The 144,179-nt window shown below is 46.5% G+C and overlaps 3 protein-coding genes and 3 pseudogenes across 3 annotated transcripts; 3 read left to right on the top strand and 3 right to left on the bottom strand.

The window, feature by feature from the left end:
- Nucleotides 1-18,168: 18,168 nt before the first annotated feature.
- On the bottom strand, nt 18,169-28,446 carry LOC125088880 (zinc finger protein 347-like). Its single transcript, XM_047710478.1, is given in 5 exon segments — nt 18,169-18,523; nt 18,525-20,034; nt 24,255-24,381; nt 26,229-26,321; nt 28,398-28,446. Coding segments are annotated over 4 exon segments (1,791 nt in total). The 5' UTR covers nt 26,244-26,321; nt 28,398-28,446; the 3' UTR covers nt 18,169-18,384.
- Nucleotides 28,447-34,354: 5,908 nt separating this feature from the next.
- LOC125088568 (zinc finger protein 665-like) lies at nt 34,355-45,249 on the top strand (annotated as a pseudogene).
- An 11,584-nt stretch (nt 45,250-56,833) lies between these two features.
- On the bottom strand, nt 56,834-72,267 carry LOC125088898 (vomeronasal type-1 receptor 4-like; annotated as a pseudogene).
- A 6,736-nt stretch (nt 72,268-79,003) lies between these two features.
- LOC125088901 (vomeronasal type-1 receptor 4-like) lies at nt 79,004-79,942 on the top strand. Its single transcript, XM_047710525.1, has one exon. It carries the CDS (start codon nt 79,004-79,006, stop codon nt 79,940-79,942), a length of 939 nt encoding a protein of 312 aa, XP_047566481.1.
- A 14,346-nt stretch (nt 79,943-94,288) lies between these two features.
- Nucleotides 94,289-95,023, top strand: LOC125088567 (vomeronasal type-1 receptor 4-like; annotated as a pseudogene).
- Nucleotides 95,024-101,329: 6,306 nt separating this feature from the next.
- On the bottom strand, nt 101,330-141,476 carry PPP2R1A (protein phosphatase 2 scaffold subunit Aalpha). Its single transcript, XM_047710479.1, has 15 exons — nt 141,304-141,476; nt 126,120-126,210; nt 120,940-121,040; nt 116,726-116,958; nt 115,632-115,779; nt 115,370-115,525; nt 113,135-113,249; nt 112,953-113,023; nt 112,366-112,500; nt 106,864-107,037; nt 106,581-106,641; nt 105,780-105,934; nt 104,662-104,804; nt 101,964-102,055; nt 101,330-101,809 (listed from the first exon to the last, which is right to left on the bottom strand). Exons 1-15 carry the CDS (start codon nt 141,379-141,381, stop codon nt 101,793-101,795), a joined length of 1,770 nt encoding a protein of 589 aa, XP_047566435.1. The 5' UTR covers nt 141,382-141,476; the 3' UTR covers nt 101,330-101,792.
- Nucleotides 141,477-144,179: the final 2,703 nt, after the last annotated feature.

Raw genomic sequence — 144,179 nt, 5'->3', positions numbered from 1 at the left:
TTTTCCAAAATGGCTACACCCATTTACATTCCTGCCAACGGTGCACTAAGGTTCCCTGCTCTCCACATGATCACCAACACTTGCTCTCTCTTGTCTTTTCCTGACAGCCATCCTAAGATATGCCACCTCCCACCTGCTCTCCGCTTGGAGCCCGCTATCACCAGCACCCAGATCTGGAAGGGGAAGGGGCAGAAGGAAACATGCAGAGCAGGCAGCAGAGGTGTGTGTGTGGGGTGGGGTGTTAAGAGGCTTCCCTCAGGAGGTGGTAGCAGATTGAGGACCTCGGGGAAGGAGGGTGTTTGCCGCCCGCATCTGAGGGGCCAGACAGTTCCACGCAGAGGGACAGGCCCTGGGAGGGCCCTGAGGCAGGAGCCAGCCTGGGCCCAGCAAAGGGGAAAAGGCCTGCATGGCTGCAGCAGGGCAAGGACGGGACCCGCAGGAGAGGAGCGCAGATGGGGAGGGTGTGGTCTTCTAAGGGAATTTAGAATCTTTGTTCTTCCTGTCATTTTAAGTAAACATTTGACTTATCTTATTAACACACTTGCAAATACTGTAATTTCTTACATATTTTAGGTTCATGTCCAGATGTGTATGTAAGTCCTAGGAAATACAGGATGGCCCTTAACCAAGATGTATGGGACCCTTAGAAAAGGTCAGGATCGTGTTTGGACAAATTAAGGTGGAGGCGCCTGTCAGACGCCTGGCAGAGATATACAGACACATCCTAGATCTACATCCTAGCAGAGATGTACAGACACATGGACATGGGACACAGAGCTCAGGGCACAAGCTGTGTAGAGGAGGGAAAGGAAATCAGTCTTTCAAGGAAGAGGGAGCAGTCAACTGTGCCACAGGCTGGTGACAAGAGCAGGAGGATGATGGCAGGAACCCGTCACTGGACTGACGAAAGGGCGGTCCCTGAGAGTCTCAGCAGCACAGGGACTGTCAAAGCCTGACCAGATGCGGTCAGAGCGGTGACTGAAAGCAAGGTTTGAAGACAGAGAGTGTCTGGTGTACTGTGCTCTGAAATGGAGCACAAAAAAGGATCCTTAATAAGGGGGGAACAGTTAATCGAGAATGCTTTGTTCTACAGATGGAAGAAGAGTGACCAGAAAGTGGCTGGGGTCTGTGTGTCTCTGTGTCTGCCTGAGATACGGCCACCTGCGCCCGCTGACCACGTAACTTCCAAAGAGCCAAAACATGACGAGGTACAGGAAGGATGCCAGAAAGACCCCCCAGAGGTCACCGGGGGGAGCGTTGCTGGGGGCACCTCCAGATCCACTTCCTCAGGACCAAGGCCCCTGGCTGCAGAGGCCAGCTCTCCCTGTGGACGCCGCTCGGGCCTCGGTTCTACCAACAGCACAAGGTCACGGGTCTCTGCCTAATCCCACTCCCTTCGTGCCTCCTCGGGCGTCAGCATGAGTTTCCCAATAAACCCGGCAGGCAAATCTCAGCCTTGGCGTCTGCGTCCCAGGGAACCCGAGCTATGACCGTGGCACCCCAAACGGACCCAGGCAGCCCCACAATGACCCATAAACCCACTTCCAGGTGCTCCTGCTAGAACCAGGACACCCCTTCACGGCGGAGCCACACACCCCTTGGCCCCACAACCATGCTCGGGACACACGCACACGCCCTTCACTGGGCCATCTGGAGGCCCCACACTTGCTTCTGCGTCGCTCCCACAGACCCCGAGTCTCACTTCCATCCCCCCACCTGCCTTGCCCCCGCCCCACAGGTGCCACAAGCAAACTGGCTACGGCACAGAGACCGCTGGGCACGGACAGCACAGCAGTGATGGGCACAAGGGCCAACTGAAGGGTGCTGGGCCCTCACTCTGGACACCAGGAAGCTGGCCCTGCTGGGAACACTTGTGAGCAACCGGGACAACACAGAGTCCAGCTTAAAAACAGTCCAAGAGGGGGGCACCTGGGTGGCTCAGTGGGTTAAGCCTCTGCCTTTGGCTCAGGTCATGATCTCAGGGTCCTGGGATCGAGCCCCACATCGGGCTCTCTGCTCAGCAGGGAGCCTGCTTCACCCTCTCTCTCTCTCTGCCTGCCTCTCTGCCTGCTTGTGATCTCTGTCAAATAAATAAATAAAATCTTTAAAAAAAAAAAAAAAAAAAAAAACAGTCCAAGAGGGCACCTGGGTGGCTCAGTGGGTTAAAGCCTCTGCCTTCGGCTCAGGTCATGATCCCAGGTCCTGGGATCGAGCCCCGCATCGGGCTCTCTGCTCAGCGGGGAGCCTGCTTCCCCCTCTCTCTCTGTCTGCCTCTCTGCCTACTTGTGATCTCTGTCAAATAAATAAATTAAAAAAAAAAAAAAAAAAACAGTCCAAGACTGGCTGGATGGAGTTCAGTGAGGATGTCAGAGGCAGAGAAGCCCCTAGATCTTTCCTCCCGGCCCCATTCACAGCAGATTACAAGACCTCTAGTTCTTCAGGGTGTCTGTTTTATGGCCCCTCGGGCTCCTGACCTTGTCCCCACCCTTCCTGAATGGAAATTAGGATCCATGAGCCTGAGCAGATCACCTGCTGGAAGGCAAAGCCCCTGCCCGAGACGCAGCTGCTCCCTGGTGATGCGCACAGTGCGGACCGCCCGGAGGCTGGCAGAGGGCAGTGACACCTCGGGGGACACGTGTGGGGACCCTGGGCTGCAGGGCTTTCTAGGCTTCAGCACATCCTCTTGCTCTTATTTTGAGTAAAAGAAGCAGCCACGGGAGGTTTAGATCAATTGGTGTTGAGATTTCCAGAATAATGGGCACCACCCTCATCACCTGCCCTCACTCCTTGGTCTTCCTGAGGACCACCCGGGAAGCATCTCAACCCAAGCCCAAAGGAAGGGGCAGCAGTCAGCCGGGGGGCCTCCACTGCAGGGAAAGCAAAGACTCTAGACAGTCAATGGAGAAGAGCTTTTCACATCCGGGTGATTGCCATGGACACAAGTCAACCTGCAGGGGACGGGCACTTCAGACGACGGGTGGGCAGGAGAGGCCGGACGTCTCTGAGCCGACACCTGAAGGAGGAGAAAGGGCCAGAGCCGAGACGATTTAGAGAGAGACGGTAAGAATAGGGACCAGGTCCTGTGACAGAGAAGGCTGGTGTCTGGGAACAGAGACAAGGTGAACGTGACTGGGGCAGAGCGAGCTGTGGAACTGTGTGAGCTCCCAGGAGGAGGCTGGAGACCTGACAGGGGCTCTGATGACATAGGGCCGCGGAGCTCGTCCTGTGACAACAGGAGGCCAGCGGAGGGCTCGGAGGGCTCGATGCGCTACCATCTGCCTACAGAGACCCCCCCTGCTGCAGAGAGAATCATGTGCCGATGGTCTAGGATGCGGAGCCTGTGTCTCTGCCTCCATCCTAGTGTTCCTTTGTTTCGGTTTTGGCGGCCTGGCACCCATTTTAAAATTCAAATGACAACTGGGCACTCCATCCACAAAGAACTACCATGCACAGACCCAATTTGACCAATGATTTCAGGAGTCAGTACTGCTGACTCAGTTTCTGGTCTAGTGTCCCATCTCCATGTTACAAGGAGGCTCACTGAGGCCAGAGTAGATCATTCTGACGAGGTCTGAGTTGAGTGATGAGAACCAGGTGCAGTGAATTCTGAAATGGAGTCTGATGGACCAGAAGCAGCTGGTCCTTACCATCCTCCCCCTTGAGGCACCAGGACCTTCTTTCAGATGCCCGAGCAAAAGAGAAGCTTCTTTGAAAGTCTGATCACACTGACATCAAGCATTTAATTCCCCCTTTCCAGAAAATCAGAGTAAAACATTTAAAAATCAGAATTGCAAAAACATAACCACTGCATAACTCGGTGCAGAACACACTGAGAGAGGGTCAGCTATAGAAATAAACCCTGAGCAAATTTTTTTTTTTTTTAATTTTGGTTTTGTTGGAGATTCTTTTGTTTGGAAGAAAGTTTCAAGTCAATCCAGTCATTCTTCTATTTGCAGAGAAGCAGACGAAAGGGAGGTGAGGGAAACATCAACTTAGCAGCTCAAAACCCACTGTTTTAAGAGATCACATAACGGAAGAAGATGGAGCGTTAGGCAGGTGGTTAAACTAGGTTTCAAATACTAAAAGGCCACTGACAACCTTACCAAGTACTCACAGAAACAACCTAGGAAAACGGAGTAATTACCAAAAAACTTTCCCAATATAAGATAGAGAAGAGGGGCGCCTGGGTGACTTAGCTGACTCTTGACTTTGGCTCACGTCATGATCTCATGGTCATGGGCTAGAGCCCTGGGTCAGGCTCTGTGCTCAGTGCTCCCCCTCCGCCCACCACCCTTGCTGTAAAATAAATAAATATTTTAAAGAGAGAGAGAGAGAGAGAGAGGAGAAAGCATGCATGCTCAATCTAAACCAGAAAAAAATTTAAAAGGCAAACACCTTGTAATCTTTTAAAAATCTAAATAATTCTGGTGACAAAGTAAAAAAAAAAAATTAAGAATCTATCACACTGACTGTATGATTAAAATAAAAACTTAAAAAATATATATCATTCTGAGAAAGAATAACATGACCTGAGTATAGGAGGCCACCATAGCTTATTTCAGAAGTTAATAATTATTTATAGAAAAGTGGCAAGTGAAAAATAAAACAAGACAAAATCAGAGAGGGAGACAAACCGTAAGACTCTTAATCATAGGAAACAAACTGAGGGTTGCTGGGGGGCGGTGGGAGGATGGCAAAGCCGGGTGATGGGCATTAAGGAGGGCATGAGGTAATGGGCACTGTGTGTTATATAAGACTGATGAATCACTGAACTCCACCTCTGAAACTATATGCTAATTAACTGAATTTAAAGTAAAATAATAAAAAATAAATTGACAGAAAAAAAATAGTGGCAACTGAGATTTATCTCAAGCTACAACAAGAATACTGAATCAAATATGAGAAGTAGGGGGAAAAAAGCAAACCCATTACCAAAAAAAAAAAATCCCACAAAGACACACAGTAAGTGTAAGAGTCCTTTACAAAGGCAGTGTGTAGGGACAGTCATTGCTTGTCCCACTTCTCCCCTCCCCCACCCAGTCCCAGCCCAAGCAAAGGCAAGAGAGTGACCCACAGCTGACTGAATCAAGTCCCTGTCCCCAGGCTGAACAGGGTTTGCAAATGGAAATTATCTTCTGATGCAAATAAATAAAAAGCCACAAGCCTTTTAGCCAGTTTTGAAATTTTCATCCTCATCCAGGTAACTTAGACAAAATAAATGTATTGGATGGCAAAGCCCCAAAGCAGCATTCCACAACTGAATTATCTACAACCAGTCAACTCAGAATCATCTGGATTGAGGTCCACCCTCTTTTTTTCACTACCATGTGTTTTCCTCTCTCATTCTATCTACCTCCGCATTTACCCTTTTTTTTTTCCTTTTCTGTATTCCCCCTTGGTATCTGCTCATTCTGTTCCCCTCTCCTGACCCACTGTCTGTCGTCTGGATTCCTTCTCTCACACATGTTCCTTTTTTGTTGTTGTTTTTAAAGATTTTATTTATTTGAGAGAGAGAGAGATGATGAGCCATGGTGGGGGCAGAGTCTAGAGGAAGAAGCAGGCTCCCCCTCTGAGCAGGGAGCCCCATGCAGGGCTGGATCCCAGGACCCTGAGATCATGACCTGAGCCAAAGGCAGAGGCTTAGAGGGCTGAGCCACCCAGGCGCTCCCCTTCTCTCACACCTGTTCCTCCGCACTCTGCAACTTGTGTCCCCTCTAGTTTCTACTTCTCCCCCCAATCTTTCTGATTACCCCAGTTTCCATGCATTTCTGCCTTTCTTTGCCCTTCTAGGCGCCTTTTATGCTCTCTGTTACATTCCTCTCTTCTTTCCGTTATAACCCCTCTCTCCAACACCCCCAGGCAGCTACACTTCCACTCTGGTCCGTTTCTTCCCCCCACTTTCCCAGTCACCTGTTTCCTCTGTCTCAGCTACACCCTGTTCACTCGGTCAAGGCTCTAACTCTTTTGTCCTCTCCCCCTAACCTCTATCTGAATTGCCTCACCAACGCTGCCTCGGCTCCTACCCCTGAACCCGGGCCCTTCTCCCGTGTCGTCCTCCTTCACCTCCCTGGAGATCCCGCTTTCCTCTAACTTCCCTATGCTTTGCACCTGCTTTCTCAGCTTATTCTCTGTCTCTTCGCAAGTCCCTCACCATCCTCCACGTTATCTTTCAGTCGCAGTCGCAGTCTCTTTCCCCCCACCTCCCTCGACCACACTCTCAGCAGGTGTGGGGTGGGATGGACAAGACGCCCGCCTCCTACAAGAGCGCACTATCGCGGTGGGGGACAACACCGAGTGTCACGAAGCAGGCCCAGGTCACCCACCGCACTGCGGGGTCAGGGATAGAGGGGACTAGGGAGGGGGCCTGAGAAGCTGCCCAGAGGGCCGCTGTTCCAGAAGCGGGGTGAGTTCTCGAGAATCCCAGGGCCCAGAGAAGGACGCGGCCTCTCTCTCTCCGGAAGGGCGTGGGGGGATAACAGGGACCGCCACCCGGGCCCAGAAAGGGAGGCTGTGGGGCGCCAAGGGCGTAACTCCACCCCGCGGAAGGGGTCTCTACCGGGCGCGGGGCGGGCGACGGGGTCCGAAGAAGCTCCAAGCGGGACACGGACGGGGAAGCCGGCGTCTGCGTAGACCCAACACCTAAGTGCCCAGAGCACCCGGTTGCGAGTTTAAACCGAAAGGGACCCGCGCCCGACCTATCACCGCGACGTCTGCATTCACTTGGGGTACAGGGGCCGGCGCGGGGAATTTAAGGCGCGTAGCGACCCCCACAGCCCGGCTATGGAGGAGAGGGGACTGCGAGGAGCGGGTTTAAACGAGAAACACGGAAACTCACGCTCCGCTGCGGAACCTTTGCTCCGAGATATCCGCTTCCGGGTCTACAGGAACCCGCACGTGCGCCGCGAAGAGGCGGGCGGCGAGGGACCGAGCTCACGCGGGAATAGTAAGGGGGCGTGGTGAAGTCGGGGGCGGAGCCTCTGGTAAGGGCGGGGCCGGTCCAGGGGCGGGGCCTGGCCTTGGAGTCCCGCCTCTCTGCTCGCAGGTCTCTTTCCCTGGTTTGGAAACTTGCGTCTTCTGTGGCGATGCCTTGCCTCCTGCCTATCTCGATTATGTTTCAAACAGTTTTAAGGTAAATGTTTAAAGCTCTGGGGGCCAATTATGTTGAAAACTAAGATTCGTTTCTTTTTGGGGGCATCTGGCTGGCCCAGTTGGTGGAGCATGCAACTCTTCGTCTCAGGGTTGTGAGTTCAAGCCCCAAGTTGGGCGTAGAGATTACTTAAAAACAAAACAAAACAAAAAAAGCTTTCCTTTTCACAGTTGGAAACATCTCAACAATTATAAATTATAACAAGACACTAGATAACAATTTTTTTAAAAATTATTAGAGTTTTTTGTTGTTTTGTTTTTGGTCTTGTTTTGTTTTTAAAGTTAGTGGACCTGGGGCGCCTGGGTGGCTCAGTGGGTTAAGCTTCTGCCTTCCGCTGGGGCCATGATCCCGAGATCCTGGGATGGAGGCCTGCATGGGAGACCACTTCCCCCCTCTCTCTCTCTGCCTCCTTGTGATCTCCATCTGTCAGATAAATAAATAAAGTCTTTAGGGCGCCTGGGTGGCTCAGTGGGTTAAGCCGCTGCCTTCGGCTCAGGTCATGATCTCGGGGTCCTGGGATCGAGTCCCGCATGGGGCTCTCTGCTCAGCAGGGAGCCTGCTTCCCTCTCTCTCTCTCTCTCTCTCTGCCTGCCTCTCTGTCTACTTGTGATCTCTATCTGTCAAATAAATAAATAAAATATTTAAATAAATAAATAAATAAAGTCTTTAAAAAAAAAAGTTAGTGGTCCTTTGAACAGTGGTAGGTGAATTCAAATTATCATATGCCTTCTCCCAGCACACCTCATATCCCAGGTCTTGTTCCTATGAAAGTCTTGGGGAACTGAGCCCAGTGTACAGTTTGGCCTCCCGGGTGAATGGGAAATAGAAAAGGAAATGCCATTTTGTTGGGTGTCAGTTTAGCACTGCTTATTCTCAAGTGAGAGAGAGTTTCTCCTTATCAGAGAAATAAGCTGATGAGAGTAAGTTTTAAAGTGAAGAAAGGCTTGGGGGCGCCTGGGTGGCTCAGTGGATTAAGCCTCTGCCTTCAGCCCAGGTCACGATCTCAGGGTCCTGAGATAGAGCCCCGCATCAAGCTCTCCGCTCACCCCCGCCCCTCTGCCTGCCTCTCTGCCTACTTGTGATCTCTGTCAAATAAATAAATTTAAAAAAAAAATTTTTTTTAAGTGAAGAATGGCTTGTTATCTTCTGTGACCTAAGAAGAAAAGCTTTATGTGAATTCTCTTTCAGACTGGTCCTGTAGAGAGTACATTTAAATGTGAATGAACTGGGTATTACCTTAAAACTCCGTGTGTGCAGAAACCTACAGGAAGGTCTTGTGTAACCCTACAGGGAGGGCTTACTGAGGATTTAGTGCCCCCAAACTAGTAAACACAACGGAACTGAATTGTCCCAGACATAGTCTTTATTCCACATCAGCAGATGAGACTATATAATTAAAAATAAAAACAAATTTTCTCCTGACCCAGAAATCCTCTCCACAAAGGTGGCTGGGAAAAAGGAAAAAAAAAATTATTACTGAATAAGCATTAAACCAGAATTGGATGTGTATTACCGGCACACAGTTAAGAGATTGCAAAGACAGAAAACTTACCCTTTCATAGAACCCATGACAAACATGTCTTCCTAAGGATGCTGAGGGCAAAGCACTAGCGGACACCCCACAAGCCCTGTCCTTCAGGTGGGCTATGTGTGTCACTCCTCAGGCACTCCTCTCTGCCCTAGAACCAAGGAAAGGGAAAAACAAATGGTTAACTGATAGAGATCACAGTCCTGCAGGGACAGGAGTCTCCGTCAGTTTGCAGCTGTCTTAACGATTTACAAGAAAAAAGCAATCTCCAGAAACCTATAGACTCAATTTCCTGGAACCCTAACGTCACCAGCCCCCCCCCACCACAGGATAGAAAACCTTACATCATCAGTCACTCCTCACAACCCCAGTGCAGCTCTTTCTGCCTGCAGGTCCTGTCCCCGTGCTTTAATAAATCCACCTTTTTGCACCAAAGACGTCTCAAGGATTTTTTCCTGGCTGTCCGCTCTGAACCCCACTACTTCAAATCATATCACTAATAATAATTAGTCCCCAAGTAAGAGGACTGGACAGCACCGTCTATTACACAAAGACCTTCCTAACTACGTGTAATTGGGGTGGCCAGTGCAAAACGGAAGAGGAAAGGAATCTACACATGGATGAAGACAATGGTAGGCAGTAGCTGAGAATAAGGCAAAGTTACATCAAATTGGGTACTTGCAACATCCAGCCTCGTCAGCCGGGGAAGCCCCGTGGAGACAGCCAGGCTGGAGTCCTGACCGAGAGGCCTGGGCGGAGAGTCCTCCCCTCAGCTCAGACTTCCAACCGACCATCCCCCTAAGGGCCATATTTATAGGGCAAAATAACAGGGTTTGAAACTAAACATTTGTTCACCTACATGCAGTTTGGAGAGAGCTGCTTTTCCATGTTATCATGTTTCTGTATTTTCAAGGAGCCTGGGCTGAGTGTGTCTGCCTCCCCTCCCAGATTCCCGGGGGTGGGGGGGTGTTTGCTGGAGCAGGAGAGGGGATGCATGAGCCTCACAAACAAACTTCCTTAGCCCGCATGTGTACCTACAGGTCCAAGGGGCCGCTTATGCAGAACAAATCACAAAAACATCTGTCCACACAGAACAGTCTTTTAAAAGATACATGTCGGGGCGCCTGGGTGGCTCAGTGGGTTAAGCCGCTGCCTTCAGCTCAGGTCATGATCTCGGAGTCCTGGGATCGAGTCCCGCATCGGGCTCTCTGCTCGGCAGGGAGCCTGCTTCCTCCTGTCTCTCTGCCTGCCTCTCTGCCTGCTTGTGATCTCTCTCTGTCAAATAAATAAATAAAATCTTAAATTAAAAAAAAATAAATAAATAAAAGATACATGTCAAAGAGACTGAGAAAGTACTTACACTTGCAAGTCTTCTAAGGTAAATGTTCTGACCAAAAAAAAAAGAGGAAGGAAGGGTCATCTTTAACCTTGTTTTCAACAGGAGGAACTACGTCTCTTACTTTTAATTTATATTTGTTCTTACAACACACACAAAGAACATCCATCAAAGATGACCTTAAATTTGGCCCAGAGAAAAATTGAACTAATATGAGCTGAATATTTACATTACACTATAATATTTATATATTAAGTATAGATCATATATATATTCAGCATATATATCAACCTTAACAGCCAGTTATTTTATCCTGAAATGGGTTTATTTAGGAATAGCAGAAGAATTGCCATTTGGGACATGCATGCAATGGCAAACCATAGGTGATGTGGGAAACAAAGGCAGAAGAAAAATTATTAAGTTTCCTTACTACTTACAGCCCGTTGACTAGTCCTTGAAACAGACAGATTGTCATTCCTCTAGGGACTCAACTGCCTCAGTGTTGACACTTTGCCTAGGACAAAAGGCAATCCTAGCCCAGCCTTGCCCCAGGATTCTGTAAGCCTACTTTGTTTAACATATAAAAATTGTTTTGGAAACTTCCTTTATCTCTAAACCTCCCCCTCCCCCCAAGATACATGTTGCCAATCATCCCCCAAGCATATGGCCCACTGATACATTCCTGGAGGGTCTCATGACTCAGGTTTTATGAGATGGTAATAAACGACGTTTTCCTAACAACAGCTAGCCCCCTCAAAGTCCTGGAAACCTTGTTTCCAAAATTCATTGGAGACTTACCCTATCCCTAACCCTCTCCCATTTTGAAAGTATATAATGGACCCCTATTCATGACCCCAGGGCAACTTCTTTCTGCCCAAGCGTCCTGTTCCCATGCTTTAATAAAATCATCTTTTGCACCAAGGACGTCTCAAGAATTCTTTCTTGGCCATCAGCTTCAAGACCTAATATTTTTCCTACATCAGTCGGCAAGTCCAGAGATAAAAGGAGAGAAATGTAATGCACAGAGGAGGAGGAAGTGGAGAGGGGTTCCTAACTAAATGCTGATCTATAATCTTTTGAGCTTTTACAAGATGGACAAAAATTACACAATCCTGTAAAACCTCTTCATTCTCTAGAGCACTTTCTTCCCTGTGGAGATTGTTGGTTTGGGGCAGCTGTCCTAAATTGTGCTCAAATAAAACCTTCTCTTAGAGATTCTAAAATGTTTATTCATTTTACATCAACACACAATGTAGGATATTTTGTAATAAGACAGATAATGTTTATCATCTGTCAAATTATAGTATATGGAAAACTGTGCTTTCAGAAATATTTAAATATTGAAAACCTAAAAGATAGTCACTATTTGTTTTGATAACTAGTTTTTGTACATGAAAAATTAAGAAAATTCTTGTTCAAGCTTCTGGTATTTATTTAATGAAGAAGCATCTAAAGGAAGTAAGTTAGCTGCAAACTTACATATTAAAACTTCACTGGACATTTTATGTCCTACAGGTCCAAATCAAGAATTTTTAAAAAGATACAGTGTAAATCCAGCAAAAGGCAGAAATAAGAATTATACGGAATATAATGAGGTATAGAAAAACACATAAAATACATAAAAGTAATCTTATCAAAATTGATATAATAGGTAGATCTTTTGAAATAGTCATTTTAAGCTGTGCAGACACATGAACAATACTAATTACAGTAAGTAAGATTATTAATAGATTTTTAAAAAACTATTTTATTTATTTATTTGACAGAGAGAGAGATCACAAGTAGGCAGAGAGGCAGGCAGAGAGAGAGGGGGAAGCAGGCTTCCCGCCGAACAGAGAGCCCGATGTGGGGATCGAGCCCTGAGATCATAACCCTGGCCGAAGGCAGAGGCTTAACCTACTGAGCCACCCAGGCGCCCCGATTATTAATAGATTTTAAAAACCTGTAGGAATTACTTCAAACTTTATCTTAACTTGAAAATTGAGAATTATTTCCATAAATATAGATTACTAAAACAGAGTTAAAAAGAATTAGAAATCAGAAAAACAAATGACTTGAAAACTTTGAAATATTCAACAAGCCTGTGATCGCCTTACAGGAGACTTTCCCACTTTTTTGAGGTATTCGCATTTCTCATTCACAGACTTTTTTCAGTACAGCAGAAAACACGAAAGTATGTAGTATTGCTAGTATACCCCTGATATTAAGATATTAAAAAGAGGGGCGCCTGGGTGGCTTAGTGGGTTAAAGCCTCTGCCTTCGGCTCAGGTCATGATCCCAGGGACCCTGGTCCCTGGATTGAGCCCCACATCGGGCTTTCTGCTCAGCAGGGAGCCTGCTTCCCTTCCTCTCTCTGCCTGCCTCTCTGCCTACTTGTGATCTGTCAAATAAATAAAAAATAAATAATCTTTAAAAGACATCAAAAAGAAAGCAGTTTGACTTCTGAAGTTTGATGCAAAAATGAATCATTAAAATATACAATATGACTGCACAGGCTTTACTCTAGGCATGCCTGTATTTTAGTATTTCGTGATGTTATACACCTTGCTGTGATATGATTACATTTCTCCCTTACGCTAACATCTTCAGGAAAGGACTTTAAGCATTTCAAGCTCTATTATATTTAAAATAGGAATGTATGCTCAGCACATAGGACAAGAAGGAAAGTTAATCTGACCCACAGTTCTCACCTACAATGAATACGGAACTTTATGTTAATGGCTGAATGTTAGAGGCATTTCCCTTAAGAAAGAAATAAAGAATTGAGAAACGATCCCTGTGTATCGCCACTTCTACCTCAAGAATATACTGGAATTTGTAGCCACATACAGCCACTGCGTTGGAAATGCAGGAGGCCCAGAACTTGGAATTGGCATCTGAAGTGGACGCAGCGTTGGGAGACTGAGTCGTTAATCCCTGGGTCTGTGCTAATGCCAAGCAGTTGGTTTCAGAATTGAATTATAGGACCCACAGTTGGTGTCCGGAGAGCTGGAGAATTGGTTGGTGCAGAGAAAACCCCACATATTTGGTCTCAGAAGTGTTGTGTGTGGAACAGCTCATCCTATCGTTGATGATTACAAGTGATGTTCTGTACATTGGCAGCTAAAATCTACTTGAAGAGAGGGACCTGGCTTGCTCAGTTGGTAGAACACGCAACTTGATCTTGGGGTCATGATTTCAAGCCCCATGTTAGGCTTAGGGATTACTTAAAAAACAAATGAACGGAACATCTGGGTGGCTCAGTGGGTTAAGCCTCTGCCTTCAGCTCAAGTCATGATCTCAGGGTCCTGGGATCAAGCCCCACATCGGGCTCTCTGCTCAGTGGGGAGCTTGCTTCCCTTTCTCTCTGCCTACTTGTGATCTCTGTCAAATGAATAAATAAAATCTTAAAAAAACAAACAAATATAAGAGGAAGTAGAAATGGTGCCAAGGGAATTTCCTGATGGCTTGTTCACTTGCATTCAAGACTTTGTCCTTGACATGAGGAGCAACCAGAAGATCCCCTAGGAATGGAAGACTTGGTGATCCAAGGACTCTTGAGGGCGCCTGGGTGGCTGGGCCGGTTAAGCATCTGTCTTCAGCTCAGGTCACGATCCTGGGGTCCTGGGATTGAGTCTCGCATCAAGCTCCCTGCTTAGCAGGGAGTCTGCTTTTCCCTCTGCTTCTGCCCTCCCCACTGCTCGTGCTCGCTCACTCTCTCTCAAATAAAAATCTTTTTTTAAAAAATATTTTATTTATTTATTTGACAGACAGAGATCACAAGTAGGCAGAGAGGCAGGCAGAGATAGAGGAGGAACCAGGCTCTCCACCGAGCAGAGAGCCCGATGCGGGGCTCGATCCCAGGACCCTGGGATCATGACCTGAGCCAAAGGCAGAGGCTTAACCCACTGAGCCACTCAGGCGCCCCTCAAATAAAAATCTTAAAAAAAAAAAAAGAACTCTTGAAACAGGGTTTATTTTTATTTTCATTTATTTATTTTTTTTATTTCACAGAGAGTGAGACAGCACTAGCCCGAGCCACCCAGGGACCCCCAAAACGCAGGTTTTTAACAACAAAAGCAACAAAAACTATAAATTCACTTACCGAATTTTAAGTCCTCTGCACCCCTTTATTTGCATCTGGGCATCTGGAAATTAACAGGTAGGAGCTCCCCCCTCTGCAGCCCCATTCTCCTCTAAGCAGTTCTGAGAAAGAACATGAGGATGAGGCAAAGAGGAGGGGTGAGAGAGCCCAATTCCCGAAGAGGCTATTTTAGAGGGAAGCTGGACTGATTCTCTATCAGACCCTGCAAGACCCCAGCTAGACAGAGGAGAAATAATCTCATATATTTACAGCCACCTGAGGTGCAAAACTGGTGCCAAAACACACACTGGGGAAAGGACAGTCCCTTCAGTACATGGTGCTGGGGAAAGCGATCTCCATCCACACACAGAAGTTGAAAGTGGACCTTTATCTCACATCATACATAAAACCAACTAAAAAAAAGTATCAAAAACATAAAGTCTAAGGCTTGAATTTGTAAAACTCCTAGAGAAAACTGGAAAAGTTTCTTGACATTGGCCTGTGGAATGGTTTTTGAATTTGACACCAAAAGCACAGGGGGGAAAAAAAGCTAAAACAAACAGGTGTGACCACATCAAACGACAACGCTTCGGGGCTCCTGGGTGGCTCAGTGGGTTAAGCCGCTGCCTTCGGATCGGGTCATGATCCCAGGTCCTGGGTTCGAGCCCCACATCGGGCTTTCTGTTCGGCGGGAGGCCTGCTTCCTCCTCTCTCTCTCTGCCTGCCTCTCTGCCTACTTGTGATTTCTCTCTGTCAAATAAATAAATAAAATCTTTAAAAAAAAACAAAAACAAAAAAACGACAATGCTTCTGCACAGGGGCGCCTGGCTCAGTCATTTAAGTGTCTGCCTTCAGCTAAGGCCATGATCCCAGGGTCCTCAGATCAAGCCCCACGTCGGGCTCCCTGCTCAGTGGGGAGTCTACTTCTCCGTCTCCCTATTTGTGCTTTCTCTTTCATGTTCTAATAAATAAAATTTTAAAAAATTCTTATTTTTTTAAGATTTTATTTATTTGACAGAGAGACAGAGAGCACAAGTAGGCAGAGCAGCAGGCAGAGGCAGAAGCAGGCTCTCCACCAAGCAGGGAGCCCGATGCAGGGCTGGATCCCAGGACCTTAGGATCATGACCTGAGCTGAAGGCAGCTGCTTAACCCACTGAGCCACCCAGGAGCCCCTAAAAATTCTTTTAAAAAAGCTTATGCACACCAGAAGAATCCACCAAGAGTGAAAATGCTATCTATAGAATGGGAGAAAATACCTGCAAACTATGTAACTGATAGGGTGTTAACATTCAAAGGATACAACCCACAGAGGGAAACTTCCTCGGCTCACTAAAGAACAGTTAAAAAACCTTCCTATACAGCAAACATGACTATTTCCCCCACAAAGTCTGGGGATAAGGCAATGATGTCCTCTGTTACCACTGCTGGTCAACATAGTGTAAGATGATAGCCCATGAAATTAAGGACAGAAAAGTGATGGAGGCCAGAAAGGCGCTGTTAACAGTTTACCCATCGACAGAAGGTACTGTATTTGCAGCAGCACCCCCCACCCCCAAACACACACACACAGGATAGGCACAGCCTCATCCCGATAACCAGCCAGGGTTACATTCTATGTCAAAAGGGAGTTCGCGGGTGCCTGGGTGGCTCAGTGGGTTAAGCTGCTGCCTTCGGCTGGGGTCGTGATCTCAGGGTCCTGGAATCGAGTCCCGCGTCGGGCTCTCTGCTCAGCAGGGAGCCTGCTTCCCTTCCTCTCTCTCTGCCTGCCTCTCTGCCTACTTGTGATCTCTCTCTGTCAAATAAATAAATAAAATCTTAAAAAAAAAAAAAAAGGGAGTTAGCAAATGTGTCCTAGTTAAGGATCTTGAGATGGGAGATGATCCTGGATTATGTGATAGACGTGATGTGATTAGGAGGGTGTGAGAAGGATGCCAGTGGAGTTGGAGACAGAGAAGTTGTTGCTCTGAATCAGGATGGACAGTACCAAGATGCCACCTTGGAGGCAGTGGGCCACGAGGCAAAGCATATGCGCAGTCTCCGGAACTTGGAAAGAGCAAGGAAACCTACTCCTTGTGGAATACCAAGGTTAATAGTGCTGTGAATCCACTTCAGATGTCTTACACTGAGTAGTGTAACAGAATAAACTTTATTGTTTTAGTGCATTTAGTTTTCGGTAATTTCCTACAGCTGCATTAGGAAACTAATGAAGTAGTAGACATAGAAAAGCCCGAGGAACCTACAAATCTCTGCAGCAAGTGAGATTAGTAAATTGTCTAAGTTTGTTTTTGGTTCTAGTAATCTCTACACCCAATATGGGGCTTGAACTCATGACCCAAAGATCGAGCATTGCACGCTCTTCCGACTGAGCCAGCCAGGAGCCCTGGGAGGTGAGTAAATTTCGAGGACACAAGATCAACATTTTACAAAATCCATCTTGGGGTGCCTGGGTAGCTCAGTCGGGTAAGTGTCTGACTTTTGATTTTGGCTCAGGTCACGATCTCAGGGTCGTGAGATCGAGCCCCGTGCTCAGCGCAGAGTGTTGTTGAGATTCTCTCTTCCCCACTTTTTTTTTTTTTTTGACAGAGAGAGAGATATCACAAGTAGGCGGAGAGGCAGGCAGAGAGAGAGAGAGGAAGAAGCAGGCTCCCCGCTGAGCAGAGAGCCCGACGTGGGGCTCGATCCCAGGACCCCGGGATCATGACCCGAGCTGAAGGCAGCGGCTTAACCCACTGAGCCACCCAGGCGCCCCCTCTTCCCCACTTTTTGCCCCTCCCTGCACTCATTCTCTCTCTAAATAAATAAATATATTTTTAAAAAATCCATCTTACTTCAAATGCAGTAGCAATTAACACATGGAGACTGAAATAAAAAATACAATATGTATGACTGCTCGAAAAGGAAAAAGTACAAACATGTTAATTTAACAAAACACTGATGGGATTTCGATCCCCAAAAACTATAAAAGCTCACACAAACAGACATACCACAGCCATTTATTGGAAGATACAATATAGAAACGATGTCAAATGACTGCAAATTGATACACAGGTTTAACAGAACTTCCATCAAGATATTTTGTAGATACAAACAAGATTATTCTAAAAGTTATAAGGAAAGGCAAAGGAACTAGAATAGCTAAAACATCTGAAAAGGAAGAATACAGTGGTCACAATCACTCATTCTAGATTTCTAATACAGTGAAACGTAATCAAGACCACATTATATTTGTGGAGTAAGAGACACACAGATCAATGGAAAAGAAGAGGGGACCCAGAAATGGTCCAACGCAAGTACTTCCAACTGAGCTTGGACAAAGGTACCAAGGAAAGTGAATGAAAAGAGAGTTTAAAAAAAAAAAAAAAAAAGGAGAAAAGATGCTGGACCAGTTGATTTCCATACCCCCCCGCCAAAAAAAATCTCTGCAAAAACTTCACACCTGTACAAATATTAGCTCAAAAATGATCACAGCTTTAAATGTGAAGTGTAAAACAATACTTTAAACTAGAAACGATTTAGAAAAGAAACCATAGTATAGTATATTCAGGCTCTAGATACCTTTGCTATATCTCTATGTATCTTTTTTTTCCACCTAGAGTTTTACCACATTTTGGCTTTAAATTATTGCATGGTATGCTTTAAGTATTTAAAAAAAAAATCATTCTGCAGTATGTACTATCTCAGGTTAAATTTAGAGAACTTGAGACTTAGTTATCTTATTCCTTGTAAGAATTCTCTAACGTGGATTCTGTTGTGAAAGTCATGGAAGAAATATAAAAATATTCATTACATTTGTAAGACTTCTTCCTATCATGAATTATTTTGTTCTATGACGAACTGGTGAACCCCGAGGACACACTGTTGCTTTAAAGGCCTTTAGATGGGCGCCTGGGTGGCTCAGTGGGTTAAGCCGCTGCCTTCGGCTCAGGTCATGATCTCAGGGTCCTGGGATCGAGTCCCGCATCGGGCTCTCTGCTCGGCAGGGAGCCTGCTTCCTCCTCTCTCTCTGCCTGCCTCTCTGCCTGCTTGTGATCTCTCTCTGTCAAATAAATAAATAAAATCTTTAAAAAAAAAATAAAAAAAAAAATAAAGGCCTTTAGATGTTCAGTAAATCTGCAGGTTTCTCTTTGCTATAAATACGGTCAGGACACCAAAGGCATGGATGTTGGACAGAAAGCCTTGAGATTCATTGCACTTGCAAGGGTGCTCTCCAGTATGAGGCCTGTGATGTTCTGTAGCTTCGATCCACAGGCAAAAGCCTTAGCGTGCACTTATCTTAATGTGGGTTCATCAGAGATGGGTATCCCGATGTCTAGGGAGCTGGGAAGCCTGTGTAAGTCTTCTGCCCCATACGCTGCATTTCTATGACTTCTCTTTCGTGTGGACTCTCTAAGGCCAATTCATGCTTGAACCTGACCATAAAGGCTTTGTCACACTCACTACCTTTGTAACTCCCCAGTATGAATTCTCTGATGACTCACAAGGCTCGAATTTTGACTGAAGACCTTCCCACACACATTACATTTATATGGTTTCTCTCCAGTATGAATCATCTGATGTCTAGTGAGGTTTGAGCGCTGAATAAAAGATCGGCCACACTGGGTACATGTGTATGGTTTTTCGCCAGTATGAATTCTCCGATGACTAGGAAGGCTCGAACTCTGACTGAAGACCTTGCCGCATTCATTACATTTGTAAGGTTTCTCTCTAGTATGGATTACCTGGTGGTAAGTAAGGCTTGAGTACATACTAAAGGCTCTGCCACACTCGCTACACTGGTAAGGCTTCTCTCCGGAATGAATCCTGCGATGACGTGCAAGGTGTGAGTCGTAACTGAAGACCTTCCCACATTCGTCACACTTATAATGTTTCTCCCCTGTGTGGATTATTTGATGTCTAGTGAGATGAGAGCTCTGATTAAAGGCTTTGCCACACTCGGTACATTTGTAAGGCTTCACACCAGTATGGATTACCTGGTGGTTAGTGAGTTGTGAGCTATACGTAAAGGCTTTGCCACACTCATTACATTTGTAAGGTTTCTCTCCAGTATGAATTCTGCGATGGCTTGCAAGGCCTGAACTCTGACTGAAGACCTTACAACATTCGTTGCACTTGTAAGGTTTCTCTCCAGTATGGATTACCTGATGGTTAGTAAGGCTTGAACACTCACTAAAGGCTTTGCCACACTCATTGCAGTGGTAAGGTTTCTCTCCAGTATGAATTCTGTGATGACGTACAAGGTGTGAATTGCGACTGAAGACCTTGCCACACTCAGTGCATTTGTAAGGTTTCTCTCCGGTGTGAATTCTTCGATGACATGCGAGGTGGGAGTTGTGACTGAAGACCTTCCCACATACGTCACATTTATATGGTTTCTCTCCTGGACGGATGATCTGATGTCTAGTGAGGTGTGAACTGGGATTAACTGCTTTGTCACATTCATCACGTTTGTAAGGTTCTTCCCTAATGTGTGCTTTCTGGTCTTGTGTGAGTAATGAAGAATGCAAGATATCATGCCCGTGTTCATTAGAAATGTTGGTGTGGACACTAGGAAGAATCCTGGGACGCAGTGAAACTGAAGAACCATTGTTGACAGAATTCTCAACTTGGTAACATTCAAAAATTTTCCCTTTGGTCTGAAGTATCTGCACTCCAGCCAGATGTGACTGAAAGCTTAGTCCAAACCTGGTTTCAGTTGGCTTATTTCCTGCATCTCTTCTACCATAGAGATCCTTTCCACCGATGAGATTTTTGTTAAGGGTCACAAGCATGGCTTTGTAATTTCTTTCACCGTCTCTCCACTGATGCTCAAAGTCATGAATATTTTTCTGGACTGCTCTAAAGGCATAATCCTCAGTGTCACAGCTTTTATGTCTTTCCAATTTAACTGTCTGCGATAGTTCCCCTGTATTACTGTTCTCTTTGGGTGGTAATTCCTGGATCATACATTTGGGAGAGATGGCTACAAGACATAAAGAACCATAGGTTTCCCATTAATTCCAGAAAAATTTCATACTGAAAAACAAATTATACCAAAAGTACTACATATTTTGATCGGTTATGAAGAGGAACCATGATCTTCAATTTTTTAGGAACACAAAAGGAACTGAATTCTTTAAGATAAAAAGGTACTTATATGTAATTCAATTTACTTTTAGAGAAGCCTACTTTAAATAATCAATGGCAGAAAGAAAAAGAAAAATCAGTGTGCAAACTTATGTTAGCCCTGACAGAAGGGATATCATGGCCCCCAATCACATACCACTTCACAGAAAATATATAGCTGTTTCCTATCTGAAGAGATAAAAATACCATACATACTTACTGCATATTTATTGGGTATTAATGCTAAAGTACAATATGATATACTCTAACGCTAAATGATCCAGAAGAAACTTATCTGATGAGTAATCTAGTCAATGGCAATTTTCAGTTAGAAAACCAGAGCAGCACTGGGGAAATGAGGAAGAATTTAATCAAAGTTATAAAAATATTTTTCTGAATAATACTGATTATAAAATTATATTCATTGGGAATGGCCATTTTGCAATACTGACCAATCAGTTATACTGCATTATATATTTGGAAAAATAAATCACGACAACTGACAATTCATAAAACATTCTAGTAACCTACAATGAAACCAGGACAGAAATAATAAATAACCACAATTACACAAAATTACAGTTTGTGGAGTTCTTAACAACTCTCTCTCAAAAAAAAACAAGGGCTTCTATTCTAGAACCAGCACATAATACGAGAACGGGAATTTGTGTTAAGACCACTCTCTTTTGAAGTCTCAAGTCAGAGAAATACTTAACATTATAAAGAATAATAATTGGGGCGCCTGGTTGGCTCAGTCGTTAAGTGTCTGCCTTCAGCTCAGGTCATGATCCCAAGGTCCTGGGAGCCCCGAGTGGGGCTGACTGCTCAGCAGGAGGCCTGCTTCTCTCTCTCTCCCACTCCCCCTCTGCTTGCGTTTCCTCTCTCGCCTGTATCTCACTCTGTCAAATAAATAAACAAAATCTTAGAAAAGAATAATAATTGGGGAAAGAAGCCAGAAATCAAAATTGTGACTTTTTAAAAGTAATCTCTTATACTCAACGTGGGGCTCAAACTCATGACCCGGAGATCAAGAGTCAGAGGCTCCACCAACTGAGCCAGCCAGGCACCCCATAAATCACAACTGTGATTCTAGAGAACAGCCAAGCAACAGAGCAATTCCCTATCTACACAATGTTCTTTAATTTTCTAGGTCATCGGCCACAAAGTATATGTAATAAAGAGCTTGTGCATGAAAACCTTCTTAACTAAGGCCAGATCAAACACTGTCTGAACAAAATTGCAGAATGAAACCCTACAAAATGTGAAGTAGGCTGCGTGGTCTGAAAGTCTGTGTCCACCCCAGTATGATGCTGTCCGAGGAGGAGGTCTCTGGCAGGTCACGAGGGTGGAGTACCAGGAACGGGATGAGAGGTGCCAGAAGACGTCTGAGTACTTGCTGCCTCTCACTCTTGCCCTCACGCAAAAACACAGCAAGAATACTGTGTTCTAGACCAGAGAGAGCGTGTGCCATCACGAACTGAACTAATCAGCACTAAGATTCTGGACTTGCCAGCCTCCAGCACTGCGAGAAGTAAATTTCTGTCACTTAAGCCACCTGGTTTACGGTACTTGGGATGGCAGGCTGAGCCAAGACATAAGCAAAAGGCCAACTGATTAAAATTGTGACGGAAGGTTGCTCTATCTTACTAACCAAAAGAATCTCTGAGACTTTACTATAAAACGTGTAATATTCTAAACCTTCTAATGGTGCTGACACGGTTAAAAGCCTTGAAATAAGTGGCGCCTGGGTGGCTCAATCAGTTAAGTGTCTGTCTTCGGCTCAGGTCATGATCCTGGGGTCCTAGGATCGAGCCCCACATCTTTGTGAGGCTCCCTGTGGGGGGTCTGCTTCTCCCTCTTCCTTTGCCCCTCCTGCCACTCGTGTGCATGCGCTCTCTCTCAAGTAAATAAATAAAATCTTAAAAAAAAAAAAAAAAGGGCGCCTGGTGGTTCAGTGGGTTAAAGCCTCTGCCTTGGCTCAGGTCATCATCTCAGGGTCCTGGGATCGAGCCCCGTATCGGGCTCTCTGCTCAGCAGGGAGTCTGCGTCCCCCTTTCTCTCTCTCTTTTTTTTTTTTTTTTATTTATTATCTTGACAGAGAGAGAGAGAGAGATCACAAGTAGGCAGAGAGGCAGGCAGAGAGAGAGAGAGGAGGAAGCAGGCTTCATGCTGAGCAGAGAGCCCGATGCGGGGCTCGATCCCAGGACCCTGGGATCATGACCTGAGCCGAAGGCAGAGGCTCAACCCACTGAGCCACCCAGGCGCCCCTCCCTTTCTCTCTTTCTGCCTGCCCCTCTGTCTACTTGTGATCCCTGTCTGTCAAATTAAAAAAAAAACTTTAAAAAAAAAAGCTTTTAAGTAAATTACCATTTTTTCTTTCTTTCTTTTTTTTTTTTTTAAAGATTTTATTTATTTGTCAGAGAGAGAGGAGAGCGAGCGAGCACAGGCAGACAGAATGGCAGGCAGAGGCAGAGGGAGAAGCAGGCTCCCCGCCAAGCAAGGAGCCCGATGTGGGACTCGATCCCAGGACGCTGGGATCATGACCTGAGCCGAAGGCAGCCGCTTAACCAACTGAGCCACCCAGGCGTCCCCCATTTTTTCTTTTTTAAAAGCAGGCTCCATGCCCAACGTGCAGCCCATTGCAGAGCTTGAACTCATCACCTTGAGATCAATGCCTGAGCCAAAATCAAGAGTTAGATGCTTAACTGACTGAGCCACCCAGGAGCCCCCAGATTTTCACTGTTATTTAAATAGCGCCAGTAGGCACATGGAGTTTGTGTTTCTAACCCCTACCTATTTATAGAGAAAGTAAGTTAGAGCAACACGATTGACCTGGGCCTGTGGGTTCAGACAATGGGTTCTTATGCACGACTGCCTACACGTCACAGCCAAGATCGGGAGCTCCAGAGCTGTGTTGTGTTGCCAACAGTATTACTCAGCCATGCTGAGTGCCTCATCACCCCCTGCACTTATGGATTGCCGTAGTGTCCGGGAACAGCGATACAGTGAATAAACCGGGACCGCTCCTTACACTGAGAGCAGTGTGGCTGGTGAGGGGCTCCTGTGGGAATGAGGCTGTTCAAGAGTACAAAATTAATATGCTAATAAGCGACAGTGCGGTCCATCCCAGTCGAGGTACCGTGTAAGGAAAGGCCAGAAGGAAGGTCAGCGGTGGATGGCACGAGGGAAAGAGCACATGGGACAAGGGGCTGAACTTGCCAATCTGCGGGAAGATAAGTGTACCAGGGCAGTTAGAATTCCCGCCTCGGAATAAAAGAAGAAAATGATGAGGCAAATAGCATCACACTGTCCCCTTCTTAACTCTTGGAATTATGGTATGGATGTCGGGCAAAAACGGAAGACATTTAACATGGGGGGATGTGACGACAGTGGAAGAAACCATGTTTAGACATAAGGGAGGGTGGGTGGCTGCTGAGGGCGAGGCCGAGGGGAAATGGAAAGGGACAGAGTTTCAGCTACATGGAATAAGGTCTGAGGAACTAATGCACAACATGGCGACTACAGTTGATAATATTGTGTAATTGGAAACTGCTCAGAGAATAGAGCTTAGGTGTACTTACCAAAAGAGTAAAGAAAGAAAGAAAACAAGTGAGGTAATAGGTCTTAATTAACTTGACTATGGAAATCCTTTCACGATGTATGTGTATTTCAAATCATCGTGGGGTACATGTTAAATATAATTTTGTCAGTAAAGCCGAAAAACGGGTTCAAAAATTCATCCGCCCACTGCCTGCTCTGAGTTGGAGCACAGTTTATATGAATATCTCGCTATCTTCTGAGAACTATGGAATCAAGAGCACAGAGGTAGAAAAATGGAACTGGATATTTTGTTTTTCCTAAGGCTTTATGCACACTTGAGCTCTGGAACCACGCCTGATGAAGTGCGCGGATCATCGGAAGAAAGTATAAATGAAAAGTCCAGAAGCCCCATTCATTTCTGAGTCAACAGGGCTTCGATCTCAGTCAAGCAGGGCAGGGGCTCCCAGGAGGCAAACAAGGGAAAATACAAAGATACCCAAGGGCAGACCCCGACTTCTGGAGGGACATTTTCCTCACCCAGGGAGACCAGGTTCCAGTAGTTCTCCACCATCACGTCCCTGTACAAGGCCCTCTGGGTAGGGTCCAGGCATTCCCACTCCTCCCGAGAGAATTCGATGGCCACATCCCTGAAGGTCAACCATCCCTGAAAAGAGAACACAAACATCTCACCAAGGAGCTGTGGGGAGAGTTCTTACCTTCATATAAAATGAGAAGAGGAGAGATGCGTAGAGAGAGATTCAGATGAAGTGGGTGTTCTTATAGGTCCATGGAAGGTACTTCTCAACAAGTTCTGTGTCCCTTATTTTGGCCTAATATATTTTCCATAAGAGGTTAGGATGGCCTCTCAGGATGGCTTTTTGGCTTTTTTTTTCATTTCTGTGGACAATAGAAGAAATATAAAAATAGGAAATCAGGGGTGCCTGGCTGGTTCTGCTGGAGGAGCATGTGAATCTTAATCTTGGGGTTGTGAGTTTGAGTCCCACTCTGGGTGTAGCGATTACTAGGAAAAAAATAAACAAACTTAAAAAAAATAGACAATCAGGGGCGCCTGATTGCCTCTGCCTTCAGCTCAGGTCATGATCTCAGGGTCCTGGGATCGAGCCCCACATCGGGCTCTCTGCTCAGCAGGGAGCCTGCTTCCTCCTCTCTCTCTCTCTGCCTGCCTCTCTGACTACTTGTAATCTCTATCAAATAAATAAAATCTTTAAAAAAAAATAGACAATCAATACAGGGCTACCTACAAGAAGTGTTATTTAGGCTATGGACGTTGGGGAGGGTGTGTGCTAGGGTGAGTGTTGTGAAGTATGTACGCCTGATGATTCACAGCCCTGTACCCCTGGGGCAGATAATACGTTATATGTTAATAAAAAAAAAAGAAATGTTATATATCGTGTTTTAGATATACTCAGTATCCAGATGAGCTAGAGCACAAGTGTTATCTTCAGAGAGGACAGTGTCCACAATGACTTTGGAGAAAGGCCAGAATCTAAAAACTGGGATCATGATAGCAACAGCAAAGAACAGAAGCTCTTGGGGCGCCTGGGTGGCTCAGTGGGTTAGGCCGCTGCCTTCGGCTCAGGTCATGATCCCAGGTCCTGGGTTCGAGCCCCACATCGGGCTTTCTGCTCAGCAGGGAGCCTGCTTCCTCCTCTCTCTCTGCCTGCCTCTCTGCCTACTTGTGATTTCTCTCTGTCAAATAAATAAATAAAATCTTTAAAAAAAAAAAAAAAAAAAAGAACAGAAGCTCTTGAATGCTTCCCGGGTGGCAGGCATTGTGCTAAATGCTTCACACGCACAAACTATAACAACATCACTCACTGAAGACAGATCTGTTCCCGCCTTCCTGAGGAGACACCCGCGTCACGCACATTCCCCGAAACCTGCCCAAGGTCAAATGCTAAGAAATGGCAGAATAAGCTCCTGAGTCCAGATGTTAGGCTTTGGAACTGAACCTGACCAAGTGAACCTATCACCAGACAGCGTCAAGAGTAGACTGAGAGAGGGCTCCCTGACATGACCTGAAACAAGTTCAAGGCCAACAACGTGGAGATGCATAAAAGGTCATCATACGTGCACACGTCACTCTTCTCATACTGTTTAACTCGTGTTAGTGTAGGAAAAATGTACAGCTGTGGAAAATGCTTAAGATTTCACTTCAACAATTAATGACTTATCTATGAAATAATGATAATGTCTTTTCAAAAACTAGGGACTTGCGCGTCTACACATGCACACACACATATACACACGCTCAAACATACTGAAATAAGGAGTCAGCTCTCCAGGACACAAAGGGGCCCCCTCACAGGCTCCACGTCTCTGGGGGACAAGGAGATGGAATCTGAGTGGAGGGAGACGGACTGAGGGAAGGCCTGGGGGAGTGTGCACAGACACGACTCAGCGGGACACTTCAGGGTCAGAGAAGGTGAGCGAGTCCTTCAAGGGCGCAGCAGGAATGAGAGACAGAAAGTCAGCCCAGAATATGACTACCTGACAGCCAGCCATTCCAGACTCCTTCCTTTCCTCTTCCTCCTCGTCCACGCTGCTGCTCTCTCAGACAAGATCAGCCTTGAGAATTCAATCCTAGGGGTCAAGAAGCTGCAGTTGAATGCTTAGAATCAACCGACGTCCTTCCTGTACCCCAACAGCACACAGGAAGCCCTCTCCGTGTGGAAACGACAGTCCTCTGCTGCCCACTGCCACAGGAGGGGGCTCAGGGACAGTGACTTCCTCCAGACACCAACCAGCGAGTGTCCCCACCCCTTTCTTCAGAACTGGCTCCTGCCCGGGTGAAGCCCCCCCACAACACACGGCAACAGTGGGGGCCTGGGCTGGACCCGACACTCCCCTCCAGGTCACAGACCCGCCCTGATCACACCCGGCGCAGAGCAGGGCCCCCTCCCCTCTCTCTGGGTCAGGGGCTGCTGTCAGCCTCCAAGACGGAGGACCCAGAGCCTTGGTGATGCTGGATCCGCAGCGGAAGCACGTGGGGCACTTTAAGTGGTACTGAGGCTGAGTCCTGTCCTCCCCTCCGACCACTGCAGGGAGCATCTCTGGGAGGGACACCGGAGCTGTATCTGCAAAATGCCTCAGTATTTTGTCCCGCGTGACCTGGGTGGGGCACACTCACAGCCCAGCACACCTCCCACCTTCTGGCTCTGCTCGCCCCTGGGCCCTGCTGTCGCCAGCGCCCAGATCTGGAAGGGGCAGGGGCTAGAAGGAACATGCAGGCCATGACTTCAACTCTTTTTTGAAAAGATTTATTTATTTATTTTAGACAGCAAGCGAGCTCATAGGATGGGGGATGCAGAGGGAGAGAGAGAATCCTGAGCCGACTCCCCACTAAACCCAGAGCCTGACTTGGGGCCCCACCCCACGACACGGAGATCATGACTTGAGATACCAAGAGAGTTTGATGTTTAACCCACTGGGCACCCAGTCGCCCCTGCCACAATTCCAATTCTTTTAATCTTTCCCTTTACTGCCTGTGAAGTGGCTTCCCCTTTGTTACCGGAGCTCCCCTCCCATCAAGAGCTCCTCTCAAAAAAAGGGGGGCCCCTCTCCACATTTTGTTTTCCATGATCTCCCTGGAGATTTCCTTCTTACTCTAAATTTCTCAATCTTCTTTTCTCCCACTGCTGCTACTTTGCCATCTGTTTGTGGTCCTCCCTCATTTTCCTTTGTTCATTTTTCTATAATTCTCTAGGTGGGTCTTGTGAAAATAAATAAGGAAACCTCATTTAAAACGGAGTAGGCAGGAGCTCTCAGGCAAGTACCACTCCCTGCAGCCTACTTTACCAGCAGGAAAAGGGGAGATAAGAGTTATTTTTAACACGGGAGGGTATTTTTTATGAGAATTTCATCTCCTGCTTGTAAGGAAAAAAAAAAAAGGAAGCTCCCTCCTGCCCCAGCAACAAATGCACTAAGCACCACGTGCTGCCACTGGAAAACCGCCACCACCTCCAACTCTTGTTCTTCTCCAATGAACTTTTGTTTAAAGCAACCCTCCCCAATCTCCTCCTAAAAATGAAAGCTGACCTTCCTTTCCTTTCCCGACTAGCCTATGCACGCCATGCACGTCCCAAACCGCAATTCCTCTGCTTCTTCCCGAATCTCGTTCTGCTAGTAAAGTGATGGGACATGTGCTTCTAAGGTGGACAGCCCCTCCGCTCCTCCGCATTCCTCTCACTCAGGACGGGGTTGGGATAAGAGGCCCACCTCCCACAAGAGCATATTATCCGGGGCGGGGTGCACTGTCTCAAGACAGTACCTTTTTAGTCACCTCCCAACACAGAGTGAGGAGAGGCGGGGACTGACGGGGGGAGGCCCGGGGAGCGGAGGAGCCGGCGGAGAGGGACGCTAGGTGAGGGGCAGCGCGAGCGTCTCCGGGGAGGGCCGAGTTCTCCGAACCTCCCCGCCCAGGTGAGGACCGGCCTCTCCCGAGGGGCGGCCGGCGCTGCCCCCTAGGGGCCGAGATCCGCGCGCACCCACCTCGCGGATTTCAAACCCAAAAGGAAGCCCCCGGCCTCCCACGGAAGCGTCTGAATTTGGTGGGGGGCTGAAAGGGGTGGTGCAGGGATTTTAGCGGCCCCCACACCCCGGGGGTAGACGAGGGGGGCACTGCGAGGCGCAGGTTTAAACAATAAAGACGAAACTCACACTCCACAGACTGGCCTCGGCTCCACGAAACCCGCTTCCGGGTCTGCAGACAACTGCGCGCGCGCAGAGGGAAGAGGCGGGGCCCGGGTGGGGCGCAGAGCAAAGCCAGGCCTGCGTAGGGACGGCGCGGGGCGGAAGGAGGGGCCTCAAGGGCCCCCGGTAACCATAGAGACGAGGCGTTGGTCCGGGAGAGGCCAGGATGCGCGGGGCCGACACGGGGGCGGGACCTGGGAGTAGCTCCCAGGTTTTTAGGGTTTAGTGATACTTGAGTCCTGTTTCTTCTCCAGGGCAGCAGCATTGCTTTCTGTTTCAAGTTAATGTTTCAGTTTTAAAGTAAAAGCTGAGAGTTTTGTGGACGCCACTTCTGTTGGAGAGTAAGATGTTACCCTCTTCACAGCTGAAAACGGTTCAAGTCAAAATGCGCAAGTCCCGCCGGAGAAGCTGAAACAGCTCCGAGATCTGGGAGCTGGGACCTCGGAGCGAGGTGGATGTGGGCGGTGGGCGAATTCTGGAACACTGTTGCAACTTAACCAAAAACTGGAATAGGCCTAGGCGGTGCGTACTAGAACGTGAAACTCAAATTCGTCCTGGGCGGAATGTGCAATCTCATTAGGGCGCCCAGAACATCATTTCCGTTTCTACTTTCCATTCACCTCTAAGTCGGTGACTCAACCCTGTGGTGTTCCGGAGACTTTCCCAGGGACAAGACCTGAGGTGTGGGACTTGGAGGACTAAGGCGTGTGATAATTTATTGCTTTTTAAAAAGCAGTAACTTTGGGGCGCCTGGGTGGTTCAGTGGGTTAAAGCCTCTGCCTTCGGCTCAGGTCATTCTCTGCTCAGCAGGGAGCCTGCTTCCTCCTCTCTCTGCCTGCCTCTCTGCCTACTTGTGATCTCTGTCTGTCCAATAAATAAATAAAAAATCTTTAAAAATAAAAATAAAAAGCTTAAAAAAAGATTAAATTGCATCGCTGTTTTTATACTTGTATCATTCCACACTTGAGATGAATTATACTCAAACGCATTTGAGATAAACGCTGTTGGCATCACAATATGGTTAAGTCGTAATTTCTAAATATAATTTTAAATTCACTTTACAGTCACACTGAAGATAATTAGAAACCATGTCTTTTATTTAAAAATTTTACTGGGGAGCCTGGCTGTACTAGACAGCCATTGATCTCCCTGCTCAGTGGGGAGCCTACTTCTAGAGAGAAGCTCCCCCATGCTTGTGTTCCCTCTCTTGCTATCTCTCCAAAAGAAAAATAAAATAAAATCTGATAAGTGAAAATTTTCTCTTTTGGTTATAACCAAAAGAGAAAGGGAATTCTGCCAAGCACAATGTCTCCAACTCCGGGGACCTGCTCCTCACTCCGCATGTTAAAAAAAAAAAAAAAAAAAAAAAAGGACTGAGCACAAATGAGCAAGCCATCAGAAAATCCCTCCCACTAACCCCACCACTCCTTTGCTTTTTTTCTTCTGTGTATATTGAGCTACTGTCACATGAAGAGCATTTTAACGATCAGAGTCATAAGGAAACAAGAGACACAGGGAACCTGGCCCCAGAAAGGGAAAGCCCTGCACCTAAATCCTCCTGAGGAAAATGGTTATCTAAAACCCAACTCCCAGGGTATTACAAGAATTAACTCACAAACGATATGTGAAGTTTCCAGCACAGTTCCTGAGATGTGAGCACATCGCGGTGTCAAACAATATTGCTTTAATGAAACGAATGCATGTTGCTTCTGTAAGGAAAAATGTAAACTAAAAATGTGAGAACATTTTTCTTTTCACATTTAAAAATGTGAGAATATTTTTCTTTTCTTCCCTCTTGGGGGAAGAAAAAGCGAAGAGACTTCTCTTTCTCCCTTTTCTTAGATCATTTCCCTTAGAAAACTTGTAAGTTCTTTGTCTTCCTGTTTGAAATGTTTGTACGTTTTTGAAAAGCTAGGGCGCCTGGGTGGCTCAGTGGGTTAAGCCACTGCCTTCGGCTCAGGTCATGATCTCAGGGTCCTGGGATCGAGTCCCGCATCGGGCTCTCTGCTCAGCAAGAAGCCTGCTTCTCTCTCTCTCTGCCTGCCTCTCCGTCTACTTGTGGTCTCTCTCTGTCAAATAAATAAATAAAGTCTTTTAAAAAAAAAAAAAAAAAAAAAAAAAAAAAAAAAAAAAAAAAGAAAAGCTAAATCAGGCTCTTGCCAACACTGTAACTCAGGAATGTTTGCTCAAGGATCTGGGAGCTATCTCTTTGAAATGTAAACATAAAAGGGGATATCTCTTTATCTCCCAATTCTTGCCTAACTCAGCAGTTGCCTTGTTCCTAGTGGCAAAACTCCCTCCTGTCATAATGTAAGTTTGTTTTCCCTTTGGTTAAAGCCAACTAACACAACTAACACAACTAACACAGCTAACACAAACGGCCACCAGCTTATCTGGTGATGTCAGGAAGAACCATGTATGACAAATGGTGCTGTCGTGTCTTCGCGAGGAGTAGTTATGATCTTTCTTGAGAACACGTATGTAATCCGTCGTATCGCCTTGTCTTCTCTCACAGGGTGAGATTCATTTTTGCAGTCTCTCAAGACTGCCTCTGATGCACATCACATTCTGGTTTAATGCTTATTCACTAATGAAACTGTTTTTCTTCCTGTACTACTTTTGTGGAGAAGACTGCTGGCTTGTGAGACGATTTTTTTTTTTTTTTAATTGTATTCCCCAACACCACCCCCTGAGCTTTTACTTAAACCGGTTCCAATGCAGGGGCGCCTGGGTGGCTCAGTGGGTTAAAGCCTCTGCTTTCAGCTCAGGTCATGATCTCAGGGTCCTGGGATGGAGCCCCACATCCCGCTCTCTGCGCAGCGGGGAGCCTGCTCCCCCGCCCCACCCCCCGCCTCTCTACCCACTTGTGATCTCTTTCTGTCAAATAAATAAATAAAATCTCTTTTAAAAAATGTAAAACCGGTTCCAATTTAACAGGAAAACATCTCAGCTTCTAATAGAAGACGCAATTCTAATCTCACGTTGTGTGAAACATTAATTTAAATTAGCCAGGAGACTGTTCAGCCCGAGACCCCGAACTACTTTGGGCTTGAAAAGGCAGGAAACGTCGGAAGGCTGGGCGGAAGTGCAGATTCCGCCCTTACGTCGGTCCCGCCCCTTCTGTCCAGTCCAGGCCACCATCCCTGGCTCGGCCCATCACGCGACGCGCACGCGCAGCGTCCTGCAGAGGCGAAAGCGGAGCGAAGGGCATAGTCAGGTGAGTCAGTGTCAGATTTTCTTGTTCAACCCTGGTCTTTGCGGGACCCTTCCCCCGCCCCCGGGCTCCGGTCCTCAGCACCCGGGGTTCGGGATCGCCACGTACGATAAAACCTCTTCGCCCACGTGTCCCGCGCCCGATGATTCCCGGCAGCACCATCAGACATTCCAGGCCTGGGGGCTCCACTGCGGGTCCAGGGGTTCACGTCTGTTTGGAGTTAAAATCGCCGAGGCGGATGCCCGCCTTCCGTCCAGGCAGACAGCGCCTGCCTCATCTTCTTCTTGCCGGAAAAAATCCTCCGGGACTCCCGCCACGCTCCGGCCTCTGCTCCTCTCAGCCGCGCTGAGCGTGGAGCCTTCCCTCCCTGTCCCCCAGGGCGGAGGCGCTCGTTCAGAACCGGCCGTCACATCTCCATGGCCTTGGGGTCCCCTCTCCCCTGACGCCCCCTCCACCTACGCGACCTCTGGAGCCGGCAGTCCTCTCCTTTGTACTCGCCGCCTTAGGGTTTCTTCCGCACAAACCGCATGCCACTGGCTGTGCTTGTCATGGTGTTTGCGGTCCCGAAGCCCTACTAGAAAAGTAAGGCTTCTTCCCAGGAAAAGAACATCTTTATTCCATACTTGTGTGAGGGTGTGGGGCGAGCGGACAGCCAGAGAGAGTGAGAAAGACTACGTGTGTGAGAAAGGAATAAAGTGTAGAGCTGGCGGACGTGGAGAGAGAGTACGAGTGTAGTGAACCAGAGAAAGTGGAGGGAGAATAGAGAAATCCAGATTAAAACGTATCTCCAGAGAGGTGAAGGGTAGCACATTAGACGAGAGTCACCTTAACAGGTGGTAGGAGTGGGGCAGCAAGGAGCAGATACGTCCGACCGAGACCCTGGGAGAAGAATAGAAGAATTGGAGCCGTGGCAGACAGGGGTAGTGCTGAGACAGAAAAACCGGCAGTGGGTGACGGCACAGGGACAAACAGAGCCTGGAAGGAATCCGCTGGTTTTAATCCCTTCGTTGGCTTCCTGTTGCCCTCAGAACAAAAATCTACAGCAGAGAGCTCTGGATGTGGGGCCCGTCCAGTTTGAGGAAAGGAACAAGTTTCTCTTTCCTGCATTGACCAGACGTTGGACACTGGCTGCCAAAGGCAGACGCTTAACCAACCGAGCCACCCAGGCACCCCAGTCCTCACTTTCATATCCACCATGCTGCTGAGACACTCCATGTCTGAGTCACTGGGGACCTGAAGCACTTTCTCTTGGGTTTCCACATCACAGTATTTTTTTTTTTTAAACAAATCTATCTTCCAGTCACCCCTTGGCTTATTCTCTGAACCCCTTCTCTTCTGTCTCCACCTCCTACCTTTCCATGTCACTCCATCTTGTAACTCTGAACACCGTCACTTTGCACCACTCCACCCAGACCACAAGACCTCTCTCCCGAAACCAGGGCCCTGTGACATCTCTGCTGGGATGACAGCCTGGCATCTTCCCCTTAATATATCCAGCAATGACCCCACAAACTCCTCCAAGTGTCTCCTGCAGTCTGCCTCTGCTTATAGGGCGACCCTGTGTTTCCTACAGCCTAGGGGGGCATCCTGGCATATTTGCAAAGTATACAAGCTGTTATTTATTAGTGTTTTAACTTAGGACAAAAGAAATAAAAAGTAGATGTTTACTCAAAATACATAAGGGTTTCCAAAAGTCTTCTGAGGTATGGGAGAAAAAGTGTGAAGAATTCTGATCTGCTCTGGAACTTTCTGATCTGCTCGCTTTAATACTCTGATCTTACCCGCTCTTTGTCTCCTCCACTCACCTTGCTCCAGCCATACAGGCCTCCCTGTCCTTTCTGGAGCCCCGAATGCCACCATCCCGGGGTCTTCACATGGGTGTCCTTCTGCCTAGAAGTCTCTGGCCCCACACATGCAAGGGGCAAAACCTCTTCTTTCCTTGGGTCTTTGGTTCTGAGATCACCTCTCAGTGACACCTTCTCTGGCTTCTGTCCCTTCATCTTCCACTCCCTTTAACAGTCCACATACTCCCTCACCCTCAATTCTGGTTCCTTTTACCTGCTCTGCCTGTTTCTCTCTGCTCCCTCCCCTTCCACTGGCTGGACACTCATGACAGCAGGGCCCAGGGGCGAGCAGAGCCAGAAGGTGGGAGGTGTGCTGGGCTGTGAGTGTGCCGCACCCAGGTCACGCGGGACTGCTGAGGCATTTTGCAGATACAGCTCCGGTGCCCCTCCCAGAGCTGCCCCCTGCAGTGGTCGGAGGGGAGGACAGGACTCAGCCTCAGTACCACTTAAAGTGCCCCACGTGCTTCCGCTGCGGATCCAGCATCACCAAGGCTCTGGGTCCTCCGTCTTGGAGGCTGACAGCAGCCCCTGACCCAGAGAGAGGGGAGGGGGCCCTGCTCTGCGCCGGGTGTGATCAGGGCGGGTCTGTGACCTGGAGGGGAGTGTCGGGTCCAGCCCAGGCCCCCACTGTTGCCGTGTGTTGTGGGGGGCTTCACCCGGGCAGGAGCCTGTTCTGAAGAAAGGGGTGGGGACACTCGCTGGTTGGTGTCTGGAGGAAGTCACTGTCCCTGAGCCCCCTCCTGTGGCAGTGGGCAGCAGAGGACTGTCGTTTCCACACGGAGAGGGCTTCCTGTGTGCTGTTGGGGTACAGGAAGGACGTCGGTTGATTCTAAGCATTCAACTGCAGCTTCTTGACCCCTAGGATTGAATTCTCAAGGCTGATCTTGTCTGAGAGAGCAGCAGCGTGGACGAGGAGGAAAGGAAGGAGTCCGGAATGGCTGGCTGTCAGGTACAGTCATATTCTGGGCTGACTTTCTGTCTCTCATTCCTGCTGCGCCCTTGAAGGATTCGCTCACCTTCTCTGACCCTGAAGTGTCCCGCTGAGTCGTGTCTGTGCACACTCCCCCAGGCCTTCCCTCAGTCCGTCTCCCTCCACTCAGATTCCATCTCCTTGTCCCCCAGAGACGTGGAGCCTGTGAGGGGGCACCCCGGGCGCATCCTGCATCGTGGTGGGCTTCACATCAGGTGTGTGCTGTCAGCTGTCAGAGCAGGAGCCAAGAAGCTACATGGGGAAGTCACATATTAATGTGTATGGATAGTTGGAAAATTCTGGAAAACAAGCACGAGAAGAGGATATCAGCCCTGCCTGACTTTATAATGCATTCAAAGCTAAACAAGTGAACCACACATAGTGTTTCTGGTTCTAAAATACGATTTAGAATAACGATTTAGAATAAAGTTCAGGAATAGATTATCAGTAGGATGTTTTCATCCATAATTGGCTTTAAAAATGGAATCAACCTAAATAACAAACAGTAAGAGGTTTTTAAAAATCATTCTCAGCGCATTTATCCCACAGAGACCATGGTGTTCCTGTAGCAACTCTTGTGCAGCAGATGTTTTAGGTAAAAATGGCAGTTATGTAGCCAAGATGCGGAGCATAGAACTTTCTCTTTGCCATCAGAGGGCAAATTCTGGTTCCACCATTATTTTTAAGTATTGTATCTCTCTTATTTTCAGTATCACATGGATGAGTGACTCATGTATGTATGGATGTACTGACTGATTAAACTCCTCACAAAGCAGCAGCTTAGGCAGTAAGATGTAATGGGAAGGGGACACCCCTCCCTGTCCTGCCCTCCACTGTTCATGTCTCAGTGGGGAACCACTGTTGTCAGTTCCGTGGCAAGAAGCAGTTAAAACCTTATAAAAATGCATTTACACGCTGTTATAAAATTTTAGAAAAAAACCGCTCAATGAAGTTTGTTGTAACATTTTATTTTGCAAATTTAAAAAAAAAATGTACCCAGCACGTCTAGTCGTTGTTTTCAGGTTAATAAACAGAGACACAGCTCGCTCTTTGATCCTCACGGGGGCAGTCTCTTAATGAAGACATGTGGGACCTTCACCATCTTTCATTGGTATAAAGAATGCCATAGTGGCTGCATATGAGCAGCCCGATCTCTCTCTGCAGACGTCAGGGGACTTCTCTGGGTTGGGCAACTTGACCTGTGATTACCAGGTGGAGGACGGTGAGTTACACGAGGACAGATTCTGTCCAATGCGGTCCCCTGAAGCTGCAAAGTACCCCGTCCCACAACATGTGTGACTCCCTCCCCCGCCAATGTAAGCAAAACTTGGTGCTGTAATCTCTTTGTGTTTTGAAAATTGGGGGGAAAAGGACAATCCCTTGTATTTCCATTTTCTACCAACTTGTAATTTGCATTATTTTTGTGGACTCAAACATGGTTTTTCATACTTTGCTGTTTTCCTTTCATGTATTTTTAGGAGCTATCTTACATTTTGTGGTTTAATTCTTTATATACATGCTTGTGTCTTTCTTAGTTTAGCAGTGTTTTGCAGTGAAACGTCAATCTTTCTTGCGCTCTGCTTTCTGATCTTGCCTCGGAAAACCTCAGATAGCGTAATCTCAAAGTACTGTGTTCCACTTAGTACTCTTTGTTTAAAATTGTCTCTTTAATTTGGCTTTTTAATGTATATCTTGTAGCTATTTATTTCATTGAAAAGTTTCAGGTAACACACACACATTAACAGGTTCACGTGTTGTTTGGCAAGGCTTTCCATTTTTTCTTTTCAAAGTGATTCTCCTCAGCCTCATGGAGACTTTTTTTTTCTTTTAAGCCCCACATTTCTTCTGTATTTGAATTGCTCTGAATTTCTGAATCATGAGGTCTTTATGTCACCACATTTTCCAGTAAGAATTAACGCTTGTCAGTCTTTGGTCATGTCTTTGTTCCGTCTTTCAGTAAAGTTTCCTCTTCACATAGGTTGGGAAAATGTCTTGCAAATAGAGGTCCTGACACAAGTGCTAATGGGAATGGGTGTCTCCCCCCACCCCGTCAGGCCTCAGGCATCATCATCAGTCATCAGTGGTGACTGACAGGAGCCTGGCTGGTCCACGGGCTTCAGCCTCACCTGTGGCAGAAATCCTTCTAGCACCTACTAGAATTTGTGATGCCTGGTGGACTGGTCTTGCTCAATAACAGGTTTTTAAATGTCCTGTTCGGCATGAATTTTAATCATCCAGTATTTCTTCCAAGATCTGCTGTGATCAACCTGTGTTTTACTTAATCTGTGAAATTAACGTACATTAGTAAAGTTCCTCCTCATGAATTGCTGTTGTTAGAATAAACTCCATTTGGCTAATAAACTCCATAATGATTAAATGTCTGACTTTAAATGAAAACATGTCATTTATATATATATTTTTAAAGATTTTATTTATTTATTTGACACACAGAGAGAGATCATAAGCAGGCAGAGCGGCAGGCAGAGAGAGAGAGAGAAGGAGAAGCGGGCTCCCCGCTGAGCAGAGAGCCCGATGTGGGGCTCAATCTCAGGACTCTGAGACCATGACCGGGCCGAAGGCAGAGGCTTAACCCACTGAGCCACCCAGGCGCCCCCGTAATTTATATTTTTACAGATAATTTGTCCCACCTGAAGATACCTCTTGTGCTCTAGATCCTCTAGGTGTGTAGACCTATCACTAGTGTGGAGAACACAATATATACCATGTCCACATAACCAACCCTGTGCTAGACAGTTTTCATGTATATAGTTCTTTTATTTTCCACGAAAATGGGCAGTCTTCACTGTTTTAGTGGATCTGATATCCACTGATAGAATAAAATTAGGGATGTATAATTTGCTCACAATTATCTATTCTTGCTCAAAATGATGTCTGAACATTCATTTCAGTTGAATGGATCCTGACATCCCTTTCCTGCTCACATTTTGTGTGAACATGAGAAGGCTCCCCAAGGTTCCTTGGTGAAATGTGTTTTTCATTTCAGGAATGCTTGACCTTCAGGGATGTGGCCATCAAATTCTCTCGTGAGGAGTGGGAGTGCCTGGACCCTGCCCAGAGGGCCTTGTACAGGGACGTGATGGTGGAGAACGACCGGAACCTGGAACCTGGTCTCCCTGGGTAAGGATAACATTCCTCCAGAAGTCGGGGGCTGCCCCAGTGAGTCTCTTAGGAGCCCTTGCTCTGCCTGAGATTGAGGCCGTGTACCTTCTGACATGAAAAAGTTTATGAGGCAGCATGTAGACTTTCACCTCCCTCTGTCCTCAGATGATCTCCCCACTCCACCCTAGCTTAGGGGCACTTCCAAAAGCTGAGTAAGAACAAAACCTTACGACAAACTTTAAAAAACATCTGATTCTGGATCCACTTTTATCCCAGTACTTTTGACTCAGTAGTTCTTGGAAGAGAGCTGGATATCAGTGTTTTAAAAATATTCCCTTAAGGGGCGCCTGGGTGGCTCAGTGGGTTAAGCCGCTGCCTTCGGCTCGGGTCATGATCTCGGAGTCCTGGGATCGAGCCCCGCATCGGGCTCTCTGCTCAGCGGGAGGCCTGCTTCCCTCTCTCTCTCTCTCTCTCTGCCTTCCTCTCCGTCCGTCTTCCTCTCTCTGTCAAATAAATAAATAAAAATCTTTAAAAAAATTAAAAAAAAAATAAATAAATAAAAATATTCCCTTAAGCATTCAGAAGGACAGACTGAACAACTTTATGAAAAATTTTTTCTAGACACATCTGTAACGTCCTGTCGCGGCCGGCGCAACAAATAGACCAGGGTCGAGAGGGTAAGAGGATGGTGAAAAGAAATTAAGAGACAAAAAGATGGGGGCAGGAGGAGCACCAAGGAGGATGTCCAATAGTGCCAATTTTATTCAAGGCAGCAAGGCATTATATAGCTAACAGAAACAATCATAAGAAAGTATCTATTTTTAGCTGATCACTAAAGAGTTTGTAACATGCACAGAAAATCCTTCAAGCTTTCCCATTATCTATTTCCCAAGCACCAGTAGCAGACCCTCTAGCGCCAGATGTACTGACTTCAAGGCCACTCAAGACATAGTTTAAGCAAGCACAGCACAGTCTTACAGTGGTGTAGTCTACAGCCCGTGCAAGGACAGCAAGGACCAGCCAAGAATTTCTGACCCCGGCCAAATCGTCTCTGACTAGCGAACGTGTGGGATGTCACGTAGGCGAGCGCGCAACACATAGCACAGACCCTTTCTCGGTGCTACTCGACTTTATCGACCTAGGCCTTTTGTTCGGCTATTCAGCCTTTAAAGGAGGCACAAGTCAGGGCCTGGTTTGGTTCTCGTCTCAAGTCTTACCGTGGCCTCCCACAACGTCCTCTCGTGTCAGCTGAACAAAGGGCTGGAATGTGTATTCTGGAAAAGACACAGCACATCATATTCCTTTCTTCTTCTAAGCAGGAATCCCTCTTCCTGACCTGAATAACACCTTTATTTTGGAGCAAGGGAAAGAGCCCCAGACTGTGGAGAGCAAAGTGAAAACAGTGAAAAAGCCAAATGGGTGGGAACACAGGCAAGAGCTCAGAAGGGCAGAGAGGGGGCCGCACCATCAATAGTGTTTGGGGACCTTTCTCCCAGTGGGAGAGTTTTTTCCTTCTTGTGAGCTCTTGGAGGAAAGTTCACTTCCCTTCCCCTTGTCACTCCTTTCTTCAGACATGTGGAAGTGTAGCCTTGCAACCTCTAGCTCATGCAAAGACCAAAGCAAAATCTTTATCATGACCTGTGGCTCTCTACTATATGCTCCTATGACTTTTTTTTTTTTTTTAAAGTGGAGTTCATTTTTTTTTTTTTTTTTAGATTTTTTTATTTATTGATTTGACAGAGAGAGATCACAAGCAGACAGAGAGGCAGGCAGAGAGAGAGAGAGGGAAGCAGGCTCCCTGCCGAGCAGAGAGCCCGACGCGGGACTCAATCCCAGGACCCTGAGATCATGACCTGAGCCGAAGGCAGCGGCTCAACCCACTGAGCCACCCAGGCGCCCCTATGACCTCTTTTTTTTAAAAGATTTTATTTTTAAGTAATCTCTTCACCCAATGTGGGGCTCAAACCTACAACCCAGAGACGAGGAGTCGTATGCTGTACGGACTGAGTGAGCCCGGAACCCCCTGCCCCTATGACTTCTTTGGTCCCTTGACCTTAAGGAGCAGTGGGAGGCTGGTTTTAATTAAAGTCCTTGGCCTCAGTCCCATTCTTGTTCCCACTCCACACGGGTCAGAGCTGAAGACTCCCCAGTCATGGCACCAGGCCTTTTCCAGGATCTACCCCATTTTGCATACTTGGGAGACCATCTCCTGGGGTTGGGAAACATCAGCATCTGGGGCCCCAGAGTTCTCTGCCTCTTCAAGCCCCCCAGCCGTTTCTTCAGTTCTGCTTTCGCTGCACTTCAGAAAGTGTGTCTGGCCGGGGAGTAGGGTAGGGCTCTCGATCCAGCAATAAAACTGCTTTCAGGCCGCAGGACTATAAGCATGTCCGCACCAAAACTATGCTGTAACCTTTGCTCTGTTGTGGTTTTGTTTCTTTTCTCTCAACGTATTTTCTAAGTTCCTTTGTTATACCCTCTTTGACCCATGGGATTTTAAGACTGTTTAAAATTTTTCATGTATTTTTGAGCTTTCCAGTTTTCCTTCAGTTCTTCCTAGTTCCGTTCTTTTGTGGTTGGAGAAAATAGTTTGTATGATTTTGCTTTTTCAGTTTGTTGAGACTTGCTTCATGGATTGATACAGGGTCTGTCCTGGAGAATGTTCCACATGCAGGTAGAGAAGAATGTATTTTGCTCTTACTGGGTGCAGTGTTCTGTGTTCGCTGGTACTCAGTTTATAGTCGGGCTAAAATCGTCTGTATCCTTACTGAACTTGGGTCTAGTTGTGCTCTCCGTTTTTGAAAGTGAGGCCTGCAAGTCTCCAAATACTATTCTAGAACAACTTTTATTTCTCCCTTCAAGTCTGTAAATGTTTCATATATTTTGGGGTTCGCTTTTGTATATGTTCATATTTGTAATTCCTTAATGAGTTATCCTTTAAAATACATATATATACATATATATATAGTCCTCTGTCTAATAAAAATTTTTACTTTAAGTACATTTTGTTTTATTAGTACTGCTACTAGGAAATGAAAAAATTCATTAGATTAGCTATATTACATTCCCACAATTTCCCAAGGTACTATATGAAAACTTGGCTCCTCTATATCCTGTCCTCCTCTCTTGTTACTGTCATAAAATTTTATCTCTATATATTGGGACCATCCATGTAGATTTAAAATAAGTTTTGTTTTTTAAATCAATAGGGAAAAAGAGGAGCAACAAACCAAAAATACAGTAATACAGTAACCCTATACACACGTACTATCTATTACTGTTCCTTATTTTTGATGTGGATTCAAGTTAGTCTCTTCCTTCATTTTAGCCTGAGGCATTCATTCCCTTTGCCATTTTTTAAAAAATTATTTTTATTAATATATAATGTATTATTTGCCCCAGGGTACAGGTCTGTGAATCATCAGGCTTACACACTTCACAGCACTCACCATAGCACATACCCTACCCTCCCTTTACCATTTTTTGTTGGGCAGGTCGACTAGCAAGGGAGTCTCAGTTTTTGGGTTTTTTTTTCTGGCAATGTCTTAAGTTATCCTCTATTTTGAAGGATAGTTTTGAAGTATCCTGACAGTTTTTGCCAACTTACTTGCTGTTTTTGTGGAGACATGCACTTACGATACTCAGTGATTTTCATACTGTTACTTTTACCCAGTTCTTTCTACTATTTGAAAACTGGTATTTCAGAAGCCAGTGGACAAGGGTATAACTTAGACTGCTGGGAATAGGTGGGAACTTTTCTTAACATGTTTTCCAGTTCTTATCTTGTGTGCATTTTCTGGAACATAAATCTTTTCTCTTGTTCTTATTAAGAGAGAAAAGATTAGAATTCCACGGTCTATAATTTTGTGTAATTGTGGTTATTTATTATTTACCTGTTGGTCTTATCTTGGTGTAATTGAAAAATTTCATTTAATAACTTGTCATTTACAGATTATGGATGTTAGCATCTAGTTTGGAATATGATGCAATTCACCAGTTGTTAATGTTCCAAAATGCCTATCCTGCAGCGTATAAAGGGCTTTAGAGTAGATATTAAGAATATTTTGTTATTCCAAAGATGTATTAAATTCTTCTTGATTTTCCTATTATGCTTTTAGTTTTACAATTCATAATTTCCATGTATTTATCTTATTCATTAATTTTAAGATTTTATTTTTAAGTAATCTCTATACCCAACATGGAGCTCAAACTTACAACCCTGATAGTCACATGCTCTACTGACTGAGCCGGCCAGGCGCCCTCATTAATTTTGTAAATGGATTATTTGCCCCCCCCAAATCTATTACTTCATATATAGCTGTGCTTCAGCATTTATTTGCATATAATAATTATACTGTAAATATGCATTTGTATGTTTCTTTTTTTTTTTTTAATTTTAAAGAGAAAGAAAGGGGAGTAGGGGGAGAGGGAGAGAGAAATCCAAGCAGTCTCTGTGCTGAGCCCAGTGTGGGGCTTTATCTCACAACCCTGAGATCACAACCCGAGCCCAAATCAAGAGTCAGACATTTAACCGACTGTACCACCCAGTCCCTCCAGTATCTGTTTCTTTACAGTATGAGACACCCACATTTGTCTACTGCTAATTGGTGTGTGTTTTGGTGTGATGGTCAAAAAAACTTTCAGAACTTATGTAAATTTACATAGTGTGAACGATTTGGTCATACGGTGTTTGAAAGTAAGATTCCAGGGCACCTAGATGGTTCAGCTAAGCGTCTGACTCTTGAGATGATCGATCCTGGGTATGGAGCCTGCTTGAGTCTATCTTTCCCTCTGCCTCCCCTCCCCTTCTCTTAAAAACAAACAAACAAACAAAAAACCACACACAGTGGGGCACCTGGGTGGCTCAGTGGGTTAAGCTGCTGCCTTCGGCTCAGGTCATGATCTCAGGGTCCTGGGATCGAGTCCCGCATCGGGCTCTCTGCTCAGCAGGGAGCCTGCTTCCCTCTCTCTCTCTCTGCCTGCCTCTCCATCTACTTGTGATCTCTCTCTGTCAAATAAATAAATAAAAATCTTTAAAAAACAAAAACAAAAACAAAACAAAACAAAAAAAACCCCACACACAGAGAAAGAAAGTAGGCTTCCCTTAAAATAATTTGAAATACACGTCATCTTTTATTAAAAGGATTCTATTCTGTTCACTTTGCATTCTTAAACATTTGCAGATGTTGGCTGGGAAGTTTTTATCTCTTCAATATATTTACTTTTAGTGTAATATCCATTTTGCAACTCTAGTTAATGTGAAGACTATGGTTTATTATTATCTTTCAGATAGCTCTGCTAGATTCATGATCAAGGAATTATTACCAAAGAAAGAAATTGATAACAGAGAATTATGCCAGCCAGTGGTCTTGGGAAGACATGAAAGCCATGGCCTTGAGGATTTTGACTTCAGCAAAGTTTGGGGAGATATGTCTGATTTTGAGAGTAACTGTGGCTATGAAGAAAGAAATTCCAAAGGAGTACTTGTGACAGATATTGTAAATCTTACTGGTAGAAAAGATAAACAAGACAGCAAATCCTGGATTAATTTACTTTTAAAGCAGCATGCTTCTTTTTTTTTTTTTTTTTTTTTTTTTTTTTTTTAGCAGCATGCTTCTTTAAGAAAAAGTACATATCAGTATTTTAAGCAAGGGAAGTCATTAGTAAAAAATTTGTTAAAAATAAAAAATAATATAGTCTATACAAGAAACAAGTATACGAAATGTTTTGAAGATAGAATTGGGTTAAGCTTTCTTTTTTTTTTTTTTTAACATTTTATTTATTTATTTGAGAGAAGAGAGAGACAGTGAGAGAGAGCATGAGCAAGGAGAAGGTCAGAGGGAGAAGCAGACTCCCCGTGGAGCTGGGAGCCTGATGTGGGACTCGATCCCGGGACTCCAGGATCATGACCTGAGCTGAAGGCAGTCGCTTAACCAACTGAGCCACCCAGGCGCCCTTGGGTTAAGCTTTCAGTCACATCTGGTTGAACTGCAGAGATTTCAAACTGAGGACAAAATTAATGAATGTAATCAAGTTGAGAAGTCTGTCAAAACTTGTTCTTCGATTTTGCCACTTCCAAGATTTCTTCCTGGTGTCAAAACCAACCTCTGTAATAAATATGGATGGGTTTTTATGTATCCTTCATTGTTCACACAGCACCAGAAAACAAAAATTAAAGAAAAACCATACAAATGTAATGAGTGTGAAAAGACTTTTAGCCATCATTCAGTCCTTACTAGTCATCAGAGAATTCATTCTGAGCAGAGACCTTACAAATGTAATGAGTGTGGTAAAGCCTTTAAGCAGTTCTTAAACCTCACAAGACATCAGCGAATCCATACAGGAGAGAAACCATATAAATGTAGTATCTGTGACAAAGTCTTTAATCAAAATTCCCACCTTACAAATTACTGGAGAATTCATACTGAGGAAAAACCACACAAATGTCATAAATGTGGTAATAAGGGTTTTATCAAATGTTCAGCTCTCTGGCGTCATGAGAGAATTCATACTGGAGAGAAACCTTAAAAATGTAAGGAATGTGGTAAGGTTTTTACCAAACGTTCCTATCTTTGGGATCACGAGAGAATTCATACTGGAGAGAAACTATACAAATGTACTGAATGTGGCAAGGTTTTTAGGCAGTGGTCTACCCTCAGGATTCACCAAAGAATTCATACTGGTGAGAAACCTTATAAATGTGATGAGTGTGGCAAGGCTTTTAAGCAATGCTCACACCTCACCAAGCATCAGAATGTACATCCTGGAGAGAAGCCACACAAATGTACTGTATGCACCAAGACTTTTATCCACATTTCAAGCCTTATGAAACATCAGAAAATCCATTTTGGAGAAAAACCGTACAAATGTAATAAATGTGGTAAGGCTTTTTTCCAAAGTTCAAGTCTTGTGGAACATTAGAGAATTCATACCGGTGAGAAACCTCACCAACGTAATGAGTGTGGCAAAGCCTTTACTGTCCAGTCAAGCCTAACTAAACATAAAAAAAACCATACTGGTGAGAAACCTTGTAAGTGTAATGAATGTGATAAAACATATATACAGCTTATACACCTTACTAGACATCGGAAAATCCATACCGAAAAGAAACATGAATCTAGTATATGTGATAATGCTTTTATTCAAAGCTCAAGCTTGGGGGCTCATCAGAGAATTCATGGAAGAGAGAAACCTTACAAATGTAGTGAGTGTGGCAAATTCTTTAACTGGTGTTCTCGCCTCACTCGACATCAGAGCATCCATACTGGAGAGAAGCCATATAAATGTATTGTGTGTGGCAAGGCCTTTAGTCAAAATTCAAACCTTACAATTCATCAGAGAATTCATACTGGAGAGAAACCTTACAAATGTAATGAATGTGGCAAAGCCTTTAAGCAATATTCAAGCCTCATAAGACATCAGAATATACATCCTGGAGAGAAACCACACAAATGTATTGTGTGTGGTAAGGCTTTTATCAAACGTTCACACCTTTGGGGTCCTGAGAGAACACATACTAGAGAGAAGCCATACAAATGTACTGAATGTGGCAAGGCCTTTAGACAATGGTCTGACCTCAGGATTCACCAAAGAATTCATGCTGGAGAGGAACCTTAGAAATGTAATAAATGGCATAAATCATTTAACCATTTCTCACAATACACTATGCATTAGAGAATTTATAGTAGGGAGAACTATGTATAAGTCCAAGATTAACCTCAGATGTTAAATTCTTCACAGTAAGTAAAAGTCAAATTCATTTGAAGACTCATGAGTGTCAGTGGAGCAAGGAGAGCTTTGGGAATGTAGCATTCCTTTTAAAAATACTTATATTACTTGCATTTCCTTGAAAGCCCTGCATCACTCACTATTGATGTCTTTTGATCTGAAGTTTGGAATTTGTTGATGTTATACCTTCATTACATTTTTCATGTGTTACCATGATGGTCTCTGGAGACAGATCAGTAAGATAAAAGGGCCTATTTTATTAAACAGGAATCATCACATCCATGTATCTTGAAGGAACACTGAACTTTAACATACAGTGTTTTGTGGAATTGAAGGAGTACATGGGTTGAGCAGAGAATATATGTAAAACAGTGATGTAAATAATAACATGTTCCGATCCCTTCTACAGATTAGTCTGTATAACAGAGGGCCACGGGATCATCAAAAACCATTGCTCTGCCAGAGGAGCAGGAAACAGCAGACCCTGAGACTGAAAGATGGATTTTCATGATAGGTTGGGAGGGATTGCCTATTGGATAGAAATAATGGTGAAATGAAGGTCATCCTCTTCCTTTTATGAAAATAGTGCTTGTCTACCAAAGAGGAGTGAAAAGTTAGTCTTATTTTGGGAAACTAAAGAGAGCAGTTATCAGGAGAACTGAATCAAAACAACCAAAATGCATTGTACAGGTATAGGATTCCCCTTTAACCACTACACTGATGCTGTTTTACTCAGAATGTATCATCCTAATATTTTAAGTAATAAAATTAAATTATTTTTTCAAAACTAAATGAATCGTGTTTTTTCCCCCCTCAGATCAAGTCTATGCTGTTTCCTTACAGTGCTTTGTAACAAATGCGAACACTACATCTTCAGGCTTGTTGAGGCTGACAGGCATCTGCAGCAATGTTTCTTCCATGATGGAATCAAACGACACACAATTTTATGAATATATACTCATCATTTGCTTGAGTTATTCTCTCCACAGTGTGCTGCTTGGATATTTATTTATGTGGCGGTGATTACCATACCACAGCGGTGCGACTTCAGACCCTCCCTCTAAACATCTGAAGCGCAGCTGGTGAACACGCACTCGATGGCATTTCCACGCGCCTTCGGTAATGCCTACGCGAGACCCATGACTTGCAGTGGCCTTGATGTACATGAGGATGTGTATGTGTGTATAATTTTTAAAAATACATTTTACTAAGTAATCTCTACACCCAAGATGGGCTTTGAACTTAAAATCCCAAGATCAAGAGTCACATGTTTTACTGACTGAGCCAGTCAGGAGCCCAGAGGCAAATATATTAAGCATATGAGAAGTGTTAGGAAATATAATTTCAGGAATAGAGACTGATACGCATAATCTCTCCCCAACTTGGAGCTTTCACTGGAGTACTTTGGAAAGATCACTGATCGAGTCTCTCCTTAACAATGAACACATACACCTGAGAATACAGTGGGTTGGTTGGTTTGTAGGCCAAATAGGAACTTCACATATCAATCCCCTCAGGAGTAGTTCATCACAAGATGAACCCCTCCAAAATCTAGTCTTGGGTGTCAAGACATAATGCTAGACACCAAGAGGGGGTAAAAATGTTTAATGCATAATGAGACTTTCCAGGGAGAGAAGGGCCAGTTTCCAAAGTTGCCAGAAAAATAGCTTGAGAGCAAGAAAAGGAGACTCATTTTATGAGGTGGTCCTGCAAGGGGTCTGCTCTTCCTGAGGGCACCAAACAAAAGGGCACGTGGGCTTCTACATTTGACCACTTGTGGAATAGAAGGGATAAAGGAGGATACACTGAATATGTGGTCTGGGGTGGGTTTATTTATGTATGTATGTATTGATCAATTATATGGTAAACTGCACCAGAGACAGGGAAAGCAGCTGAGAGAGGGTTGAGGCTTAAAAGCTGTCCATGGTCAAATACCAAAACAAACAAAAAAGAAAGTAGAGTGAGATTCTAATACAACACAGAATATTTTCTGTCAAACCTCCTGATTGCTTGGTTACGAAAGACTAGTTTTCTTCATGCTAATAACTTCTTGTACATCCTTTCCTGCTACAGAAGTACGACCCTTTACCCAGTATAATCTGAAAGTGAAATATGGAAATGCTATGTAGATAAACTGCCTACCATGCTTTTATGCTAGTTTCACAATCATTCATGTATGGAAGTGTTCATCAGGCAATACATAGGATTTAATAATCTTACTAGAAGAGTTTTTCAAAGGCTGTAAAAATCTCAATTTGATTTTACTATTAAGTATTACATGATTCTTTCAACTCTAGAAAAATTCCTTTTTATTTAGAAAATTTTTCATAACCTACTTTATATTGAGTTTACACATTTTCCCTGTATTATGACACTGAAAATTTTGGGGAAAAAAATACATGAGTTAAAGAATCTTTTAAGAGTTGTATAACGTGAAAGTGAACTCAGGACAATAAGAAGTACAGAGTAAGTGTTCTATAGATATGAAGAACAAGAGTCCTTTTATATCTTTAATTCAATAAAAGAAGTGGGACAGTATGAAACTGTGAACTAGAAACTAGTAAGATGGAGCCAGGAAACCTTTTGATACCCCACAAATCTAACACTGGTGTTTGGGGAACACAGTATGTTCATTTTACCTTAAAATCACTTCCAGTTCTAAAAAAAAAACAAAAGCCTTCTCCAATTCTTCTGTTATTATTGCCATAAGACTAATCATCTCTGTCCTACATTATTGCAATGGACACTGGACCTTCTATCTCCAAGTCCTCATAGTACAGGGTCAAGATGTCAAATTTTTTTCTAAGTTGAATGTGAAGCTATTAGATGTTTTTACTTGATTTAATAGGACGTCATACCATAAAATCCACTCTTAAAATGTACAATTCAGGGACAAGGATGTCCCCTCTCACCATTCTTTTTTTTTTTTTTTTTTTTTAAAGATTTATTTATTTATTTATTTGACGGGGGGTGGGGGAGAGAGAGAAAGATCACAAGTAGGCAGAGAGGCAGGCAGAGAGAGAGAGGGGGATGCAGGCTCCCCGCTGAGCAGAGAGCCCGATATGGGGCTTGATCCCAGGATCCTGAGATCATGACCTGAGCCGAAGGCAGTGGCTTAACCCACTGAGCCACCCAGGTGCCCCCCCCTCACCATTCTTAACATTGTGCTGGAAGTCCTAGCTAATGCAATGAGAAAAAGAAGTGCACAGGACAGTCATTAGGAAGCAAGAAATAAAACCGTCTTGTCCACAGATCATACGGTCTATGTAGAAACTGCACGGAATCAATAATAGCAAGACTGAAGGCCACCAAGTATCATACAATGTGCTGTTTGTGTTACCCTATATAGTGTTATCCTATGGAGCAATTCTCCCCCACAATGTGATGTGTGGAAGGGTGCCTTTGGGAGGTAATGACTTCGTACGAGTGGAACCCTCATGAATGAGATTAGTGACGTAGTACAGGAGACCTCAGAGAGCTCTTCTACTCTCCACCATACAAGAATCCAACAAGATAGGCTTGTGCAGCCAAGAATAGGTCTCTCACCCACACCTAATTAGCCAACACATTGATCTTGGTCTTCCCAGCTCCAGAACTGTGAGAAACAGCTGTTGTTTATAAGCCACCTAGTCTAGGTTACTTTTTTATAACAGCTCAAACTGACTACAATGGTATACAAGTGGAATTCGAAATTAGAAACACAATAACTTTACACTAACACCAGAAAAGACCCTACACTTAGGTATAAATCTAACAGAGTATGCACAGGATCTACATGAGGAAATCTCCAGAGCTGATTAACAGAATCAAAGAACTAAATGAAGAGATTATTCAGATACAGGGACAGTAAGACTCCATATTTATGAGATGTCAGTTCTTCACTAATCAACTTACAGATTCAATGCAATCCCAAACTAGAAAGCAACTGATTCTTTGAATATCAACAAATTGATCCTAAAGTTTGTATGGATAGTCAAAAGATGCACAGTAGCAAACAAAATACTGAAGGAATGAACAAAGTCAGAGGACTGATACGACTTGATTTCAAGGCTTCATATAAATGTACCATAATAAAAACAGTGTGGTTTTGGCAAACAGATACACAAACTGACCAAAGGAACATAATGGAGAGCTCAGAAATGGACCCATACAAATAGAGACAACTGATCTTTGACAAAGAAGCAAAGGCAGTATGATAGAGAAAAGGCAGTCTTTTCAACAGATGTGCTGAAGCAAATGGACATCGATCTTCCCAAAAAAACTGCATCTAGACATAGGTTCCCTATTCCTTTCACAAAATTCAACTCACAGTGAATCACAGGTATAAATGTGAAATGCATAACTATAAAATTCTTAGAAAGATGACACAAGAGAAAATCTAGATGACCTTGGCTTCATGATGACTTTTTCTGACTTAACACTAAAGGAGTGGAGGCAATAATAATTCGGGTTTCATCAAAATTAAAAACTTCTGTTATGCCAAACACACTGTCAAGAAAAAGAAAACAAGCCACAGGTTGGGATAAAATATTTGTAAAGCACATTTCTAAATGCCCTGTTACCCGAAATGTACAAAGAACATTCTCAGAGCACAGCAATAAGAAAACAAAAAAACATCATCTAAATATGGGAAGACAGGAATAAACACCTCACCAAAGAAGATACACAGATGGCAAATTAAGCATATGAAAATATGTTCTACATCTTGTATCATTAGACAATTGAAAGTAAGACAATGAGTTACCACTACGAACCTACTACAATGCCTCAAATCCCAAACCCTGACACCGCCCAATGCTAGTCCAGATGCTGAGCAACAGACACTATCATTTGCTGCTTCTGGGAATGCTAGAGCCACTTTGGCAATTTAACTCTTTCTTACAAAACTAAACATACACTTACCATACAATCTAGCACTCACATTCCTTGGTATTTAAACAAATGAGCTGAAAACTTATGTCCATGTAAAAGCCGGCACAGGAGCATTTATAGGAACTTATGCATAACTGCCCAAACTTGGAAGCAACCAAGGTGTGTTTCAGTAGGTGAATAGTTAAACAAGCTGTAATATATCCAGAAAATGGAGTATTATTCATTGCTAAAAAATGAACTATCAAGCCAGAAAAAGACATGGAGGAATCTTAAAAGCATATTACAAGGTAAGAGACTCCAATCTGCAAAGGCTACATATTGTATGGTTCTAAGGATATGACATTCTGGAAAAGGCGAAAGTATGGGCATGTACATTTGGACAGGCAGAACTACAGATAGGCAAAACACTTTCCCACGTAAACCAGAGGGCCAACCACTCTACTAATCTTGACACGTGAGCTAGGACCCATCAACAGTGAGTTACTCCAGAGCTGATACCATTTTGATCTTCACATGTAATGTTTTCTTCAGTAGGTTTCTCCTCCTCTAGGCATGGTTTGTGTCTGATAGTGCACCATAATTGCACAAATAGCACACACACCCTGCATTAAGATTTTCTGCTCTAGAGTCCACGGGTTTACACAGGTGGTGTTGGCGTGAACTTCCATCCAATCCAGCTGGTCTCCTGAATCAGTCATCAATGAAGGACATATTGTCACACTAATAAAAAGAGATCTATCACATGCATTAAACTGCCACACATTTTCCAGGGAGATGATTCACTAAGCATCTCTATTGAAACATTCCCTGTTTAGACATCTGTAGAGCTGATGCGCGGCATCGAAGACGGCAAGGAGTGTGGATCAGCGGTCATGCTCATCTGTGTACACGTGGATTGTCTTGGTGGTTCTGAGTCAAGGGGTTGCCGCATCACCGTGGTGGCACTTGGGCTGTTGATGCCTATCTATGGCAATCAGCACAATAGTTGGGTTCCTCCAGATTCGTAATGTGAAGACGACTCCTCATCGGGATGTCATTCTGGGGCGGCTTCTGTGAGGGTGATCAGATTTGGCTGCAGTCTTGAGGGTGGTGCTCTCACGTTTAACAAGAAGAGACCAGAGCTCCCTCTCCCTACCCCATGAGGATACAGCAGGGAAGATGACGGCCTCCCAACCAGAGGACCCTCGGGACATAGAAAACCTACCAGGAATTCGACCTTGGATCCTCTAATGTGGAGGTGACTCTCCTAACACAACAGAGCTCTCCCACGTAAACTAACACTAGACAGCCAGTGGAGTAGACAGTGCACACAGATTCTCCCCACTAACACAACGATGTCTTCTCTGCTTTTGTGACTCTACAATCCAGTTATGGTGGACATTGTGTTTAACTGTCTTGACTCACATTTTCTTACACCAGATCTGTTGCCACTCCCCTGTCCTCAGGAGAATGACTGTTTTGAAGAATGTACTCATTGTCTGCAAAATGTCCCTCAGTATGGATTTGTCTGATTTTATCTGTCACCCTTACACTCAGGTTCCACATCCCAGCAGAACTTCCCAACACAGATACTGGCGGCACCCTCGTAGTGCATCACTTCGATGGTCTAATACGAGAATTTTCTATTATTGTTGGAGGCTAAGACATGCACCAGGCCCTCCTGGCCCTGGGGGCAAGGATGGCAATTCTGGCATCTAGGCACAGGCTGTCAGGACACAGCTTATCTTGTTAGTGGCTGGACCTGAGGCAGGGGCTGCTATGTGGAAGTTGAGTCCTGAAAGCCATTTGCCGTTTCTGGCCACACGCCAATCTCCCAGCAACACTCAGGTCCTGCCCAGACACTGGCCCAGGTCTGCCATTCACATAACCCAACTCTGTAACATTGCCTGTTCTAGGAGAGGTGCTCTCTGCCCAAACCGGCACCAGTCCAAGCCCAAAGGTCTGGAAAATACCACCTCTCTCAACACAGAATCTGCAGCTGCAACCTGGCCCCTCCAGCCTGGGCCCCTGAACCCCCTGCCCTGATCCATTTGCTACCCAAGCCCAGATTTCAGCTCCAGGTAGAACTAGAACCCAAAGCACAAACCTGCCATGCTAACATGGGCTCTCCTCTCATGGGTCCCTGAGTGACCCCAACTCCAACTTTTCCTTCCAGCAATCCCTCGTGCATGTGCGCACATGGTGTTCAGCATCCCCAGTCCACTCCAGTCCTTGAATGCTGTACCTCCTAAAATTTAGATGCCTATGAGGGCAGCCCTGGTCCTGGCACTAGACTCCCCCCAAAAATAAGGTATCCAGCAGTGCTTACTCCAAAATGGCCCTAACAGAGGACCCCAAGTCTTTGGCCCCACACATGCACCCTGACACATAGCTGTGGGCTTGGCCCTCAGCTGCACCCAGAGTCTGGCCCAGGCACGTGCTACTCGACTACTTTGGAGTCTGGAGGCACTAACAGAGCACAGTCCTCTTGATTTCCTCAAAAATAACCGCCCAGGTGGAGAACATGCAGATCTAACTGAGCCTCATCTACAGGCGGGCCTCCTTAGACTCCTAATTTCTGCTGGGAAAGCCAGGGGTCACCCCACCTAACACCAAAGCCTGCACATGCACAGGAGCCAGTAGCCGTACCCACATGCAGGGATCACATGCTCAGGCTTGCTCAGAGGCTAAGGATGCCACAGCCCTCCAGACACCTGCATCTGCACTGACTACGAACCAGGCATCTTCTGATGGGGTCCTCAGACTTGCCCCGTAGCAGCCCCTCCCTCCATAAAGGGGTCACTTGTCCTGGTTCAGTTCCTTGCCCATCATTTGCTGAATGCGGGAAAACCACAGCAGCGGTGTTGAGAAGTGACACTAATCTGTTAAGAAGATCAAGAGTGCTCTCCTCGCTTTCTCCAGCATAGTGCTGCTGAAAGGGACTGGAGGGACTGGTGGAAAGGGCTCTGCGAGAGAAGCATCAGCACCCCTAAGGACCCCGTTAAAAATAAAAAAATTCACAGGCCCACCTCAGAAGAAAGGCTGTTGGATTTCTGGGATTCTGCGCAACAGACCACAGACATGTGTTATCCTGCAAATATGGGGAGATTAAACCAACAGAATACTCATTCTTCTCGAGGGCACATGGAACTTTCTCCAGAATACAGAACACTCCAAGTACGGGGAGGATGACCTTGAAAGGGGTCCAGAGATCCTGAGGGCTGCCATGGTCACCATGTGCCAGGCTGCCATTGCCCTGGGCTTTGGGGACAGGGCTGCTGCCCAGGGCAGTGGGAGGAGACATGCAACCCAGACTGGCAGGGGACCACTGATGCTCCCATGGGTCCAGGCAGACACAGCTGCCATCACTGTGGGCCCAGAAGACAGAACATCCAGCAAAGAGGGTAACAGTTGACCCTATAATGTAACAGAATTTGCCAGGCTTTTAGGGTCACACAACTTGCTTCTTTTTCTCAATTTCTCCTTTTAGAATGGGAGTGTCTATCGATGCCTGTCCCACCATGGTTTTTTGGAAGCAGAGAATGTGTCTGTTTCAAAGGATCGCAGCTGGATGGGAATTTTGCCTCGAGCTGAGTCAGATCTGGAGTCCTATCCACGCTTGAAGTAGATAATATTTGGAGGAGATTAGAGAGCAGGGCTCTGGGCCTTTCACTTGATGCTGGGAAGGGTTGAGACTGCAGGGCTATTGGGATTGGAGCGAAGGTATTGTGCAAGTGAGAACAACGTAAATTTTGGAAGCCCAAAGGGCTGTTGTGGGTTGAATTGTGTCCGCTCACCAAATTCATACGTGATGAAAGATGAGCCCCAAGAACTACACAATGAAAATGTATTGGGAGATAGGGCCTTTTAAGGAGTGATTACATTTAAATTAGGCCAACTGGGCAATCCTTAAATCAGTATGACTGGTATCCTCATGATGAAAGGGAATTTGGACATACCTAGAAATGCCTGAATCTGCATGGACCCAGAGGAAAAACTTTGGAGGAAAAAGTGAAAAGGTGGCCACCTCCGACCCAAAGAGGGAGTCCCCAGAAGAAAGCACACCTGTCCCCGCTCTGACCTAGAATTCTAGCCTTCAGCACCCCCTAGCAGGACACTGAGAAAGCATCACATTTTGGCCAGGAAGCAGAAGCAGGAGAGAGGGAAAGCCCAGAGCCTTCACTGCAGTATTCTGAGGAAAGACAAGGCAGGGCAGGATGAACAACTTAGAATCGGCGAGTGGGCCCTGACTGTCCCTAATTGTCTGGTACCTTGTCCTGGGTTGATTTCAGACAGTGGAAATAGTGGCTTAGTGTGTCAGACCTTGAAAAAGAGATGTTGGGGGGTCTGGACTCTCAATTTGTAAGTCTGCATAAAAATGGGGGCCCCTGTAAAGGCCTTTCCCATTTCTATGAAATGGTTAGTCATGGGAGAGGTAGCCTCTCGCTCACCAGCAAGGTCATGAATGTCAGAGCACCAAGAATACAGAAAATAAAGTAAATGTAAAGGCCCTGTGATGAATGGATTCCAAATACACAAATACAAGGTCTAATAAAAAAAAAAAAAAGACACACACAGTTAGAGCGGAGCATTTGTCAGAAAAGAAAACAGGTTCTGTGGGACCTTCTTTCCTGTTCTGAACTTCAGCCTCCTCTGTCTCCTGCATCTCTCCCCAGACTGGATGTGCAGCTCTAGGTCCCCAGTGAAGCCCTGGGCTGACATGAGAGAGAGACAGATCCTATGGAGAGGGGAACTCTTGGCTCTCAGGGATGGCCTTGTGGATGCTGCAGATAAGCACTCATCACTGTCCCTGGCTTGAGGTAAGGGGGAGGCTTCTGGTCACTAACGAGTCTGTCCATGGTCTCTCTCCTGCCCTGGAGCCACTGCTGAGCCGACCTCCTCTGATGTTTACAGTTCATGTTTCCTGTGTGTACTTGCTTCTTCCCTAAGATTGGGCCAAGATCTGTCTGGTTCTCCTAGCTTTCAGTGTCCCTACTGTTTACAACAAGAGCTCTGGCTGTAAGTGGATTTGGACTTTTTCAGAGGCTGATTCACGGAGACTTTTTGAAAAGGAATTTCCAGTCTTTGCTATTCTGGAGTGAAGTCACTGACGTATATGCCTAAGCGTGCCCGTTCCATGGCAGGAATGGATTATTTTGTGCTCAAATATTTCTGCTTTATGTTTGAAAGAATCACGGGGACTCTTCCCTCTGGAATGGGAGATCCTAGTTCTGCATTTTGTCCTTAATACACTGATTTCAACCTTGTACAATCATCTATCCCTCCAGCTGGGGCTGAATTCTCATCCTGGATCTTTGGAGCCTGCGGCTTTGGGGTGCTGGGATCCAACTACATAGGGTGTTCCCACAGCCTTCCACAGGGCTCTAACAGCACCTGGGATGTTAGCAGATTTCTACCAAACATGGCCTGGAGATGAGCCAGTGAGACAGTAAAAGCTGAGCTGCTGAGGAGGGCTCTATAGTGGATCCACTCTGAAACTGGTGCTGGGGCTCTACCTCCAAATTTAACTTCAACTCACCATCAGAACAGCTTGTGGGGCACCTGGGTGGCTCATGGTCATGACTCAGGTCACGATCTTGGAATCCTGGGATTAAGCCTCTCAGTGGGGAGTCTGCTACTCCCTCTCCCTCTGCCACTCCCCTGCTTGTGCTCTAATAAATAAGTAAAATATATTTCTTAAAGAAACAGCTTGTTAACAATGACTTTCCTACTCCGTTGGCAATCAGCATTCACGGTGGAGGAGAGCATGGTGTGGTTACTGGAGCGCTGAGTGGCCCCTGATCCCCATTTAACTTCGGAAGGGTTGCCACCATGTCTCAGGTCTTCCTTAATGTCAGCTAAGGATCGGGGGGACTCTCAGCCTTAACTTCTTCCCTGAACTTTTAACATTCTTGTTGCCCTAGGTGTTGCCATTCCTTACGTACAGTCTGTTGTTCCTTGTACAGCAAACAAATCTGTCCTCTGCCCCAAACGGGACAGTCTCCCTATGATCTAAGGCTTTTTTTCCCCTATAGAATATTATGAACTAGAGTCCACGATAAAAGCTGCCTGTGCCATCGCCCGAAAGACCTGCACATGCATAGGAATCCATGCAGAACTGCCTCCCAACGATATCCACCCCTCACTGCCTGACTGTAGTCACGCTTATGTGATGTGCCCATGAGTATACTCTTGGGAAACCACTGATTCACCTGTGGAGCCAGCACCAAATCCACTCAATTTCACTCAAAAATCATTTTATGAAACTACTGTTTTCAGGATGCTAGGCATCACAATGAGACCAGCTGCTGTATTCCCTTCTATTATGCCCATGTGTGTCCCATACTGAAGCGGCTGATGAAACACCAACATGCATCAGTGTCCTCCTTTGAATGGCATGTGGTGTCTCCTTACATTCATTACTGACTTTTCCAGAATGAGGAATGAATTCACAACAGGATGGGGCACCTGGGTGGCTCAGTCCTTAAGCGTCTGCCTTTGGCTCAGGTCATGATCTCGGGCTCCTGGGATCGAGCCCCACATCGGTCTCCCTGCTTGGCAGGAAGCCTGCTTCTCCCTCTCCCACTCCCCCTGCTTGTTCCCCTCTCTCGCTGTGTCTCTGTCAAATAAATAAATAAAATCTTAAAAAAAAAAAAAACAACAGAAAAAAACAACAGAATACTGTCCAGAAACATATAATTTATTTTTTTCTGGTACAGTTAAAGGATTTTCTGTTCCTTATCCAGGAAAAGTTGAGCCTGGGTATAGCAGAGTCTTGACTCATGAGCAGAAAGGGACTGACAGTTGGAAAACACACAGAAATCACCACAGCGGTATTCACCAGCCGCCATCTGGGATTATAAATAAAAGCAATACAAGCATGAAAGATGGAGGAGAGGAAGTAAAAACACATAAAGGTGGTCACCAGGAAAAGGATATTCTGGGTGGCTCTGGACTCAGCAGAGGATCTGGGGGAGACATTATTAGGCCTGTGAATGTGTTGAACCCGCTGTCTGTACCTGTGCAGAATGAAAACCATGGAGCCACAGGCCCAGATCATGAGCCCGGAAAATGAAACTTCAGAGAGTATTATCAACAGTGCATAGGTTGGGGCTGTGATTGTCTCATGATCTATATAAAACAGTACCGTAAATAGCCTTTGTTTGTGATGTTTTTCATGCTCCATTTATCAGACACATACAACACATACACATGAAAAATTAAATTTGCAAATATGTACATGATCAGCAGAGGGAGATGGAGAGGCCAACATACTTTGGGGCTTTGACTTTAAGATCCTTCCAACAGGAGTTCATGGGGCTGATCATGATGGTCTGGAACACACTCAAGAGGCAGATGCTACTAATGGACACGCCCCTGCTCACTCTCTGAACATAAAAGAAGTTTGCACCCAAATTTGCTGGAAAAATGTTTCAACCCAAAAGTCATCATTGTCTGGGGGGACTCCCTTAGAGAGAATGACCAAGGAGTTGGATATGATCAGGTGCTTGAGAATCAAACGGGTACACCTCACCCTGCATTTGGTGTGGAAAAGGAACAGGTAATGGTAAAGAAGAAAGAAATTACCCACAATTCCAACTATCATCAGTGACAAGAAGATTATTCCCATTATCAAATCCCTGGAAGATATTCCGTCATTCAACATGTTTTCCTAAAAATTATGGCAACAAGCATTCCTCTGAGCAACAAGGCCAACTAAAATTTTGACATCCAGATTCACTTTCACTGTGCACTCCTGCTCGATTGCCAAAACTGTCAGAGAAGGGAAGAGCTGGAGATCTAGTACATTTCATGCAAAAATCAGCAATAAGGATGAGGGGGTGTTAACCTGGGAGAGGCAATGACAAATGAGACCAAATGGAAAAGAAAGAATACAAGATTTTCGGAAGAAGTTGAAATTCACTAGCCCTATTGGAAAAAAGAGAAAACTTGATCACTACTCGTACCATAAACCAAGTCAACTGTGAATAGATTGCTGATCTAAGGCATAATAGGTTTTTTGAGAATAATTAAAAAAAAAAACCTTTACTTGGTCTTCGAACAAAATATTTCTTAAACAGCATTGAACATATTAATCACATGGGAAAATGATTTTATAGTAAATTTAGAGGCGTTTTTTCATCAAAACACCTCCACTACACACACAATCTATAATTAGCACAGAGAATTCTTAAAGATTACATAACAGAATAAACAACACACAAACCGTTCCAACAAACACTTAGTGGAGGGTATTATGCTAAATGAAATATGTGGAATGTGAGGAATAGTGCAGAGGCTCAGAGGGGGAGGGAGGGAAAACTGAATGGGAAGAAATCAGAGAGGGAGACAAACCATGAGACACTCTGGACTCCAGGAAACAAACTGAGAGTTGTGGAAAGGGAGGTGGGTGGGGGAATAGGGTAACGGGGTGACAGGCATTAAGGAGGGCACATGATGTGATGAGCACTGGGTGTTATACGCAACTAATGAATCACTGAATATTATACCAAAACTGAAGATGTACTATATGTCAGCTAAGTGAATTTAAATTAAAACTTCAAAAAAGAGGCTATTCAACAGATACCACGTGAAAATGTTCAATGTCTGTAATCAGAAAAGTTTCAAATATAACACTACTGCCTGGTGCCATCAAACACTACCCAGAAATCTAAACTCCGAATGAGAGAAATTTCGGCAAAGATACGGATCAACCAAGAATCTCACACACTGCTGATGGGTGTTAAAATTAGTACAAACATTTGGAAACTGTAGTACTATCTACTTTCACTGTCCCACAAATACACTCACCAAAAATTTGTACAGGTATCCCCAAAAGACTGGTTACAGAACTTACATACCAACATTACTCACTACTCACAACAGCCCAAACTCGGAAACCCATTTCTCATGAACAGGAGAAGCAATCCATGAATGGTTTCATATTCACATGGAGTCTTCTACAGCAAAGCCAAAATGCCAACGATAATATGAAAAACAGATAAACTTTGAAAAGTCATATGGCATGCGAAAGAAGTCATTATAACACATTTCAGGCAGGACAAGTCCACTTATGTTAAGTATGGAACAAGCAAAAGTGATCTAATCTTTCAAATGTTGGACACTTATGAACTTATTCCCAAACATCCCAATCCTACAGATATAGCCAAGAAAATGATGCCTATGGGAATAGTGACTTAGTGGGGGCACAACAGGATATCTGGGGGTTTGAAAACATTGTTTCTCATCTAAGAACTGTGTACATAGGTGTGGTCACTTGCGAACTCCCAGTGAGTTGCACAGTTGACATGTACATACCTTTAATTTTTAAAATACAAATCACCAAGGTAAAATTGCACAGAGATGAGAAGGTTCTTCCTGTGAATGTGTTTGGCCTGCTCACAGAGTCTGTACAGAAAGAGACTTATAGACCTAAACGCTTAGATTGGAGCCCAACAGTGAACGTCACAGAACTGTAACATTGCTACTTAGAGTTAAGTCTGAGATTTTGTGCACCGCAGCATCCTAAATCTTTGTTCTTTCTGATGAGTTTGTTGCTCTGTCATAGGAGAAAGGCTATTTACCAACACATACAGGGTCCAGTAGAGAAAATGGAAATCCCAATATCCTGGGGAGGCTTCACGTTTTCACCCACCTGGAGGTCCCAGGGCTGCTCCTGATGATTGGAGACGCAGAAGAGGCAGCTGGTACCAATGGACACACCCTGCCAACTCTTGAGGACAGCAAACTGACATGCACTCAAAACTCATGGGAGGATGTTTCAATTAAATGCTGCGAATATCCTGAGTCACCTGTAAAAGAAAATGACCAATAAGCAACTATACTCAGATAAGGATCACATCTGGGGACCTCATCTTGGATTCCCTGTAGAAAAGGAGGAGATGATGAGAAAGAAGTGAGAAAATCCCCAGAATTCTAATCATGGTCTCTGATGAGGAAACCATTCTCATGGCTAAACCCTGGAGTCCATTCTGACAGATCCCAGTGGCTGTAAAGTTCCTCAAAATCAGAAGATCCTGCCCTGGAACAGGTCCTGGGGGCTACATATATCATATCAACTGAAATCCATGAACTCTGGGAAACATGTTTACTTCAGCATGGCTCTGCTAAGATGCTTCCCACTGTGGAAAAAAGAACCTTCCAACAGCCCATAAAATGCATGAATCAGAGCTATCATGCCATAAATTTGGAATCTCTTCTATTTTCCTATATGCATGATAGAGGCGCTGATATTATTTTCATTGTAGAGATAAGGACAACTTAGGTACAGAGGGTAAAGCAATCTAAGTTCACATGGTGGTTAATTAAGGGCCGAGTAGTGACTAGAGCCTAGCTGGCTGGTGCCAAGACAGTGTCCGAACCTCTGTGCCCTATGAACAAAGCATGTCGCCTGTGCTTTCAAATAATCCAGACCTGTATTTCATTTCATACTCTTCCATTTTCCTATCAGTTGTATTTTATTTTATAATCTCAGCTGTAACAAGAATCCATCTTTCACTAAGGATATTTTCTCTGTGAATAAGATACATAATAAAGTTTTCTATTTTTTTTTTAAAGATTTTATTTGAAAGAGAAATAGAGAGAGGGACAGAGAGAGGGGCAGCACCCATGAGCAGAGGGAGAGACAAAAGGAGAGAGACAAACAGGCCCCCACTGAGCATGGAGCCCGACGCGGGGTTAGGTCCCAGAGCACTGAGATATGACCTGAGCCAAAGTCAGACACTTAACTGATTGAACCACCCCGGAGCCCCATAAATAAAGTTTTAGTATCATAATGAAGTGTAGATCCACCAATTATAGGCTAATCCTACGTCAAACATCCCTGTGCCGACATATTGGGTAATCACAGTGTCTGCTAAACAATACTTCTTTGACAGTATAGTCATTTCCTGTCGCACAAGGAACAAAATTCATGGCTTCCATCACACAAACTAAAGCATCATATTACTTTGTTCTCTAATCAGTGTTCTAGGAAATACTACTATTTGACGAAAGAGAAGTAGAAAAGTTATTGATAATTCTGTTTCAAATGTTGAGGTATTTATCAAAACATACACTGAGTCAAACTATTAGCACGAAGGCAAGTGTAACAGATATTAAAATACAGGACACATATAAAATGGAATCTAAGAATATGGAATTGTGTGCATCATGTAAGTTAAAATCATAATCAGTTCTGAGACTGGGACTAATGTTAGAATATTACTAAGCCAGAAGGAACGAACCAAGATTCATGTGGTCTAATGCCTCTTGTCTGATCCTGTAGCGATCTTTTCCTTAAATGCTGTCTCTACCTTCAGGAGAAAAAGCAGTCTCTTCCTAGACATGACACCTCAGATGGTTTCAGTAGCGGCACAATTACTATCTCCAGTATGTCACATATTCAGTGTTAGATTAAAAATAACTTTAAAATATTCTGGAAACAAATTCATCTACATGATCTCTATAGATCAGAAAACTGTTACATCTCTAATCTACTCAGTATTAGAAGCGTGAAGGCATTATAAGTACACCTTTAAGAAGACTGAAAATTTAACCTGATTCCTGTAATGTGAACAGAAGATGGATTTCGTAACTATAGTCCTTACACACCTTCCAAACAACTCTTTGCTGTCACTGGGATTTTCATGAATTAAGTGTCCTCAGAGAGGATTTTAGTAAATCACATCAGGAGCTATCAGGTGTGGGTCCAGGGTCCAGGATCCTCATCTCTCTTTATAAGCTTGGCTCATACCCAAGGAATTATTCCACCTCCCTGTTCAGCTTTGCCCGAAACTGTCCCGACCCACGGAATCCCTTTCACAGATGTAAACACTTAGGCGTGCTCCCTTACAGGCTCTCTCAGACTGAAAGCGAAAATACTCACCAGACTCCTTCCTGACGGATGGGGCTCAGTGTGAAGGCCATGGCAACCAGGATGTGAGGGAGGGAGGCAGCCAGACCCCGAGATAAGACTTCCCCTCCACTCCCCTCAGAATTGCAATTATCATTTCACACAGGATGGCAGTGAAAGTGCAGGCTTCAGTAGCTGAAAATATCTCCGAAAAACTTTCTCCCACTGCTAATTACCAAACCCAATTACAAGTTTGTGAGTTTCTCCAAGGAACCGCTGTCTGGCTTAAGAGAGGTGCCTACTTTTTCATGATCCCTGATGGTAGAAAGGGTCTCACATGGAAGGGGCAGTAAATACTCAAGGGACTGGTGGTGAGATGTACGTGTCTCACAAGTGTCCCTGATTCCCTGAGAAGTTGTGCCACTAAAGATCAAGTTCATGCTTAGTTCTGTCTGCTAAGCTGCATCGTTACTTAAGAATTTAGAAAAGACATGGGATCAGACAGGGTCCAACAAGTATTTCCTTTTTTTAAAAAATTTTTTAATTTTTTAAAATTTCTTTTCAGTGTACCAGAATTCATTGTTTATGCACTACACCCAGTGCTCCATGCAATAAGTGCCCTCCTTAATACCCACTACCAGGCTCTCTCAACTTCCCACCCCCTGCCGCTTCAAAACCCTCAGATTGTTTTTCAGAGTCCATAGTCTCTCATGGTTCATCTCCCCCTCCAATTTCCCCCAACTCCCTTCTCCTCTCCATCTCGCCATGTCCTCCGTGTTATTCCTTATGCTCCACAAATAAGTGAAACCATGTGATAACTGACTCTCTCTGCTTGACTTATTTCACTCAGCATAATCTCTTCCAGTTCCATCCATGTTGATGCAAAACTTGGATATTCATCCTTTCTCATGTATACTCCATACTTCTCATAATACTCCATAGTGTATATGGACCACATCTTCCTTATCCATTCTTCCATTGAAGGGCATCTTGGTTCTTTCCACAGTTTGGCGACTGTGGCCATTGCCGCTATGAACATTGGAGGACAGATGGCCCTTCTTTTCACTACATCTGTATCTTTGGGGTAAATACCCAGTAGTGCAATTTCAGGGTCATAGGGAAGCTCTACTTTTAATTTCTTAAGGAATATCCACACTGTTTTCCAATGTGGCTGCACCAACTTGCATTCCCACCAACAGTGTAAGAGGGTTCTCCTTTCTCCACATCCTCTCCAACACACATTGTTTCCTGTCTTGTTAATTTTGGCCATTCTAACTGGTATAAGGTGGTATCTCAATGTGGTTTTGATTTGAATCTCCCTGATGGCTAGTGATGATGAACATTTTTTCATGTGTCTGATACCCATTTGTATGTCTTCATTGGAGAAATGTCTGTTCATGTCTTCTGCCCATTTTTTGACATGATTATCTATTTTGTGTGTGTTGAGTTTGAGAAGTTCTTTATAGATCCTGGATATCAGCCTTTTGTCTGTACTGTCATTTGCAAATATCTTCTCCCATTCTGTGGGTTGCCTCTTTGTTTTGTTGACTGTTTCCTTTGCTGTGCAGAAGCTTTTGATCTTGATGAAACTAGAAGCTGGTTTTTTGAAAGAATCAATAAGATCGATAAACCACTGGCCAAACTAACCCAAAAGAAAAGAGAGAGGACCCAAATTAATAAAATTATGAATGAAGGGGCGCCTGGGTGGCTCAGTGGGTTAAACCGCTGCCTTCGGCTCAGGTCATGATCTCAGGGTCCTGGGATCGAGCCCCGCATCGGGCTCTCTGCTCAGCGGGGAGCCTGCTTCCTCCTCTCTCTCTGCCTGCCTCTCTGCCTGCTTGTGATCTCTCTCTGTCAAATAAATAAATAAAATCTTTAAAAAAAAATTATGAATGAAAAGGGAGAAATCACAACTAACACCAAGGAAACAGAAACAATCATCAGAAGTTATTATCAACAGTTATATGCCAGTAAGTTAAGCAACCTAGATGAAATGGATGCATTCCTGGAGAACTATAAACTTCCAAAATTGAACCAGAAAGAAATTGACAACCTGAATAGACAGATATCTAGTAACGAGATTGAAGCAGTGATCAAAAACCTCCCAAAAAACAAGAGCCCAAGACCTGATGGATTCCCTGGGGAATTCTACCAAACTTTCAAAGAAGAAATAACACCTATTCTCCTGAAGCTGTTTCAAAAAATTGAAGCAGAAGGAAAACTTCCAGACTCTTTCTATGAAGCCAGCATTACCCTGATCCCCAAACCAGGCAAAAACCCTACCAGAAAGGAGAATTTCAGACCAATATCACTGATGAATACAGATGCTAAGATTCTCAAGAAGATCCTAGCAAACAGGATCCAACAGCACATTAAAAAGATTATCCACCATGACCAGGTGGGATTCATCCCTGGGTTGCAAGGATGGTTCAACATTCACAAATCAATCAATGTGATAGAACAAATCAATAAGAGAAGAGAGAAGAACCACATGGTCCTCTCAATTGATGCAGAAAAAGCATTTGACAAAATCCAGCAACCGTTCCTGATTAAAATGCTTCAAAGTATAGGGATAGAGGGAACATTCCTGAACTTCATAAAATCTATCTATGAAAGACCCACAGCAAATATCATCCTCAATGGGAAAAGCTTGCAGCCTTCCCGTTTAGATCAGGAACACGACAAGGATGCCCACTCTCACCACTCTTGTTCAACATAGTATTAGAAGTCCTAGCAACAGCAATCAGACAACATAAAGAAAAGGTATCCAAATTGGCAATGAAGAAGTCAAACTCTCTCTCTTCACAGATGACATGATACTTTATATGGAAAACCCAAAAGACCCCACCTCCAAACTACTAGAACTCATATAGCAACTCAGTAATGTGGCAGGATACAAAGTCAATATACAGAAATCAGTGGCTTTCTTATACACTAACAATGAAAACACAGAAAGGGAAATTAGAGAATCAATTCCATTTACTATAGTACCAAGAACCATAAGATACCTGGGAATAAACCTAACCAAAGAGATAAAGGATTTGTACTCGAGGAACTACAGAACACTCATAAGAGAAATCGAAGAAGACACAAAAAGATGGAAGATCATTCCATGCTCATGGATCGGAAGAATAAACATTGTTAGAATGTCTATACCGCCTAGAGCGATCTATACTTTTAATGCCATTCTGATCAAAATTCCACTGGTATTTTTCAAAGAGCTGGAGCAAACAATCCTAAAATGTGTATGGAATCAGAAGAGACCCCGAATTGCTAAGGAAATGTTGAAAAAGAAAAAACTGGCAGCATCTCGTTACCTGATTTCAAGCTTTACTACAAAGCTGTGATCACCAATACACCATGGTACTGGCATAAAAACAGACACATAGACCAGTGGAACAGAGTACAGAGCCCAGATATGGACCCTCAACTCTATGGTCAAATAATCTTTGACAAAGCAGAAAAAATATACAGTGGAAAAAAGACAGTCTCTTCAATAAATGGTGCTGGGAAATTTGGGCAGCTCTATGTAGAAGAATGAAACTTGGGCAGCTCTATGTAGAAGAATGAAACTTGGACCATTCTCTTATGCCATACACAAAGATAAACTCGAAATGGATAAAAGACCTCAATGTGAGACAGGAATCCATCAGAATCATAGAGAACATAAGCAGTAACCTCTTCGATATCAGCCACAGCAACTTCTTTCAAGATGTCTCCAAAGGCAAAGGAAACAAAAGCAAAAATGAATTTTGGGGACTATTTTTAACTTTTTGAGGAACCTCCATACTGTTTTCCAGAGGGGCTGTAGTGGTTTGTATTCCCACCAACAGTGTAAAAGGGTTCCCCTTTCTCCGAATCTTCGCCAACACCTATTGTTTCCTGAATTGTTAATTTTAGCCATTCTAACCAGACCACATCTACTTTTTTTTTTTTTTAAACGTTCAATGGGAACACACCTACTTCTGATACCAACTCAAGTTCAGGGTTCCTAAAACCATGTGCCATTTTCAGAATTCTCCAGAAGGACTCCTATAAGTCACCGAGAGCTATTGTACTCACCACTATGGTTTATTAATCTGTATCTGAAAAGATAGGATACAGATTAATACTAGACATGGAAGAAGTATATGGGTTAGAGTCCAGAAAAAGTATGAAAGAGTTCCAGTGTCCCCTCTGTGAAGTGATGGATGTGTTATTCTCAGACATCGATATTTGACAACACTCATAAGCATACTGCCACCAGGGATGCTCACCCAAACCTAGGTGTTGACACTTTTTACTGGAGCTCAATCACATAGTGACTGGATAGCTTGTTTATTCTCCCGTTCTAGGGAAGTCTGGCTGATTTATTTTGTGTTCAGCTACTTCAGAAGCGGACCTGATACTGCATGGCCCAAGGTCCCATCATAAACCACTATCAGACTGTCTGGTGGCCATTCCCTGAGATAAACAAAGGCAATACTATGAACATGACATTACAAGGGGTGGAGATTATCTTCCATGGTGAGATGGTAAAGGACAGACCTCTGTTAAGTTTTGCCAAATTTTCCCTATATTCTTCCTACTCATCCAATATCCCAGTACAGGAATAGAACCATATGGTTGTCAATCCATTCTGTGAACACAAAAGAACATGCACATACATGTTCACCCACTCAGAAACACACATAACATGCACACTCAAGATAAATACACACGCACATAGTCTTTCCCATCCTGGCATATACAGGCTCACACCCACAGTCATGTGCACACTGACCACATACAGACTCACACTCACATTCATACATACTCATAATGCACACCCAAACACCACTGTCCTACTCAATTTCACAAAAACCCTCACAAAGTCACCAGGTGTATGCTCCTCAGAAAAATGTCTGTGTAAAGTAATTCTTTTCCTATGTCCGAGCCTGTGAATGCAAGAAAGAGGAGCCATGTCTACAACTACACTCCTTCCGAATGCCAGGAGCACATTTTACATGTGTAGCATTTCAAAACTTCTCTGAGCTCTGCTCTGGTGGTGAAAGGCAGTACATGAGCTGTAACATAGCAGGAGAACAGCAGCTGAGGGGAAGAGGGCAAAGCAATGAAACATGGTGACATGGGACAGTATTAGTCCAGTAGGGCTGTCATGACAAAGTATCAAAGACTGGCTGGCATAAGCAACAGAAACTTATTTCTTCAGAGTTTTTAGGTGACAAATCCAAGATCTAGGAGTCAGCAGGGTTGGTTTCTTCTGAGGCTTCTATGTCTGCTTGAATATGGCCAGCTTCCCCGTGTGTTGTTCACACAGCCTCTCTCTGGTCTTGCACATCTGCATTGCTGCTATTTCCTAACTTCCTCTCCTTGTAAGGACGCCAGTCATATTTTATCAGGGTGCACTGCGACAGCCTCATTTTTAGCCTAATCATCTCTTTGAAGGCCCCATCTCCACATTCTGATGTATTAGTTATTAGGGCTATGAAATATGAATTCTGGGATAAACAATTCAATTCCTAACAGGAGTGTACGGAGTGTGGGAGGTGTGAGAGTATGCAGGATAAAAAGGCACACAGGGCTTAAAGGGTGCACAATGTTTCAAGTGCATTGCAGGTCTTAAGGGAACAACAGGACAATGTGCATGGAAGTTAAACGTGTAGCACAGCAGACATTAGTTTGGGGGCCTAGCGGTACACTAGTCATAAGAACAAGGGGGAAAATGGGGAAGGGAGATAATCAGCAACAGTAAGGGGAAGGGTGGGAAAGCCCAGGACAATTCATGTCCATGTGGGCTTAGAGAACAGAAGGCAGGAAACATACATTTTGTAGGATTTCAATGTTATTTGATGGTGGATAACACTATGACACGCGACTGGAAAAAAGGTAGAACTCTTTACTAACAGCTCCAAAAGGAGAAGGATGCCAGGCAGGACCACGCTGGAGGGAGGGCGCTATATATGGGGACAGGGTAACAGAAGCTAGAGCCACAGGAACAGCTCATGCGTGGAAGCAGAGTGAGAGGAGCTAGTTTTCTAGAGTTCCCACTGAACTGGCTGACTTGAAGCATTTCACAGGTTCAAAACATAAAGCTGTCCCTGGTTGTCTGGTACCTGACCCTGGGTGGTCACAACTTCTGCAAAGTGGCTCAGCTTGTCTGAGTCCAATAAGGGAATTGGTTAAAGCATGGATTGGTCAGCTGCTTAACAAGGGGAACTGACTGCTTGGTAGCTGGAACCTTCAAATAGCATTGATACGAAAGACAACAAATATGATATGACACCATGTTCTTGGAATATGGATGGGCTGGACATGGTTAGTGGTCCAGGACAAAGACAGAGGGTTAAAAATGGGTGTGGGTGATGAAGTCGGCTGGGAAGAGTGTGGGAATGAAAAGACGAAGGGCATCACCTCAGAGGCAAAGGTTATAAGTATCTTCTACACTTGCTGATTAAGTTTTCTTATTTGGTTATAATACCATTTACTAGACCTGTTAATTTTCAAGGTGCTTTTCCCCTGCTTCATTAATAAGTAATTGCTGGAGTAATATATCTTTTTTTAAAAAGATTTTATTTTTTGAGAGAGAGAGAGAGTGTGTGTGTGTGTGCGCGCACACACGCAAGTGTGCAAGTAAGGGGAGTGGCAGAGGGAAGAGAGAGAATCCCTAAAGACTCTGAACTGAGTGCACAGCCTGACTGGGAGCTTGATCTCATGACTCTGAGATCATGACCTGAGCTGACCCAAGAGTTGGACTTAATGGACTGAGGCACCCAGGTGCCCCTGGAGTGATATTTTGACATTGTTGGAACAACTTATCTCTCTTCAAAGTATTTTGGCATCTACTGATGATTTTTATCTGAGTCAATTATCAGATGATGGTTGCAAAATAGTTGTTCTAACATTCTACTACCTTTTTTCCAAGTTTTTATTTAAATTCTAGTTAGTTAACATACACTGCAATACTGGTTTCAGGAACAGAATTTAGTGATCCATCACTGACCTACAACACTCAGTGCTCATCAAAACAAGTGCCCTCGGGGTGCATGGGTGGCTCAGTTGGTTAATTGTCTGCCTTCAGTTCAGGGCATGATACGGGGGTCCCAGCATCAAGCCCTTTGTTGGGCTCTCTGCTCAGCAGGGAGCTTGCTTCTCCCTCTCCCTCTGCCTGCCACTCTGCCTACTCGAGTTCTCTATCAAACAAAAAACAAAAACAAGTGCCCTCTAATACTCATCACCCATCTGGTCCATCATCTACCTCCCTCCATCAACCCTGTCTGTTCTCTACATGTAAGAGGCTCTTGTGGCAGTTTCATGCTCTCCCTTTTTTCTTTTCCCCCTTGCCATATGCTCATCTATTTTCTTTCTTAAATTCCACATATGAGTGAAATCATACAGTATTTGTCTTTCTCTGACTTATTTCGTTTAGCATAATACACTCTACCTCTATCCATGTCACCACAAATGGCAAGATTTCATTCTTTTTTATGACTGAGTGATAGTCCATTGTATATATGTATAACACATCTTCTTTATCCATCCATCAACTGATGGACATTTGTCCCTTTCTGTAATCTGGCTATTGTTGATAATGCTGCTATAAACACAGGGGCACATATATCCTTTCCAATAGCTATTTTTGTATCTTTTGGGTAAGTACCTAGTAGTGCAATTGCTGGAGTATAGGATAGTTCTATTTTCAGCTTTTGGAGGAACCAACATACTGTTCTAAAGAGTGGCTGCACCAGTTTGCATTCCCAACAGAGTAAGAGGCCTCCCCCTTTCTATGCCTCCTAACTAACACCTGTTGTTTCCCATGTTTTTAATTTTAGCCATTCTTAAGAGCTGTGAGGTGATAGCTCATCATAATTTTCACTGGTATTCCCTGATGATGAGTGATGTTGAACGTCTCCTCATGTCTCTTAGCCATCTGTATGTCTTCTTTGGAAAAATGTCAACTCATGTCTTCTGCCCATTTTTAAACTGGATTATTTGTGTTTTGGTCGGTTTACGTATATATCAACCAAATATATATATATATATATATATATATATATATATATATATATATATATATCTGTATATGTATATCTTACATATGTGCATATACAGACATTTATATATTTTTGTATATATACAATATATTTGATACTAACTCTTACCAGGTAAGTCATTTGAAAACTCCTCTCCCATTCTGAAGGTCGCCTTTTAGTGTTGTTAATTATTTCCTTTGCTGTGCAGAAGTTTTTTATCTTGTTGAAGTCCCAGTAGTTTATTTTTGCTTTCATTTCCCTTGCCTCCAGCAAGGTAGCTAGTAAGAAGTTGCTATGGGCAAGGTCAAAGAGGTCACTGCCTGTGTGCTCCTGTAGGATTTTGATGGTTTCCTGTCTCACATTTAGCCCTTTCATCCATTTTGAAATTATTTTTGTGTATGCTGTAAGAAAATGGTACAGTTTCATTCTTTCCCATGTTGCTTTCCAGTTTTCTCAAAAACCTCTTTTTCCCATTGAATGCTCTTTCCTGCTTTGGTGAAAATTAGCTGACCATGCAGCTGTGGGTTAATTTCTGGGTTTTCTTTTCTGCCCCATTGATCTATGCGTGTCTGTTTGCGCCAGCACCATACTGTCTTGATCACTATAGTTTTGTAATATCACTTGAAGTTCAGAATAGTGATGCCTCCAGCTTTGGTTTGGTTTTTCAAGATTGCTTTGGCTATTCAGGGTGTTTGTGGATCCATACAAATTTGAGGATTGATTGTTCTAGCTGTGTGAAAAACGCTGATGGTATTTTGAGAAGGACTGCATTAAATGTGTAGATTGCTTTCAGTAATACAGAAATTTTAACAATATTTGTTCTTCTAATCCATGGGCATGGAATGCTTTTCCATTTCTTTGTGTTATCCTCAACTTCTTAAACATACAGCATCATACTGGTTACTGGAGTAGAATTTAGTAATTCATCATTACATATGACACCTAGTGCTGATCACAAGTGCCCTCTTTAATACCCATCACCCATCTAGCCCTTCCCCCACCCATGTCCCTCCATCCACCCTCAGTTTGTTCTCTATCATTAAGAATCTCTTATGGATTGGACTGTAATTATGGTTATTTTGTGATAAAAAGACAAATGGACTGAAAAAAAAATCTCTTATGGCTTGTTTCTCTCTCAACTTTCCTTCTTCTCTCCTTCCCACATATTCATCTGTTTTCCCTCTTAGATTCCGCATATGACTGAGACTATATGGTATTTGTCCTTCTCTGACTGGAGGTCTGGCATCCGTGCACAGGCTGTTAGCTCCGTCTACTCCAGCCAGCGTCTGGACTTGAGCACTGGGACTTGTTACATGAGGAGTCGTGTGCTTTGGGTGCAGCCAACACTTGCGCCCCCGCGTGGACAGCGGGGCAGTCTGTGTGCAGCCAACACTGGTGCCGTACCTGGACAGCGGGGAGACTCAGCCCCACCACCAAGCTGCAGCTGCGAAGGCCTCCCAACAATGCTGGTTCTGCGCAGGTGCGACCTCTCCAGCCGCACACCTGTGCCCAGGTCTCCCGGTCCATCTTGCCCTCGTCAGAACTAGGATCTGCAGTCCACACCTGATCCCCCCACATCTGGACCCCTCCACCACCCACAAGACCCAGCTCCTCCCCAAACCCACAGACCAGGACTCAGATTGCCCTCTTCGCGCAGAGTCTGAAGCACAAACCCTTCTCCCTCTGGCCCTTCCCCTGCTCGTGCTCTTTCTCAAATAAATAAATTAAATCTAAAAAATAATAAATGAGGCACAAACCCATCTTCTCATTCTCACATGTTCTGGGTCCCAGACTTCCCTCTTTCCCACTTCCTCCCAGCCCAGGACCTTGCCCATGCGCTCCATGGGGCGCACAGCGTGTGGTCCCTTGCCCCACCCCCGGGACCTGAAACCAGTGTCCCCTAAACTCTACATGCCCTCGAGGGCGGCACCACGGGCCTGGGACTCGTCACTGAATACACACGGTTAACGGTGCCACCAGACTCTAGTCCAAAACAGTCCCTCTCACAGGACCCCGACCCCAGCCTGTCGCGCGGTGCAGGCTCTGGAGCCGCTGCGAGCTCTGAGCTCAGCGGCCGGCAGCACGCAGTCCCCTCCCTCCTCGGGACCCTCAAGCACTGCCACACCTGCGTCAGCCCACACTCCCTGACAACAAACCTCGCAGAAGGAGAATCCGCGGCTATAACGCGGTCCCTCGGGCGGACGGCGAAAGGAGCTGCAGCGCCGAAGCCAACTGGGAAAACGCGAGGGTCACTTGACCCTGATTCCAAGTGCGCACGCGCAGGGAGCCAGTAACCACACCCACATTCGCGCTTGCGCAGAGGCCACCCACGAAGGCCCGCCCCGCCTAGGACCTAGACCTTGCAAGTTCTCTGAACCCTACCTTGGCAGGTGGGGTCTTCAGACTTTTCGCTATAGCAGCCCCTCCTCCCTACCGGAATCACCAGTCCTGGTTCCGTTCCTTCCCCTTCATTTGCTAAATGCAGGGAACCCACAGTATTTATGTTGAGATGTTGACGGTAGTATGTAGGGGGTCGGGTGTGTCCTGCTTTCTTTCTCTAGTGCTACCGGAGGAGGGACTGGTGTGGGGGGATGCTGTGGAAACAGGGTTCTGGGGGGAGAAGCATCAGCCCCTCAGGGACCGTGCTGAAAAGGCTTATTCGTGGGCCCTACCGCGGCTGTCTCTCAGTCTCTTAGAGTGGGGTTCTCCTATAGATCCGGTTTCAACAGGAATTCAGGAGATTCACGTACCCTTTGAGAGGCAATGTCTGGCTAAGCGGTCTTCAAGGCTGGATTCCCATTAGGATCACCTGGGAGGTTTTCAGAACGACCATCTCCTGTGCCCAGCTCTGCTCATAGATACCATCCTACCGCTATGTACTCTCACCGCGAAGGGGCTCTCTGGGGTCGTTTTTTACAACGTGAGTGTTCTCACTCACGAGAGCTCATCCTCATCACTTGTGCATCGCCCCAAACCCCCTCTCCAAATGCAATCATACTGGGGATTAGGTTTCACCGTGTGATTTGGGGGTGGGGAGGAATAAATATTTAGTCTGTCGCATTGATATTACTCCTATAATAGATGTTTAACAAGATACACATTTAATTTCAAACAGTACTTACATCAAAAACATGTGGGACCTTGGCTGGGTACTCTGATTAGGGTCACCATCTGACATCAGGGTGTCAATCAGCCTGGGTTTCAATCTCCAGAGCCTGGGGAAGAATCCACTTCCATAATCTTTTAGGTTGTTGGTACAATTTATCTCCTTCTTACGGCTTCTACGTGTGCTCACCTACACTTCAGCTTCAAAGACAGCAAGTCTGTTCAATCCCTTGTATGCTTCAAATCTCTCTGATTTCTTCTTCTGTCAAATCTGTGTGTGTTCTCTCACTCGAGGACTCATGGAATTACTTGGGATGCACCAGAAAATCTGGGATAACATCTCTTTGTTAAGATCATCTCATAAGTAACTCTAAACTTCCCATATTCCTTTTACTTGGTGTCATAACTAAACCAAGGAAGCAACCCCCAAATTGGAGATCTGTATTAAGAAATCAGTAGAATTTCTGAAATGAAAAATAATTTAGACATTATCAATCTACAACTCTATTACCTGTGATTCCTTCTTCTTATGGTTTCTTTTTAAATTTTTATTTTGTTATGTTAGTCACCATGCAGTAGGTCATTAATTTTTGATGTAGTTCTTATGGTTTCTTATGATGAAACACCCCGGGGGGAAATATCCTTAAAATTTTCAGGTAGCCCATGGTTTATTTTCTTACAATAAAACCCATGAATAAGAGTTACTAAAGCTCAGATAATTAAAGTGCTGGATTTTACAAATGTCACAACACATAAAAGAATCTTCATCAGAATAAGGGTTTTGGAGGGGAAGGGGTGGGGGGGATGGGTGAACCTGGTGGTGGATATTAAGGAGGGCACATATTGCATGGAGCACTGAGTGTAGTGCATAAACAATGAATCTTGGAACAATGAAAAAATAAAATAAAATTTAAAAAATGATATGCTGGGGCATAAAATTTCTTTGACCCATAACAGTTTTTCAATAATGTAGAGTTTGGGATGGGACAGGTCTTCCCAACACTTGCAATGTGGAATACCAGTAAACATACTCTCCAGCCTGACCCATCCAGGTCTCATCCTTTACCTGATTTTCCAAGGAAGGGCTGAGTTTTGTTATCCAAAATGGCACCTTCACTCCTATACTATATTTTCTATTTGATGATGTGGTGGAGCATTTTATATGAGCAAGAGTTTTGCCACTTAAATGAAATTAGAAGCTTGCTTGACACTTGTGATTTAACCATGAAGCTGGAATTAATGAATGGGGGTCAAAGAGTGGATTTCAATGTGTCCTGTGCCACCACCATCCCTCCTAGCTCCGTCATTCCTTTGCCCCACCCCACATACCCATCTCCCACCTAGATACTCGATGACCCCACCCGTGGAGCTGGAGTCACCTGCTAAACCTGCATGCACCCCTCACCTGTGCTCAGCCCCATCAGACTTCTGCATTGCACACCATCTCCTTCTTGTCATCTTCTTGATACCGTTCCTACATGATCACTATTCCAGGGACTCCAAGGTGACCCTCCTCCCTTTCCATCACTCCCACAAACCACACCATCCAGACTCTTCTTTGTCTTGCCAAACATCCACTCCCAATTCCAGTATCTCCCCTGGGTCCTCTATGCCCAACACCATCCAGTGTCCCAGTCTCAACTCCTATATGAACCCAATCCACACCCATACTCATTACTCCATCTCTATCACCTTGACCCTTTCTCCTGGCTCCCTGACTCCCTCACTGTCCTGTGCCTCTATTGCCTCACTCCTCATGTTCCTCTTCTCCTAACCTCTCCTAATCCTCTCCTCTTCTAACATTCTCTATCTGCCTTAGACCACACTCTCTTCCTTCAAGGTCCACCTAACCCCCACGTATTCTCTCCCTCCACTCCAAACAAGTTTTAAATCCTTTAAGACCTTGTCTCCTGTGAATTTCACTAACCACAGACCATAAATGTCTCCCTACAAAGTGCCCATCCCCGTTTTCTCCTTCATTCCCGTGAAACCTCGCTCCTCTCTTTTCCCAGATCCCAATATACCCCATACCTTCACTTCCTGGCACACTTTGTGTCCTTGTACCCTCAAATGTGGCAGTGTTCTCTGTGACATCAAACACACTTGTCTTTTATCCCTCTGCATTCTTTCTTCTCCTACACTCTCCTCCCCTTCAACCCAAGACCTTGGCATAACTGTCTTGTCCCTATGCCCTTCTTTCCCTGTGCCTTCTCTCTCACCTGCTCTATCAGACTCCCATGAACTGCCCCACCCCGCATGCTCCAACATTCCCACCACATGACATGACCTAGGGTTGTAATGCTCAAAGAAATTTTTAAGGCTGTGCAATTGAAAATATTCTCCTTGTGGATTGTTGCAGGCTTGGAAGACTACTAATGATAAAAAGGGTCCCCATTTCTGGCATCCAGAGGTCTGGAGATATAACTCTTCTTCTGTATATGAACATGTCACGATGACTGTGTTAGCCAATTGTGTGATAATGAATGTGAACTGTTTGTGTGAAGGTGTGGTGAACATTAAGGTCGATGAGAGTTAGCTTGTATGTGTTCAGTATGTGCCTGAATGTTTGGGAGTTTCAACTGCAGTTGTGTAAGTACATGAGTGACTATGTATATGTCTCCTGGTATGTGAGTATATGCATATGGGTGTGCATACACACGTGTGTTTCCATCTGCATGTAAGTGGATAAATGAGTTCATGTTTGTGTGCAGTCTTAGTTGCCCACCATGATGGCTCTGACTTGAAAATGACTGCTCATTGCACAGTGAACTTGCATCACATGTGGATTTGTTTGTAGGGAAAACCGAAGGATCAGTTTCAACTCCTAATTTGTATATCTTCTTACCAAAGCAGCAAGAGCTCATTACTGAAAATTCAAACACAACAACAACAACAACAACAACAACACAGTAAAGAACTGTTGTAACCACGTGATCTTCTTGAATTAAGTACATGAGGGTTGGCTCATTCAAAATCTTGTAAATCTTGTAAAATCTTCCAGTTGAGCCATCTGGTCTTCTGTTTTAAATCTGTGAAACACTCTTTTAGAAACTTCGTTCTTTCTTCTGTGGATATTGTTCTGTCTGTATTTCTTATGAAGAGAGGTCAGTTATGGTAAAGCACATGTTCCTAAACAATGATCCTATTAACTGGCACTGAATTGTTCAAACAAGGCCAAATTCATTAACTTTGATTTGTGAAACAATTTCTAACTGTGTTGTATACATCATGTTGCTCCTTTTACTTGTGTCTCTGAATATTCTTCCCAGGTATTTTGTCTCATTCTGTAATTGATGGTTCAGTTCAGTGGTCAGAAGATTAATAAAGTTTCGGGGTAGAGAAACTTCTCTGGGAAGTGAAGGATCCAGTGAGACACACAGACCTGGCCACCAGTCCCTCATGTGTCAGAACTCAGTATTTCCTGCTGTCCTTCAGAGAAGACCCCGTCTACACAGAGAGACCAAGGGGGAGAAAAGAGCTTCTCACAAATACTCAAATAGTCTCCTATGGGGTTCTGTCTAGAAACTTATAATTGTTTTTTGTAATTAACAACTGGGGAAATATTTCAGAAACATCTTCAGTTCCCAAACCCATATTCCCAGTGCAGCTGCAAATGAAATAATTGCAGTCTTGAGGGCGGGGACCTCACAGAATCATGAGCTTATATCTCAGGGTCTGGCTGCCCCCCTCCCACACACATACTGGCTGCCATGCTCTTCGCAGTGAGCAGCTCCTGGCAGCAGGAAGGTGCTGGAGAGGATTTCTACTTCAAACTGAGAGGCGGTGTCCGTTTAAGAAAAGGTGTCTCAAGAATCTGGGTGAGTGACCATATCAGAAAAGGGCAATGTTCTGTGTATCACCTGATTCATTCTGAAAGCCATGCAGGAAGGTGGAATAATTCTGAGGCTTGAACTCAGCTAGTAAAGAGATGGGGTCCTAGACCTTCACCAATCCTTGATGGCTCCTAATGCAATAAAGTCATCTTCACTCATAGTGACAGTTAGTGTTTCCTGCAAGTATGAATACTCACTGATTCTTAGGTCCTTAAGGACTGAGCTGTAAAATCAACCTTCTGTACAGCCCACATCCTAGGAATGGTAGACTAAATGCTCAGGGTTGCTAGCGGCGCACCTGTGACACCTCCATGCTTGTAGTGAAGAATATGATGCACGTACAGGAAGCATGTGACCCTGTGAGGAAAGTGTATCATCCAAATGGTAATGGCTTGAATGGACAGGAGTCCTCTAACTCTGGATCTACCACTAAATTTTGGGGACACTAACCGAGTCTGCACTGGAAATCTCCATAATCTGTCAGTGACAGCGAAACATTCATTTTGAAGGTTAGGAAATGAACAAGTAAGGAACAGTTGACCTAACAATGATGCATTACAGATGGTAGCTGTCAGGTGTATATCATGTTCTCTCCACCCATTTAAAAATTATTCGGGACACCTGAATGGCTCAATGGGTTGAGCATCGTTTTTGGCTCAGGTCATGATCTCAGAGTCCTGGGATTGAGTCCCACATCGGGCTCCCTGCTCAGCAGGAAGCCTGCTTCTGCCTGTCACTCTGTCTACCTTGTTCTCTCTCTCCCCCTCTCTCTGTCAAACAAATAAATAAAATCTTTAAAAAGTTATTCTACTGTCAATATAAAAACCCAGTGCTTAGACATAGAGAGTGCATAAAAATATACGCCTTACAGATGCCAATTTGCAGTGAAGTGTCTTATGGTAATATTCACAAATCTGAGTGCATTAATAGCTTTACTTAACTGAGGTATTAATAAATGGATAAGTATATCATTTGAAATCAATACTAACTTAATTTCTGCCTTACACTATTATTATTTTTATCATGTGTTAGTGCTTTATGTCCCAAAGTTTAAAGAATTACTTGTGATTATTCAACAATTCCTGTGATTGGTACCATTATACTTCATTCCTGACATAAAAGCAAATGAGTCTTTCTGTGGCCATCTTGATGTCAAGCCGGTCTCGCATGCACTACATACAACTTGTAACAGGACAGGTTCCTGCAATATTCTGTTGCCAACAGTGCATGTACATTTACTAAGATATTGAACACTTTACCCATAATTGATATTGTCCTGTCCAATAAATCATCACAAGTTAATGGAAACTTCTAATGAAAATTATAGACTATCACCACTCTACAATTAATCATAAGGTGGCAAATCAAAACTTACTGTAGATCTGGATTGTTTGATGAACACAACTACTGAGCTTTCTTTCTTTAAGATTTTATTTACTTGAGAGAGAGTGAACATGAGAGAAAGGGAGAGAGAGAGAGAGAGAGAGGGAGAAGGCACACAAATCAGGAGAGGGGCAGAGAAGAAGACTCCCCGCTGAGCAGGGAGCCAGATGTGGGGTTAAATTCCGGGACTCTGCAATCATGACCTGAGCCAAAGGCAGACATTTAACCGACTGAGACACCCAGGTGCTCCAGCGACTTGTTTTCTTGCAGACCATGGTCGCTCGGTGAACTATCCTCATTTCCAGCCCAACCGGTTCCCAGTCCCCACACAGTCTGAAGGAACAGATGTGGAAAAATAATTGGCCTCTCTGTATGTCTGTTCTCTTCCTCTTTTAGTTACATCCACAGTAGTCCTGGCCTCATAGGGTCGTGAAGCATGAAGAAGTTCTCACATGAGTGCCCTCACAGGAGAGATTTTACATTATAAGCGCTCTCAAAAGTTCTATGTTCAGTCCTTGGAAGGCTGTGTTTCCAAGGGGGAATGAAGGGAAGGGGGAACATACTGGAATTCTGCTGACGTGATACATTTGGCCCATGCCTCGCGCTCCCATGAAGGACATTTTAGCTCAGAAGGCAACTAACAGTGACTGGGAACAGAGAAAATGGCCAACAGCGAACTGGTGGTAGGACTGATCTTCTTAACACAGACGACGGTTGGCATCCTGGGCAATTTCTCACTTCTTTGTCGTTATATCCTCCTTTCCTTCACTGACTACAGGTCGAGGTCCACAGATTTCATTCACAAGCACCTGACCGTGGCCAACTTCTTAGTCTTGATCTGTAAAGGAGTCCCCCAGACCATGGCAGCATTTGGGTGGAAACATATCCTTAGCCACTTTGGATGCAAACTTCTTTTCTTTCTTCACAGGATGGGGAGGGGAGTATCCATCAGTAGCATCTGCATCTTGAGTGTCTACCAGGCCATCACGATCAGCCCCACAAACTCCTGGTGGGCAGAGCTTAAAGTAAAAGCTCCCAAGTACATTGCTCCCTCTATTTTCCTGTGTTGGATGCTGCAAATGCTGGTAAATGTCATTTTCCCTGTGTATATAATTAGTGCATCGAGCGACAAAAACATCACAAATGAAAAGAATTTCGGATACTGTTCTTCAGTTCATCACGGAAAAACCACAGACTCGTTGTATGCAGTATTGCTCTCATCCCCCGACATGCTATGTTTGGGGCTCATGCTCTGGGCCAGCAGCACCATGGTTTTCATCCTGTTCAGGCACAAGAAGCGGGTCCAACATATACGAAGAACTGTCTCCGCCAGGTCCTCCCCGGAGTCCAGAGCCACCAAAACCATCCTTCTCCTGGTGAGCACCTTTGTCTACTTTTACACCCTCTCCTCTGTCTTTCAAGTTATTTTGGCTCTTTCTGATAATCCTGGCTGGATCCTCGTGAATGTCACTGTGATGACAGCTGTGTGTTTCCCAACTATTAGCCCCTTTCTGCTCATGAGCCACAACTCCAAGGTACCCAGGCTCCTCTTTGCCTGGAGAGGGAATATAAAATCCCCTCATCTTATGAGAAATATGTAAACTGTATGTATATCTACAATGTACAGTTGCCAATTCATTCATCCCCCTCAGGGTCCTAAATAAAATGAGTCCAAGACAACAGTAAACAGGACATGCTGAGCATCTTCTAAAAAATAAACAATAAATCATGACAATATTGTAATGAAACACCATTATCTTCTAAATACGTAAATAATTGAAGTTTTCCTAATACTGCCAGTAAAGGAGTAGGGAATTGATGCAATAACAAACACCAGGACTTGACACAACCTGGATATTACAGAGCAGTCTTTAAGTGTGTGGCTTTCAATCTAATGCAATAAATTTCCAAGAAAGGAACCTGGCCCACAGTTTCAGGAAAAGGTATATGAACAGGGGGTAGAGCATGGTCCTGTCATTCCTCCAACTGAAGAAAACAATGTCCCCACTACATAAAGAATAGCCTGAGTGGGGCTGGAGGAAACGTCCATTCTCAGGCAGTGGTGTTTCTGGGAGCCAGTTATTAAGTTTTGTAGGTAAGTCACATCCTTAGTGAGAGGGCACTGATCTGTTTGAAATATGAGGTGGTGAAGGGAGATGAGCACGTTGACCATATTTTCATGTAGAAATGGCCAGATTAAAGAGGAGCAGGGCAAAGGAAAGCACAAAAACATAGATATATTTCTGCTGGTCTTTAAAGATAATCAAGTGAGTGCTGACGACATAAACAGACATGTGATGAGATTTGGAGAAAGCAGAGTTTTCTCTGTAATGTTAAGGTGATTTGGGTGTATTGGCAGGAAGGTGGTCTGGAGACCCAGACTCGGGTCTCTCTCAGGGCACACGCAGTCCTTTGGGCCATTTACACAGAGCCTGAGCTGGGAATTTGAATCCCGAGCTCATCCTCTTCTTTCATGTTTGTCCAGCCACATGGAGAGGAACTAGCCAATGTTATCATGCTTATTAGTTATCTAAAATGGTGTGCAAGTATCAAATACATGTCCACCCAGACACTTCAGATACTTACTTCTTTTATTTTTTAAAAAGATTTTATTTATTTATTTGTTTATTGGGGTGGGGGTGTGAATGAGTGAGCAGGGGATGGGGAGGAGTAGAGGGGAAAGAATCTGAAGCCGATTCCGTGCAGAGCATTACCGGAGTCAAAACCAAGAGTCAGATGCTCGACCAACCGACCGACCAAGCCATTCAGGCACCCCGATACTTACTTCTTTGAAATGGCTGATAAGGAGTGTCAAAGGCAGATATTCTGCAATGTGTTCTCACTGCTTTCTTTTACAATTTCTTTAAAAGATTTTACTCCTTTATTTAAGAGAGAGAGAGTGTACGAGAGAGAGCACAAGCAGAGGGAGCAGCAGAGGGAGAGGAAGAAGCAGGTTCTCCACTGAGCAGGGAGCCCACATAAGGCTTGATCCTAGGACTCTGGGATCATGACCTGAGTCAAAGGCAAATGCAGACCTGACTGAGACACCCAGGAGCCCCTTTTGTACAATTAAAAAAATTTTTTTTTTAGATCTTATTTGAGAGAGAGGGAGAGAGAGCATGAGAAAGAGCGAGAGCGAGCGTACATGGGCTGGGGGAGGGGGGGAGAAACGACTCCTCGCTGAACAGGGAGCCTGACGTGGGGCTCCATTCCAGGACCCTGGGATCACGACCTGAGCCAAAGGCAGATGCTTAACCGGCTGAGCCACCCAGCACCCTTCTTTTGGATTTTAAAATCTAATCAGATTATAAAGCCACATCTAGAAACCCAAGAACCAATTCAGAGAACTCATCCTTAAATCCTGTTTCTCTTGACCCACTCTTGGTCATAATGGAATGATAGTTTGATATTTGTAAAATAGAATTCTATACAGCAATGCCAGTGGATGAGCCTCGACAACATGTAATCATAAATTCTCAACTTAAATGAAAAAAGTCAAATACAAATTTGACTTTAAATGCTCTATTACTATCTTTACATTAAATACCAAACAGACAATAATAACGTGTGCTGGCAGAGGTCATAGCTGTGTTTACCCTGTGAGTAGTGACAGACAGGGAGAGCAGATGGGAGCTTCCAGGGGTCTGATGATCCTCTTTGAGTTGATATGAGTGCTGTGTACAGAGATGTGCTCAGTGATCAGATGTGATCAGTTTCATTATCTGTGCACTGTATCTGTATTTTTAAGTTAAAAAAAAACACATATCACCAATAAAAACCATGGGATACAGTGAGTACATTTATGCATAATGTCCTTGCATTGTGAAGGAGGAGTTTAAACCTATTCAAGAAAAAAAAAAACTCTGATTAGTTTTTCAAATCATGCAGAAATTTCTAGGTTGAAAACCTCACCAATTGTAAGTATACAACTTCTAAAGAAAAGAGGTCAAATATACACTTGTTTTTATTTTTATTTTATTTTTTTTAAAGATTTTATTTATTTATTTGACAGAGAGAAATCACAAGCAGGCAGAGAGGCAGGCAGAGAGAGAGGAGGAAGCAGGCTCCCTGCTGAGCAGAAAGCCCGATGTGGGGCTCGAACCCAGGACCTGGGATCATGACCTGAGCCGAAGGCAGCGGCTTAACCCACTGAGCCACCCAGGCGCCCCTATACACTTGTTTTTAAAAGTTTCTTCTGGACATACAGGAAATGAAGTAGAAAATAAGAATAAAGTCAACAATAAGCACTACCAGATATTTACGCAAAAGATACAAGCATAGTGATTTGAAGGGACACACGTACCCAACATTCATAGCAGCAAAGTCTGCAATTGCCGAAATATGGAAAGAGCCCAGATGTCCATCAACAGATGAATGGATAAAGAAGACACGGTCTATATATACAATGGACTATTGCTCAACCATCAAAAACAATGAAATCGTGGCATTTGCAATGACGTGGATGGAACTAGAGGGTATTATGCTAAGTGAAATAAGTCAATCAGAAAAAGACAAATATATGATTCCATTCATATGTGGAATTTAAGAAACAAAACAGATGAACATAGAGGAAGGGAAGGAAAATAAAGGAAGATGAAAACAGAGAAGGAGGCAAACCGTAAGAGACTCTTAACTCTAGGAAACAAACTGAGGGTTGCTGGAGGGGATGTGAGCTGGGGGATGGGGTAACTGGGTGATGGGCATTAAGAAGGCACTTGATGTAATGAGCACTGGATGGCATATGCAACTGAGAAATCACTAAATTCTACCTTTAAATTAATAAAAAAATTGTTAAGAAGGTAGATATCCTGTGTTCTTACCACTATAAAATTAAATTAAATTAAATTAAAACATGTGGTCCTGGCACCTCTTGTCTGGAGCTCCTAATTATAAAGTTATCTTTTCCTTAAAGGCTGCTTCTCTAACTTCAAGAGAGAAAGTAGCCTGTTCGTAATCACCAAGTCACAGATGTTTTCATTAGAGACACAATTACTGTTTTCATGAAGTGCATCCTATGCCCAGACTTAGAAGAAAAACAGCTGTTGTAGTCCAGAAACAACTGCAGATAGGTGGCTCCTGCGTAGGATGAAGTAATTCTTATAGTTTCATCATACTCTTTATTATAAGCATGGTAGCACTGTAAGTACACCTCTAATAGCACTGAAAATTTAATATATGATTCCTGGAAGGAAATGCAAGCAGTCTGTTTACTTCATAACTATAACATTTAAGCACCTTAAAAGTCAGATTTAATTTATCACTGAGTTTATCAACAGTTTATCAACAACTGTCTTCAGTGACAATCCCACTACGTTGCACTAGGAGCCATCAGGGATTGGCACAGGGTTTAGGACCCCCATCCTCATTACTCACTCAACGCTTCACTGAGGATTTATTCCACCTCTCTGTCTGGCCTTGCCACTATGTCTCTTTCTCCTCCAAGCATGAGCACTTACTCAGACTTCCTTCCTTGCAGATTCTGTCTCTGGCTGAAATTTAAAATACTCACTGGAGGGGCGCCTGGGTGGCTCAGGCGGCTAAATGTCTGCCTTCAGTGCAGGTCATGGTCCCACGGTCTTGGGATCAAGGCCCATGTCGGGTTCTCTGCTCAGTGGAAAGCCTGCTTCTCCCTCTCCCTCTGCTTGCCGCTCCCCCTGCTTGTGCTCGCTCACTCTCTCTCTCTCTCTCTTTGTCAAATCAATAAATAAAATTTTTAAAAAATTTTCAAAATAAAATAAATAAAATTACTCACTGGAACCCTTCCTGCTGTCATTGGCTCGATGTGAAGGTCGGGACAGCCAGTACATTGTTGGGGTGGGTAGGCAGGTAAACTCAGAGAAAGGTTTGTGAATTTGTAATCTCACCTCCTCTCAGAACCACAATTACCGTTTCTCCTGTAGGTGTAATGACAGCGCAGGCTTGGGGACCTGGGAACGTTTCTGTAAAACTTTTTCCCGGTTGCGAATTACTTAAAACAATTACAAGTTTCTTCTGAGTATCTCCAAGAGACCATTATAGTGTTTGGGAGAGGCTCTTACTTTTTCATGAACCGTAAAGGCAGAAAAAGAAGGAAGGACTGAGTCCCCAGGAAAAAGCATGAAGTTGGATGCTTACTAACACCATATACAAAAATTAACTCAAAATGGATCAAAGGCCTAAATGTAAGACCTAAAACAATAAAATTCTTACAAGATGACATTGGTCAAAATCTTCATGATACTAGATTTCACAATGATTTCTTGGGTGTGACACCAAAGGTACATGTGACAAAAGAAAATATAGAAAAAGTGGACTACATGAAAATTTAAAACTTTTGTGCACCAAAAGTCACCATCAATGGAGTGAAAAGGCCCAACAAAATGGGAGATAATATTTGTAGCTCATTTATCTGTTAAGAGGTTGTATACAGAATATATAGAGAACTCTTAAGACTCATCAGTAACAAAGAAAGAAAGAAAAAAAAAGTTCGGTAATTGGTAACAGGACTTGAACAGACATTTCTCCAAAAAAGATATACAGATAGCCAATAAGTACATGAAACCTCACAATTCATTAGGGAAAACACAAGTCAAAACCACAATGCGATACCACCTCACATCCATTAGCATGACTACTATAAAACACCAAACCAAAAAAAAAAAAAAAAAAAAAAATTAGCAAGGACAGCAAGGATGTGGAGAAATTGGAACCCTTGAACTCAGGCAGTGGGAATCAAAATCACAGCCACTAGTGCCGTTTGGGTGGTGCAGTCTGTTAAGTGTCTTACTCTTGGTTTTGGTTCAGGTCAGGATCTCAGGACCCTGCGGAGATCAAGCCCTGCCGGGGCCTCTGCACTGGGTGGGGAGTCTGCTTGGGATTCTCTCCCTCTCCCTCCGCCCCTCCCCCCACTCACACTCTCAAAAAAATAGTGATTAAAAAGATAAGTCCCTGTAGAAAACAGTTTGACAATTCCATAAAAAATTAAAAATAGAATTACCACAGGTTCCCGCAATCCCACTTCCAGGTGTATATTGGAAAGGACTGGAAGCAGGGGCTTGAAGAGGTCATGTGTGGACTCGTGTTCGCAGCAGCATTGTTCACAATAGCTAAAACATGCAAACCACCCAACTGTCCAACTGAAGAGTGGAGAAGCAGACAGTGGAATATTGTTCAGCCTTAAAAAGGAAGGACATCCTGTCACAGGTGAAGACATGGATGAACCCTGAGGACATTACGATAAGTGAAATGAGCCGGTCAAAAAAAGACACACCCAGGGGCGCCTGGGTGGTTCAGCGGGTTAAGCCTCTGCCTTTGGCTCAGGTCATGATCCCAGGGTTCTGGGATCAAGCCCTGCATCAGGCTCTCTGCTCCGTGGGGAGCCTGCTTTCCCCTCTCTCTCTGCCTGCCTCTCTGCCTACTTGTGATCTCTGTCTGTCAAATACATAAATAAAATCTTAAAAAGAAAAAAAAAAATCCTGTCTGATCCCACTTATAGGAGGGGCTTATAGTAGAAAATCACAGAGAAATTAGGATGGTGGGTGCGAGGGTCTTGGGGGAAGAGAGATGGGGAGTTGGTGTTTAATGGGTAGAGTGTTTCAGAAGTGCAAGATGAAAAGAGGTCTGGGGTTGGACAGGGGTGATAAGGTTGCATAAAAATATGAATATAATTAACCACTGAACTGTACACTTAAAGCAGCTAAGGTGGTAAATATATTACATTTAGATTTACCATAATTTTAAAAATTAGGGGAAAAAAGGTTCTATGAGCTCTGCCACATGAGGTGAAGGTGGAGAGTGTGGGTATGACTGAGTATGGTGATGACAGAGAGAAAAGAAGGTCAGGGGACATAGGGTCAGATGGCGGTGGTTCATGAGCACAGGGTTTGGGGGATACGGAGTGCGGAAGGAGAGAGTACAGAGGGAAAATGCATACAGGGGTTCAGAGGTGCTGTGCGTGTAGAGTGCAGAGGCGTCTGAGGACACACAGAGGGTAAGTACGCAAAGCAGGGAAAGGTGGAGCTCATTTTGGGCCCCGTGTGACAGGGGCTACAGCAGTCATGGGCACAAAGGGAATATTTGGGAAGGGACAGTGGCAGAAGAAAGGAAGGGCAGGGATGGGCAAAAGGCACAGGCGAGTTCAGGTCCACAGCGGTAAAGAACACTGGAGGGGGCGGGGCTTCTGTTTTAAGATTTAAATACTCTTTTGAATGTGGGATACAATAACCACACACACACACACACACACAAGGAAGGCAGAACTCTATTACTTATGGCTCTGCATGAGGGAAGGACAGACAGGCGACACAGGGGATTCCCCCCAGGAACAGGGTAACTGCAAGCTGAGGCTGTAGGGACAGCTTCTGCATGGCTAGTGGGATGGGGTTAGCTAGGGTTAGAGGGAACCCTTTGAACTGGCTAATTTAAATAATCTCCAATGTTCCAGAGCATAAGGGTCGTCCTTAGTTGTCTGGTACCTGACCCTGGGCAGTCACAGCTGCTGCAAAGTGGTGCAGTGTGAGAGAGCCCAGTTCGGACAGGAGTTGGTTAGGCTTGGTCAGCTGCTCAGGAGGGGAGACTGACCATCCACTAGCCAGGCCCCCAGTTTATCTTCAGGGTATGGATGTGCTGGATGTGGTTGTGACCCAAGACACAAATAGAGGCTGGAAGGAAAGCTGGAACCTTGCATAGGGGGTAATGGGCTTGGACAGAATGTGCGGGTAAGGAAGTCAGCTGGGGAGGGAGTGGGCATGAGGAGGCTAAAGGACACAGAGGGCCTGAAGGGTGCAGGTCTAGGGGGCTGCCGAGGTGGGAAGAGGGGAGGAAATGGAAATACATCTGTAATGACCTTATTTCCGAATACACTGAGGTTACTAGGGGTTAGAACTTCAATATATTAATTTGGGGAAACACAATTCAAACAGATTTGAATGATTTGAACGGTACGTTAATTCCATATACAAGGCATAGTCTCAACGTGCAGCTGTGTAGGGGCGCCCGGGTGGTTCAGTGGGTTAAAGTCTCTGCCTTTGGCTCAGGTCATGATCCCAGGGTCCTGGGATCGAGCCCCGCATCGGGCTCTCTGCTCAGCAGGGAGCCTGCTTCCCCCACCTCTCTCCCTGCCTCTCTGCCTACTTGTGATCTGTCCGTCAAATAAATAAAATGTTTTTTAAAATGCAGCCGTGATTCTTCAAGACAATGAAAAAAGTGGCAAGAGAAGAGAAGGGAGTGTCTTTCTCAGGTAAATGCTGAGTCCCAGGGTGGATGCTGTGTTCTTTCTTACTCCTAAAATGTCATACATTTTCTGTTTATTTTTTAAACACTACACTCAATGTAGTGCTAGAACTCATGAGCCTGATACTGAAACTCATGTACTCTTGCCACTGAGCCAGCCAGGTGCCCCCTGCCATGCTTTTTAAAAAAATTTTATTTATTTGTCAGAGAGAGAGCACAAGCAGGGGGAGCGGCAGGCAGAGGGAGAGAGAGGAGGAAGCAGGCTCCTTACCAAGGAGGGAGCCCGATGTGGGGCTTGATCCCAAGACTCTGGGATCGTGACTTGAGCTGAAGGCAGACACTTAATTGCTGAGCCAGCCAGGTGTCCCTGCCATACCTCTTTTTATATAATTTAAAAAGCACTACTTCTCTGGAATGGAGGTATTGAGCCAAACAGAATGGTGTGTGTGTGTGTGTGTGTTGATTTTAAAAAAGATTTTATTTGAGAGAGAGAGAGAGCATGAACTGGAGGAGAGGCAGATGGAGAGGGAGAGACAGACTCCCCGCTGAGCAGGGAACCCGAGGCGGGTCTCGATCTCAGGACCCTGGGCTCACGACCTGAGCCAAAGGCGGATGCTTAAGGACTGCACCACCCACATGTTCCTGTAGTGAGATTTTGATACAAGTTCAGATACGTTCTGGAACTGCGTAAGGATACACGTCAGTGATAAAAATTGTAGTATCTGGAGATCATGGGTAATCCACGAATGCTTTTATTCTATTCCTTAAATATTTTAACATTAAAATTGTTCACCTTCTTCCACCACCTTTTTGACATCTGTCCCTACGTGACCGCTATTCCTGGGACTCCAGTGCAACCCTACTCACCTTCCATCACCCCCTCAAACTACACCACCTGCACCCTTTGTCTCACTGAAAATCCACTCCTAATTCCAGTATCGCCCCCCGTTCCCTGGGTCCTCTACACGCCACACCTTCTGCAGCCCCAGCCTGAACTGCTGCACAAACCCAATCCACGCCCGCATGCACTACCTTACTCGGGTCACCCCTGACCCTCTCTCCTGGAGCCTTAGCTCACTCCCCTGTGCCTCTTCTGCCTCTCTTAATGCTCAGTCTCCTCCAGGGTCCCTCTTCTCTACTGATGTTGTCTTGGACCATGGTGTCTTCCTCCAAGGTCTGCCTGCTGCACACATCCTCCCCTCCCCCTTTCCCACCATGATTTTAACCCCTCCAAGACCTTGTCTCCTGTAAATTTCACCAACCAAAGACCATGAATATCTTCCCTGCGAAGTGCCCACCCCCATTTCCCCCTTCACTTCCCTACATACGTTGTCTCCTTGTACCCCCAAATGTGGAAATGCTCATGACATTGAGAACACTTTTGTCTTTTATCTCTCTGCTTTCTTTCTTCTCCTGTACTCTCTTCTCCCCTCATCCCAGGACCTGTGTACCACCGTCTATCTTGTCTCTATATCCTGCCTTCCCCACGCCCTCCTGCTCACCTGCTCCGCCATTCACCTACGCACTGCCACTCCCCCATGTACCGTCATATTCTTACCACACATCCCAACCTAAGGTGGTAACGCTTACAGCACTTCCTAAATGCTTCATATTATAAATACTGCCTTTGTAGGCTGTTGCAGGATTAGGATTATAAAGGATGGAAAGAGAAGGCCCCTTCCTAGGTATCCAGAAGTATGAAGATGGTGCTATTGAGATCCAGACATGCCTGGTGACTGTGTGGTTTTAAGAAAATGAGTAACTGTGAAGTTGTGTAAATGTCATTATTGGTTCACCTCCCCTTCCAATTGAGAGACTATGGACTCTGAAAAACAATCTGAGGGTTTTGAAGGGGCGGGGGATGGGAGGTTGGGGGAACCAGGTGGTGGGTATTAGAGAGGACACGGATTGCATGGAGCACTGGGTGTGGTGCACAAACAATGAATACTGTTACGCTGAAAATAAATTTTAAAAATGTCATTATTGGTGTTTATGAGAGTAAACTCGTGTATGGTGTTCCAGAATGAGTGTGGAACTAGGCTGGTGTCACATTAAGTATGCGTGTATGTGAGTGCGTGAGTATTTCACTGTGTGCACGCACGTGTGTCTTTGCCTAAGTGTGTCAATAAGTTTGTGTGTGAGTCATCTGGATTGCCCACATTGTGGGTTGCCCACACTGTAGCTCTAAAGCCTGACCTGAACATTGGGGGCGACTGGATAGTAAATCTGGATCAAACTGTGGATTTGTTTGTACAAAAAATCAAAGAACCAACTTGAATTCTGTACTTATGTTTCTTAATTACCAAAGCATCAAGTGCTCAGGCAGCAAATTTAGCCAAAATAGGTGTGGAGAATTGGTAAGCATCTGCTGTTTTGGAATTAGGTTAGTAGCAGTGGCTTATCTGATAGTTTTGGGAATGGCAGCATCTACCTGTTAAACCCTCTGATCCCAACGCTTATACCTGTTAAGGGCTCTTTTAGAATCTTCTTTCTTCTGTAGATGCTGCTCTGTGTCTCCTTCCTACCATTAGAAGAGGGAGGCAAACAATGGTAAAGTATATTTCCTATAAAATTTCCATTAATAATAGGCATTGGATTATGCAAATGAGCCCAACAGCTGACTGACGTGGGCGAGTTCAATGATTTCTAATTGTAAGTTGTTGGCGTCCTGTTCTTCCATCTATTTGCATCTCTTTGCAAGCCCTTCGTAAGTATTTTACTTACTCCATTTCTCTGCCAATAAGTTAAATGAGGGCTCAGCTCAGTGGGATGAAGACTGGGAAAGAACTAGGCCCTGGGGAGACTTCTGGGGGAAGCAGAGCCCAGTGAGACACACATAATCACTGCCAGTCTGTCACACGGCAGACCTGTGTTTCCTGCTGCTCCCCATGTGAGACCTTGTTTGCCTCGAGCGATAATGGAAAAGAAAGAGCCTCTCAAAATTACTCTAATAGTCTCTTAGGAGGTGCTAACTAGGAACTTGTAATTGTTTTTTGGTAATTAGCAACAGGAAAAAGTTTTCAGAAATATTGTCAACTCCCCAGTCTACACTCCCAGACACAGATGAAATGGTAATTGGGGTTCTGAGGGAGATGACCTCACAGAATCACAAACCCCTGTGTCAGGGTCGGTCTACCTGGGCTCTGCCCATAGTGACCACCACACTGAGCCCACCATCCTGGCAGCAGGAAAGAGTTGAGTACATATTTTCTACTTCAGTGGGAGAGGCACAGTCTGTAATGGAAGGAGGCATATTAGGATTCTGCATAAGTGATCATGTCAGAAAAAGGGCGTTCTCTCATTCTGAATCTGGTCCCGTGAAAAAGCACACAGGAAGAACTAATTCCTGAGGAACAGGGTGAGCTGGTAAAGAGAGGTGGGAGTCCTAGACCCTACTGATGGCACCTAAAGCAATGGGATGCAATCCTGTTGGACAGGGATTTTTCTCCATTATGTTCCATTAGCCAACATCTAGTACACCATTAGTTTCTGATGTAGTGTTCAACGATTTATTAGTTGCATGTAACACCCAGTGCTCATCACAACACGTGCCCTCAATACTCATCACCCGGTGAGTATTGAAGTTGATGTTTAATGCAAGGAATAATAAAACCTGATTTTTAAGGTGCTCATGGATGTAGCAGTGAAATCAATTTGCTGTTCAGCCCCGTTTATAAGAATCAAAGACCAAACTTCAGGATTACTAGAGGTACATCTACTAGAGCTCACAATAATGAGTGAGATTAATTTATCGGAATCATCTGATCCTGTCCAGAAAGTGTATGCAAACAGTAACGGCTTGAATGAAAAAATTTTCTCTAATCTGGAGACGTTAATAGAGACCCTAATTGTCTCTTGAAAACACTACAGTGTCGGGGCGCCTGGGTAGCTCAGCGGGTTAAGCTTCTACCTTTGGCTCGGGTCATGATCTCGGGGTCCTGGAATCAAACCAGACATCGGCCTCTCTGCTCTGTGGGAAGTCTGCTTCCTCCCCCCCACCCCTGCCTGCTTGTGATCTCTCTGTCAAATAAATAAATAAAAGAAAAGAAAACACTACAGTCTATTGATTACAGTAAGGCTATTTTCCCTCTTAAATTTAGGGGAGGAACATTAAAGGAAGGACTAACATAATAATTATGTGTTTCACACAACTGTCTGGCTCATATCATCTTGTTTTCACCTGTAATAATATTTTCATCGACTGTAACAAAGGTACCATTCTGGTACATTTTGACAGTCAGGGAGAATATGGGAAATTGCTGTACCCTTCACTCAATTTTGCTGTGAACCTAAAACTGATGTAAAAAATAAAGTATTATTTATATTCTCATAGCAATCCAAAAATCTACTATATCAACTTATAAAATCACAAAATTTTGAGCCTTACATGTGCCACTTTGCAGGTCATATCATTTATGAATATTGCATTGTTCCAAGTAATTTTACATAATTCAGGTTATTAGTAGGTAAATATGTGATCTAAAATTAACAATAATTTAGTTTCTAGCCTACAGTATTTTATCATATATTAGTGTTTTATGTCTCATATAAGTGTCATATAAGGTATGATGTGATTATTCAACACTTGCTGCGATAGTTCCCTTTATACTTATGTTCTTGATATAAAAGCAAATGAGTCTTTTTGTTGCATCCTGACAGGAAGCCGGTCTTACACCCATTACACACACCTTGTGATGGAGCAGGTTCCCGCCGTATTCTACTGCCAGCAGTGCATCTACATTTATTAAGGTAACTAAAGCTTTATTCATAACTGATATTGGCCTATAATTCTTTACAAATAAGTGGAAACTTGTTACATCCAACACTACAATAACAAAAATCCAAAGTCAAATGACAAAGTGTAAAATCAAAACGAAATATAGACCTGGATTATGTGATGAACACAAGGATTCATTAGTTGCATCTAACAGCCGGTGCTCATCACCCCAGATCCCCCCCGTGACACCCATCACCCGGCTACCCCATCGCCCACCCCCTTTCCTTCTGTAACCCTCAGTTTGTTTCCCAGAGTCCAGACTCTCTCTTGGTTTGTCTCCCACTCTGATTTCTTCCCCTTCAGTTTTTCCTCCCCTCTCCTGTGGTCCTCCGCATTGTTTCTTAAGTTCTACATATGAATGAAATCACATGATAAATTATCTTTCTCTACTTCTTTCACTCAGCATAAACCCCTCCAGTTCCATCTGTGTGGATGCAAATGGTGGGTATTCATCATTTTTAATGGCTGAGTAATATTCCATTGTATATACGGACATCTTCTTTATCCATTCATCCGTTGAAGGGCAGCTCGGCTCCTTCCAGGTTAGCTATTGGGGACACTGCTACTATGAACACTGGGGTGTATGTGCTCCTTCGTTTTACTACATCTGTATCTTTGGGGTAAATACCTAATAGTACAAATTAGCTTTTAGTAGAGAATGGTAATTTAATGCACGATCTTTGTTACCAGCAATGAAATTATATATAAAATGGACACTGGACTTAAAAATTCCAAGGAGGGGGCACCTGGGTGGCTCAGTGGGTTAAAGCCTCTGCCTTCGGCTCAGGTCATGGTCCCAGTGTCCTGGGATCGAGCCCCACATCGGGCTCTGTGCTCTGCAGGGAGCCTGCTTCCCCCTCTCTCTCTATCTGTCTGCCTCTCTGCCTACTTGCGATCTCTGTCTGTCAAATAAATAAATAAAAAAAAAGGCTTTAAAAAAAAAAAAATTCCAAGGAGACAAAACCCTTTAAGCCACATTAAAAAAAAACAAACAAACTAAAATCTAGCTTATTTCATGAACATAATAAGCAAAACGTAGGTTATTTCTTGTGAATGCCTCTGATAATCATTAAAACCTTATCTTCCAAAAAAAAGGTATAAGATAGTAATTTTAACCAATCCCTTGTCATCTGGAAAGCCCCATTGTAATAACCAATCACTGTAATCACTTTGTAAGTGATCCTGGAACATTATGCCCCTGACCTTCACAGGTTTTAAATCTGAAAGCTCCCTGGTCATCAACAGTTCTCATATGCACAATAAAGTCTTACTATTTGTTGACGAGGGTGTTTTAATTTTGCTATTTCTGGAATTTTGACACAGCACAACCCATTTCAAGTCCCTGCTCTGCCCTAAGCAGTAGATTTTGACAAATACAAATACTTAACCTCTCTCTGTATCTGTTCTCTTCATCTTTTAGTTACAGCGACAATGGTGCCAGCCTCATGGCTTCGTGAAGCATGAAGTTCTCTCACAAGTGCCTTCACAGAAGTGATTTTACATTACAAAGACTCTTTTAAAAAGTTACACATTCAACCTGTGGAAAACTCTTAGTAAAAGAAAAACATTAAGTCAACATTTCTTAGTGGAACTAATAGTTTTTTTTTTTTGTTTGTTTGTTTAAGATTTTATTTATTTATTTGACAGAGATTACAGGTAGGCAGAGAGGCAGTCAGAGAGAGGAGGAAGCAGGCTCCCCGCTGAGCAGAGAGCCCGATGCGGGGCTCGATCCCAGGACCCTGGGATCATGACCTGAGCCGAAGGCAGAGGCTTTAACCCACTGAGCCACCCAGGCGCCCCTGGAACTAATAGTTTTAAGTGAAGAATAATGGATTCCAGTTGACATGATACATCTCACCAGGGCCCATTCAGGATCCTTTAGCTCAGAAATACGCTCAGAAATACACTCAGTCACTGGGAACTGACAAGATGACTGTCGGGGATCTGGTCATCACATACTATGGTTGGAATCCTGGGCAATTTTTCTCTTCTTTACCGTTACTGGGTGTGGGCCAAGGTCTTTATTTTTTATTTTACTGGGTGTGGGCCAAGGTCCATCGATTTAATTCTCAAGCCACTGATTATAGCCAACTCTTTGGGCATTCTGCCTAAAGGAGTCCACAATGATACCTTTTGGGTGGAGACATTTCCTCAATGACAAACTTTTTTTGCATGTTCACAGAGTGGGCAGGGTTGTGTCCAAGGGTAGCAGCAGCCTCTGGATTGTCTTCCAGGCCATCATGCTCAGTCCTAGAATTTCAGGTAGACGGGGCTTAAAGTGAACTCCGAAGTACATAAGCACGTCCACAGCCTGCTGTGCTGGATCCTGCCCAGGCTGGTAAACACAATTTTTCTTATGTATATCACCAGGAAATGGAGCAACAAAAAATCACAAACAGAAATAATTTTGGATACTGTTCTTCAGTTCATCATGACAAAGCCAGAGACTAAATCTATGCAGAATTGTTACCATCCCCCCAACGTGCTATGTTTGGGGCTCATGCTCTGGGCCAGCAGCTGCGTGGTTTTCATCCTGTTCAGGCACAAGCAGAAGGTCCCAAGTATTCACAGGACCAATGTCTCCTCCACATCATCTGAGTCCACAGCCACCAAAACCATCCTTTGTCTGGTGAGCTCCTCTCCACCTTTCAAGTCATTTTGTCTGTTTTTGATAATCCCAACTGGATCTTCCTGAGCACCAATTCCATAATCACTGCTTCCCAACTGCCTGCTCATAAGCCATAAGTCCACAGCCACCAAAACCATCCTTTGTCTGGTGAGCTCCTCTCCTCCACCTTTCAAGTCATTTTGTCTGTTTTTGATAATCCCAACTGGATCTTCCTGAGCACCAATTCAGTAATCACTGCTTCCCAACTGCCTGCTCATAAGCCATGAGCACGCACAGTCTATCTATGCTCGGTCTTGCCTACATAATACAAAGTCCTCAGCTAAGAGGAAAATGTAAACCGAGTGTTTTCACCCAATGTTCAGTCAGTTATCCACTCATCCCCCTCAGAATCGTATGAAACAGTGACATTACAAGAGTGGTGGTAAACACACACACACACACGCATTTGTGTATTATAGAATGTGTGTGTGTTGGGGCACCTGGGTGGCTCAGTGCTTAAGCCTCTGCCTTCAGATCAGGTCATGATCTCAGGGTCCTGGGATCGAGTGATTCCACAACAGGAACAGATGCCTTCCTTTTGTTTGAAATCCACAAACTAGTTGAGAGATTCCTGCACCGTGGGTGAGCATCAAACCAGTCCCTGAGACCGGTAGGAAAATCTGAGACACTCTTGTCATAATCCCTACCCTTGGCAGAGCTCCCAGATTCCTGGAGGGAGGAAAGAGCTATATCACACATCCAAAGTTCCAGCCTTTCCAAGGGCTGCCCAGGGGGACTGGTTTGTTTTCTGTCTCAGAGGGCTGATGGAACCTGGCATACTCTAGATGCCTGGAGGCCAAGGGAGTAAAGAGAGGTTTAAACAAGCATATAAGCAGTTAACGAAACTCCTCTTCCAGCTCAATGCAGTGTGAGCAGAAGAAAAAGTTTAGATTCCACATTCTCCCTGGGCAGAGAAGGCCTGACTTTATGTCCAAAGTCCCAACTTCTCTGGTGATGCCTGAAAGACTGGTTTCTGTCTTACCTGTCTCAGACTGACAAGACCCAACATATTTTAGATGCCTGGGGCCACTACAACAAAGATGGTAGTTTGGACTAGTGTGAAGATTTGAGAGGCTCCCCAAATCTACATGCCCAGTCCCTGAAGACTGGTACAGGTGGCAATTTTTTTTTTTAACTGATGCACAACACATTAATAATTAACAGTTAATAATTAATAATCAACACAGAGTCAAGGAAAATGATGAAACATGGAAACATGTCTCAAACAAAGGAATGAGATAAATCTCTAGAAAACAACCCTAATGAAATGTGAATATCTGATTTACCTGACAGAATTCAAAATAACCATCATAAGGTTACTTAATGCAGGAGAACAATGCATGAACAAAGTGAGATTTTCAACAAAGAGAGAGATAAGTATCAAACAGAAATCTTGGAGCTGAAGAATTAAAACAAAGGAACTGAAAAATTTCTTACTACAGGGGTTGAACAAGAGTCTAGAGCAAAAGAAAGGATACACATGGCTGAAAGTGAAGCAATGGAAAAAGACATTCCATAAAAAGGGAAACCAAAGAGAGTAAGAGCAGTCGTACTTACATCAGATAAGACAGACTTTCAATTAGCATCAGTCATAAGAGACAAAAGAACATCAATATATAGTGATAAAGGGGTCAACTCATTAAGAGGATACAGCAAATATACATACACATAATCCAGTACTAGAGTACCTCAGTATTTAAAGCAAATATTGACAGACCTGAAGGGAAAAATGGACAGTAACACAATGATAGTTGGGGACTTCAATACCCCATTTTCAACACTGATGCATCATCCAGACAGAAAATCAGCAAGGAAGCTGCCAACCTGAAGAACACTATAGACCAAATGGACCTAACAGACATATATAGAACATTCCATCCAATAGCACTAGAACAGTATCTTTTCAAGCATACATGGAGCATTTTATAAGGTATATTGCACGCTGTGATATAAAGCAAGTCTTAACAAATTAAAGAAGACTGAAATCATATCATGTATTTTTTTCTGAAACACATGGCAGGAAACTAGAAATCAATAAAAGGAGGAAAACCGGAAAATTCACAAATATGTGAAAATAACACACTCCTGAACCAACAAGTAAAAAAAAAAAAAAAAAAAAGTCAAAAGGGGAAATCAGAAAGTATACAGAAACAAATGAAAATGGAAATACAATGTAGCAAAAAAAGCTCTAAGAGAAAGTTTATAGTAATAAATATCTATATTAATAAAAAAAAGTCTCATATAAGCAATTAACATTATGCCTCAAGAAACTAAAATGAAAGAAATAAACCTTAGTAGAAGGGAGGAAAAAATAAAGAGAAATAAATGTAATAGAGACAAGAAATACAACAGGAAAAAAAACCCTGAAACTAAGGTGTTTTTTTTTTTTTAAAGAAAATAACAAATTGTTAGCTAGACAAAACAAAAAACAGAGATAGAGAGAAGGGAGGGGGATGCAAAAAATTTATAAATGAAAGAGAAAACATTATAACTGATTCCACAGAAATACAAAGGATCGTTAAAAAAACTATGAAAAATAATATGCTAACAAACCAGGCAATCTAGAAGAAATAAATTCTTAGATACATACAGTCTACCAAAATTGGATAACGAAAAAACAGAAAACCTGAACAGACCAATAATGACTAAGGAGACTGAATAAGGAATCAAAAACCCAACAAAGAAAATCCCAAGTCCAGATAGTTTCACCCATGGATTCTACCACTTAAAGAACTGACACCAGTTCTTCTAAAACTCCTCCAAAAAATGAAGAAGAGGAACACTCCCAAACTCATTTCACAAGGTCAGCATGACCCTGATACCAAAGCTAGATAAGGACACTATAAGAAAACAAAACTACATGTCAATTTATGTGATGAATATTGATGCAATGTGGGTTTTGGTAAATGCGACTTTTTAGCATCAATGGAGATGATCATGTTGTCTTCTACTGATTAGGTGTATTACACTAATGCTAGCCTTAGAACGAGTTGGAAGTGTTCTCTTCTACTTTTGGGAAGAGTTTATGAAAGATTGATATTCTTTTGATGTTTTGGTAGAAAATTCACTGAAGCCATCTGGGCCCAGACTCTTGTGGGCAGTGTTTTGATTACTAATTGAATACATTCCATATATTCCTAAGACACACATATTTCTGACGGTTATGTGTATTCCATGCAAGAAGATTAAAAACTCTGAAGTCTTAAGTTGGGTTTTGCTACTATAATAGTTCCGGTCAGATCAGGTTTTGCCCCCAGTGACTCATTACAAAGCCTACCATGGATTTCTACATTTTGCATCATAGTTAAGAGATTAGGACTCCTATTTTCTGTAGGGCCAGCCATTCCCTGCTTCTTCTCTTCCAGCTTGTAGGGCCAGCCTCCTTGTCCTTGGTTGGGCCCTAAAAGGATCTTAAGCAGAATTTCCTTAACAGGAAACTAAGGCATTTTTTTTTTTCTTCTGGAAGGGATTGTTGAGTTCTGATCTGGTAAGCCCATAAGAGCCCGCATCAGACACCCAAACACTGTGGGTCTGTGTTCTCATCTGAAAAAGTTTGAACAGGGAAGAACTAAAGGGAGTGGCTACAGTGGGGATTTCCTCGAGATAGGAGGGCGGATAACAAGGCACGTGTTAAGACTTCATGTGTTGATTAATCTGAGAATAGGAGAGCACCAGGGCCTTCCTTCCAGCGGCTTCTTTTGTAACTTCCCATGGGTTTGAAAAACAGAAGTGGCCTCAAGTCCACCTCCTCAATCTCTCTGCCTATTCTCCTCAGCCCCAGACCCAGCTGAGGCCCTGCCCTTGCCCCCTAAGACCATCATCCCAGCCTCCTCCCCAGCACCCTGACCTTGTCTGACCCTGGAAGAATCTCCATCCCTATCCCCCACCACCAAATCTTACTCGATCTTGTCTCTCAGGGTCACATTCAATCCTTTCGAGGTATTTGGAGGCTCTTCAAGATCTGGCCCCTACATACTTCTCCATGCTTACCTATGTCACTCCGCCTCTTTCCTCACTCTCCGTACTGAATTACTTCGGTTTCCCAAGAAGTGAGGAGAGAAAGCTTTCCAGGTAGATGTTCATGTTACATGTGAAAGGCTGGAGATGTTGAAGCACATGCGGGTTTACAGGAACCCTCCTTTCCCAGGGAGAAGCAGGTGGTGAGTCTCGGAAGACTTGAATCCTGGTTGCCAAGATGATTGCATCCTTCCCTTTCTCCCCTATCCAGGTGTCACCCAGTCCCAATCTGTCTTCTTGGGAAGCTTTGTTTCCCCTTTTTACCTATAACCTCCCCAACTCCACGGTACCTGCCTCCAGCTCAAAATTCCTCTTTTGCTTAGACCGTATCCTCCCAGGTCTCCTGGCCTCAGGTCTCTCCCTTCAATTCTGATACTGCCAGTTCTTTACCAAAAACTCCTGTGGCTGCTCTGGCTTCCGGATAAAGTTTACATCTTCAGCTTGCTCCAAATGCTCTCTACACTCTGTAATCAGCCTCAACTCCGTAAGCTGTTGATCCTCCACCTGTCTGTAGCAGAGCTAAGAAGGAACCCAAAGTTTCTCTCTGGACCATGTATGGCTGACCGTCACACTGGCATTCCCCAGTGAGCCACATGACTTGTTTCAGCTTGTGATGCAAGCTCTCATAAACTGGGCCTTGTGCTGCTCGAAACTGCTTTGGAACCATAAGCTATCAGATAAAGAGATCCAGCCACACTGGAGAGGCCACAGCGAGAGATGCTGTACCAGGCCTCAGCTGAGGTGGTACCCCCCGACATGGGGGTAAAGAAGTCATCTTGAACGTTCCAGCCGTATGGAGCAGAGGAATCTTCCAACTGAGCTGAGCCCAGACTGCAGAGTTACGAGGAATAATACATCTGCATTGTTATAATCACTAATTTTGGGGGGTGGGTTGTCATCCAGTAAAATGTAAGTGAAACACAATGGGTCATTAACTCAATGCTCTTTCAGCCGATTAGTGGCAGACTGCCAACTGAACTTCAACACTCATCAAGCTGAAAGGGACCGTACTGCCCCACCTCCCAACCTCATCAATCCTTCACTCAGTGAGTCCTTCAAATATCTGGATCCTAGGAAAGTACGGTCCATTTGTGTTGGGTGCGGGGTGGGGGACCGAACTTAAACCACAGGTCCTTCTCTTATGAAATGAACATGAGCCAATAATGGGAGGAATAGGATCTCCTTCACCCTCAGCTCCCAGGACTCAGTTGGGTGTAACAATCTACAGGAACTCAGTAACGTGAGGGCTGAGCTGGTCCAATCACCTTGCCACCCAGTACCAATCCCCTCCACCCTGCTGAGTAAAACTGTACTCAGTATCACGTCCTTTGTGAAACCTTACACGTACCACCATCCACTAAGTCTCCTGCTCCTCTCTCCGGGGCTCTTTGGCCCCTGCATCAGTTAGAATTCAGGTGACCTGCAAGTGATGAAACCCCAAATGAACAGTCACTCAAACAGTTTAACTCTCCCAGGTAACCAACACTGGTGTGGGTTTTCACAGCATCAGGGACCCAGGCTCCTCTTATCTTGTTCTGTCGCCTTGCTGGGCCTATGCTCCTAAGACTACTTCCTGCCCCAAGATGCGGTGCGGAGTGCAGGAAGGAGGAAAAACAGGGGGGCGTAGATCTCCTCCCTTAGGAACACTTCCTAGAAGCAGCGCACACTACTTCTGTTCATAAATTATTGGCCAGAATTTAGTCACAGCACCACACCAAATGTCAAGAGACCTGGGAAAATGCCTTGAAGCCAGGCCGACATGTGCCTAGCTACACACTGCAGTGTCTCTATTAATTCGTGAAGAAATGGGAGAACACACGTTGAGAGACAATGGGTTCCATCTTGCCAGGCCTCCTCCCATTCCCTGTTACAGCCCTGATTTTCCTGGGACTTCCTCAGGGACATAGACTGACTTACAGGAAGCTCTCCAGCAAGTTACAGCTGACCCCGACTGCTTCTCGCATGCCATGCAGCACAGTTACGCACTTTGCACGTTTTAACATTTAGTCTTCACGTTGCGATTTAGATTCTACCATTATCTCCATTTGACGAAGTACAAAACGGAGTCAGAGAAACCGGGTAACCTACTCAAGGTCACACAGCCATTAACTAACAGAACGAGGATCTGGATCCCAGCAGTCTGGCTCCAAGGCACCTGCCCTGAACCACCACATACTTGACTGATGTCTGTGAAACTAAGCTGCACCACAGGACTCTCCTGGCCAGAAACTGCATGGACTCGCTATCCTGGAGGCCAGCTACATTCCTGGTATGGCACCCCTCCTCCACGCTATTGACTAAAACCAGAGGACCAGCTATTTCTAGACCTTTATTTCTCTGTGAAAAGGGAAAACAGGAATAAAATAAAAATGGCACAGTTGACACACACAAAAAAAACCATGAGGGAGAGGGGGAGAGGAGGGAGGAAGGGAGAAAGGAGGTGGAGAAGTAGATGGGGTAGGGGGTCCCCATTACAGCAGCAGGAGCCAGGGACCTGGGATGCTCACATCTCTCCCCTGCGGACAAAAGTGGCCCCTTCCTCCCAGGGTCACTGCCCTGTCCCACTTGGTGCTCCCCCAAGCCTCTTGGGAGGTGGACAGTGAGAGTCGGATTCCCAGGCTGGGGAGAGGAGGAACCGTGCTGAGGGAAGGGGCCTGGGGTCAGACCATGCACAGGGAGTGACAGCCAAAGTCCCCCCACTGTCTCCCTGAGGAAGGGATCTGGGTGGGAGAGGAGGGTGGGTGGACACCAGAGGCCGGCGTTGGCTCCTCTTCCAGCATCACGCGAGAGACAGAACTGGGGGAACAGGAACAGGCGGGAGTCAGAACCACAGCTAGCCCTCTGCCCACAACTGCTCCTGCACATCCCCCTCCCAGGAGCTGCTGTTCTCAGGCCTAGGCCGATCCTTGCAGCCCACCCTCCCAGTGGGGTCTCCAAGTTCATGCCTTACCAGTCAGAGCTTCCTGGGCAAAGTATTTGACATCCACGTCCTGGTCCTGGGTCAGCTTCTCTAGGATGGGCTTGACTTCGCTCTGCAGTGTGCTGGAAGGAGAAAGGGAAGGCAAAGAAAGGGATGAGCCAAGCTGGGAGGTGCACGCGAGGCAGGCAGGGGGCTCCTGGGCAAGGAGGGGTCCACATACACAGATGGCGTGTGAGCCCAGAGATGAAGTTACTTTGCAGGCTGGAAACAGAATAGAACAGGCAAAGGGAGGTCAGCCAGTCTGGGAGAATGGGGTACAGAAAAACAGAACTCAAAAGTCTCTGGGGCTCAGCAAACAGATGTCTTTACTTATCGTATTTACTGAGGCCTACTCTGCATTGGGTAGGAGTAGAGTGGCAAACCCAACACCTGATTCTTGCTCACGGAGAGCTTGGGCTAGGAGGAAGACACAGACCAAACTGACCCTAAGAGACAGAGAAGTCTCAAGGGCCAAAGGAGAAGTGCCAGGCCTGAAGGGAGCCAAGGGTGTTATCTGCTCTCAAGTAAGGGGCCCTAGGAAATGTACCCACACTGAAAGTCGGCTGTTGGGGGAAAGGAAGGCATGTCCCCTTCCAGTTAACAATCTGTTCCTCTGCCCCACACAACTACCATTCTTAACTTTTACCACTTAGATCTGTTATGCCTGTTTCTGAGCTTGATATAAATGGACCCTGCTTTCCTGGGTCTGGCTTCGCACCGAACACGAGATTGGTAAGAAGCAGAGCAAGTCTTCATCACTGAACGGTCTCCCACTGCAGGAACAAACCTGTGTGTCCACTGCACCGTGGACAGGCACTTGGGCTGTCTCTAGTTCACGGCTAATATGAAGAAAGCTACCACAACCGTCTTGGAAATAATTTTGCTAGAAATAAACACTCACTTCCCCTGGATATACACCCGGGAATGGACATGCTGTGCCGGCTCACAGCACCCATACCCTTAGCTTCTCTAGATTCTACCAGTTTTCAGAGTGACGGCGCCCATTTCCCACCTGGAGCCCCACCTGTGTATGAGAACTCCAGCCATTCTACCAGCACCAAATGACCCTGAGTTTTTTAAGGTTAGCCATTCTGGGGTATCCTTCTCTCTTTTAAAGATTTATTTGAGACAGAGAGAGCAGGGAGAGTGCAAGTGGTGGGGGAGCTCCCTGCCGAGGCTCTAAATCCCAAGACCCCAGGATCACGACCTGAGCACAAGGCAGATGCTTAACCGACTGAGCCACCCGGGTGCCCAGTGGGGTATCTTTCCATTTACAACGTCCCAATGGCTGATGACGCCGAGCATCGTGCCACATGCATACTGGCTACAGATCTTCTTTTGCAAGTGCCTGTTGCAGCTGGGTTCTGCCCACCTCTCTTTTTGGGCATTTGTCTTACCGATCAGTGGGAAAGTACTGTGGATGAGTCAGTCCTTGGTCAGAAATACAGATTACAAATACGTCCTCCCCACGAGCGTCTCAGCATTTTACTCTCCTAGTGTTCTCTATCCATGAAGTTCTTTCACTGAAGGTGAACTCGTCAGCCTTTCCCCTGGGGAGCTACTGAACAGATCTGAGCAATTAAACAAATCTTTGCAAGTCTTAAGAGGTTGTCCCGTTTTCTTCCAGAATCTTTCTTTATTTTTCTGATTCTGGCTGTTATCTCTAATTCACTTGGACACGGAAGTGAGAGGTTCCCAATCACACCCCACCGGCACACCTAACTGACCCAGCTGTCTATGAAAGTACCTGCATTTCCTTCCAGAGCCGCAGCAGCTCCTACTGCCCCTACTGTTATGTACACACGGGTCTGTTTCTGTGTCCTTGACTCTGTTTTAGTGGGCTATATTACTGTGCCAACACCTTACTTTTTAATTACTGTGGTGTCATTAAGTCTTGGTATCTGGTAGAAGTCTTCCAACTTTTTTCTTTCTTAGGACCATGCTTCCTACTCCAGATCTTTTCATTTCCGTGTTCATTTTGGAGTCAAGCTGTCAATTTTTCAATAAAGAATCTGCTAAGACTGAGATTAGACTGAATCCATACTTAAATTTGGGGAACATCCCATCCATAAATGTTAAGTAGATCTTTAATTTCTCAAAGCAATGTTTCAAAGTTTTCACTAAAGATGTTATACATCTTTCATTAAATTTATTCCTCAGTATTTGACGATTTTGGTGCAGTAATAAATTATGTACACACATATACAAAAATAATTTCTATTTCTTAATTTTATTTTCTTTCTTTTTTTGAAAGATTTTATTTATTTGACATGGAGAGAGACAGTGAGAGGGAACACAAGCAGGGCAAGTGTCAGAGGGAGAAGCAGGCTCCCCACTGAGCAGGGAGTCCAATGTGGGGCTTGTTCCCAGGACCCTGGGATCATGACCTGAGCTGAAGGCAGACAACTGAGCCGTCCAGGCGCTCCTGTTAATTTCATTTTCTAACGTGTTGCTACCAGTACACAGAACTGCCCCTCACTCTCCCCTCCTACTATGAGATAGGCCTTGAGAGTTCTCATTCCACATTTGAGGAAACTAAGACTTTGGGAAGGTGAAGAGATAGGCCAAGCTCACACAGCAAGCGAAGAGCCACACTGGGTCTCAAACCCTAGACTCCAACTTCAAAGGTCAAAGATTAAGATGACTAGAATCAGCCCCACCAGTGTGTGAGGAAGGATCCAAGCCTCACCTGTTGTCCAAGATAGGCCCTATCTTCTGTAGGGACTTGGCCACATTGAAGCGGACATTGGCGACAGGGTCCCCAGCCATACGCAGGACTGTAGGCAGCATGTGCTTGGTGGTGATGTCCTGCCCACAGACCTCAGACAGCACCTGGGGGCGGTGTGTGATAGGGGTGATTATACAAAGTTCATGGCTAAGTCTCACTTCCCCCTTCCCCTGACCAGGTCACCTCAGAGATGACTAGGCCTGAAGCTGACACTGAGCAATATGTAGGAGTCTAAGCCCAGGGTGACGTGACCACCCTGGGGTCAGCTGATTCTCCTGAACGACCATCTCCAACGCCCTCCTAACGCCCTAATACCACTATGTCCCTGTCCTAGAAATCCCCAGCCCAGACTGTCCTGGTCCCATTTCCCCATCCTCAGAATTCTCTTTATCTTCTGGGGGTGCACTTGAATCCCAACCCTCAGGATGCCTTTCTTAGTGTGATGGTCTCCAAGGGGCAGTGTGGGAAGACATCATCAGAACACTCAGTTCTATTTATATGTTTTTAAATTCTATCTTTTACTTTCTAGTTCTGTGTATGGTTTACTTAAATGAACAGAAAGGAGCCCTTGCTCCGTATAAGATAACTACTCTAAGCCCTTTGCATGGATGGCCAGATTACTCTTCGCCACCTCCTAAGTAAGGTACTGAGGTTACCAGCATGAGTGCTCTACTGGTTAAGACAACTAAAGCACTGAGCAGTTAGGAAATGTCCTAAGGTCCCTGACTAATACACGTTAGAGCTAGAATTATAGACAAAGTCTGACTCTAGAGCCTGCACACAAAACCAACTACCACAAACAAATACACACATACACTTTGTGGAGGAAAGGGATGCTTGGAAAGGTCTGGCAGTCACTGCCCAGCAGGTCAAGCCTCCCTAGTCCTGGGGTTCCCACCCACCATGCAGGCCCCTACCCTGTGGCCTGGAGTTCCCCAGGGACTCCTCTCTTCCCCTCTCAAACCTCACCATGTCCCCACTCCCAAGCCAGACGTCTTCCTCAGGACCCCCTCCCATCCCTCCTCTCCCAGGTACCCCCAGTTCCCTGCTCAGGCCAGCGGGCAGGCGGGGGTGCTCACATTGATGCAGAAGAGTGTTGTCATGCGGTGCAGGTAGTTGGGGTCCCCAGACATGGCCAAGACCTTGGGGATGATAGTGGCATGGGCCCACTCCTTCCCAAATTTCTCAACCAGCTTCTTCAGGTTGCTGGTGGCCGCCTCACGGATCGCATAGACTGCAAAAGGGCAGGGATTCAGGAGGTGGAGGGCTGAGCAGGCAGGGACTAGCAGTCACCCGCGGACCCAGGCACTAGGCTGCAGGTGAACCAAAGGGTTCACTAAGTGCTACAGGTAGGCTACCTTCCCAACGGCTCCAAGACACAGGTTTCATGATTGGTCTCCTTTTATAGATGGGCACACTGCAGCTCCCAGAAGCGATTTGCCCAAGCAAATCATTCAGTAATTAATACTTGGAATGGTACGATACTTAAATGTTAAATTAAATGTTAACTTTAATTTTTACCTGTCAGTGAAAGCAGTGAGTAGTTCTCACAATGGCCCTAAAACACTGAGAAGCCCCCTATCTCAGAAAGGAGAAAGGAATGTGCCTGAGCTTCCACAGCCAGGGGGCAGGATTCCAGCCCAGGTCATCTGCCCAGTGGCCCTCACACTCTCTCCACTGTACCAGGCTACCCCTATGTGATCTGCTCTGGCCCCCTCCCATCCTGTAACTCTCCAGGATTCTAAGAAGCAGAGGAGTTGGTCCACATAAGCAGCAGCTGGCCTGGGAGAGTGACTCCACACCCTTCCCGGCCCCAGCCAACGTCCACCGATCCTTCCTAGAGCACCAACATCCTCCCCCATCCCGTTGGAGAGACTCACCATGATCCACAAGCCAGGCCATGCACAAGGAGTTGAGCTTCTCATCAAAGAACTCCACCCCCTGCAGGAGAAAAGAAGGTTAACCAGCGACACTCCAGGGAAACACACCCACCCAAACACACTGGATACTTCTCAGCTTCACCTGGGGGACTCCTCTCCCTTCTCTTTTCTAACTAAAGTCTACTCACTTTTATAGGCCCATGCCCCTTCCTCCTATTCCCCAGACAGCCTGACAGGCCCCGGTGACACTGTCAGAGCCCTGACCCCCGGCCACCGCACTCACCAGCTGTCCGGCCAGCAGGGGCATGTACTCAATGATGGCCAGCCGCACTCGCCACTTGGCATCTTCAGCCAGCTCCACAATGGCCGGCAGCAGGGACTGGGACAGCTGCCGGATGCCGATCACCTCATTCACGCAGTCCAGGTTGGAGATGATGTTCAGCCGCACCTCTGGGCACTGAGGAGAAGACAGGGGTCTGAGAAGATGCACCTGGCCCAAAAGAGGGCTGAGAGAGTGGCGCCGCAGCAACTCTGCAGGAGCTGCACTTCCGGAGGGCCTGCTACTGCCCTGGCCAGCTCCGCCGGAGCAAGCAACGTGGGTTATTACGGGAGGCAGCTCTTCGCATCTCCCCAGAGAGCACAGACATGTTCAGTCGTTCCGAAGAACCTGTGGGAATCATTGCAGAAACACAGCGCTCTGGAAAAAAGAGACGTGGTAACATTGCCGCTCTGCTGCGTGCCAGCTGGGAGCCCGTCTGCAAGGGACAGCACACCCCTGGCCATTCACCTGTGACAGGGAAGCACCAATCCAGCCTCGAGGGTGGCTGAGGTCATTAAAGTGCCTGCTGGTGTCTGATCCCCAAGAGGCCTGATGTGTGGGAGCCCGTTAGCATCACGTCTGTGACTTCTCTTCTCCCTGCTAGTCTCTGAGCTCTTTAAGGAGCACATGTCACTCATCCTCAGGTCCCCCGTACCTGGGACAGTATCTGGCCCACAGCAGGTGCTCAACACATTTCTTCTTCTTCTTCTTCTTAAAAATATTTTATTTATTTGGCAGAGAGAGACACAGCCAGGGAGGGAACACAAGCAGAGGGAGTGGGAGAGGGAGAAGCAGGCCTCCCGCTGAGCAGGGAGCCCGATGTGGGGCTCGATCCCAGGACCCTGGGATCATGATCTGAGCCAAAGGCTGATGCTTAACGCCTGCCTGAGCCACCCAGGTGCCCCGTCAACACATTTCTGCTGAAAGAATGCACAAAGGAATAAGGGAGTACTTCTCAGTTGCCAGCTGACTACCAGTATCATGAGCACTGACTTACTGTCATGTATACACATACATGTATGTTACTATACATGTACACACATGTACACACATACGTACCCCACCTACTTCCATAAAGCATGTGAACAACTTGTAAGAAAAGGCACATAAACATAATGAGTTTTTGTTAATCATAACAGAAGCCCTACTAGATCCTTGTCTTAAATGACATACTCGTAGATGGCAGACATCACAAGTAGTTCTAGCTTTAACCAAGTGAGAAACCAATCGCTGAACCAAGTAAACAAGTGTACTTTGCAATAAAGGGTTAACTCAGCAGATCCAGGTTGCTCAAACTAGGCACATTCGGAACAAGGGTTGGGCTTCTCCAGCTTTCAGGAGATCTCTAAGCCCCTGGGATATCCTGTCTGATGACAGTATCTTTGTGGTTACCTGGGAGACTTGGGCTGTGCCAGACACTTCGCTAACAACCTGCAGTGACTTACATAACAACCGTAAGAACCGAGCGATCAACCTGACCTCTGGGGGGGCGGGCAGGCAGTCTACCTGGCTAACTAACACGGCTCCAATCCATGGGTGTGTAACCACCCCCCAGTAAAATCCCTGGAAACCAAGGCACAGCTGGCAATACTCTGTGGGTGCTGTCACACGTCATCCATGGGACTGCCCGGAAGAGGACACCTGAAAGTTCACCCCGAGTCTCCCCTGTGTACCTTTCCCTCACTGACTTTAACCTGTCCTTTCACTGTGACCAACAGCAACCCCGCGTGTAACAGCTTTCCGGAGAGGGCTGTTCTAGCACGTCACTGAACCTGAGCACCGAGGTGGGACTGCAGACGCAGAAAGCAGCGAAGAGAAAGGCGACTGCTGAGAGGACAAGAGGGGCTCGGCTGGCATCTCTCCAGCAAAATCCCCAGAGTCCCGATGACGAGAACCTCTTTCCTTCAGCAAACACAGTAAGGCTTTCATTTAGGAACAGAAGACATACAGCTGCCTGCTGTAGTCCAATGGCTGAAGAAGAACTCTGAGAACCAACACCATTTCCCTCCCTACATGGTATCAATTTCTTTCCAGAGCCAAGGATACTGAGGGAGGGAGGAACTCTCCCAGTACTGACCACCCTGCTGGTTTCCTTTTCCTGTGACAGTTGCTTTAAATCTTAAAGTGCGTTTAAGCATTTGTGAAACATTGATTACATAAATTAAATCAACTCATGTAAATGACTGAACCTTAAGTCAACTTTTCTTTCTCTAAGAGACAGAGTTGGGGGGGCTCGGTGGAGGAGGCAGAAGGAGGGAGAGAACCTTAAGCAGGCTCCACACTCTGCATGGAGCCTGATGTGGGGCTCAGGGCTTGATCTCACAACCCTGAGATCATGACCTAAGCCATTTTGACCTAAGTCAAAATCAAAAGTCAGATGCTTAACCAATCGAGCCACTCAGGTGCCCCTCAACATTGCTTTTCTTAAAGGGACATTGTGTCCAATGTTTATAAAAGCCCGAAGTGTCATAATGTTAAGAGTCTGTACCTATTCCTTCTTTTCCTAAGAAAGATTTCTGGAGTGGGAACAGCCCCGCCTGCCACCCTAACATGTGTCAGAATCGACTCCACGAGAATGTAAGGAAGACAATCCAAGTCAACTCGGCGGGCCAAGGTGCGTCAGAGCCCGGGCTGGCAAGGGTGAGGAGGGAGCCTTGCCTTGTCGCTCACTTGGTATGAAGGCATCTGCAACACCCGATATAAACAGGGAAATTTCTTTATTGAATAAAATGAAAATTAACCGGACTGAGGTCTCATTTGAATAAAAAACATCTGAAATGCACGTAAAACCACTGCGATGGGTTTTCTGGACTGTGTGGAGACCCACGTGCTGTGTCTGGCCTGTTTTCAAATACGATGAAGAATTAAGGGAGTCAGCACCTGTCCAGGGCTGTGAGTGGAAATGTCCTGACGGTGAAGGAGCTTCTTTCCCTTCCCTGAAGGTTAGCCAGACAGAATCCTCAAGGTGGAAACTACTACACGTACTCACATGGGAGTCTCCCCTCTGGACGCAGGAAGAAACGGACATCCAACAAAGCGCCACCTGACTGAGTATGGGCTCTGCAGCCGCCCAGGAGCCAAACCAAGCCTCCTGTGTCAACCGGCTTACCTCCCCCAGCTGCCAGGTCACTCCCTGGTGCGGAGCGTCAGAAAGCCCGTCTCAGAAGGCCCAGAGGAGGAACTCTGGACCACAGCCGAAAAGCAACCCTTGCTGGGGCACCTGAAAGGTCAGCCAGAGACCCGAGGAGGAGAAGCCTTTCTCAAGTCAGGGTTTTCCCACAAACCACCACTAATCCTCGGAAAGGGCAGAAAACTATTTCCTTGTTGAAACTATTCTGGTCCTAAAACAACAAAAAAACATTGAAATGAGCCAATAATCAAGTGAGCAAGGGTGTGTAGTGAAGGGTTAACTCAGCAGGCCTAGACTGTCTGAAACCTACGCTTTTCAAAGACAGGGCTAGAGCTCCTGGGAGGTCACCTTGGAGGCCCTGGTGCAAAGGGCACAGTGTCTTGAACACATGAAAAGAGAAAGCAAAGGTCAGCACCTTACACCATGTAACTTCAGGCATACCCAGAAAAAGGCCTTTTTATTTGGGTAAGTGTTAAACCTTAATAAATAGAAAAAAATGAAGTTTACAGATTTAAACCTGAAATCTCAAATACAAGCCAGATGACTAACTCACACCAAGAAAACTGTGATTTTTTTCTTTCTTTTCTTCTTTGCAAGAGAAGCTGCGCTGGGATAGACCATAGCTGTGGGAGTATGACTGCCACACAGCACTTGCTAACAGTGAAACCGGCACCAAAACCGGCTCTGGCTCCCGCGCTGTTCTAGCACATGTGGGCATACCTTCACACTCGAGCTCAGTGTGGATCTTTCCTTGATGCCAGGAAGCAAAATGCTCCCCCAGACCCTGGTGGTGGGTTAAAAGGACACAAAATCCAATTCGAGGGACTCTCACCAGCCAAACTGTCCCCATTTAAGCATGAGAAGTGAATATGAATGATAGCTACAAAAAGTATGCTTATTAAAGAACACACGTGTGAAGCACCTTACTTGGGTCATAAAATTTAAGTCATTATAAAAATTAATTATGGTTTAAACTGTAACAACTACAACAACAACAACAACAAAACTGATAAAAATAAATGACCAAAAGTAAGATTACTAAGCTTTTCTTTAAAAGGCACACTATCTTCAATGTAAGAAACCCTGGTCTGTAATTTTGGGGCTGAGAGATTATCCCCTCATAGTAGAATGAATGAATGAATGAATGAATGAATGAATTTATTTATTTATAAATAAAGATTTTATTTATTTGACAGAGAGAGATCACAAGTAGGCAGAGAGGCAGGCAGAGAGAGAGAGAGAGGAGGAAGCAGGCTCCCTGCCAAGCAGAGAGCCTGATGCGGGGCTCGATCCCAGGACCCTGGATCACGACCTGAGCCAAAGGCGGAGGCTTAACCCACTGAGCCACGAAAACGCCCTCATAGCAAAATTTAAAAACATGACATTTCGGGGGCAGCGGCAGAGGACTCAAAGCTGATGTGATTTCCTAGCACTGGGTGTGTTAGGTGGGGCGGGGCGTGGGGAGAGCAGGGAGGCAGGGAGACTGAGGCCCTTTGGCAGCATGGAAGTTACAGACCAGCAAACTGTCCCACCATCTGCCTGGTCGCCACCATGACACAAACCAGGAGCCTGCAAACCACCCCCACCGCACAACGTCCTGTCCACATCTCTGCAGCCATACCTCTCCCACCAGTTTGGTCTCCCTGTACCTCTTCTGGCCTCTTCACTGCTTCCTTTCTTTGACAGTACCCTCAGCATTCCTTGCTAACACCCAGATCTGTTCCAGGGCCTCTAGCTCCCCACTGTTCAAGTCCAGACTCCTTCCTTGGCTGTCACCCCATGACCCATCCAGACTTCACCCAGCACAGGTCACCGTCGTGGCACCGGCCAACAGGGTGTGTGGGGTGGGAACAGGGTGATGGGTGCTCTCTTTTGCATCTTGCCCTTACGAGGACCACACCTCCTGCTGTCTAATACCTTTTGCCTCCATGCTGGCTGGGGTGGTGAAAATCAGAACAGCCGTGTCAGACTCAGAGAGCGCTGAGGTCAGCAGGGCTAACCCTCAGTGTAGGCCCACCTAGCTCTGAACCGCTGTGAGAAAAATACTTACATCAGCCACTATACTTTGGGGTCTACCTTACAGCTTCTTTGCCTAAATCCTAAAAGACACAAACATATCACAGCATCTGTGTGATCATGGAATCATAGGGCACGCACAATGATTGTCTAATAAGTGAACGAGTGAACGCACACGCACATGCCCACCAGTATTCAACTCTTTCGGGGCCTGCGTTGTCTGTTCAGATTCTAGGAGACTCCTGGCCAATCTGGGAAAGCAGCTGACCCATCCTGTCACCTCTGCCAACCCGGAGTTCAGAGCCTTCACACACCCTTACCTCATCCTTCAGCTGAGCCAGGAAGAGGGGCAAGAGGTGCTCAATGGTGTTGTCTTTGCCCAGGATGGGGGAGAGGCCCATGATGACTGAAGCCAGGGCTGACTTCACGTGTTGGTTGGCATCTGACACCAGCTCCTGGGAGGGAGAACGAAGCGGGAGCCACAGGGTCAGGATGAGCCCTGCAGCAGCAAGTAACCAAGCAGACGCCCACCTTCTACAAGGCCTGAACCCTGGCCTGCTTTTGCCCTTCTCCCTCATGGAGTAGTGACGGTTTAGGGTACAAAGGTACAAGGCAGCTCCTTACCTGTCCCACCGGCTTCGAGCACCATGAGCCCTGCTCCCGGAAGCCCCCCACCCTTAGGCCAAAGCTTTTGGAAATTTTGAGGGGAAGTACTCCCACCCCAAGCTCAGGCCCAAACCTCAGATTCTGCCTGCCCTCAAGGACCCCACCTGCTTCCCAACCCAAGACTGCCCGGTCCTAGAAGAATGGGGACGGTCCGCTTCTGAATGTCTGTAAAGTCCAATGTCCACCCCTCCTCTTCAGCAGGCCAAGATCTGCCCTATTCCTCCCACCAAACTCCTGCTACCTTGATGCAGGGTAAGATCTGGGTCATGATCACATTCTCCCGACAGTCAGCAGAGAGATTTTCACAGAATTCTGTGGGAGGGGGAAAGGAGGGAGAGGAAAGTGAGACCTGATGTCCTGGTTCTACCTCGGGCCCTCAGACGCCCTCCTCCCGTTTGCTGTGTTCTGGTCGCCAGCACCAACCTTTGACCTTGTGGGAGGCTGCGGCCCTCACCTCGGCCTCACAGTCTTTCATCAGGTTCTGGAAGGCGGGCACCAGGTCCGTCTTGGTGATCTCAGGCCCCACTGCTTTCTGGAGCTGCAGACAGAAAGCAGGGCGAGTGAGAGGGCTGGGCAGTACTCTCTCTGGGTGAATGAGAGCAGAATCAAAGTTAAAGGCACCAGAACTGGGGTTAAGAAGAATGTGGCCCTTGGGATCACTGCTGAGATCTACTCCCAGCACCATAGGGTGAGCCCAGGCAAGTCTCCAAACCTCTCTGAGCCTGGTTCCTCGAAAGCAAAATGAGGGCCACGAGTACCTACCGCACTGTGCTGTTGTCTGCATTAACGATAGTAACAGGTCTCCTTACTGCTCAGGCTACTTGGAGGGGTTTTCTGTTATCTGATCCGAAAACATTCTAGTGATATGGCTCTTCCTTTCTCATTTACAGTCTTCTGTGTTTTCCAAATTGGTTACCCGACCCTGTATTACTCTCGTAATGAAATTAAACACATCACGACTGAGGGGGAAGGTGGCATGCCGGGGAAGGCTCCTGAAGACCTAGCGGGGAGCAGGACAGCTCATGACTAAGAAGGCAACAAACAAAAACTCTGAAGGGCCCAATGCTGTCCCTCAGACAGACCACGGAGTGTCTCCTGGGCACAGAGCACAGCTTGAATCTAAAGGCCCTGCCTTCACTGAGCTTTTATCTAAAACCCAGTGTGATCCAGTTCACGCTGTCCAGAGGCCGAGGATGGAAGCACCGTCTTTAACCATGGTGCCAAGCCTCCAGGGAGCGGCCGCGCTGTGCTCCCATTCTCACAGGGAACACGGACGGTCCAGGAAATGCTATCCCAAGGCTCTGAGTCCTTCCAGCAAACACCACGGAAATAAGCACACTCACAGGAACAGGGAGCCATGGGGCTGAAGAGCACCCAAGCCTCAAGCCCGGAGCCTCTCTCCAGCCCTCTCTCACATGGGGCCCCAAGGGCAAGTCTGCAATGTTTCCACTCGCACTGGCTGCTCTGGACTCCCAGAGCTCTGTGTACATGCTGTCCTTTTGCTGGAACACAGTCCTATCCCCACTCTCACCGGCCCATCTTCTAGAACTAGCGGCAGCCCCACCTCCTCTTCTCAACGCCCCATGCAGGACTGTCGGCTTTGGTGCTGACAGCTTCCCTCTCTCTCAGCAGACCCTCCCGTTCAGGCTGCCTGCTCCCGGAGGCTGGGAATGTGCTGAATTCGCTGGATCGCCAGCACCCACAAAAAGAGCGGGTGCGCAACTAACACGATGGTGGCATAAGCAAACGTGGTCTCTGGGAGCGAGCACTGTCTAGGATCTTGTCCCTGTTCTGCCTGCCTGGTGGTGTCATTCTGACCAGTTCTGAGCTGTGCTACGGGCTGAACTACTGTGCCTCCAAAATTCCTACGCTGCAGGCCCAACCCCTCAGTACCTCAGAAAGGGACTGCATTTGAAGACAGGGTTTTAAAAGAGGTCATTAAGGTGGCCCTCATCCAAAAAGATTGGAATCCTTTGGCGGGGGCAGGAGGGGATTAGGACACAGGCATGCACAGAGGGGAGGCCATGTGAAGATATGGGAATAGACCAACTACAAGCCAAGAAAAGAAGCCTCGGAGGGGGGCCTGCGAGGCTTAGTCAGTTAAGCATCAGACTCGATTTTGGCTCAGGTCATGATCTCAGGGTCCTGGGATCAAATCCTCCGGTGGACTCTCTGCTCAGTGCAGTCTACTTGTCCCTCTCCCTCTGCTCCTCCTCTCTCTCTCAACAAACAAATAAGTAAGTAAAATCTTAAAAAAAATTAGAAGTCTCGGAACAACCTCCAGAACAGTGAGGGAATGAAGTACCCCCAGGCTGTGGCACTTTGTCATGGCAGCCGCTAAACTAATAAGGCTATGCCCTCCCTTTTGTGAAAGAGAGAGTTTGATTAGGGCAAGAGCACACCCATACCAGCCTTCTCTGCTCTGGGACTCTCCACAGAACCTGAACTTGGCTTCAAAACCCTTCCCAACACAGCACCTCAGGTGCGACAGTTACTCAACCGGGGCTGCCACTATGAAGCGAGACGCAGCCAAATGATCGGAGAGCTTACTGCTCAAGCACCCAGTGATTTGTTAGATTTAACCAAAAACCCAGTTTCTACGTGTGGCCCCTCTGAGGGCCTCAGTCTCCCGCTCTGTGAGTTATCAACAGCCCCCACCTCTGTGAACTTGTCGGCCACCATGTATCGGACGCGCCAGGACTTGTCCTCAGCAGCCTGGCGCAGGGTGGGCATCACCAGGGCCTCCAGATCCTCCTGGGGCAGTAGCTGGGCGATGTTCACACATGCCTCCACTGCCAACAGCCGCACCGAGTCCTGGGGAGACGATCAGAGGAGAGTGAGGGCAGCATGGGATTCCCTCTGAGACACAGGGTCTGCCAGGGGAAGGGGATGGAGGAGGGGCTTGGGGAGCAGAGCCCACCTGCTCGTCAGAGGCCAGGTTGGAGAACATGGGGATGATCTCACTCTTGACATTGTCCAGCTCCAGCACCTTGGCGAACTCCCCCAGTTTGGAGGCTGCGGCCCGCCGCACCATGGGGGTGTCATCTGAGCACAGGTTCCGGAAGTACCTGGGGGTTGGAAGTGGGACTCAGGAGGAGGAAGGCCTAGGAGCCCACAGCAGCATGCAGAGGCAGAGAGGAGAAAGCACAGACTTTGTAGTCACGCAAGTTCTGGCTTTGCCTGAGTGACCCCACACAAGCCATGAGCCCTCTTGAGTCTTCCCAGACCTATAAAATGGACCTGATCCTTCCCACCGCACAGGGTCCTGATGAGGTTTAAATGAGATATGGTGTGTGAAAGCAGAGCAGCCGGTCCACACATAGTGAGTCCTAGTGAATGGCAGGTGCAGGCTCTATTAGTCTGACCATATCAAGTGGCTGAGCTAAGATGCTGCTCGGGGCCCCTCAAAGGTTTTACTTTTCAGGAGCATGGGGGACGCACGTGCGCACCCAGACCTCTAAGCACACGTGGGCAGCTGAGCACCAGTATCCCGTCATGTGCTCGAGCTCAGGGCCCGGGCTTGCCGCTCAACAGTCCCGGGAGCTGGTGAGTGAACAAAGTCCAGAGGGAAGGGAAGAAACACGTACTACTGGGAAATTTTAACCCAGTTAGAAGCACTTCCACTCACTGTTCCTGAAAAGGAGTCTGACATACAAGGAATTTTCTGGGGCAGCAGCAAGCCCAAGGGGAGGGGCGGAGGAGGCCAAACTGAGCCAGCATATCTGTGAGGTTTCTGGCCTGGAGGCAGGCCCGAGATGGCACCACCCCTCATAGGTCGAGCCCTTTCACGAGCCAGGCCTGTTCTGAGCGCTCTGTGTGTGCTCACTCTTGTAAATCCTCCAGAAGCCTGATGGGAGGAAGGAGCGATCGATCGTTTCTCCATTCCCTAAATGAGCAAGAGGTCGTGTCTGGACCAGGCCTGGGACGCCGCTCTCTGAGGGGCTTGAGGGGGTGGGGAGGAGTGGGGGCTGAGCCTGAGAGAAGGGTCCAAGCGGAGGGGAGGCTGGGACTCACTGCCGAAGTTCTGCCTTGACGGCGCTGGACACGCGGGGGTAGCAGACAGAGAAGAGGCCACAAGCCGAGGTGCGGGAGGTGAACCAGTCGCCGCCCGCCAACCGCTTCACCAGTGGCACGAAGTGGGCCTCAAGGTCCGAGGGTGAGTGCTCGTGCGAGATGGCCCGCAAGGACTCCACCGCCTTATCCCGCACCACCGTCTCCTCCACCGTGGCCAGCGACTCCAGGGGTGGCTGAGGCACAGAGCACAAGGTCACCGCAGGTCACCTCCCCACTGCCCCAGCCTCGAGCCCCACCCCGTGCCCCTCGTGACTCATCTCCTGAGAAACCTTCCTTGACCTCCGCATCCCCACCTTCACCCAGCAGACCTTCCTGAAGAGCCCGAACAGAGAACCTCACACAGACACCCTTGAAGGAGCTCACAGTCCTATGTATCACTTTCTAGCAGAGGGCCACAGCTGTCACTGGCGCCTCACAGTGCATGGAAAATCGTGGGTGTTGACTGGAACATCTATTCGGTGGGTGTCCTAAGCAGGGTCACTGTGTCACACAACTTGGGACTGGAGGGCAGGGGGAAGCGAGGAACAGGGGACAATGCTGATGCTATGAAGCAGGTCCTGTGACAGTCTTCATTTTACAGAAGAGGAAACTGAGGCAGACAAGTTAACTTGCCCACGCTAGTGCTAGCTAGTGCTAGACAGGATCCAAACCAGGCCATCGGGTTCCCGAGCTTGCAAAAGGACATGGCTGTGCTTTCTGACAGGCGACTGCCCCAGGAGCTCATGGCACATGACTGGCAAACCTGTGGCTTGGGACTTCGAGTCCGGAAGGGGTCATGCTCCGTTAGGGACATCTGACTCACTCATCATAATGTCCCCAGAGCCCAGCAGAGCATCTCAGACAGGGTCGAAACTCAGCAATTACTGACTGAATAAGGGGAGGCTAACGTGATTCTAGTCTGTTCAAATAAAGGTGTGGAGACCTGCTGTCCGAAGTCCAGGGTGGCCTGACAGGTGTGGGAGGCAGGAAGAAACCATACATGGGAAGGCCTCCAGGGCCCCAGCAGAATGCAGCAGGGAGCAAAGGTGGTGGGTGGGGACAATGGAAAGAGGTGGCAGCTGCTTCCCAGCTCCATCAACTGCCACCACAAGAAAACAGAGTTGGGAGACGCGGTCAGTTTTCCGAAAGCAGCCGAAGGGGCCAGGTGTGCATCTCACTGAACACACGGCACACCGTGGATGAACGCTGAGGATATTATGCCGAGTGCAATAAGGCAGTCACAAAAGGCCACATGTTGTAGGATTCCTTTATATGAGGATCCCAGAGTAACCAGATTCGTAGATGCAGAGAGCAGACTGGTGGGCCCCTGGGGCAGGGGAGCACGGGCTCCGGGCAGTTACTGGTTAATGGCGACAATTTCTGTCTGGGACAATGACAGATGGTGGTGGGGGCTGCACCGCAAAGTGAACAGACTTAACGCTACAGAACTGTGGCATTAACTTGAAAATGGTTGTATATTTAACCACAATGAAAATAAAAAATCTCATTTGCAAAAGACTGACAATGATTCAAGAGGAAAACGTGACACTATGCCAGCCCAGGGGTTGCTCGTGTGTGGCCTCTGCCCTAAAGCCATGCCATCGCAGGGTTTCTGGTTCTGGACCAGCTCACAGAGTGTGGCTGAAGGTGGTGTCACTGGGCTACAACAGGGACCGTTTTCCTCTTTGTTCCTGGTTTTCCTGCTTTCCACGCCGGCAGGTGGGAGGGGGGTACTCGATCAGTACTCGCCATTCACCTGTTCCATTTAGAGTAACCAGTCCTAACGAAGACCTGGGAACCAAGGCCACGCAGCACTTACGTCACGCCAGGTGCCTGCCAGGACCCTGCAGGTGCTGCTGCAGGGCCGCGCACAGTGACGTCTGTGATCCCCCAGGAGGCCTAGCTCAGCACAGAGCAAAGAATCAGACCCTCCCGGGTGGGGCCTGGGAAGGTACAGGTTTAGGAAGCTCCAAGGGATGCTTTCCCACAGTGGAAAGCCGTTCTGTGGGGCCTCTAAGGAGTGAGGGCGGAGTTCCTAATACCAGAGAACATGCGGGGGAAGGGAGACGTGCGAACTTCCAAAAGTCACTGTACTTTCAGGAGAGGCTCCAGAGTTTGCAGCACATTTCCAAAGGGATCCAGGACTCCAAAAGGGTTAAGAGCTGCGGATACAGAATCGATCCTTGTGCAACCCTACAGGTCCCTGTGAAATTAATTCCATTTCATCTCTACAGAGGAGGAGGGCTGGGATGGCCGCGACACGCCCCTGGGTTCCCAAGGCCCTTGGCTGGTACTCATGTCAATGAAATGAACAAGCTGCCCAACAGCCATCTTCCATTTCTTAGTCAAAATCCAGATCCACTGCCACCTCCTCCAGGAGGCCTTCACTGACAGCTCCCCTTTCCACCTAAAACAGGTTAGGTGCCTCCTCCAGGTTCTAACGTCCCCCAGCTTCCCTCTTGTCCAGCTCCAATCAGCCGGTAGAGCCCCTGGCAGGGCAGGAGAGAGGAGTGGTCGTGGTTAAGAGGCAGGGGCCTGGGTTTGAATCCTGACTCTGTCTCTTCCCAGCTCAGGCAATTCACCTAATTCAGACCTCGAGCCTCAATCCTCATATGTGAGCTGGGGCTAGGGGACACGACAGGTGACTGTGCAGAAGGTACCTGCAGACACCAAGGAGCGCCAGCATTTGGACCTGACTGGCTTCCAGGTTTCCAGCACTCCCTTACCCGGGGCCCTTAGAATGTGTCCAGCTCATGTGACTATCATGAGTATCGGTCCCAGACAACACGTGACTTCCCCCCCAAATAAGTGTGGGATAACCCAAACTGGGTAAGGGAAGGATTCCAGGGTTCCTGTCCTGCTCCCCCACAAGCCTGAGTCCTACACCATCTGAGGGCCCTGAACCCCTTGCTGAAGTGACAGCACCTGTGTTTTCTGCTCCCAAGTCCTCTGAGATGCTGCTGAAAACTACAAATTTGCTTGTCAGTAAAACTGAGAAATTCCAGGGCTTGCAGAAAGTTCCATGAAGCTCAAGGGACCCCTTTTTCAGGCTGGCCCCCAGACCTCATCATGTTCCTCGTGTTAAGCAACCCTAATCTGTGTAAATATAAGAAATTATCTCATTTGCATACCACTGTCTGCATGTACATACACATAAATTATACACGTACACACAGATGAAAGCTGACAGACCAAAATTTAATGACAATTATCCAATATCTTCAGAAATAACACTGCTTAAAAGAAAAGTTACCGTATCTTTTCAAACCCCAAATCCCCCCAATTTTAAGAAGTGCCATGACTTTATACACCACTAAAAGAAGGCGGCTGCTAACAAAAATTGTTAAGACATCATTAAGCACAAATGCCAAATAGAAAACTGTGTCTTTAGAAAGCACGACACAGGGGTCACTGGGGACCTGGGGTTCTGAAGAACAACAGAAACCGAGGCACTCAGGAACCCGAGGCTCCCCGTTCCCGGACAGCAGGACAGGAGTCTTGCCCTGGTGACAACGGAGTCCTCCTTGCTCTTCTCATAAAGAGCAGTTACTATTAGTATCTGACCCATTTCTGAATCCCCAGCCGTCACCAAGCACATGGGTGCCCAGGCAGGCACCTGGAATCGCAGCTCTGCTTACTACCCGTGAGGCCTTGGCCAAGACGCTTAACCTCTCAAGTGCGCCCAGTGGCTCATCTACAAAAGGGAAATGTCCCTAGCCCAGAGGGTGGACATAACCTCATAACGTATGGCATAATGATCCCTAACACCTGATAGTCCTTACCATGTACCAAGTGCCATGCCTAGGGCTTAAATCAATTAAAAAGATACATCTTAATGACTCCCATTTTATAGATGAGGAAAGTATAACACAGAGGTTAAGTAACTCTTACAAGTCACACAGCAAAAAAGTGACAGAACCCAGACTGCCTCCAAGCCCAAAGCCCTCTATGGACAGGGCCAGGCAGGGCTGGGCACCAGTCAGGCAAGTGTTCAGCTAACAGGAAGGTATACAAGTGCGTTTTGGGTATTGCCATATGAAATGCCACTACCAATCTGCTGGATTCAGGAACGTCCGGGCTTGCCTGTTCCTGGAACGTGACCCCCCAGCTTCTCTTGCATTCTTCCTGCCCTGCTCGGAAAGGGGAAAGGGGATGCCCCCGCCTCCCAGACTCACCAGCAGGCAGTGCACGTACTCGGGGCCTCCCACCAGTGTGGTGAAGGTTCCCAGCTGTTCTGCCAGGGCCAAGAGCACCTCATCCTCATCGTAGATGGTGTCTGTGGAACCAAGACAGACTCTGTTACAGTCCCACCCCAAGTCTGACCCCAGCCCCGGGTGCCCCAAGGTGGGAACAAGCAGGCTCCATTTGGCTTCCTCCAACCGCAGCCCTCAGGCTCCCCACCCCCCACCCGGGCTGGTGCAGAGATCAGGGTGCAGGCCTGGGTCAGAGGACAGCACCGAAGCCCCTCTTCTGCCCTTCACTAGGTGAGGGACACTGGGGGAGTGAGACCAGTCTGCAAACCCATCTCTGCGCCTGGAGAATGGTGCTAATGTCCCTCTCAGGGGAGGGAGAGCGAGGGGTAAACCAGACCATGCATACGAGCACAGAGCTGGTCAACGGGGGCTCTTCGCTGTGGTCCAGCCTCTACCCTCAACACCACCTTCTCTGCCAAGAACTCATCTTTCTCTTCAGCCCGAGAAATTTTTCTCCATCCTTCAAGACTCAGTTCAGGTTTCCTGACCAGACCAGACCAGAGCAAGTCCCTCCTCTACGCTCCCCTCAACCCCAAGCTACCTTTACCAGCGTCCTTATCTGAGGTGTCCAGGACTGGCTCCTTTCTGTGCCCCCATTTCTACCAGAAATGAGCACAGCAGGAGCTCAGTCCAGGTGCTGGAAGAACGGATGACCGTGGAAAGCCAGAGCTGCTGGGTCCTAATGCTCAAACCAAAGGCCGTTCTCAACACCTGACCAGTACGGCGGAAGACACTTCCAGTAGGAACTGCTGACCCCCGTGGCAGAAGATGCTAACATCCTGGCATCTGCGCTGGCATTTCAACTCTGAGCTTAAGTCAAGCATATGGCAGCCCAGCCAGACACCTCCAGGCTCCCTTGCAGCTGGCACGCCATGGGGCCCTGCTCTGGCCAGTGGGGCTGAGAAGTGGTAGGTACAGGCTCCGGGTCACTTCGCCACGCTCTCTGCTCATGAGGCTGTCCTCCTCTTCCTTACCCCGGGGGGGGCTCTCTGCTCTACTGCTAGCTGGGTGTGAGGCCATTCACTTCACCTCTGAGTCTGTTTTCTCACCCCACATCCTGAGAGAGCTGGGTGAGCCCAAAGTGAAGTGATGTTTTCTGTGAGGAGCTCAGTGTGGGGCCTGGCCCAAGTCAGTGCATCAGAGAACGCAGGCCAGTGTGGCTCCGGGCCCACCAGGCCTTTGGGTCCTTCCCAGCCTCAGTTTCCCTAGCCTTCTCTGTACACCCTACCCATTTTCTCAAGCTCCCAGAGACCTCAACTTGTGGATGGCCTCACTTATATTCAACTCAACCCTCAGTCCAGACTCCTTGGCCAAGCCGTGTTCCTGAAAGCCAAATGCGTGGAATCTGCCAGCACCTATTTTCACGGTCCCCACCCCTACAGAACCGCCTTCTCAGCCTCCCCAGCCTCCTGGCCTCAAAGGCTTAGGGTTGCCTCCTCCCCACCTCTCTGACGCAGACCTGTCCACCTTCCACCTCAGTGTCACTCTGATAACCACCATCTCTTGCCTGGTGACTACAACTGCTCTCTGACTGGTCTTCCTGCTTCTGCCCTGGCCCCCAAACCACCCAGTCTCCTTCGAGAACACCGAGTGATCCTTTAAATCATGATACTCCCCTACTTCAATCTCCCAATGGTTTCTAAAAACCATGAATTAAACTCTAGACTCCATGTACCATGAGCCCACGTGATGTGGCCACTGTACCAACCTCCAACTCACATCTTCCCGCCAACACTGTGCCCATCCCATGCCCGCCTCTTCCTGCAGCTGGAACATTCTTCCCCCAAAGTCCTACAGGGTAGGTGCCATTCAGTTCAAACCCCCAGGAAGACCTGCCCTGACCACCACTGGAATATCGCTTAACCTTATTTCCACCTTGTGTCTCTCTTCGCCTCAGCACTACTTACTCCCCTGTCTGGAACAGAAGCTCCATGAAGACAGAACTTCGACTTGTTCTCCTCACAGCACATAGTGCGCAGCAGATATTTATGAAACGTGCCTACAAACGGCCGCCTTCCAAGTATTTTCTGACCGTGCTGTGTAACGGCTTAAATGAACCCAGATCTTTTAAACAGAAAACACTCTTTCCTGAACTTGAAGAAATGCCACGGCCACGATGAAAGGCAGTATCAAGCCACTCTCCTCCGCCTCAGGGAACCTCCATTCGTACACCTTCCCAACAAAACCACACAGTGTGTTTAAAGCAAATCTGGGATTTCGGAGGATACTTTTCACTGGTGTTCGCCCGGGTACGAGTCTTCAAATGGCAGGTGACTTTTCAGCCACAGGCACACACAGGTGACCTGACTCACCTGGGAACCCATCCACATCTCACTATGGCCGAAAAACTACCAACACCTGTTTCTAACCCAGCGTGGCATCACATGGTGACTTCCCCCTCATAACACCGACTGTGAATGTTCTGTAGGTTTGAGCTCAGAGAGGGCTTTCAGCCTATTCTGAAACAGCAGCACCTTTTCTGAAAGATGGAGTGCTATCTACCATCTGCTATTTTGAACATTTTGCAGTGGGTGAAGCCCAAAGGACAGAAAATCTGCCACCACTTAATGAAAGCAGCCCAGAGAAATCTGTCTTGAACGCCTGACTCCTCTTCCATCTCGTGGCTTGTGCAATTCCTCTCACTTGCATTACTGTGATGTCACCTGTGGCTCTGATATAATAAAGATGACACGTATATTAGATTCACTGAATCTTGGGGCTCCCGGGTGGCTCAGCTGGTTAAGCTTCTGCCTTCAGCTCAGGTCGTGATCCTAGGGTCTTGGGATTGAGTCCTGCATCGGGCTCCCTGCTCAGCGGGGAGCCTGCTTCTCCCTCTGCCTGCCGCCCTCCCTTGCCCCACGCTTGTGCTCGCTCTCTCGCGCATCTTCTCTTCCCCTACCTCTGTCAAATAAATACATCTTTAAAAATTTCACTGACTCTTAACAATGGCCCACGTATTAGATGAGGGTTCCCGTTTTACAGAGGAAATGAAGCATGTCCTAGCTGGGACTGAACCAGGCAGCCCAACCAGGCAGACCTCAGGGTCTCGACTCTTAGCCACTGGCCCCAAGTCAACTGCCTCTGCTGTTCAACCCCCCACGCCCCCGCAACCCTTCAATAAAATGCTGTGTGCACAGGAGGTTTATTTTCTACACCTCATCCGCCCACCCTCCAGCAGCTATCTCCAACGACTGCCTGCCGTCACCTACAGGATCAATCGCAGACTGCCGCCTGGTCCTCGGGACCGGCAAACCCAACCCCTACCACCCACCTGCCCCTGTGCTCCCCCAGCATCCCATCACCACAGTCAATCCTGCCTCCATGTGCTGTTTACTCCTGCCAATCCCCTCCCCAGCGGCCTTCCCCACTACCTGACTACAGGGGCCAGCAGCACGTACCGAGCGTTTTCTACAGACTCAGCTCTGCGTGGAGCACTTCATCCTCAACAGCCCTGTCGTTAGGTCTTCCTCCCACCCTCGGACAGATAAGGGAGCCGAGGCCAGGGGAAACAGAATGGCGTACCCAGGCTTGCCAGCAGGCTGGTGGCACAGCTGGCCTCAAACCCAGGTCCCACAAACTTCTTTACCCACTTTTTTTTTAACCCTTTATTTACTTGAGAGTGAGAGCGCACGTGAGCAGGGGGGGACGGGACAGGGACGAACCACAGAAGGAAACAGGCTTCCCGCTGAGCAGGGAGCTCAAGGTGGGGCTCAATCCCAGGATCCCCGGGCCATGACCCGAGCCAAAGGCAGACACTTCACCGACTGAGCCACCCAGCGCCGCGCTACCGCCGTTACACCACCGTGCCACACATCACACTCCCTGCACACAGCTGCCCCGTCTCAGCACTCAGAGCTTCCAAGTCCTGCCCACAGTTCACCAGCGGAAGCCGCTCGGTTCAGGTCACCTGCTCAGTGTGACACAGATACCTGGCGTGCCCAGGCAGATAAACCTGTGCTCCGCAGTCATTAGCCGTTGTCACCGTGGGCAATCCCTGTCCCTTTGTAGGCCTTCATGTCCCCACGTGCCAAGAGAAGGAATAACCATCTCCGCTCCCCGCCACCCTGGCATCACCACTGAGCCCAAATTACAGGATCCCGTAAGAGTTTCACTAGCGACTCTGAGCCTTCAGCTGCCACTTCTATTAGTATAAAGTAGTAGTGAGAATGGTGGGACAGAGGATTTACCTCCAACTGCTGGTCCGGTGGGCGTGAGACACGGCGCCGAGCGCTCTGCGCGCATCTTCGGACCGGGGCGAGCGGGCGGCCGAGCCGCTAGCGCTCCGCAGTTCTTGCCGTGTGCGGAGTGTGAACTGCATGAGCGCGTCACGCGGCATCTTAATCCCCGTACCCGCTTACACAGTCAGGCCCATCTCACACACACAGAGCCAGCGGCAGGCACATGGGAAATACCCTGCCCAGGCCACACAGCTAGAAAGTGGTGGGGCCTGGATTTGAGCCCAGGTCGTCAGGACCCTGAGTCATCAGCCGGGGCGGTCAAGGCCAGCTAGCATGGCCGGACAGACAAGCCCTGGTCGGCACCTCCTCCAGCCGCAGGATCTGAGGCGAGCGCACTCCTTCACCGCTTCATCCTCAGGGTCCTCACCGATAAAATGGGGCAGGGCAGCAGTACTCCCCACCTCAAGGCGCTGCTGTGAGATTAACCACGGGGAACACCACCGATGTGTCCTTACTGAGCACAGGCCCCCATTCTGAGGACCCCGGACTAACCCAACGCTCACGAGAGAGGGTCTGGAGCACTGCCCGGCACACGGCAGCAGAGGACACTGTCAGCAACTACTCACGCTGTTACTCCACGCTCGTATCGGTGCCACAGCACGCGTGTGCTTACCTGTCCTTTGTACGTGAAAACTCCAAAGAACAGTTAGGTTAAGTGACTCACCTCACGAGACCGGCTTTTAACTGTTAGTGCTGATTCAAAGCTGGCTCCAGCTGCCTCCCGCCCCCTCCCCCGCCGTGCCGTACCTGGCACAGGGCAGACGCTATGGTATGTTAGATCCCTAATGAGCCCTCTGTCACCTAACGAGAAGCAACCCCCGACAGTCCCCGCTCCACCTGGACCCCAGGAGTCCACCTCTTTACCTGTCAGGAAGGGCAGGAGCTCGCTGCGGGTCCTTTCCACACCCAGGGCCAGGGCGATGGTGGACAGTTTCTTGATGCTGTTGAGACGAAGCTGGTGAGAGAACGAGAACAGGGGAGAACATTAGCGCGCCCGGACTTAGGGGTGTGTGACGGCGCCGGACCCACGCAGCCTCTGGAAGCCTAATGTAAGGATGTGGCGTAGTAACTTGGCACACACCTACCAAGCGACTGAGTCACTAAATTACGGTGTTAGCAGCGGCCTCAGCAAAAGCACCCACTGAGTCCTGCTGAGCAGACACCCGCAGTGGTGTTTCCGAGACCATTCTCTACAACTGCACACTGTGTCCTCACACGGCTGGCCCTCCTCTGCTTCGTCCCCTCCCGCACTCAGCATCACCGGACATGCTCCAAAAGGGGTGGCCACATTCCGGCATGTTTACTCTGTGCCAGGTCCTAGGCTGGGCACTCACACGTACAGGCTCTCACAGCAACCCAGAGGTCCGATGTGTTATAAGCCCCATTCTGCATAGGAGGAAACAGGCTTAAGCAGCAAAAGTCCCTTCTAAGGGTCACACGGTTCAGATGCTGTGGGAAACCCAGGACCACCAGCGAGCAGCGATGACGACAGAACAGGTAACAACATTGCTACACAAGCAGGAGCACTGTTAGCAGGAGTAACAGCACCAGCATAATGGGTTGAAGAGTGGCCCCCTGAAGATATGGTCTGGTCCTAACCCCCTGTACTCAAGAATGTGAAAATAAGGACTTTGCAGATGTAATTAAGTCAGCATCTCAAGATGAAATCACCCCCAATTTAGCGGGGAGCCCGTGAAACAGTGAAACAGAAAATACATTTGATGGTCTCTGCCCCTGGTTCCTGCTGAGAGCTCCTAAAGCCCCTGGAATTTCCTGAGCGACAGCACTTCTTTCGTTCCAGTGAAGCGTATCTTGCTGGGCTCCTGGATGGGGACTGGTCACCGGAAAGACCAAGCCATCGTCAGAAGCTTGGAACTTTCAGCGCTACCCTCAACGCTGGGTAAGTGGCTGGAGATGGACTTAATGATCAATCATGCCTACGTCATGAGCCTTTCATAAAAGTCCTCAAAGTACAGGGCTTGGGGAGCTTCCAGGTTTGTGACAACAACCAGGTACCAAGAGGGTGGCACACCCCAACTGCAGAGGAACAGAAGCCCCTGTGCGGAGGACCCGTCCCGATCTCACCCTGCGTCGCTCTTCATGTGCGTGTTCATCTGAATCCTTTATTGTATCTTTTATTAGAAATAAGCTGATAGGGGCGCCTGTGTGGCTCTGCGGGTTAAAGCCTCTGCCTTCGGCTCAGGTCATGATCCCAGAGTCCTGGGATTGAGCCCCACATAGGACTCTCTGCTCCGTGGGGAGCCTGCTTCCTCCCCTCTCTCTGCCTGCGTCTCTGCCTACTTGTGATCTCTGTCTGTCAAATAAATAAGAAAAATCTTAGGGGGAAAAAAAAAGCGATAAATGTTAAGTGTTTCCCTGAGTTCTGTGAGCTGTTCTGGAAAATCATCAAATCCAAGGACAGGATCATGGGAACCTCCAATGCGTAGGCAAGTCTGACAAGTTGTGGGTAACGTGGGGACCTATTACTTGAGACAGGCACCTGAAGTGGGGGCGGTTTCGAGGGACAGAGCCCTTCACCTGCGGGGTCAGCACTGCTTCTGGTTAGCATTACAACTGAAATGAACTGTAAGACATGTAGCTGGCATTGCAGAGACCTGCGTGGCATGGGAAAAACCTCACACATGGTATCAAAAGTGTGGAGTGTGGTAGTGATGGGAGAGTCAAGGAGACACACAGAAGAGCGAGTTTTCTCTACACAGCCAACGACTGTGTCCTGATGAAACAGAAAAGGGGGAACCTGGGTGGTTAAGCCAGTCAGTAAAGCATCTGCCTTTGGTTCAGGTCATGATCCCAGGGTTCTGGGATCGAGCCTCACATCGGGCTCTCAGCTCAGTGGGGAGTCTGCCTCTCCCTCTCCATCTGTCTCTCCTCCAGCTCATTCTCTCTCCCTCTCTCAAGTAAATGAAAATCTAAAAAAACAAACAGAAAAGGAGTAGACATGGAGACACGGGGAACGGAAGGCCACATGAAGATGGAGGGAGAGATCGAGGGAATGTATCCACAAGCTATGGAGCATCAGGAACTGCCATCAGCCACCACAAGCCAGCAGATACGAAAGGAATCTTCAGAGTCTCCAGAAGGAAGCAAAATTGCTGACACCTTACTCCAAATTTCTGGCCTCCAGAACCGTGAGAATAATTTTTGTTGCATTAAGCCACCCAACGAGTAGTGCTTTGTTGTGGCACCGAGGACTCTCACACGCTTGGCTAACACAGGACAGGTCTCACGTGGAGCATTTAGTGTTACGACCTCTCTCAATCCTCTCACTCCTAGGGAGGTTGGTATCCAACACCCCCTTTCAAGACTGTGAACACAGGGACCTGAGAGAGGCAGACACGTGCCGAAGCCAGCGGCGAGAGAGAGCTGGGACCCCTGATGGCACAGCCCACCGGGAATGGAAACCCTTGTTTCTCCAGCACAATAGTGTGGCCTCTCCCCCTGGCTCGCAGGGCTGTGGCAGAAAGAGGTGAGGTCATGCGTGTGGGGGTGGAGGGAAACGCGCTGGAGAGTGAGTGAGCCCCTGCCGGCGCAGAGAAGGCATCCTCTTCCTGGAAGGCGAGGCACAACAACAAGGGACTCCCTCAGCCAGTGCTTTTCCCAGAGAGGTCTGTGAGTGACTGTGATCCTACATCAGTTTCCTGGTCCCGGGGCTTAAAAACCTCAGAGATCACAGACAATACTGTCACTCCGAGGAAATGCCATGGTGGCCTCTCCTTTCAGAAAAATGCGTTCACATTTCTCATACGGTCACTGGATATTTGGGTTTAACGTGGTCCGAACACTCAGCTCTCCAGCACCAATGAACCCAGAGATGAAGGATTATGACAACTGCATCTTATTTAGCCAAAAAATAAATCACCTATAGAGACAGACCCGCAGAAACACAAGGAAACATGGTGAGCACTAACGGTGAATGACTACAGGTGGTGGATATAAACCTTCCCTGTCGACTGCTGGCAAGTACGTATTTCAGCATCTTGGGCCACAGAGTCTCTGTCCTAACTACTCAACCGTGCACTGACGCAAGAACAACAGGCAAACTGCATCTGCAAAAGCAGACCACGGGCTGAATTCGGTCCACGGATCGCAGTCTGCTGGCCTTTGTCCGACTCTCAATGTTCTGCAGGTCTGAAGTTCTCCATAATACAATATGGGGGGGCCTACTGACTTAGATGCCTGTTTCCTTCCTCTGTCGCCTCCCAGTTAGAGCTTTGGGTTCCCCTTTCAGCTGGGCAATGGGGAAACGCATCCAAGGGCCACGGCCCTGACAGCTGAGCAGCAGCCTTGAGGACAAGACACTAGCAGGGGATGAGCCTAAGCGTAACGCCCACAAGAGCCGCTGACATCCTATTGCCTGCTAGGTGCCAGATTGCACCCAAGCGCGCGACGTGGAGAAGGAACACATCTGATCCTTAGAAGTGAGCTCTGAGGCAGGTGTTGTTCTAACGGTGAGGATGCCCACGCACAGAAAAGCTGTCATTTGCCAGAAAAGCAGCAAGAGCCCAGACCGGAAGCCAGGCACCCAGACTCTTCATCTCAACATCTCTATATTTAAGAAAGGTGCCCAAGGGGCATGTGCGTAAGAATCAGGCCATCTCCGCCATGCTAGAGAGCCCCCTTCCCTCCTGCTGTCCCTGGAGACGCTGGTTTTGGTGTCACTGAAAATGTCAGCTTGCCTTCCTCAGCACAGACAGCGCCAGGAACACTCAAGAAAGGCAGGGAGGCGCTCTGGGGCCAGAGGGTCTGGGTTCAAGGCTAAGCACCTTTACATATTAGCTATGGGATCTCGGGCCACTCTGTACCTTTCTGGGTCTCAACTTCCTCACCTGTGAAATGGGGATTAAATAGCACCCATCCTCAAAAGGTTACTGTGACTACCAAGTGACATAAACCTGGGAACACCCTTCGACTAACAAACACAATAATGACAGCTTTGACCTCACCCTGTCGACAGCACCCTGATTTTGTTCAGGCATCTCAAGAAGGGCACGCATGGCAGCAGGCCAGCTCTCCCCCTGGGGTCTCCTTTCCTTTCTCTCCCAGTAAAAGTAAAATAACAGCAAATACTCCATGGTGCATACTGTGTGCCAGGCACTGTTCTAGGAGCCTTCATGTCTTAACTTATTTGATCCCGCATTTAGATTCAGGATCACCCATTACGTGGCTGAGGAAACAAAGGCACAGGGAAGTTAAGTGACCTCTCCCAGCTCATAGGCGGCAGAGCCAGGATGAACCCCAATCACCTGGCTGTTAACCAGTTGCATCAATTTGTATTTCTGTGTTTTTAATTTGGGGGTGTGTGTGACCACAGCAAGTCTAAGAACCATAATTTTAAACAGAGAACACAGACAACGCCAGAAGTGCCCGCAACGGCTGCCACGAGATGTGAACGGTCATGATTCCCACAGGCTTTTGCTGACGCTTCCTATACTTTGCTATTTTAATACTACAATTCCTAATAGGAGGAAAGTTAAATTGGAGTTACAGGTTATTGAAAATAAAGGTGTTATTTTCCCCACCCGAATTCATGGACCTGTGCTGGAATTTGAGATGGGCCCCAGGTTAAGGGCTTCTGCACTGACATTTCTTTTTTTTAAGATTTTATTTATTTATTTGACAGACAGAGATCACAAGTAGGCAGAGAGGCAGGCAGAGAGAGAGGAAGGGAAGCAGGCTCCCTGCTGAGCAGAGAGCCTGATGCGGGGCTCGATTCCAGGACTCTGGGATCATGACCTGAGCCGAAGGCAAAGGCTCAACCCACTGAGCCACCCAGGCACCCCTGCACTGACATTTCTGCAAAGATGACAGTCAAATGGCCTGCAGACACATGAAAAAGTGCTCCACATCACTGGCATCAGGGAAATACAAATCAAAGCCACAGTGAGATCCCACCTCACACCAGTCAGAATGGCTAAAATTAACAAGTCAGTAAACAACAGGAAGCGGAGAAAGGGGAACCCTCCTACCCTGTTGGTGGGAATGCAAGCTGGTGCAGCCACTCTGGAAAACTACATGGAGGTTCCTCAAAAAGCTGAAAATAGAACTACCCTATGACCCAGCAATCGCACTACTGGGTATTTACCCTAAGATACAAATGTAGTGATCCGAAGGGGCACATGCACCCCAATGTTCATAGCAGCAATGTCCACAATAGCCAAACTGTGGAATGAGCCGAAATGTCTATCAACAGATGAATGGATAAAGAAGATGTGGTATCTACATACAATGGAATATTATGCAGCCATCAAAACTGAAATCTTGCCGTTTGTAACGATGTGGATGGAACTAGAGGGTATTATGCTAAGTGAAATAAGTCAATCAGAGAAAGACAATCATCATATGATCTCACTGATACAAGGAATATGAGAAACAAGACAGAGGATCATAGGGGAAGGGAGGGAAAAGTGAAATAAGACGAAACCAGAGAGGGAGACAAACCATAAGGGACTCTTAATCTCAGGAAACAAACTGAGGGTTGCTCTCATGGAGGTGACTGGGAGGGATGGGGTGACTGGGTGACGGACACTGTGGACGGCATGTGCTATGGTGAGCGCTGCGACTGTCTTAAGACAGATGAATCACAGACCTGTAACCCTGAAACAATATATATGTTAATTAAAAAAAAATAGAGCTCCTGCACTGGGTTATACTGCCACTCATAACCCCTGGTTTTCAGCTATGCACATGACCCCCAGGAAAAGACATTTCTGAATCGCTTTTTCATCCAACATGAAATTAACGCCAGGCCAGTGAAATCCCACTGGGAATGGTGTGTGTGACTTCTAGGAAGTGTCCATAAGGGGATCTGTGGTCACACTCATCTTCCCTCTTTCCTGCATGGAATGGGGCTATGATGGCTGGGCTTCAGCAGCCACCTTGGGATCATGAGGTGAACCTGGAGATGGGGAGGGCAGGATGGGTGACATGCAAGCAGAGTACAAAGTGTAAGAGCCTGAGACCCTGACACCCAAGAGAGAAAGAGTGCCACACCAGCCGCATTGCCTTCAGACTTTTTGGTCATAAGTTAGAAACGAACCTCAAGCTATTTAAGCCTCATTTAGAATTTTCCCCTTATTTATAGCCAAACTGAATTCCAGTGAACTCAGCACATGACCTAGTTCTGGACAAAGAGACAAGGGCAAGTCAGCCTTCAACAAAGACTCTCCTCCTTGGGAAAAAAGGGAGGATGACAAGGAAAAAAGAACTTCTCTGTCCGAGGTCAGCCCTTGCTTCCAGTGAGGTTCTGTGAGGACTTAACGACAACAGACAGAGCAGCGATCTTGTGGCCACATGAGGCAGCTCAAAGGAACAGCATACTCTGACCCAATTCTGTGACAGCCTTGAGCTGCCGAACTGGTCATGTAAGGAAAAAATGAGCCCTTAACTTGCTGGAACAACTGTTGGTCGGGTTCTCTATGATATTCCTGTTGGAGCAGCTATTAATAACATCAACAAGGAATCCTTGCTGTCCTTGATTGTGGCACAGTGCTGAAGTCTACCCCGTGCACTGTCCCCCGAGCAGGTTCCTGTCAAGCACCCATGACATTCCATATACATGGTTTTGCGACAGCCTGTCACCCCGGGCTGGGGCTGCCTCTGTGCCCAGCGGCCCTCAGCACACAGCCCAGTACACGGAGACACAAATACAACATCTCCCTTCCAGCCACCGCATCCACCTGTAGAAGCACTACTCACTTTTTAAGGTCCGTGTTTCCATCGGATCCACCAAGTTTCCCTGACACAAACACGTACAGTGTGACCCCAGGGAGCTTCCCTGTCACAAATGTGTATGGTGTGAGCCACAGGCAATCTGCCTTCCCTTTGGAGTGAAATCCAAAGGCCTTGCTATGGCCTATGAGGCCCAACAGAATCTAGCCCCTCCTCACCCACTCTCACTGCCCACCGCCCCCATGCCCCTGGATATCCTGTCACAACAGCTTCTTCGACCGTAAAACCAACGCAACACCACCCTCACCCAGCTCTTCGCACTTGCTGATGTACCGTTTCCTCAGCCTGAAACACTCTCCCTCCAGTCACCTCAGGGCTCCCCCCACTTTACTCAGGCCTCTGCCGGATCCTCACACGCGAGCACCCAGGGGAAACAGCATGCCATCTCTCCCCACATGTAAGCGCTCTCAGCAGTCCTGACACAGACTTCTCTGTTCAGTTTGTCCTTCCCCACTAGAACACCAGCTTCACAGGGCAGGGACCCTGTCTTCTTCCCCCCGCGCCCCAAGAATCTAGGACAACACCTGGCACAGAGTTAGAGCCCAATCAATATCTGCAGGATTTTTTTTTTTTTTTAAATAAAGGAACTACAGATGTGAATACAAGCAGAGATAAAAGTGTCTAGGGGCGTACGTTCCAGACTGCTGCTGTCTGGAACAGGTGGTGGCCAGCAACGGGGCGCTGGGGTCTGTAACGTCAGGTGTGTGCCTTAACACGGAGCCTTGGCCGGCCAGGGGCAACGCTCAGTGAGTGACAGAAGTCTCTCCACCTCCTACAGTCCTAGTCTATGTATCTATCTTCCTTGTTCCACAAAGGATCACGTTTTTAAATGAACATAATGTGTGTGGGTGGGAAAAACCAAGCTGCCACCCGGTAATCATTGAGCATTGCTCAAGAGTGAAAATGGGCATCACAACCTGTATTTCTACATTATTTAAAGAAATTTTTAAAAATATGTAATAAATGAGCATGTACTCTGGCTTTACCTACTAGCTAAGGGTCCCCGGGCCAATCTGGGCACCTTGGAGCTTCCGTCTCCTCCCTGTAAAATGGGAATTCACAGCAGAGCTGACCTCACGGGACTGCTGGAGTATTCGCACAGGGAGAGCCTGGAGACAGAGCCTCACTGTTCGCTCTTCTTCACCATCGCTCCTTACGTATTTCACGTTTCGGGGGTGAGGCAGCGGGTAGTAAGCGCTGCACGCTCAGAAGCCACCGCGCCGGAGCGAGTACTTCTCGCAGCAGTTTGCTTGGCATGATAACTACTCACGGATGTGCCTGCTTCCCTTATCTGGAAGGTGACCTGTCTCCGGGACAAGGGTCAGGACTGTTACCAATGGTGATTCCTGAACCTAGTACAGGGCCAGGCTCACTAAAAAGCATAAAAAGAAACGATTTCCGTTTTTGAACACTCAATTACACTTTAGAGTAGTTATGTGCCAGGACCACAGCGAGGTGCCCCACACACGGTCTCCCTGTAATTGCTACCACAGCGCCAGAGGCACACACCAGCCCCGCAGTCATTCCAGAGCCAGGCAGGCGGAGCAGAGAGGAGCGCGCGGCCACCCGGGGAACCGCGGCGCACGCTGCAGCGGCAGCCCGCTTCTGCACTGCTTCCTCCGCAGCCGTCCCCCAGTTTAACCGCCCCGAGAGCAACCTTGGCTCTAAGTTCCGCTTCACCCGTTGCCCGCGCACGCCATGAAAAGAAGTCGGAGCTTTAGGTCCGTGCTCCGGAGACATGGACGCGGGGCGAGCTGCCGCAGGGGCTCGGAGAGTGGCCAGTGACTGCAGGGTCCTTCTGCGGTGTGCCCCACTAACCCCACACCACCCAGCCTGTGAGTCTTCCAGCCTTTCTTCATGTAACAAGAAAATCAAGGCCGAAGGGTTGAGGAACTTGTGAAGTGGCCGGAAGAGCAGAATTCAAAACCCCGGTCTGCTTCCACCGCGGCACTGTCGCCCTGTGTTACTTTCAGTCCTAGACTTTGTCTGCACCGGGGGCTCAGCCTGGTGGTGAGGACGGAGCGCTGTCCTGGAAACACAGTGCCCCTGGCTATTTCCTAGCGCCGTTACTTACATAAATGCCACGACTCACAGTCAAATTCATAAACTGATTTAAACAAGCCCAATGTAAAGGAGACTTCTGAAGCCCTTGGGGAAGTCTGAGGTTTAGCGGAGCCTGAGGGATCAGAATGGCCTGGTCTGGTGCAGATGACAGCAGCGCGGTTGTAAAGACATCCAGTGTGAGTGAGACATGCGTAACAAAGCATGTGGGAGAAAATGTCTGAAGCCTGGAACTGACTTTTAAAACACTTAAAAACAAACAACCCCCCCACAAACCTGAGGGAGGGTGAGGAACAGGTGAAAACATGCAGCCATCTCTGACATCAGATATTTAACTACTACAAAAACTTCTAGAGGAAAGTAAATTAGCACCTATCTCTGATGTCGTTTGTGAGGACTTAACGAACACAAAGTACTCATGGCGCTGCTGGGTGCACAGCAGGGTCTCTGAACCGTGGCAAGACTGACATCTGGAGCTGGAGCACCTCCGTGGTGGGGGCCGTCCTGCGCGTCAGTAAGACACTGGGCAGCATCACTGGCCTCTCCCTGCGGGATCCCAGATGCACTCCCCCCACCGGTCCTGACCACCAAAAATACCCCCGGACATTTGTCTCCTGGGGAAACAAAGTCAGCCAGAGCTGAGAACCACTGCTCTAGAGGAATCAGGAAAAGAACAGTCTTTAAAGGGCACCCCGGCGGTGCAGTCAGATGGGCGTCCAACTAGAGATGTCAACTCAAGTCATGACCTCCAGGTGCTGGGATCAAGCCCCATATCAGGGTCTGCGCTCGGCAGGGAGTTGGCGTCTCCCTTTCCCTGCTGTGGCTCATGCACGCACTCTCTTAAAAAAAATAAATAGAACAGAACAGTCTTCGAAAATACTCAGGCCCCTCGCCTTGACAAAGCCCCCCATGATCTCATCCCCACCATGACTACTACAGGCCAACACTTACTGAACATTCACGACACGTCAAGCACTGTTCTAAGCATTTCCCATGTACCATACTATTTTTTTTTTATTAATTGTACCATACTATTTAATCCTCACAACCCCCTTACAAACTCCTAAGTTACAAAATCACTCCCATCTAATAGAGACATAGCCTCTCACCCAACAGACCACGCTGTAAGTAACACGGGGCCCTGAACAACTGGATACTGCCGTCCGGACTCTGCCCCTTACTGACTGGGAAGGTCTGAGGTGAGGGATGCCATCTCTTTGCACATCACTTTCCCAAGTATAAAACACAAAAAGCTACCACAACGGAACAAGGTCATCACATACTGAACGCTTACTTCCACGCAGCCACTTAATTTGCCAATTCCACTGCATCTTCACAATCTCCCCAGCAGATGCTTCTTCCCCATCATTACGCCACTCCACAGACGAGGAATCCCAGCCCAGTGAGAAAAAGGGATTGGTCCAAGGACACACAGGGGACAAACTAGCAGAAGTGGGATTCAAAGCTGTCACCCTTGACTCCCCATTTCACCACCCAACACATTACATCCCACCCACCAGCAAATCCTCCTGTCAACATACCCAGAGTTTAACCTCTACTCCTTACAACCACGCCAACACCGGTCCTGAGTGCCAGCTCTGCAAGGACACCCCAACGGGTCCATCTGCTCCTGCCCGGCCCCTACTCAACAGCCAGGAGGATCCTTTAGAATTAAGCCAGAACATGTCATTCCTCCACGCAAAGCCTTGCAAAGGAACTGAAACTCACAGAAGCCCTTGGCCTGGTCCGCGGGCCTTCACTTGATCTCACTCCAGACTAGTCGTCACCTCTCACCACTCTGCCGTTCTTCCTGCTTCAGCACCGCTGGCCGGCTTGCTCTTCTCTGAACACAATCAGCACGCGCCCACCTCAGGGCCTTCGTACCAATTAGGTACAATTCTCCCTCATTTCATTCAAGTCCTTGCTCAATATCACTTCCCTAGTGACCCTCACTTCCTCCACTATCACCTCCTTGACTACCCTATCTAAAAAGCAGCGCTGAGGAGTGTCTGGCGGGGCTCAGCTGGTTAAGCAGCTGACTTCGGCTCAGGTCATGATCTAAGGGTGATCTAAGGGTCCTGGAACTGAGCCCCACAACGGGTTCAGAGGGGAGTCTGCTTCTCCCTCTCCCTCAAATAAATTAAAAAAAAAAATCTATAAATAAATAAATAAAACAAAAAGCAGCCCTGGGCTTGCTCTAGACCCCGGAGCCTGCCTTATTATTATTTTTTATTAACCTACCTTATTTTTCCAGTAAGCGATTACTGCCACTGACATCACACTCTCGATCTACTGTCTGCCTCCTCTACTAGAACACAAGCCCCATGAAGCAGCAGCTTTGCTGTTTTACTCCCTGCTGTATTCTAACATTTAAAACAGTCTGGTGCATAGAGGTGCTGAACAATTATTTGCTGAGCAAATCAATCAAGACCAGAGGGTGCCCAATCCCATGTTCATTCTAGTATCCTAGATTGTCTCATTAAAGACCAATTAAAATATCTGGCATATGAATATAGTCAGCAAGTTTCTGTCCACCCCAAATTCCATTCTCTCCTTAGGTCTTACATGTCCTTTGGGAACCTTTCCTGGGTCCTCCACTTCTCAGCCACATGAATCTGACCAAGCTACATACTAGGCTGTGCTTCAGTTTCCTGCCCAGGAAGACACAGGACCTACTTCAGAGGGTGGCGATGAGAATTCTGGAAGCTCACAAATGCACTGCCCTTGGTAGCAGTTAGCTTAGAGCAAGCGCCCAACAGATATCCACCATTATCATTATTCATTCAATCCTTTCTGCGCTCCTCTATTCTGAGGCCTGTACCGAGCCACTGAATCCTGAGAGATGAATCAGAGCCAACCCTCAGAGCCCTGCCCTCGGAAAGCCCATACACATGGGCACAGATGCGATCTCTGAGATTTTTGTCTGATTCTTAAGAAAACGTTCAAACTCCTTTTAAGCACAGATCTGTATGTACCAGCATGAAAAAATAAGGAAGAAATACTAAGTGAAAAGTGCAAGTTGTAGAACAAAATATTTAGTGTTTAAAAAAAAAATAAAAACCGGGGCGCCTGGGCGGCTCAGTGGGTTAAGCCGCTGCCTTCGGCTCAGGTCATGATCTCAGGGTCCTGGGATCAAGTCCCACATCGGGCTCTCTGCTCAGCAGGAAGCCTGCTTCCCTCTCTCTCTCTCTCTGCCTGCCTCTCCGTCTACTTGTGATCTCTCTCTGTCAAATAAATAAATAAAATCTTTAAAAAAAAATAAAAAATAAAAATAAAAAAAAATAAAAATCCACTGGCTTTCTTTTTCTATATGAATACAGCATGACCTAGAGTCAGCACACACCGACAGATATATAATGCAGACAATAAATGCAAGCCATACAGGTAAGTTTATATTTTCTGGTAACATTTAAAAAAAAAAATACTAAGCATACAAAATTAATGTATTTTATTTAACCCAATGTTTTTATCATTTCAATGGGTGATGAAAAGCTTCACCCTGATGTTTAACACTCTCCATAGCATGTCTCTGAAATCTGGTATGTATTTACTTACAAGTACATCTCAACTCAATCCAGCCACATCTGATGTGTTCAAGAGCCACAGAGTGGCTACTACACTGAAGAGCACATGTCAGCCAAGGTCTGTGCAGACCTGGTAACGGGCTACTCTGCGGGCAGCAGGTGGGGGCAGGCTGGGGAAGAGAGGGTGTGGTTTAATACAGAGGTGTTTAAGTCTAAGGCGGACACTCTCCTTACTGTAAAGAACTAGGTAGTAAATATTTTAGCCTTTAAAATAAAAGCCTCAAATATCTGTCTCTGTGGCAACTACTCAATTCTACCCTGCTGTTGTGTCACAAAAGCAGCCATGGGTAATACGTAAATTGAAGGATCTGTGTTTTCAATAATACGTTATTAAAAAATAAAATGGCAAAGGCCACCCCTGGCCATATGTCAATCCCTGTGATGAGGGAAAGAAGCAGAAAATGTTCACCTTTAGCCCCGAAGGCTGACCTACAGCCTGCATAGTTTCAAAAAGGACCAGAAATTAGCTGTTTGCTATGTTCTTAAAGGGTCTCATGACTACCTATACAGCTCACCGATAGTTAATACTAAGCGAAATGACAAGCACCAGAGAAACCTTGTGAAAGTAGTTTTATGAGTAGAAATTCGAAAAAAAACATTTATGATCTAATATTCCCTGCACATCCCTGCCCCTTGAGCACTAAGCATAAAACCACTGGCTTCATAGAGCAAAAGTACAGCTTCTTCTGTCCACAGGTCCCCATGCTATTTAAATAAACTTGTTAAGCTGCATCGTAAACACCTCAAGAACTCTTTCTTGAACCATGCTCAATGATCTGGCAACCCCTGGTTTAAGTCACTGCTCACAAGATCCTTCTGAGTCATAGCCTCCTTCATCTTCATCTCCCAACACCAACAGCTCATTCTTTTGGCTCCAGTCATACTGGCTTCCTGCAGTTCGCAGAACATGTGCTGCACAGTGCTGCCACAGAACCTTTGCACTGGCTTCCTTTACCTGGAATGTTATTCACCAGATACCTGCGAGGACCTGTTCCTCATTTCGCATCTCTGCTCAAATGTTCCCTTGAAGGCCTTGTCTGGCCATTCCCTCTAAACTTGTAACACTCCCCCGTCCTCCACATCCCTGCTTCATTTTTCTCCAAAGCACTTACTGCTATCTTACAGAGTACACGCTTCAACTGTCTTCTCGTCTGTCTCCCCACACTATAACATAAAGCTCCATGAGGCCACTAGTTTTTGTCACCTTGTTCCCTCTTTATACCTGTGCCTAAAATAATGCCCTGCTCAGAGCTGAGGCCCAACACTAACTGATTCACCATCACAATACCCTGCTGTTGCCTTCCCACATCTCACACCTGTTAATAGTGTATTCAGCTGTTTCACATCTGCTTCCTGTATAACAACTGGTGTCACCATTATATCCTCAGCACCATAACTGATATGTGGCAAGTGTTTACTGAACAAATGAATTCACACAAGAGCCCTATGAACTAGATAATTACCTCCATTTGAGAGAAGAGGAAAGCAAGGACTAAGGAGATTAACCAACTTGCCCATGTCAATTAGCAAGAAGTGGAAGAGCCAGGAGTACAACAGCAGCCTGTCTGACTCCACAACTCGTGATGCACCTCGAACTTCAGAGGCTGGGCCCAGTGCCATCCGCTCAATTTAATAAACAAAAATTGAGGCCCCTATAAAGGGAGAATGGGGCCTCTTCAATTACTACTCCCAATAATTGCCGCTAACATTTATTGGGCCCTTAACAACAACGAGGCACCGTTCTATTTCACTTGTAGTCCTAACTCATCCAGCCCATCACAACCACCCAGTGAGGCCTGAAGTATTATTAGCCCACATTTCAGGGAAAACAGGCCCAGAGCCGTGAAGAAATTTGCACAAGGTCGCACGGCGGGTGGGAGGTGGAGCTGGGATGGGCAAACCGGGGAGTCCTTAGTCTTCTCAACCACTCGCCAGCACGGCTTGGCCGTGCCCCCATCCCACTCACCAGAAATGTGTTAACCTGTTGAATAAACTGCCCACCCGCTGTTCGGCAGGATCCCAGAAGCGGGAAAGAATTTCCGCGTAAATCCGCGCTTGAATTTGGCTAGTTGCCCCCTTGGCAATCGGAGTGTTTTCGCCGCCCCTCCCCTTCGGGAATCTACAGCAAAACTGAAGAGGTAGGGAGAGCAGGAATCGGAAAGGCAGCGTCATCTCTCAGACCCCATTTATAAGTTCACCCCACAGTGCTGAGGCCCAGCCGCCGGAACATAGGAAGGAGAAAACCCACCAGGGCCCCGACAAACCCGGGGCCCCTCCCCCACTCGAAGCGAGCCTCGCGCCCCCATCCCCAAGTGGCCATTCAGGGGCCGCCGCCAACCACCGAGCCCTTTCCTCTGCCCCAAGTGGCCGAGCCCCCTCCCCCGTCGCTGCTTCCCAGGACCCGGGCCGCCACGCGCACTAGGCAGGCCCGGGACCCCTCCAGGGTGGCCTGCCTCCCGCCCTCGGGGGGGCTAATACCCAATCCCGGGCGCCGTCTCATCCAGTCTTGGGACCTGGAGACGTGAGAACTGGGCGCTGATTGGCCGCCGCCCCCTTCCGCCACTCCCAGCGAACACTGAGCTTTCTCCGCGAGGGCCGTCCGTGCCCCCATTACCCCTTCCCGTATTCCCCAAGACCCCCCGGGGCCTCCGGACCTGAACATCCTCGTTGCGAAGCTCGTCTATCAACACCGCAATGGGGTACAGCGAGTCGTCGCCGTCGGCGGCCGCCATCTTGGCTCCGTCCCGTCCCTGTCAGACTGCGGCCGGGGCCGTGCAGAAACGGGGGCAGGGAGGGGTAGGGCTGTGAAGAGGACGAAAGACGAGCGTGGGGGCGCCCGAGCCACTTTACAGGGGCTGCCCCACGGTCATTGGCCGCGCTCCGGGCCAACCCCGCATTTCGTTGGTCCGGGCAAACGAAGCCCCGCCCAGTGCCCATTTGCCATTGGTCGAAGGCACTGAGGTCGGGCTGCCTCCGTTTAGCAGAGAGCGGAAGGAAACGGAAGTATGCGGTATCTTAGCGACCAAGATTGTACCCGCCTACGTCGCCGCTAACAAGGAGCGAGACGAGCAGTTGATCCCAGCCAATAAGTGGAGGGATTCAAAGGAGGCAGAACCTGTCCTCTGGCGAGTCCGGCACAAAGTTTCTGCGCATGCGTCGCTAGGTTTGCATGACGTCATGTGGGGACCCAGACGGCCTTCAAGTTTTGGGTCCCAAGCTAGTGGCTCTGGTGGTTGGCGGCCCTGTTAAGGGCCACTTTGTGAGGGAGGAGACGCGAGTGCGTCTTTAGTTTTTGCCTCATTATGCAGCAGCCTAAAGAAGACTGGTGACTTGCCTTACTCTCTGGATGAAATGCAAACCCCTCAGACTGATATTCAAGGTCCTTGTAGATCTGTACATCTGGTTCCTAAACCGGCTTTAAGCACATCTTCTACTCCACGTTTTACATTTCAGCGGTCCCGGAAGGGGCGCCTGAGTGGCTCAGTGGGTTAAAGCCTCTGCCTTCAGCTCAGGTCATGATCCCAGGGTCCTGAGATCGAGCCCCACATCGGGCTCTCTGCTCAGCAGGGAACCTGCTTCCCTTCCTCTCTCTGCCTGCCTCTCTGCCTACTTGTGATCTCTGTCTTTCAAATAAATAAATAAAATCTTAAAAAAAAAAAAAAAAAAAGACCCTCAGCGGTCCTGGAAAACTAGCGCCCTCTCACGACGTCATGCGGTTTTCCCGTCAAAGAACCATTTATCCACACCATCCCTTTACTTCGAGAGCAGTTTTTTTTTTTTTTTTTAAGATTTTATTTGTTTATTTGACAGAGAGATCACAAGTAGACAGGCAGGCAGAGAGAGAGAGAGAGAGAGAGAGAGAAGCAGGCTCCCTGCTGAGCAGAGAGCCCGATGCGGGACTCGATCATAGGACCCTGAGATCATGACCTGAGCCGAAGGCAGCGGCTCAACCCACTGAACCACCCAGGCGCCCCTCGAGAGCAGTTTCTATGTAATGCTCAGATCTCTGCATAAAATGTCTCCCCTTCACTGCTTCTCTTCAGCCTTGGTCCTCCAGCCCCCAGAACCACATACAACGACGACCACCACCACAGCCGAACCCTGCGTGTCTGTCTCTTGTCTCTGAAAGTCCATCCCTAGGGCTGGCACTGTGACCATGCGTTGGAGTCTGTCTCCTTCCACAGAATGGAAGAAGTGTTATGTCTGACTAATGTATGTTCCACGCCTCACTCATCAAAGCCCCCACCCACCTCTGAGAACCACCTTAACAGAGGGATTTGGGGGATGGGGGAGGGAAGCCTTGGGATGCTTCTTCCCCCTTCATCGAACCTCTTGAAAGGCAAGGCTGAGCTAGGACTCCTGGACACGTCTGAACTTCAAACCCATGTTTCTTTTTTAAAAACCCCTCCCCACTACTTAGGAAACTGCTCCCCATGAAAAGGGGATGGTGGTGGCATTGCATATTTCAATTCTTGATCTCCATGTGCCCAAGATCTCCCCACCACCCTACCAGCTCACTGAGACTATGTGTCCTCATAGCTAAGGGTACATTTTGAATATCATACGATTTTATTTCTCAAGTATACCTCAATAATGCTGGGGAGGGCGGCGGGGTGTCACAAGCGTGCCCTGCAGAGAACCTCTGAGTCAGAAAATGGCTCAATCAGCAGCTTGATCCTAGTAATCTAGTAATCTCTGCTCCCCTTACTATAGGCATCTAAATGAGTAACCCAGACAAGTATTTCAGCACTGCAATTGGTTTCCACAGTTCACAGCCCAAAAAGGAAGTGGATGGAGGGAGTCCTTAATCTGCCAGTCTATAGTTTTCAAATAACATGATGAATCGCTAGACCCTTGGCAGCAGCCCAGGTTTCTGAGATGTGACCAATGAAGGACCTGCTTCTGATTTCCGTTCTGCAGAGTGGGCACTGAGACTAACTGGACCCAGTGGCTCCAGGGACACCATTAGGTTTCAGCTGACCTAAACCATCAGTGTCAGTGCCATACATTTAGGGCACTCTCAGAGGACTGAGGGTTCCTAGTGCCAGTGGCTTTGGCTATAGCGTGAAGCTTAAAATTTCCTGTGAAGCGATAGGCACCACTTATTCCTGTCAAGCTGAGTTGCTGCTAGAAAGACCAGCCTTTGTTCCTGAAATGGGCTTTCCATGGGACACAGGACTTTGGGGACCCTTCCTACACTGTTACAATTGAGTCCATGTTGCTGCATTCTAAACTTGGAATATCAGGCCAGACAGTTGATGTAGTTTTTGAATGTTGGTGAGGTCTGAAGCCGATGGCTAAAGAAGAATTCTTGAGACATCGTTGGTGCAAAAAGGTGATTTTATTAATCATGAGGTTTTCAAGAGAAATTCAATACACTAAAGAGGACCTGTAAGATATCAGAGGACTTGCTGTTTGTCAAATTAAGGTTGTTTTTTCCCTCTAGCAAAGCTCTAATATTAAGACACTGCCTTCTGGAAGTTAGGTTATTGGTAAGAATGCTTTTTTTCTTGTAAATTTCATGTAAGAC

The sequence above is a fragment of the Lutra lutra genome, chromosome 17 (genome assembly GCF_902655055.1).
Source record: "Lutra lutra chromosome 17, mLutLut1.2, whole genome shotgun sequence".
NCBI classification, from domain to species: domain Eukaryota; kingdom Metazoa; phylum Chordata; class Mammalia; order Carnivora; family Mustelidae; genus Lutra; species Lutra lutra.
The sequence above is the reverse complement of the archived record's forward strand: the minus strand, read 5'-3'. Positions and strand labels throughout refer to the sequence as shown.

What these genes read in the sequence shown, in the direction of transcription:
- LOC125088901 (XM_047710525.1), top strand. Translation starts at nt 79,004, where the DNA reads ATGGCCAACAGCGAACTGGTGGTAGGACTGATCTTCTTAACACAGACG.
- PPP2R1A (XM_047710479.1), bottom strand. Translation starts at nt 141,381, where the DNA reads ATGGCGGCCGCCGACGGCGACGACTCGCTGTACCCCATTGCGGTGTTG. An exon ending in TGGCCGACAAGTTCACAGAG is followed by an intron (nt 113,250 to 115,369) that starts GTGGGGGCTGTT and finishes TTCTGTCTGCAG; the next exon opens with CTCCAGAAAGCAGTGGGGCC. An exon ending in TGGCTCAGCTGAAGGATGAG is followed by an intron (nt 107,038 to 112,365) that starts GTAAGGGTGTGT and finishes TCTTCTCCTCAG; the next exon opens with TGCCCAGAGGTGCGGCTGAA.